Source organism: Nesoenas mayeri, assembly GCF_963082525.1.
Source record: "Nesoenas mayeri genome assembly, chromosome: 4".
NCBI classification, from domain to species: Eukaryota; Metazoa; Chordata; class Aves; order Columbiformes; family Columbidae; genus Nesoenas; species Nesoenas mayeri.
Window position 1 is genome coordinate 31,592,802 of NC_137540.1, and position 144,179 is coordinate 31,736,980.

The 144,179-nt window shown below is 39.9% G+C and overlaps 4 protein-coding genes across 9 annotated transcripts; 2 read left to right on the plus strand and 2 right to left on the minus strand.

The window, feature by feature from the left end:
* Positions 1–18,574: 18,574 nt before the first annotated feature.
* On the minus strand, positions 18,575–35,568 carry TMEM154 (transmembrane protein 154; the record flags this gene model as incomplete). Its single annotated transcript, XM_080343944.1, has 6 exons — positions 18,575–18,691; positions 22,254–22,314; positions 23,870–23,955; positions 25,103–25,130; positions 26,888–27,199; positions 35,502–35,568. The coding sequence occupies 6 exons, from the start codon at positions 35,566–35,568 to the stop codon at positions 18,676–18,678; spliced, it is 570 nt and encodes a 189-aa protein (XP_080200070.1). The 3' UTR covers positions 18,575–18,675.
* A 17,685-nt stretch (positions 35,569–53,253) lies between these two features.
* Positions 53,254–54,789, minus strand: TIGD4 (tigger transposable element derived 4; the record flags this gene model as incomplete). Its single annotated transcript, XM_080343840.1, has 1 exon — positions 53,254–54,789. One exon carries the CDS (start codon positions 54,787–54,789, stop codon positions 53,254–53,256), a length of 1,536 nt encoding a protein of 511 aa, XP_080199966.1.
* Positions 54,790–55,954: 1,165 nt separating this feature from the next.
* ARFIP1 (ARF interacting protein 1) lies at positions 55,955–98,239 on the plus strand (the record flags this gene model as incomplete). 6 transcript variants are annotated; one of them, XM_080344099.1, is made up of 10 exons in its annotated part: positions 55,955–56,091; positions 60,442–60,521; positions 65,154–65,255; positions 72,487–72,601; positions 75,396–75,491; positions 76,859–76,968; positions 81,704–81,925; positions 85,329–85,486; positions 88,500–88,674; positions 97,941–98,239. In XM_080344099.1, the coding sequence occupies 9 exons, from the start codon at positions 60,444–60,446 to the stop codon at positions 98,094–98,096; spliced, it is 1,212 nt and encodes a 403-aa protein (XP_080200225.1). In that variant the 3' UTR covers positions 98,097–98,239. The 6 variants fall into 6 exon arrangements, with proteins under 6 accessions (XP_080200225.1, XP_080200226.1, XP_080200223.1 ...); XM_080344100.1 differs by having other exon boundaries at positions 75,396–75,467; XM_080344097.1 differs by lacking the exon at positions 55,955–56,091 and having other exon boundaries at positions 60,414–60,521.
* An 11,120-nt stretch (positions 98,240–109,359) lies between these two features.
* Positions 109,360–140,280, plus strand: FHDC1 (FH2 domain containing 1; the record flags this gene model as incomplete). The annotated part of the gene is made up of 11 exons (XM_080344002.1): positions 109,360–109,842; positions 116,811–116,872; positions 117,400–117,502; positions 125,876–125,961; positions 126,047–126,147; positions 129,485–129,555; positions 129,659–129,766; positions 130,647–130,717; positions 133,006–133,123; positions 135,061–135,225; positions 138,238–140,280. The coding sequence occupies 11 exons, from the start codon at positions 109,360–109,362 to the stop codon at positions 140,278–140,280; spliced, it is 3,411 nt and encodes a 1,136-aa protein (XP_080200128.1).
* Between the last annotated feature and the right edge of the window lie 3,899 nt (positions 140,281–144,179).

Below are 144,179 nucleotides of genomic sequence, written 5' to 3' on the forward strand. Positions count from 1 at the left end.
GCTACCCTCTTTTCGATAAATCCAGGCCCCTGTTAAGAATGGAAAGACAGCAAGGTTGAACTTCTTACACTTCCTCAGTGCTCTTTGGGATAATTTTTCAATAAGTTAGCAACAATGTAACAAAAAGGTTTAAAATTATTTAACAAAGAGTGGCTTCTGTGCAGCAGATTTAAGTCACAGTGCTATGCTCTCTGACTTCCTTTAGTAAATGCGTTGTCAGATAAAACCATCTCGTATTACACCAAAGGCAGCCAAAAGCATTGAGAAATAGAAACATTCAGCACATAGGGAACACCAAACATTGAAAGTACCTGCATCCGAGAGCTTATCTTCACAGAGAAAATTCTCAGATTTGCTTTTCAAAGGCAGAACCCATAGATGTCACCTGAGGAAACAAGCACACAGCTGCAGTTTTTTTCTGTCTCCAGACCATACTTTTGTTATAGGCAGGTGACACAAAATTCTCCAGGAGACAGTAGCATAGAGAGCTAAATAGGCTCCTAGGGAAGACACTAGTTCAGGGCAGGGGAAAAAAATGATACAATAAATTTGTGTTGAATACTGTCTTTTTCCCCTGAAAAAGGAAACCCTGAAGAGAGGAGGTGTTACAGCCCTAGCAACTGCTATGATGAGTGATCCCTTCAGATTATTATGTTCCATCTATCTTGGATATAAAAGTTAGCAGTACAGCACAAAAACCCTTTCCAGAAGGGAAGAGCTGAAGATCTCCAAGCATCAGCAAGAGAGATGGTCCTGAAATACCACAGGGGAGTGAGGAGGAAGAGAAAGACAAAAAAAAATTCCCTAGTGCTTTCAAGAGTTTTTCTGAAGGTCATCATCACTTCCAGAGACAGTGCTTCTGTGCAGACTATATTATGAAATGTGAAGTGCTTTAAAAGTTTCAATTAAAGAAACCAGCCTGAAAGCAGTTGTTTTTTAGAAGGAAGAAGTAGTCCCAGCTGCCCGAGAGGGAAAGTTGAAGGAGATTCCAGGATGTTTGAAGGCAGTCCAAATAAGCTTCCAAAAATGTACAGGATTCTTACATAGTTGGACTTTCTTACTAATCCTATCAATATAAAGGCAAAATTTATTAATCTGAGTATCCTCGAATACTGTTCTCATTAGCAAGGTGTTGCCATAGAGTTCTCGACTAGTAGCTGGTATTCCTTTGGGTAATATTAACAGCTGCAATCAGAGACTGTTAACTATTACCCAGATTAAATAGTTTGTCATTCAGATTTATGTAATTGGGGGGAGGAAATAAGGATGAATTTCATTCTAACACTCTCAGGTCAAATATTTATTGTAGCTTAGCTATTATAATGGGCTTGAACTATGTCATAAGACTGAACAAAAGCAAGATAACATAATATCTCTTCTGCAGCTCTGCTCAGGTCAGGTTCTTCAGTTTCTATTAAGCAAAGCAATGAGCCTGCACATATTATTTTGCAGAATTACCCCCTAGCAGAAGCAGTACTAGAAAACAATTGAACAAACAAAAGTTCCTCAGCCAGAACGTCTCCTCAATTATCTTCTTCAGTGTTGCTCAGAAGGCAATAAAACTTATCCTAATTCAGCAGGAAACCTTGAGACCCATGTTATTTGTAGGAAAAAAAAATGCCTAGAGTTATAATACTCAATCAGTTGCATGAATATTAATAGTGCTGAGAGCCTTAATCTAGATAGCCCTCAGACTTTTCAGACTTGTTCAGCATTATGCTCATCAGACCTCCTGGGAGCATTCCTCAATGGCACAGGGCTGAAAACAGTTGCTAGAGCTGAGGAAGCTCATACTGATTCCTGACGCTGCTGACACTGCAACTACACACAATTTAGCAGCAGAATTTTGGAAGGGGGGTGGTGTTAAAAAAAAACACGGATTCCTGCATAGGAGGCTAGAGAGGAAAGCAGCGTACTGGGGCTCAGCAGGCTGAGCCAGCCAGGGCCACGCCAGTTCCCCTGGAAGCCCGGGCTGCAGCCGGAACCCCTCCTGCAGCCTCCAGTTTGGTGTGTTAATGATGCTGCAGGAACTCCTCCTGTGGCCTCCAGTTTGGTGTGTTAATGATGCTGCACACAAACCCCAATGCTCCCTAGCAACTGCTGCTAGACAGGATGTGGCCTTCTGGATTTTTGTTAATGCTGCTACCAATAAAAACCCCAGCATTTTGCTGTCTGATCAGCCAATCTGAAAAGGTAAAGACAGTTGCAGGGATTTAGCTTTTCAGTCAAGAATTGAGGAGTAGTAAAAAATGCTTTGAAATCTCAGACTCTGCTTGGGATCTCTTTATAAAAAGTCAGGTTTGTCGTAATTTTGCCCCATGACTTGGCAGCAGCTTCAGAAACACAGGCTGGTCTTTCCCCCGTGCAGCTGCAGAGGACAGGGCGCCCCGTGTCACACTGCAGTTTCGACATGTGATAGCTCTGGGTGCCCCTCTCACATCCATACTGCACAGCCCTGTCCCCACCCTGACTGCGATACCAGCTTTTTACAGTCGTAATGAAAAACAGATCAGAAATAACCCCTTCTTAGGAGGCTTATTTTGAAGTTCAGTCAGCTAACAGCTCCTTTTTTAATTGGCATAGCGGTGCAGGCAAATGGGGAAGCAGGAACTTCCCAAATCCAGCCAGCTATCAAACTTAGCTCACAGCAGGTTGTGCTTCATATAGCCTCCCAGTGGCTTCACTCGTCTCTGTTAAATGATTGTGAAAGCAAATGTAAAATAGAGCATGCTGAACAGCTGGCACAAGTCACATTGACCTTACTAGTTCAAGGACTTCATCCATTTAAATAAAAGGGCAATCAAATATTTCTTGTGGTGTCATCATAAAAACTTACCTGTCCCACTGCTCCTGTAAAGCCTTCAAAGCTGGGCATGGCCTGGTCTTCTAATGCAGAAGATTAAAGACAATTCAATTCTTACCTTTTACTACCCAGAAGGAAGGGGAGCATGAAACTTGTTTAATTTTTTCCTGTTGCTCACTTGAATTTCAAGCACTTGATATTCAGGGCAGAATCTCTGAGCAGGGTGGCAATGTTTGTGCCATGAAATTCAAATCAGTTCCATGTCCTTTGAGTCTGAGTTTTAGTTTTACCTGCACTTTTCTTTCAGTGTTCATATTCCATACACAGTCTTATTTGCTTTTTGTTGTTCTGCTTTCAGGGAAGTCATTGAATATCTTCTGATAAATGCTGAATTACGTGCTTACATCTGTGTTTGTGGTTATTTCTGAAATCCGTACCTGTAATTCCTAAGACTTCAACTACAAAAACAAAACCCACAGCATTCAGTTTGCTCATGTTCTCTCTACTTAGTAAAATTCAGCAGGTGAATAACATGCTAAGGATTACAAAGGATTTCAGCAAACTGGCTGCAGAGCTCAGCTTTGGTTTGCAGTATTACAATGGAAGAACTACAAACATTTTGTTGTTTAAATTGTTACACTAGAAACAGCACCCCTTTAAAATCTTACTGCATAAGACAAACTGGTAATTGTTTAAAAGGTATAGAATAAGCTGAAATTTTAAAGTAACTTCCTTAAGTTTGTAGTCAGATAATTAAATCCAGTGCTTTATAATAAATACAGGAATCAAGGAGGAGTTTTTATTGTTATTACACCTATGAAATCTAGATGTACTCTAGGACAGGCTGTCAAACTCATTTTCACCAAGGGCCACATCAGCCTCATGGTTGCCTTCAAATGTCCAAACATAATTTTAGGACAGTATAAGTGTAGGAGTGGTTACATTTAGTAACATTTAATGCAACATTATCATTTTAATAACATTTTTAGTTACATTTAGTTTGACAGCTGTGCTGTAGGAGGATTTGCTCTTTGAAAGAAGAGGTGTTTGTCATGGACAGTGTTAATATACTGAATGTGTTAAACAAATTGCTTAATGGCATCTTTTCCTACTTTTTTTAACCTGTCTCTACCTAAAATAGGTTACAATCTTGTCTCTTTTTTAATGAAAAATAACTACAGCATGTTTCATTAAGATATATCTATGATAATTCTAGCATCAGAAGCATAGTGGGATTAATGCAGTAGGCTTTCCCTGATGGAGGCCTAAATTCTGTTTCAGAGTACCTCTCATGCAGTATAAATTTCATTATTTAAATCTGATTTCTAATGGCCCCAATTAGCAATCTCTGTTTAAGGGAAGACCAGCACTGTAATGTCAGACATTTCTGTGTTTTACATTGCAAAAAGAAAGAAAAGATTTCTACCAAACACAAAAAAACCCTAGTATCTGACAACACTGACTGTTTGAAGCCCCTCTCTCACTCTCTACTTTCTCATTAGCTGCAAGTTTCCTTTAAAATCTTAGCTAGATGCGATAGCCACTAAATAACTCAGGCACCCAAAATCTGGGTGATGCAGTGCCTAACCTTTGAGGTTTTATCTGCATTGACATCAAAGCCTGCCCTTCAAGTTATCCTTCACCTGAACCACCTAGCAGCTGCCTGCCCTGGAAGCCCTTATATCTCAGCTCTTGGGAGCAATTCAGCCCAGCCTCAGGAATGAGCACCACCAGGAATTACCTTGCCCACCAATTTGCTTTGGTGTGGTCCTCTTATACTGCAGACCTGGAACAGTAGTGCTGCAATCTTGTGTTCCTGGCTCACAGCTGTGGCTTGAGATTGGAGATGAACGTGGCAATAAAAGCAAGGCTGGTTGCTTAAGGGCTCTTTCCAGGGGAAGAAGGCAGTGTGATGTGGGTTCCTATGTCTCTGAGGCAAGACACATATTAGGGAGTCTTGGGCTGATCAGGCCCTAAATAAATGGCTTCTCATGAACCTGTTGAAGCTTGTATCAGAACCACAAGTTAAGTGTGTTGAGATATGTGTGGTGTAAGAAAAACAACAGATGCCTTGGAGATTGATCTTAATAGATGGTATACTGGATTAGAAAGTAGCCATTGCATGTGAATGTTGAAGTCTGGGTATTTTAAGATTTTTTTTTTTTTTTTTTTTTTTTTTTTTTTTTTTGTTCTCAGAGCTGTTTGCACTTGGCCTTGTTTTCTGACAGGTGGGAAATGAGGCATATCCCTGTGGCGTTTATATTGGTCTGTTCTCAGCAGCTTTTGGCTCAGTGTGGGGATTTTCTGGACTGTTGTTCAGAGGCTCCTAAGTCTTTAAGAGTCAGGTAGTCCATAACATGACCAAAAGGAAATGGAAAAAAAAAGACATCAGGCAATAGCTGTCCTGTTGGCTAGGTCACCAGTGCCTCAGAGCAATGGTCAGACTTGCAGTATAACAAACAGTGAGGGGGTTATATTGTTATTATTCATTATTGCTGCTACGTGTTTTTAGTTTCCTGTTATTGTTTGTAGTTAAGTATTTTGAAGCATTTCAATATGTCTGGAGCAGCAAAAGGAGAGGGGGGGAAATAATAATTTTAAGTGCATACCTGGAAACAATTGCACTCTGATTTGTGTAGCCTGAAATGGTTATATGTTGGTGAAAAAGTATCTGTAATAAAACACTTGTTTCAGCACTGCAATTTGCAGGTATGGCTCTCTGATCTCTGAAGGTGTTTACTGATTCAGAGGGAGAGACTTAAAATTCTGACTTCAATGCAGCTACACAGACTCACATTGGCTAAGGAGTCTCTGTGCTCTTTAGCCTTATCTACTTGGTAACTTGTCTGTCTTCTCATGTGATTTGGCTGTTTTCTGTTCTTAGACCCTAGTTTTCAGTGCGGTAGTAGGTGCCATGGTAACAGAGAAGCAACCACAGGCTAGTAAAAAAAATGCATAACTCCTGAAGGTTAAGAAATAACTGCAAAGAGTATTTAAGTAATATAAAACAACAACAAAAAACCCACAAACAAACACAGCACACCCACACAAACCAAACAAAAAAAAAACCCCACACTCAAAATGGATCTTTCTGGATTTTTTGTGAAGTAACACATTGACAGTAAATGAAGAGCACAGCTGGAATGTCTAACAGTGGCACGATGGTTCAGTTATACTTGTTCGCAAGCAATAGGGTGTAACTTCAAATTTGGGCAGTTTCTTCTGCCTACATAAGGAGGCTGAAAGCAGCAAGCTCTGAAAATGTTTAGGTTCATCTTTTGGCAGGTGTCTGCGGGCAGAGAAGCAAAGGTGAAACTTGCCTCTGCACAGCTAGGAACCAGATAAAACCTTTTACAGCACTTATTCCTGGTGCGTGTGTAAGTGGGAGCTTTCTGTGGTGTGGGCTTATGAAAAGCAGCTGTGGGGTGGAATGTGACAAAGTATGACCCAGCAGGTGGTTGGTGGACAGGCTTGGCAGTGGGGCTGGTGCCTCAACAGAGGTTCACTGTGAGCTTTAAACCAGAGTGTGTGTGCTGAAGGATCACAAGTCTGAGAAACAGTGATTGAAAAAAAGAGGAAAAAAAAAAAAAGGTTCACTTCGAGATGGTATAAAGGTAAGTGGAAGACAAGGAATGAGCTTGGCCTGTGACTCCCAGGTCTTGGACTTTCACTTGTGCTGATACCTTCCAGCTGTAGCCATGTGTCGTCAAAAACTAGGCTCTTTTCCAAGTGCTTTGAAGACTATGTATAGGAGGCATCTTTGTAACTGTTGGACCTCAGGGATGTTAGAAACTCTTCTATGTCCTAGACAACTTATGTCTCCACTTTAGCCAAATGCCGGTGGTAGTTCAGAGTTCCTATGTCGTGGAGGGAAACTGAGATTTCTTCAGGAGTCTTAGAATAAAAAGTGCAACCTGGTCCTACATTATCCATTTTATTAGAAACATTTCTTATTTCTGCTTTGCATTTGTCTAGCTCCAGCTTTCATCCACTGAATTGTTAAATATAGACTATAGATTCAATAAATCTCTATGGTAAAAATCTCCCATTGCTAAGACATATAAAATGCTACAATTTCAACTGGAATGTGTCACATGACAAAATGATACCTGAAACAGTATTAATTTTCATATAAAAGTCATTCTTCACTGAGACAGATGTGTATGTGGAGAATTACAGGCTTCACATAAGGCATCTGTCTGGAAATCTCTTCTTCTAATGGCACCCAAACAAAGCATTTCAGAGCTGTAGGCACATCCAGTGCTGAAAGAACACTTCCAGGAGTGAGGAGGTTGAAAAGCTTCTTGAAGGTGCTGTAATCAGAAGCCCTTTTCTCTTTCTCTGTTGGCCACTTTCAGAGTGGACAGTTTGAAGTAACTGTGTTCTCATTTTCTTTTACAATAACTTTATCACTCTCTAGAAACTACATTCATCTGTATGAAGGAAGCTGTCACGATGCATAGGTGTGATCTAGTTTTAGTGCCTTTTTATGGAATAAGGATTTTATGAGACAGCAGTTGGATCCTTTAGCTCTTGCTCTTCCCCTGCCTCTTCTCCTGGGCTATTACACCAGGTTCCTTCTTGCACACTTGCTTTTGGATGTGTACTCAGCCACCCTTGGCTTCCTACCCCTCCCCATCCCAGTATTTCCCTTGGCTTGACTGCCTTTTACAATACAGGTGGACACACTTACCTCTACCTAAAGCATGTTAGTTTAGGTATGATCTTGGGATTGAGAATCTACATTTAACTGGGAAAAGAATAAAAAGCCTACTGGCTTTATCTCAAAACTGATGATGAATGCAGGCTTAAACATGCTTGTGCAATCTGTATAAAAGTCATCTTCTGCCCCTCTCTGCTTATAGACATCCAGCAGCTCTGTCTTTCAGATGCTGCTGACGCTGCAAAGTTGAAATGCTCTCTGCTGCTCCTGGCAGCCCCGCTGAGTGCGAATCCCATCAGTGATTCACAGCACTGACAGATCAGGTGCTGAAGCTGTTGGGTCAGGTGAGAGAAGGTGTGTAGCTCCTCTGCAAGCTGCATGCCTGCCCACCCCAGCTGCCCAGGAGGGTAGGGTGGTAGCTGGGGAACCTCCCTGCTGCAGCTAGGGGAGGGGAGCCTGCACTGGGGAATGAGGGCGGTATAATGCCTCTTGCCTTTGCCTCAGGGAAAGTAAAGAATTGAATCTGCAGCTTGATAGCAGTTGCAGTATCCTTTGCATGGATGGACCAAAAGATTGCTTTAAGCCATGTTTCTGTTTCTCCTCAGTTCAGACCTCAGAGGACTAAAACCAGGCCCCAGTGTAACCTGGCACAGACTGAGTCCTGCTCAGAGTTATCCCCTGCTGCCAGCACAGACAGCTGGAGTGCCCTGCTGCAGGCCTGTGCTGCTCCTGAGTGCAGAGTGAGGTGAAAGGGGAAGAAAAACAAAGCAGCAAGTTATGCCAGGAGCATCTCCTTATTATATTTATAAGGCGAGGGGCCAAGGATTGAGATGCTTATATGGTGATAGAATAAACTCTATAAATGCCGTTTAGAATGGATGGGAGGATGTAAGCAATTAATTTGTTTTATTATTTTTAATTTCAGCTTCATATTCAAGTGTAAAATATTTTATATGCAGACTGAAAATAAAACAATACATATGTGGATTTTCATATTAATATGAAAGGTTAGAGGTTTATTGCTGGAAGAATCACTAGGGGAAGTAATTTTTTTGAAGCAAAAAGATGCAGGCCTTGTCTGTCTAGGATCAAGGATTGTATTAAAAGTAGGCAGAGAAACCTCAGGATAATAAATAAGGCACAGAATTGCATGCAAGATAATGGCAAACAAAACCATAGATTTATGATTGAAGGTAAGATAAGGGTAATGACATGAGGAGCTACTGGGAATAAAATGCCTATGTGCTGATGACTATAAAATTACAAATTGCTCTGATTTAGTTACTCATTGTAACGTGGAAAAGACCCTAATAATAAAACTGTAGATGCCTAACCTGTGGGGACAAGCTCCCTCCTGCTCTGTGGCTTTGTTGGGTTTAATGAATGGTGGGCAGGCAGATAAGGGATGCAGTGAGCAGCGCAGGGAGCTTGCCAAGCCTTGCTTGTCAAGTTGTATCTGCTGCAGGGTTGGAGTCCAAGGATGGGACTGGGATCCACTTTGGTGCGGAGGCACTTGCCCAAGACCCCTCATGCTGCTGAGCCCTTGGAGCATCTCTGCCTGAGCACAAGGAGCTGACAAGCAGGGCTGCTGCTGGTGCATTCCCACTCAGTGCACAAGGGTTGCATCAGGGAACGACATGGCTCCGGAGCTGGCCTAGCTCAAGCATTATCGGTTTTAAACAACACTTTCAGCTGCTTGCTTTGTGTGTTTTGTGTTGTTTTTTGCCAGAACTGCATAAGTGTAGTTGACTTTCCTAGTTGATAGTTAATGACATGAGGACAGGAGGGAAGTGAATCACTGAGGCTACAGGAAAATTTATTTGCAGTGAGAACAATGATGCCATATATCAATGAGGTTTTTGTTCTTTCAGTTGATAGCTCATCAGCCATAAAAGGCGCCAGTTTGGTATCTTTGTAGGCTGAGAGCAATGGCCTGTCTACACCTGAGTTATTTCAAGATGAAAATGGGCCTCGTGATACTTGTGTGAGAGTCATAGAAAGAAACCTATAGAGATGAATGGCAGCTGGACTGATGCCAAAACTGTCACATGCCTCTTTGTAGTAGTTGGATAAACAGAGGATGAGTAGATCATGTCCTGCTCTCTTCTGTTCTTGTCTAAGATCTTCCTTGTCATAGATAATTATAAATCAAAAATAATGAACTTCCCCTTTAATACATTGAAGCTTTGGCATGAACTGGTGTAAACAAGTTCTGAGGTCTCGTGTATGGGAGCGTTAAACCTAATTATTAATAAATAAATAACACTTGATCAAAACCCAAGAGAGCAGTTTAGGGCTGGTGTTATTTTATGCTAATATGTATATTTATAACTAGTATTAACTTGAGTCTCTTGTGACTAATCTTGTGCTCAAAGAATAGATACGCTCTGTGCAAAATAATTAGAACAGAGAGGAGCCAGTTTAGTGTGCTGCCTGCCTGGACCTATGAGTCCTTCTCCAGACCTCAGCTCTTCCCGTGCTTCTGGAATGCACAAGGATAATACTTCAATTCATGCCTCCTTCTGGTCTTTGCTTTCAGTTCAGTAATTTGTCTCAAGTGAGGTAACACAGGGATCTGTCTTTTTTAGATTGTGGTCTGTTATGAGTTGACTACTTCTGCTCTTATATTTTTAAGTTTTCCTACAAAGCTGTTCACAGCACTAAAAATAATTATCTATAGTTAAATTAAGTGCTAGTGGTATGTTTAACTGTAAGTATTTAAATTACAGCAAAGAGGCCTTCCATTGTTCATGTGTTTTGTAAAAATAAATCTAAATAAATCTCTTCTGTGAATCCAACTAATGCATGACTATACAAATCCTTGTTTTTCCTCTAGGGTTATAGGGTCCTTATTTTATGTTCATTCAATTATTTATCTTTGGTTACCCCTTTTATCTGTGTACTCTGACAGTCGCTGCTTCACAGACAGCGATGCTCTTTGCACATATCCCTATAGCATTGTCATCCAAACATTGGATGAACCATCTTCAGAAAGATTTCCACTTTACTGTCTCCATGAGTCCTATTTTCCATCTTTGCTGTTTGTGAAAAAGCATTAAACCCTTTGACAGGTCTGACTATATACCACCTGAAAGAAACTAGACTTCTTAAATCAACCTGCTCCTGGACGTTGCTGTCTGATTTCTTCAGCGTTAATTTCACATGCAAACACCATAGTGGATCAAAATTTTCCCCAAAGAAAATGCTTGTACTTTTACCAGGGGGATAAAAATGTTATGTGGTTTTGTTCTTAAACTGCTCCTATTTTGCTATAAAATATTATTAAGATTTATTTTAAATCTTTTAATCCTTGGGCAAGTAAATGCTGGTCTTCAACAATAAGGGCCAACCTTGATGTCTCTACTTGAGAGACATCCCCATGCTGCAGGCGCTGTTGCCAAGGTGAACCACCCCCCAAACTCTGGGCTCCTTCTTTCAGTTGCAGGAATTACGGTTTGATGCAGAATATGCGTTGTAGGAAAAATGTCCTGCAGTTGCAGGTAGGGATTCCCTCCTGGGGGTGGCAGTCAGTCTCATTTTGAGTGCAAAGTGGGTGCCCTGAGCCAAGGTACAGCTGGGAGAGTCCTCAACAGTGTCACTAGACCCAAAAATGCTCCTTTACTGGTAGCTGGGGGGCTATACAGCAAGTCTGCAGCCACCTGCTGGGAAGAAGACCCTTTGTTCATGGTAATACCGTGCCCAAATATATATTTTAAGGAAATTTGGACAAGGGCTTTTTGATAGTGTTATTCCACCCTGTGCATCACATGCTCATTTCTAACAATTTACTGCACTTTTCCCCTGCAGTGAGTGCTGCTTGCTGTATTCTGCAAGAAAAATACTAAGCAGGACAAGCGTGCAGGTACTTTAATCCAGCAAGGGTGTATTTAAAGGGCTTATTTTTGATAGCTACAATCTGACTGCAGTAAACTGAATAATAAAAGTTACAGCTAATCTGTTGCAAGTGTAACCTCAGAGGTCTGAGACAAATTATAGATAATTTATAAGATAAATTATATTATATGAGATAAATTATAGCCATGATTGCATCTACTGTCTGAATGCATTTGCTCCAGAGGCTGGGGATACTGTAAAAGTTTTATTTCCCAGGTGTTATTTGGACCTGTTGTAAGAGAAACAATTTTTCAACCAAAAGCTCAACTAGCATCCCTGAGAGTAGAAAGCAAACAAAACTAAGCTACTGTGTGGTTTTTATTTGATTTTTTGTTTCTGGTGGTGGTTGTTGTTTTGGTTTGATTTTTTTGCTTGTTTGGTTCAGTGATGGTGTTTGTGTTGTTGGGTTTTTTTTTTGTTTGTTGGGAGGGGGGAGGAGTAGGGGTGAATCTGCTAGAATTACTTGAATACGGAATTAACAAAACTGCTTCTTCTATTGGGGAAACCTGATAGTTTTGATGCCTTGTCATACAAATCCCAATGACAGCAGCAGAGCACATGCTATTTGCTCCTTATTTCAGGTTGTAAAATAGAAGTCTGATTACAACAAGCAAATCCCAAGTATGTTCATGAAACCTGTCAAATCTGGTAAGCATCAGAGATTAAAAACCAAATATTCATCCTCTACATCTTAACTGAATGTTGCTGTTCAAAATTAAATATGCAAGTTCAAACTCAGACTTGGGTTTAGTTTTCTCTGCTTGTATTTTTAGGAGTAATACCTGGGTGGGTACTTTTGTAGTAGGTTTTCTTTCCTCTGATTTAAAAAGAATAAGTCTCAAACATTAGCCTCTCTTGTGAATTTGAAGTAAGAACAAAATTTTGAGTTGATTGGGAGTGAGGGGGGAAGTTAATTGAACTAATGAGTTTCACTCCATATCTGGACTTGATGTTGGTGTTCTATTAAAAAAAAAAAAAATTTGTTTCAAAACTTTATTCCAAAATTTGTTGAAGTCCATTTTCAGCAATCTTAAAAAATTTCAGAAGTTGAAAACCACTGAAATGTCTATATTTAGAAATGGTTGGGTTTTGAGAAAAATCATCCTTCTCTTGAAAGAGCAGTTAGTCAAAAGATGTTATGACCCTTCTATTAAGATCTTTTTATTTTAAAATCAAAATTAGCTGAGTAAGAGCTAGATACATATATATATTGTTCCCCTTCTCTTTGAAGGTTTAGCAAATCCAATCTCTTAAAAAATGAGGGAGGAAAACAAACCTCACCTCTGTCAGAATTCTCTTAGTGTGTATTGACTGGCTTCCTGTGTATTTCAAGTGTTCAAATTAGCAGTTTTTATTTCTCTAGTTGCTGGAACTAATCTGACAATTCTCAAACTATAGTTTTACATTGCTGGTATAAAAATAACCATTGCACATCTGGTAATTTTAAAAAGGCCATTTAATATACAAATAAAAACCTGTTGGAGAGTGCAAATTGGGCTGTAATAATGCAATACTTAAATAATTCCTAACTTGTGCGTTGGTGCAAGTGACTCTTTGTACCTGAGCAGCAACCATGCACTGGGGCCTGGGTGTGGAAATGAGGTGCAGTTTGCTCACAGAGCCATGTTGTGATTGTAACCTTTCTTCTTTTAATGTTATGTTTCAGGTAAGCTTTTAGCCTTCATTAGCAGTGAAAGATGATTTCCCATAGAGCAGATAATAGCAATAACATTAACACATGTATAAACCATCATGTGTTTGACCATTTACATGATTATGCAAACCGTCTGACCCTGTACTGTGTTTTGCGTTGTGGAGAGAGGTGATGATGCTGCCTGTCCCACCTGTGCACCCCTCTGCCAATGTCTGCTTGTTTGCTTTGGGGCTTGTGTAGCAGCAGGGAACCACTCCCAACCCTCAGCATGTAGAATCTCAAAATCAGGCCAGGGAACTGAACCAGTGCAAAACCAGACCTGAAGCGACCACGTGCTAGAAGGGCACAGCATCCTGTGGGAGAGCAGCTGCTGTTGCACTTTGCTTTTGTGTCAGGCCTTGTCACTGCTATTTTCTTTTTACTAATATTCACAGAAAGTATGTCTTAAGCCCTTCTTAAAACATAAGCACAGAGTAAGTGCTCAGGATGCATTTCCATGTATGTTGATAATAATGTTGATGCTGGATTTGTCTTTTGCTTGTCCCTCATCTCGTCTCCCCTTGTCAAACCAGCTACCCATGACCCCTCCCAGCTGCCTTTAATGCAAGTTGGAGAAGCTCCTGGTCTGTGGGGCAACAGGATGGTACTAACAGGACCAGGGCAAGAAAAACCCTGGGGATGGGGGAGTGACTCTGTGTTACTCCCCAAGGTGTCAAAATAGATCCTGGGGCTCTGTGGCAAAGTCCTCTTTTGCACTTCCCTAGAGAACTAGACAAGTGCCACATCAAGATGCAGATTTTAAAAGTCTGTCCCTATACCAAACATTAGTTTCTTGCCAAGAGGATATTTAAGCAAGAGAGAGGGGAAAAGCTAGTTACTGCCTGGTGATTGCTGTGATGCTCTCAAATTGAGGTTCTTTGAACATTAAAAGCATTAGATGGAATCAAGACTGACTTGAACTTTCTGGATTACCCCTGGGCCATTCTGTTCCACTCTAATGAAACCATCTGTTGCAAAAATGGATAAAAGTAATGATCTGCTTTATTAATCTTTTCTATCTGGAAATACCTCTTTTTCTTTTCTTCTTTCCCCCTGCCATCCCTTTTCCCTTAAATCTGCTGAAAATCATTTCAGCAGCTTTATCAGTTTGGAGACTCTCTAGTTTTGGTGTTTAACTGGAAAAACCTGAGAAGTGATTGATCACTTAAGAAAGATGGATACAATGACCCAAGGTGAAATCATGGGAGTATTCACCAGTTTCACTGGCGCTAGAATTTGTTCATTGATAAAGACAATCTGGAATATCCCAACAAAAAATAAAATGAAATATAAAGCAGCTTTTCTTTCTTCAGTAAAATTAATTTCAAAGCACTTCTGTAATTTGGAAAGGCTACTGCGCTAGCCTTTAGGCTTTTTTTGGTCTGAATTTTAGCTAGCTGATGAGAGTAACATACCTACATATAATGTATATCTTTGTACATTTTCTAAGGCCTGAGTATGACATCAACAACAAATAATTGGCACCCAGTGACTTTAATGGATTAGCAGGACTATGGGAAGGATAGTACCTGTAGACACTAAGAACTGCTTCAAACCTTTATTAGAAAAAGTTCTTTAAAATCTCAAACTCTTACATAGAACTGAGCAATATTATCCCTTTGAAATATTTGTTACAAAATCATTTGAAACAGCTATTTAATAAAACAGTTGCACATATAGCAATTTAATGTACAGAATGTAAACAAAAGCTTGGGGTTTTTTATAGCCCTTCATCAGATTTAGCATTGCTAAACAATTTACTCTGTTCTCATAGATCCATTATTATCTATGGATCCATAACTGACAGCTACTTAGAAACTAAACCAACATTGTGGTTTTTTGCTGAGGTTAATGTAAGAGTTATGTGCTTTACAAGTGTATTACTATTATGGTATGAATTAACTGCTGGTAATGCCAGTAACCATGTTTGCAATTTTATGGAGGACTTGCTTTTATTTTACTGAAAAAATCTCTAAGATGGTGATTTTTAGCATATGTAGGAGAGATGCTGGTTCTTAATTACCCTTCTTTGATTCACGTATTTCTCAAACAATTCCTCCTTTGAATTGGTAGCTTTTCTGCCTTCTGTAGGACAGAAAGTACTTGCACTGTGAATTAGATACTGAATTCTCTTGAGTAGTGATAGATAACTACTGAAATACTCAATGAAAATGGAAGAGGAGGTAACAGTTCCTCAGGAATCATCACACTTGATAAACATTTTAGAATAATACATAGTGCAAGTGACTTTCTATTTGCATGTTTTTCTTCAGTTTCTACTGAGGGATAATAACTTATTAGTTGGTGGTAGATGTTGCAAGGTGGTGGATCAGCTCAGATCAGGCTAATGTTGAGGGTGCTACAGCAGAGGCATAAATACTGTGTAGTGCACGGTGAAATATTAAAATTTGTAAAAATCTGCTAGTATCAGTATGCTGAGAGAAACTGTATGTAAAAGGGAACAACCAGGAACTGATGACAAGTGTAAAACAGAGTGCAAGGGGCACACAAGTAAGCAGGAGGGGGAAATACCGAATGGGGTGAGGGAGGAGAGGAGCCAATGCAGGGACCACGCTGAAGCCATGATCCTGGGGTTCGCAGAAAGATTTGGCTGTAACCTGAGTGGGTCCTGGGGGGTGGCTACAGCAAATGCAGAAGTCAAAATAAAAAATGAAGACTGAACAAAGAGCAGAGGGGTGAAATGGGCAGTGCAGAGCTGGGAGGGCTATCAGACAAGTGGCTGATCCCCTACGAAGTAGTCTAAGGTCAGGATTTCAGATCAGAGGTGAAGAATAACAATGATGTAAAGATGTAAAGTATGTGTAGGAAAAATAGAAATACTGAAAATCATATGTGCCTAGCACTTTACAGAATCTATTAGAAATATTCATAACTATACTTGTATCTGAATTACTTGAAACTTGGTCTGTTTCAAATGAGGAGGGTGGGATTTTATGAAATGCTGTCTTTTTCAATAGTAACTCACCAACTATGAGACTTATATTCAACAGTAGATTGAGGTAATTTGTATTTATAATTGGCCAAGGAAGTGTCCAAAACATTATTTTGTGTTTTTAAATGCTTTGAAAGTTCCAGAAGAGGAAGAGAGATTTCCTGGCCCACCAGATTTTAGAAAGGATAAATGGCATAACCTGGATAATTATAAAGCTCTAACCTAGACATTAGTTTTGGGCAAAATTGATTTTAAAGCTTGATACAGAGATTAATTGATCATGAACTCTGGAATAAGAATTAATGCTTATTAACATGAGTTTACAGAATACACATTTGCTGAAGTTAAATTTAAATGTTTTTAAGAAACACTAAACCTCTGAGAAACGTACTTGAAACTGTATAGCATTTCATCTGGCAGAAGGACTACTCAGAATTAACATTAGTCTCAAGCTGGCAACAAAACACATTCATGACACAGATTCTTTTCCAGTGCTGTAGCGGACAGAGTTAGTGCACTGCACTATCACAGGTGTGGTTAGGACAGGGTGAAGGATCATCAGCATGTCAGAACTGAGTTATACCAGGTAATGTCACTTTTGGGCTCGGTTAGCTTTCAAAAATAAAAAAAAGGCAAGTCAGGAAGAGAGTCACCACTGTGTGCTGGTGTTGCAACTGCTGGGTCACTGCTGCCTGCCCTCCAGCCGCACAGCTGGTACACATCTCAAAATACGTCTTTTTAGCCTGCACTGTTAAAATAAACCACACTCTGTTTTCAGCACCTGCAGGCTAGTGCTTTGCAAATAGTAGGAAATCTGAGCATAACATCCTTGTTGCAAGGTAGTTGTTAAAAAAGCTGCTACTAGAAAATATCCACTTCCATTTTTTTGATTTTCTGTTTTTCAGTCTTTCACTTATCCCCACCTTGTGATTGCATTATTTTAAATCAATATTCTAGAGAATGAGTTTACTGTCAGGAACTTGTGGAAATGGTTAAAAGTTTTGAAAGATCAACTTAAACTTTTTTAAAGTTACAAAACATCCAAGCAGGGAAAATTGACTATCACTCATACATTAAATCCAATATTTGCAATAAATTGTTTTGGAACAATGATGAAATCTCTTTCACAGAATTACTAGTCAAGTCATACTCAGTAATGAATGAATATGGTTAGCTGTGAACATTTTTTTTCCATTTTATATTCTGACACATCCTCAGTTACTCACAAAGCTGAACCCTCCTCTGTGTTTGTCAGCTTTTAGTGACACATAGCTGTCATGCCAGACGCTGGAAACTTTTGTTTGCTCTCTTTAACCAAGCTGTACATGATAACATATTAGTGAAATATTTGCAGGCAAAGCAAAACTGATCATATTAAACACATATTGAGTGGGAAGAAATTATGCGTTTAAATAAGATGAGGATAGGCAAGATATAATAGGGTAGGATATAAGATGTGGTTGGATGTTAACTTAATATTTTAAAAGAGGTGGGGGAAGCTTTACACAGACGAGGATCCACTTTCTTTTGTGTTCCTTATTTAAACTACATCTGTAAGGGACATGCCACCTAAAATCAGTGGATGCAGTTACAACATTTATATTACCAGCCTGAGTTATCTCAGGAGTATTTTTTTTGCAGTGTAATTAAAAACGACCAGGCACTCTTACAAGTCCGTGTTTTTCAGATATGGCAAGTTCAATATTCAAAACCAGAAGAAGCAGAAATCTTATTGCATCTGAAAGCCTTGACCAAGTAGTTACATAACACTTACCTAAACCTACGTTTGGTGTGACTACTGAATTGTTCAATTTTTCAACTTCTCATTAAAAAAAAAAAAAGAAAAAAGTTTTCAAGATGAATATTCCTGAAGTAGGTGATTGTTAGAGAACAGCACTGAGCAAGGAGGAGGGTTAAATGGTTAGAGCCAGCCTAGGATACTAATCTGTGGAGACAATGAACTGAAAGGCAGTCTTAAAATAATATTTTTCATTTTAATATGAAAACTAAAAGGCACACTAGAAAGACTGTAGTTGGGAGGCTGCAGTTCAGCCTTGCTGGGCTGCAATCCCTTCTAAGGAATCCTCGAAGAGGCTTTTCAGCTGCTCTGTCTGTCCTCAGACCTGGTCTGTCCATCCTAGTGTGGTACCTCCCCAGCAGAAGCCCTGTGCAAATCAGTGCACTGTTACCAAAAAGGAAGTTGAAAAACAACCATTGCATAGGATGAGCTTTGCATCCACCAAAGCAGGGTAGACCAGAATTATGGATCCTGTTCATATTAAAAAAGGCACAAAAAAGTATTAAGAAACCCTCCAAACTTGGAACAGAAGTGTTTTTAAGTGCTGCATGATATACAACTTAAGAAATAGACAAAAACATAAACTATTTTTAGATTTTTTGGGGGGGACAGTGGGGTGGGAAGAATCTCATTGCAGAAGGAATTTAAATGAACCCCCAATCTTACTATAGTGCTTCTTCTTTTATTCTTTTCTTTTTCTCTTCCCCTTGGTGATGTTTCCTTTCTGAAGACTGTATGTAGCAAGACACAACAAAAGCAGGTGCTTCTCTGGCCTTTTGAGATTAATTATATTTAAATCCAGTTCATCCAATATGAGGGACCGTTAGATTGTGCACTACTTTTCTTTAACCAGTTCTTTGCTGTTCTGACTTCATGATTCACCATCACTGTGTGTACATGGAAAAGAAAAAAAACACACCAGGGTCATGCTATGGGTTTAGTTGTCTCAGCAGGAAATAGTATGCAAGAGTATCTCTAGAGTCCACAAGAAGGTGTTAGAAAAAACTCATGTGTCAGCCATGCAATGCACGAGAGGACCCATCTGTGGTGCTGGATGCTGGCAGTGAGGGCTGGTCTGATTACTGGTTAGTGGCTCCCCAGAGCACCCTTGCTCCTGCTCCCAGGTGGGGACTGAGCAACAAAATTGCCCTCTTCCCACAGATAAGGACAATTTTTTTACAGATGGAATTTTAGTACTAAATCTGGCCTTGTAAAAAGTGAGTTTTCTTTGTCTTGCTGGTTTCTGCCTAGCTAGTTTTCTCCCTTATTCTTTTATTAATAAACGTTTGGTTCGTGCCAACATTAAGAATGCAACATTTTCTTTTATCAGCTGGTTAGATTTCAGTTAGCATTAACAGCAGGATTTTAAACCACCACTTAAGATAAAAGGGCTGCTTAGAATCTTAATATTCCACTTGGTGTGTGTTTTCATACTTGGCAGACTACAAACAGCAATGCTGGGAAGGGGAAAGGCTGCACCTCTGTCTGCCAGGGAATAAAGGTCCCAGGAGAAGAGACTGGTCTTACGCCCCTTGTGCATCACACAGGCAGCAGCCCCCTTGCCCGCTTCCTCCTGCAGCTGCCGGAACCCTGGCCCCATCAAGAGTGGGAATATTTCTTGGCTCTCCACTCAGGTACAATTGTGATTTTTAGCACTAGATTTTAAAGGCAAGATGTATTATTTTAAATATATATATTTAAAATTTAATGTATTTAAACACATATATTCTTAACTTGGCTTATGCGCAAGGCAGATGACCACCAGCTACAAAGGAGCCTGGGCTGTCATGTCTTGCCTCTTGTGTGTGAATCTGCAGCCTTGATGCTCATTAGTACAGATGTTTGCCAGAACAAAAGCTTCGTTTTGTTTTACTTTGTAGTCTTACACTTTTCTTGCTCAAAAGATTTGCTGAAACACCCATTTATCTGTGCATAGTTCTCTTTCTGGTGTTATTTATTCAGCTAAGAGTTTAGTCAGGGAAGAACAACAGACTTTGGTATGATATGGTTCAGTTGCAGAAATAAATGGGAACCTTTGTTGTTTACCAGGAAATCCCACCACTTCAGTTTCACTTTGAAATGAAGTGTGTTTCAAAATTTCATGTAAAATGAAATCTGAAAAAGTAGTTTTGAGTTAAAGGAAACAACTTAGATATATTTTACCACCACAGGGTTCTTCTCTTTAAAACTTTGAAAAATTTTATATCAAAAAATCACTTATTCTGAAAAGCAGTTTTGGAACAACTTTGGTTCTGAAAATGTCAATGTCATTGTTGAAAAATTTAGTCTCAGATGTTTTCAAAATGATATCTTATAAAAATCAATTCATAGTTCAAAACATCTGAGTCTTGATGAACACTGTTCACCCCAATATATTGTATGAAACAGGAAAACAACATCATCAATAAAATCTAAACCAGGAATTACTATAATTTGAGAATATATTTGCCTCAACAAAGCAGTCTTCCAGAATCTGAAATTGAACCTAATAATCTTGTACTTTGTATTCAACAAATATCCTTTGCTTGAGCAGCTCTAAATGTTTTAGAGATAAATCTCCTTTCTTTATTTGCATTTATTTGCCTTCCTACAATTTAAAGGCATACATTTCTCTCCAGCCTGATCCTAAGATACCAGTTATAAGAAAATATGCTTGAATAAAGTGTGCACCTTGAAATGAAGCATACTTATCTGAACAGGGCTGCTCTTCTGCATCAAGGCTTAATCCTCCCTATAGTGCTTTGAAGTTACAATATCTCTATTTTACAGGTGGAGAACTTGAGGTAGAGTGTAGCCCAAGATACCTTTTGCCAATCGGGAGCAAACCCCCCTCCTTTTGGTGGGGTTGATGTAAATCCTGTATGAAAGCACTTTAGCAAGGGTGGTATTTAAAATGCCAGCTCAAGCTGCTAGGTCATGATGTTTGGTGGGTTTTTTTTTTTTCTTTCCTTAAAATGAACTGTTTAATTTCTGGGAAATAAATATAGTTCTCAGAGTGTTGTCATGCCTAAAAAGCCTTTTATACTAGACTGCCTTCTGCTGGCGTTAGCATATGGCTCAAGCATGCTTTGTCCCATACTCCCTGCCTGTAGTTAATGCCATGTCCAGCAAACCTGTTTTTTTAGAGAACCATTGTGCAGTTGACTCTCCTTAGACATTTTCCATCTCTGAGTTATCATTTAGACTCTGTCAAGGAAGACCCAGATGGCTAGTAAAGCCAGCATCTTTTCCAGCAGTGCAAGGTAAAATGATTGCATCTGGACTGTTTTTGTTTTTTAAACAACCCACAAAGGCAATCTCTCTTGCAATAACCATAACCGGAAAGTTTTAAAATACAAATAGCTGCAGTGGTGGAGCTGCTGCATCCAGAAGCTACTTTGAAACTGCAGCTTTGGAGCAACCAAGTTGCAAACTCTCCGGCAGTGGTGATTTAGCATCACTGCTATTTCACCCCTGAACAAGGAAAGTCAGGAAAGAGAGGGACCAGGATATTATGATGGTCTACAGTGGAAGGTGCAGCTCTGTCTGAGGGGTGTGTTGAGCTGCATTATCTGATCCTGTGGGAAGGGGAGACTCAGGGCCACCTCTCACCATCCCCCCGCCATGCTTCCACCACACCAAGGACTTTCTCAATGGGCAGGATGGTTTAACTGCTTGTTATTGTAACCTGGCACAGAGGAGCTGCCTCACCCACTCCCTGAAATGCAGCTGCAACACAAGCATACAGGCAGGGCTGACATACAGCCCTTTCCTTCCAGCTGAAACTCCAGGCTCAGTTTTAGTTAGGGAAAATGGGAGTCTGAGTGTGGTTTAGGGGTTCTGGCGAAAATCCTGGGGAAACCAGCTGGAAAATTTTGAAGTTTACGAGCTGTCAGGATCATGGTTTTGCATCAGTCCTGGGATCGCTGCTTGTGCCTGTGAATTGTTGCCAGGTCTGGGGATGTGCTGCATGAGAGTGCTGGGAAAATCCTTTGGCTTTTCCTTAGTGTCAGACCAGCCCCTGTCTGGCAGGTCACAGCTGCAGCTGAAACATCTGGCAGTGGTTCTCAGAGACCTACAGGTACCTGGTGGCAGAGGGGAGCTGGGTGTCTGCACTGGCAGGGAGTACCAAGGGAGCTATGCTAAATGCTTGTATTAACACCTTGGGAAACTGTGATTAAAGCCTGATCAGTGAGTGAAACTCAGTCTGTGCCATCTGGTTGTCTATCTTGTATGGGTTTACAACCACAAGATTATTTAGGAGTGCAATTTACAGGCAGAGACCAGCTTAGAAATAAGAGCATCAAACCATTTGTTTAAGTGGAAATCAAAGTTCCTATATAAAAGACCTTTTTACACTTAAATAGACCAAAGAATCAGTCTATTTATAACAAAATATATTTAAAAAATAGATTATTTTGGAAGGACATGGACCATATTTCTTCAAATAATATAGTGAACTAAAAGTACCTTGGGTTAGCAATTGATTCTTTTTCTTCTTCTCTTACAGTAGGCAAACATTCACAATCAGCTGAAAAAGGATAAGAAACAAAACTATAGTTACACTTAGCAATGATTCTTCATTTATTTAAAAATTGCATCAACATTTCTGGTGCAGTGTCTCTAGAATGTAAAACTGCAGATTATATTCTGTACCCTTTTATATGTAAAATCAGCACAGTCTACATAGTGTAAATGTTGTCTCAAATCCTCCTTACCTTGAATAGGTGTTCCTGTCATTTCTTTGTTATATATATTTCATTTGTTTATGCACACCGATACAAATTAAGTACTTTTGAGGACTGTTTCCCAGAAACTACCCTGGGGAGGACTATTTGTTAATCTTCCACTGCTTGTAGCTGCACCTGCTTTATAGTACAGCTGGGAATTCAGGGCTGGGGTTTAGGGAAAAATATTGGAAAAAACCCCGATATGTAACCCATTTGCTCCCTTCTGCCCACATAATTTAAAAGATATTTTAAAGCACTGTTTCTCCATGTATTACACTCAATGCCTCTATTTCACTCCTGCCATTTAGCATGTTTTTTGGTAGAGCTTACAGACCGCGAAGGTCAAAACCCCACCGTGTGGAGTACTGTGCTAATGCAAAGAAATGCTCCAAAGATTTTTATGGCCTGAAAAACAAAACACCCCTAGGAGGTCGGGCAAATGAGCCATTTGGATGTAAGACAAGGGACCAGGAATGAAAAAAAAAAAAAGGAAGGAAAAAAAAAAAAGTCAGGATTTCAGCATTTCCTAGCCAGTGAAAAGCTGTTAGCAGCTCAAAATCAGGGCTTGGTTAATTCACACCTTACCAACAACCTGCAGTTTTTGAGGAAAGCCCTGAAGGAGGATGTGACGCCCTTAGAGACTTTGACTGGGAGATTTCAGCTGGGAGTAAAATGGAGGAAAAAATACAAGATAGTTCAAAGTAGCTAAGAAGGCACTGAAGATGCTGCTGGTGGTAGTTACCATGGGTACCAATTGCTCCATGGGCTGCTGGACTTGCTGGAGGGGATGTAGATGGTGAACAGTGCTGGCAGCACAGATCAGCTTGTCTTTCATGTGGTAGAGATGGCAAGTAAAGGAAAGGACATTGAGAGGGGTGGAATATAGTCATAGGGTCCTGGCAGCAATTGTAAGTAAATGGTCATCTGAACTATGAGTAAATGTGTGTTTCTTCTATGATAGCATGATGTGGAGCACAGAACTGTATAAACTGAAGTCTGAGAGGACTAGATGCTTCAGAGAGAACTAGTATGCTTAGGACTAAAAATGTGACTTTAAAAATATAAATACTGTTCACAGCTATATGTGCATTTAATAGAAGTGTCTACTGGAAACTCAAAACATTTGATATTCCATCATATGTTAAAAATGAGCTCCCACACAAACTAAAATACTCATCTGAACAATTCTACCCCTGACACTTGTGCTGCTGTTTTAGTAGCAGGGAGACAAGAACATAACTAAAAATATTGTAAGAAAAGCAGTGACATACATACAAAATGCCTCTGATTTTCTACACATGGGATCTACATCAGCTATAAAGAGAGGAATGATGGAGTAGAGGGGTTACCGTGTACCATTTTTGTTCATGCTGTTCATCCATTTATCAAGTTCTTCCATTTCTATCTCCATAACAGAGGGTGTGTCTTCTTCAAAAATAGGACTTGAGAGAAAAAAGGGGGGAGGGAAAAGGCATTACACAAAATGCTTCATTCAAGCAATTTATAATGTAGTAATTTTCTATCAGTCTTTCATCATTCCAGGCACATGTAGCCATCCTAGCCAAGTAATCTGAGAAGATGTCAGCCCAGCGGGTGCAAATAAAACAGCTGCAAACAGATGTGGAGTGGCAGTGAGATGCTGGTCCTGGGCAGAGGTGGGGCTGCCTGGGACCCCACATGCAAAGGGACTCTGACAGTGCAGCCTGGGGTATGTCAGAGAACAGGACCACTGCAGGTATTAAAAAACTGGCCCTACTGTAAATAGAAAATCAAAACATGCAATAGTTCAACTCTGGCCAGGTGGAACAAACAGCAAAAGTCCTGTTGCTCCAGTGATAAAAGCGGAGGGCCTAAAGTTTCATCCTATCTGTAAGCGATGTTGTCAGTGTCTTCAAAAAGGAAAGGTTGTAAGTATAGTAACTCTGCATTCATTCAAAAGCCTGTTTAGCTTCCCTTTGCTGGTCATTCCTGGAGTCACAGGGTAGAGAAAAAAATATTATTAGCAAACCCATCTTTTTATTTCCCTGTGAAGTCAATTTGATAACTTCCAGCATTGATCAGCAAGATGGAGCTCAATAAAAAGTAATGATAAAAATTATCAGTTGTGTAAGAGCCACGCAGCTTTTGACTTGTTTTCCCAGCAGCTTAGGCATTACTTCCACAGCAGCTGGGCGAGCTTTTCTGCCTCACCTCAGAGTGAGAAGACAAACTTGAAAAACAGGGGAGCAAGACACAGTGCTTATTCTGAATAGTAAAAGTCTGTGCTGAGCCTGGGAACTGATCCCCTTTGCTCATGGTATACCCATAGCTTGTGGCATCTTGTGGCTGGGGGTGCCTAGAGGAGGTGTAGGCGTGGTGGTAGGGCAGCGCTCGCCTCTGCCACCATAAAGCCTGTACTTCTGTTCCAGTCTTACACCTTCAGCAAAATACTGAAGTCATGCTTTAGCCACCTCTCAAGGTAGTTAACTGGGAGAATTAATGGCAAAAGGTAATGGTGTTTAGTGTACAGTTAGGTAGTGAAGGAGCCAAAAAAAATTATATCCTGTTGGACTAAGAGAATTTTTTAAAAGTAACATTCATAAACTTTACCTTTTCACATTTTCACTTCCCAGCTCATCTGGAAAAGAAAAAAGTTGGTGTTCATAGTTCTGCTCTTTATATATAGAAGGTCCAGACTGCAGGCAAGCCTTGAATAGGGTCATGTAAAACAGGTTGCATTTTCAAAAGGCATGGTAGTTAATTTGTAGATGAAAGACAAAATATCTCATACTGTTTGCAATTTTCAGAGGAACTCATTATTTTTAATCTTGAACACACTAAAAGCAGCTAGTTATTGGCTCAGCCATGCCGGGAGGAAGCCGACTGTTGGTGCCATGGTGGGCAGGACACTGCAGCTGCACATTCTCCTGAGCGACACAGATGTTGTGAGAGAAACAGCATCCTGAAAAGGAACCACTGCTGCAAAAAAATTACTGGAAGCTTTGGGATATTTTGCTGCAGACTATGTGTGTGCAATCTGTCTCTGCCTGGAGACTCTGGGAGCCACTCATGGAGAGAAGAAGGAGATAATAGACTTGCATGGCAGATTAAATCTCAGGTAAATGAAGCTGAACTAGCCAGATGCCAAAAGGGATCCAAAGCAAGTTGTCACCCCAAGACAAAGTAAAGATGGGGAAAATAATAGTGTAACAGCTATTATGCAGATAAACAACTTCCTCTTGAGGAAGTCTCAGCCCTCAAAAAAGAATTAAGAACTACATATAGGTTTCACATTGTATATTGTCTTATAGCAGCTTATTTTTAATACAATGTTGCAATGGCTGCTGACACCTCCCACTTGTTCCAGCACATTCCCTGGCTGCAGAGCCACTGAGGGCTGTGGAGCCACCTGCCACTACCTTGAGGATGCCCGAAATCCAAGCTCCAAGCAATATGCACAGGGCAAGAGATGCCAGGATTGTGCTCCTGCAAGGCTCCACATTTCCTGTCCCTCTGAAGAGTTTATCTGTGTTTCAGATCATGCAGAAACAGGTGGGGAACTAGATGCCTGATTGTGATTCAAAGTTTGTTATGAGAGTAACCTGGTGATAAAGCAGGTGCAGCCTAAAAATGTCTGAAAAATGGACTTTAAAAAAATCTATGTTGAATGTATGTCACTGCAGACTAAGGAGCTTACAGCTGCACTCCTGTTCTGTAAAGGTACTGATACGATCATTTTAGGTTTTCACTTACCAATTGCGTGGTTTTAATAAGACACCTCAGGGTTTTTTTCTGTTGCTTCATATTCCTAGTTTCTAATTTATTTTTTTGCTAACAGATCAAGGTAGTTTCCTGTAGTGCTGCTCTCCTTACTGCAGCCCCCAGGCTGTCTGACCCCTGGACTCCCAGCTCATTTACTGTGATACCTTCATAGCTGCCAAGACCCTACAGGATCCTTTTAAAGGATTCCATTAAACGGTTTTACTTGTTCTTATTTTATTGAAGCTCTGAGGAGCTTTATCCTGTGGGCAGTATAGGCAACAGGAGCATTACATTCACCTTGCATGAAGGTATTAAGCATAAAGATGGCATAAGTGTTTGCAGCCACCCGCTTATGTCTGTTCGCTGGTCCTGGCACTGCCAGGAGATGGAGCTTGGTGTGGTGGATCCCGTGGGTGTGCAGCGAGAGCAGGAGCAGAATGAGCCCCTGCCCAAGGACAGTTGTGTGCTCAAATACAGCTGGCTGGGGACGGATCCCTTTCCTATCTGTCCTATGTGCAACTACAACCAGAGAACTGCATACTACATGTGGCATCTCGTGCCTCCAAATAATGTTTTGTTCATGTCAAGTGTGTCCTAAAAATACCCTTCAGATGCACAAGTAGGCGAATTTACCTTGCTTAGACTTTTTGCTTTTATGATGTATTACAAAAAATGCTATCAGCAAAATCAGCACGACCAGCAGCACAACGGGGACAACGTATATCAAGATTGACTGTTCTGCCACTTCTAGGCTGTCCTGATTGTTCATGGCATTCAATTCAGTACTCGGAGTACTTTTTGTTTCAAAACCACTTTCAGTAGCGCTTGCAGTGTCAAGTACTGGCTCACGGTCATCCACAGTTGAAGGATGTGTAGCAGGAGGAGGTGTTACTGTACTGGTGGACAATATCGGCAATCCATCTCCTGAACCATCATTTTCAGAGCCTGCCAAATATATGAGGACAACTTAACATTTCATGCATTTTATTTGTATTATCAGTAAGTCAAAATGTACAGCTTTAATATTAACTTTTCATTGCATGTCTTGAAAAACAAATCAGCAGATGCCCCATACACATAGATTTGAAGTCAGATGTAAAATTAGATCACAAATTGGTCACAAAATCTTACCAGTCCTGACCGCGTCTGTCGGCTGGCTTTTACTGTAATGCATCAGCATGCCTGGATTCTCTGTGTGCAGCTGTCTTGCAAAACCAGACCTTTTTTCCTGCAGGTTGGCATCCGGTCTCTCTCTCACGTAAAAGTTATCTTCTCAGTAAACCACACCATCCTGCTTTGCTCCTCAGCCTTGGCACGTATGGTCACAACCTCTTTCATCCTTCCTTACCCAAGGAGTTGGTACTCCCTCTGGGGAGATCAGCATCCCAGCTTCACTGGTTCTATCAGCTCACTCTTCCACCTGTTTCTGTGCCTTTCTCAAATGTATTAAATTTGCTTTGCTGTGAAAAACAGAAGTCTGAGGCCTGCAGAATCTGCTGACTTTCACTTCTGCTTGGACTAGAAGAGGTAGTAATAACACAGGGACTTTACTGGATACAAATGCAATTAACTGCTCCTCTATCTGATCCTGTGGGCTGGATAAAGGAGCACGCAGTAAAGAATCAGTGCTGGGTATTTTTCACAAATTTTAAGACTGGGGGTTTTGAAGTTTGATTTGTGTTTTGGTTTCATTTAGCGTATATTTTGCAAGAAAAGTGGCTAAAATTGGTTATATTGGTAATAGTGAAACAACCTTTTTTGTGGCTAATTAAGAGTCTGTTTACTGTCATGGAGTTTAAAGCTTAACAAAAGCATAGCAAATTTGGGGCTGACACTATATTCCTTACCAATGCAAAAAATCCTGTCATAGCTAGAGGTACAAGAATCAGTCCCTAGATAAATTACACCATCATATTTCAGAATGCAAAACCTTCAATTATTTTCTTAGCATGAAATGAAGTTATGATTTTTTGGTGTTATCTGCCCTTTCAGATACAATGTTGGCATGATGCAACTCCCATTTTATGCAATAAAGCAGGATGGGGTTTCATGACTTTTGCAATTATGTGTTGCTCCCCATTCTTGTAAAATGCTGGGCAGCCACAGTTTCCACTAGAGTTAATAAGAGCTTAAGGTTTCTAGCACCTCAGTGCTGGCATTTCAAATCTCACAGGACTGGAACCAAAAGTACTTAGCATTTTAAATGCTTTTGTAAACACATTAATCTTCATAATGGCCCTGAGAGATGAGCAGTTATCATCTCCATTTTACAAATGAGAAATCAGAAGGACGGGATGCTGTCCTTCCAAGGGATGCCAAGAGGGAAAGGAAAACTGGGATTAGAGCGCTATCTCTTGCTTAATCCACTCTGCAGCATCTCCTCTCCTGTCAGATTTGTATCAAAGAGGAGATGAGTAGCTCATGAGACTGTGTTCCAGAAAACCCAATTTCAAAAAAATAAAATCATTTGTGTGTCACAGCAGTGATTTATCTAGATTTTTATGCCACACTTAACACTCAGGCCCCTGATTTCATGCTTTCCTAAAAGCTATGAAATAACTTTATTATTTAATAAATAATACCCAATACTTGAATATAGCATTTAATACTGTAAAGGTCACCAGACTCTTTCACTGCAATATGACAATGAAAATGTTAGCTCTCCACTGACAAAACAATTTGTATTGATAGTCTCTATGTTATATTCTTCTGTATTTTGTATTTCAGTCAAGAGCAAAATATTATCTCTGCCTCCCTTGTGGGTAATGACCCCTTATGCATGTGCTCCTTCACCCTTCCCATGACCTGCTGGTTCTCCTTAATCCTATCGCAGAGGACGAGATGGTGAGCTCCTCTCCCTCATTAGTTTTGGCCACTGACTTATCTTTCCCAGGGTAGTTTACAGTCCTTGGTGCAAGCAGCTGCTGCATTTTGACTGCTGTTGCACAGAGCAGCAAGGTATCACTAGGAGTGGCCATGCCGCAGACCAGGGCATGATGGAGTGACGGACTGTGCTGCTAGTGGAGCCGATGGCCACCACAGCCTCAGTGAACCACTTCAACGACCTTACTTCATTTTCCTCCTCTAGCCATTGCCCTTGAAACCTGTCATCTGCCTCATTTGATATATTGACAAGGACAAGCCCGTTGCTTAAAATAGTATAAATGCAAAAAGGGTGTGGGGAAAACACCTTATTTTTCATTTAGCCTTAGAGCTGAAATGGATTTTTCAAATGTCTAAAGCATGGTGTGACTTGAAAGCAAAAGCAAACAGCCACACCTCAAAAACTGCAGGGTTAAACTCTCAGCTGCAACATATGCTGCACTTGATTTCCAAGACAATTTCTGGTGTCTCTGGTACTTTTTATTTGCCTGGTTTTGAGCTATGAAGCAGATTTCAAGTAATTTTTCTCTGTGTGAAATAGAATTACCTTTTCCAGTCTCTAGGCAAAGAAAATAGCAAATCACAGGGAGTGACCTTGCTGCCATGTATTTTTGTTCACTTTGCATAATTCCAGGGACAAAACAACATCACTTCTGTGAACACCATTTCCTCTTACAGAGATCTTTTCTCAGAGTGAATTAAATATGTCTTTCAGCAGAAGGGCAGTGAATTGTACAATGTTCTTGCAAAGATATTGCTCTTATTTCCCATGGTTCACCTGCTGCCTTGACACATCTCTCTCCAGCTCTTCTGCCTATCAGCTTTGAGGACTGGAGCTCAGATCTAAGGGATGCCCCACCTGTCACAGAGGGGCTGCTCTTGCTCTCAGGCCACCCACACGTCAGATTTTTTACATGGTAAGAAAATCAATACCTGCCTGGCTCGCACCAGGGAAGGATTTGTACTTCTAGCCTGGTGAGGATAATTTGGGCCTCCTGGTGCAGGCACAGTGCTTGCCACAGCCAGCTGCCTGGGCCACATGAGACCCACGTGGTTGGCCCCAAGCTAGTTGTTATTTTTCATAGCTTTTCAGTTTAAAGTGCTCAAAATAGCAAGTGGGCTGTCTTTCAGCTGGCTCCAGTGGCTGTTTCATAGGGTGAATGAAAGGTGGATGTTGCAATATTTGGAGCAGGGTTGGAGAGCATCTGAAAGTCAGAGACTTTGTGAGATGCTATTAAAACATTTTCTCCCTGCCTGGAGGGAGACAAATTTGCGGTGGTCATTCGTACCATGAACTGTCTTGTCAGCTGTGCTTGGGTTTCACCTTGCAGAGATCTATGAGCTCCCTCTAAAAGGGAATCTGACCATAACATACATTCAGGATGGAAAACCAAGGCAAATGGAGTGGAACAAGGAGCAAGTCACATCTGACAATATAGATATCTCCTTGACTTTGCAAAACCCACACCCATCTGCTTGCTGAGCTCAGCCTTGTGCTGCTGGCACGTCTGTACTGGGCCCTCTGCACATCTTGGCCAAAGAGCAGGTGCTCACAAAACAACAGCATCAATTTCAGCTTTGTCTGGACTGCCTGGGGCAGGAGTACTGGTGGCCTCTCCCTGTGTCAAAGGAAGTGGATGGGAGCATACCACAGTTTCAGCCCAGCCCTTATTGCCATTCTCTGTGCTTTCAAGAGCAGAAAAGAGAGGGGCTGGCATGCAGCTGCTTTCCACCCTGCTGGGGAGCTGGGCATAGCTGGAACTGGAAGCTAAGAAGTTCTCAGGTTCCCACCACTGAGGTATCAGAGGATCTAGTCCTCAAGGGACCAAAACACCTGAGCAAGCACTAGCAGCAGCTCAAAAAAGGTTCCATTAGGGTTCTTATGAGTTACATAAAGGCTATGTCCCTGTATGCAGATACCATGGTAGAAGATATTCTTCAGTATTTTCTGTTTTAAAATGATGCTCTGATTACTGATGGTCTTTGCATGAGTTTTGGAGGTGCGCCCAAGCCTGCCTCTCAAGGGAGGCAGAGGCAGTTGAATATACTGAGCAGCTTTGCAGACTATAGTCCAAACAACTGCATCTCAAACAAACACACATAATTTCTGTTGTTGCAGCATTTTTTCCTTTGAGGTTTGTGCTGCAGTACTCAGAGGTGGTGATATGAGCTTCTTGATGAAGTAAGTGGGCAAACAGGTTTCTGATTTCAATTGGATGTGAGGCAAAGGAAAATAGCCAGCAGTCAGCACATTTGGTTCTGCAATAAATCATCAGTCTCCCTGCTGCTCTCTCATCAGACTTGAGGATTGGGATCTCTGAAGGGAATTTTTGAAATTGCACTATAGTACCAACTTACAAAAGAAAAAGGGATGACATAGAGGAAAAGAAAGAGCTAAGTCAATGGGATAGTCAAGCTTATTAGTTTGAAAGGGAATCTTTTATTTCTCCAAACTTTCCTATAAGCTATAAAAATATAGTGAAAGGAAGGCTCACGAGAGGGTGACAAAACAAGAAAATGCTATAAAGCTGTGTATGCTGGAGCAAAGTTACCATATCCTATATCACTCTGCTCCATACATGGATTCCTTCTGGTGGTATAGTCATACGACTCCACGTGGTCCATATAATTCTCTTTCCTATTGCTTGACTCATCCCTGTTCTGTTCCTCTCCCTGTGTGTCATGCTGTTGTAAGAAGGGCTGTTCCTTGCCATGGCCAGGGCTTGCCTGGCCGCCTGTTGTGGCAGGTCCTGCCTGTCAGTCTGGCTAGGAGAGGAATCCTGGAAAGCCTGCAGGCTAGCTGTTGGGTGCATAGGCTCTTCTGAGGAGGGAGCACAAACATTTCAGGATGGCTAATCTGTAGACAAGATCCTATTAAAACAGAGTGCTTAGAAAGTGTTATCTAGGTATAACCTGAAAGAGGAAACAACTGTTTAAGTCCATTTCTAGACGATGGAAAATGCTTTTTTCCTCACTGTACTTCCATCCAGCTGAAGTGCCGCATTAATTGCCAGTGTTGCAAATTCAGTCACACATTTTAGAGTCAAACTGTGAACCTGTAGTCTCATTTCTCACTCCTAGTACTAAAGCTTTTCCAGACAAATTTATGCATTTAGTTGCATCTACTTAATCTCATGGCCTTCTAGCTCAGCATCAGTGATAGCCCTGTGACCTCACTGTGATGCAAATCTCTTGGTGCTCCTTGCTCTCAGGAGGACACTGAAATTAAAGCTTCAAAAGCTCTGGAGGATCTCCAGCTGTCCTAAAAATCTCTTGAGGGAAAATAGACTGGGGTCACTGACTGAAATTTAGTATACAATCTTGCTGATGGAGAGATTTTCTAAAATGTCCCTGAAGCACTTGAATAAACACAGTGGAATTTTGTGTGTGTGGATAAAATGGAGAAATGGAAGTAAATACATAAAAGGAATTGATGTGTTCAGTAGAAAGGCTTTTTCATCTGCTTTTTAGGGGGCTGCACTTTGAAAAGACAGCGTGTAGCAAATCCTCATTTTTTATATTGTTGCTTTGCTTGAAAACTGTAACAGGTGGCTCTGACGGGTTCAAACCCATTCTTGAGCTCATTACTCTAGGGGGAACAGGTCAAAAGTATATGTCCCTTAGACATCTTGGCTTTGTAGGGGACTTTACCTAAAAGGCATTTCTCTGCCAAAGAGGAAGTTGCTGCCTGTGCTCATGACACATGCTGCTGAATACCTGGATCATTGACAGCAATATTCTTTGAATGATGGCTCAAAACAACAGCACAGAGACAGCCAAAATCAAGCACCACCTGCAACCATCCCAGCTCTTCCACTTAACCATCTCACACACTTGGCTGCCCCTTTCCCTCTCCTGTTTTCTTGTTCCCTGCATTAGACCACCTACACTTTCCTGAATGTTTCACCAAACATGAAGGGAGATGGTGTACCCTGGGAAATACCCACAGGGTCAGAGCCTTTTCCTTTAAGCTATAGTAAGGGCCTTAATACTTGTTCCTAGGGTCAGCACACACCTAGGTGGGTCTTCAGGGCTGCTGTGAGGCTGAGCAGCCGGCACCATCACCCAAAGCAGGAAGGGCCACTGCTGGCCCTCAGCAAGCCATCAGCAGGGCTTTCTGCCTGTGTAAAGCAAGTGAACGGGACTAGTGCAAACCCTTATCTCCCCTCAGTGTGGAGTCGGGAGAGGGCCAGGACCCAGGGCTGGGACCTTAGGCACGGTCTCAAAGCTACCCAATTAGACTAATTGTCATGTAGCCAAGAGAAAACCATCTGTAAATAGTGATCCAAATGGCAAGGCTAGGGTTTTACAGATCTCCAGCATGGAATGGGAACAGGACTTATAAAGGCTTCAATCTGTCCACACTGCAAGATTTAATCATGCTCTTGTTGCCTATTTTGTAAATGGTTTCTAAGACAGGAGAGGTGAGATCTGGAAGATCCCCAAGAACTTTTTCCTCCCTTCCCCAGCAGAGCACTTTAAGGGGGAAGACTGTCTGGGACTGGAGGAAAAAGGAAAAAATCTCCTTTAAAGGTCATTCCCTGTTGATCTGTGGACAAGCAGGGGTGAGAGCATAGGATCCCCCTGGGAGCTCCTGACCTACTAGTACCTGCAGGGAGTATAAGCCCCTTCACAATCTCTTCCCTCTCCAGTTCACTTTCCCACCCAAGGTCCAAGTTCACAACTTTCCCCATCCCACCCTTGCAGTCAGAGTAAGCCCCAGGTACATTTTGGGGATGGTTGCACAAGCAAAAGCCACCTGTGTGTGGGGAGCAAGGGTCCCTGCTCTTCTCCAGGTGGGTGCTCTCCTCCCCTTCCCCAGCAGCTGGGGACTGGCTCAGGAGAGCTGTGTCTGACAGCAGTCAGGGAGAGCTCTGGCATGACCGTCTCACCTCCATAGAGGAACAGTTTCAAAATCAACCAGAATTTAAAGGTGGACCCATGTGTAGGAAGCCCCTAAAGGTAGGGGGGAGTAGACTGGGGCACCTGGTATGTGGCACCCACCTGGTGCTTTGTGCAGCCTTCAATGCCCATCATAAAGGAGGGCAGGGGGGCCAGCCATGGGCTGAGGGGTTTCCGGACCAAGGTGTCCCTCCACCCTGTGGAGATGGTGATGAAATACCAGCAATCAGTGCACTGCAAACGAGCTGAGGAAGCTGGAGGCTCATTACTCTGTATTGCTTGTGTCGTGCCTCTCTCTTTCCCTGGGACCTCTCCTCTGCTCTGTCCACAGTGGGTTATTTTTTCCTTTTATTCTGAGCTACGTTCAACATTTGCAGCATATTTTACAAATGTGTCTGTAATGCAGACAAGACCGAACCATATCATACGTCACTGAGCTCACTCTTACAGCTAAGCAAGGCTCCTAACCCTGAGCAGCTCGGCAGCATGCCGGGAGCCAGCAGCCCAGTTTTACACTCTGCTTATAGTACTGTTTTTCAGTGAAAAAATACCCATACCAAACCACCTATTTCCCCAACGAATTTTAAAACCTTAGTAGAAGTGCAGTGATAGCAGAGGGTGAGCACCCTCTCTCCCTGCTTTCTGGAGAGCTACTGCTTGCTACAGCACCACAGAGGCAGAAAATACTTCTAGTCCATACTGAGGCACTTTGGCAGTGATTTTTTTAACACCAAAAGGCACATAAGCACCGCCTGGCAAGGTTTTACGCAAAGAGCTGCCTGTCTTGCAGAGTCGCTGGCTGCCAAAATGCCAGTGCAAGAAACTACCCCCTGCAAATGAGTGAGAGCCTCTGCAATGACACTCCAACACTTCAGCATTTTGTTGCAAGAGGCTTCTCCACTTGCAGTTCTTCCCTTCGGAAGGTCAGGATATAAATCCACAGTGCCAACCACTTTGTTCTGCAGTTGAGAATTCAAAATATTTTTCTCCAGAACCAGCTGTTCTTTTGTTAAACTGGTTTCAGTGCACTGGAACTACGGAAATTGGCAGTGGGCTTTTGAATGGAAGCAGTGCTCTGTCTTTAACTTTACTATTAAATGCTGATAGTATGGGTGTGGGGTTAAAAAAATACAACAAATAATTAAAATTAGAACCAAAATGCCTGGTGGGCCAGCATGGAAAGTCCAATTCCCTACATACCTGCAATTTAGGAAATGTAGGAATTGTAGGATTTCGTTGCTGCTCTTTGGGGTTAGGTCTAAGGAAAAAAAGTCAAAGCTTTGAAAAAGTCAGGCAGCTGAAAACAGAGAGGTTAAGCACAGCTAAAAGAAGCAGAGAGCAAGTCCCCACAGATCTTCTCCTAGTGCTCAGTTTGGAGGGTGTTGCCCTCCGAGTCGGTCCCATCGCTGCAGGCATGAAACGCAGTCCCACCTCGGGAGGCGAAAGACACTTTCTTACTCACCGTTCCCCACAGATCCTCCAGCCAGCAACAGGGCAGAGAACAGCACGATGAGGCTCCGCTTTCGCATATTACCTCGGCGGTGCTCCCACCCGAGGGGTGCTTCAGCTGCCTCCCTGCTTCACCCGAACATTTACATTTCCTGTTTCCTGCCGGGGTGCATCTGAGCTGCATTTCTTCAGGAGATGGACTCTCTTTGATGGGTTTTAGGAAGTGATGTAATTCCGTCTGGGCCTGTCAAGCAAGCAATGATTGCAAAAGGAAGAAGCAGAAAAAAAAAGTTGTTCTTCAAGCACTAACTTGGCTGAAGCACATTTATGCTGTAGGTGAGCGCGCTTCTACTCTCTGCTGCTATTTTGACTGCCAACTTTACTACCATCTGTGTTCATCTACCTGCAGTGTCATGGGATGAACATCACGCAAATACAAATCAGACACAGAAGATCATTTATGTGTGTTAGCAGGAAGGTTTTAGGTTGCTTTTTGGGGTGGTTGAGCGAGCAGATTTCAATAGTCATGTGTGTCCCTCCTCCTCGCCTTGGTTTTCCAGCTCTCATTTTCCCTCCGGTGCAGTGGGACACTGTGCATTCATGATCCCAAAAGGCAAGCCCCAAGTGGGGCTGTCTTCAGCAAATGGGAAAAGTGGCTGGTTTGCTTGGCAGCCTGTAACTGAGTGTTTTGGGCTGGTTTGAGACAGAGAAGAGGTAAAAGCAGAAAACCATATCGTTGTTTGTTAGGAGCAGGTGGCTTAGCTGGAAAGCATTCAGATGCCAGTGTGACCATGGCTGTAGGTGATGGGGGACAGAAGGTCTCAGGCCCCACCAGGATGGGGGTCCGTGGTGCTGCAGATGATGGAGGTGGTGAGGGGAAGGTAACTCCTGCTTCCCTTCCTCCTTCCTTCTGATTTTTCCTCCCCTGGGTGTGCACGCTATGGGGCATGGCTGTGCGCCCCCCATGCTGCCCTGTCCTCTATGTCCACTGCCCCACCAGTGCCTGCTCACTCAGAAACACATGAGGGTTCACCAGGGGCTTCCATGTATCGTGTGTCACTGGATAAGTGAAATGGAGGAGCTCAACATTAAAACCAACATTTTTGATCTTCTTGCTGTGTGGAGTGGGCCTAGCCAGGGCTCAGAGTTTGGACCTGGATCTAAACCATATCTGTCCTCAAGTCGGGGGGGTGTGTGGAGGGGTGTGGTTGGACCATGTGTTTGGTTTGTTCCACGGTACAAGTAAGCACTAGGTCTGAAATTCATCCCTCTGAATCCAGGAGAGTCTGTACCCCAGATCTGAGCCACTTTAAATACTTGCACAAAATTTTCCAGTAACAAACTAAGGAAGAAGAACATATGCTGCCAGTATAGCAGCTTCATGGTAGTTCCCCTAGACATTAATCTGTGTCAAAATGTGATTTCTGGTGAATTAGTTTAAGCTGGAAATGGTGAATCTTTCTGTTCAGATTGGTGGGAGCTGCTGAAGTGACTGATTGTTGCTCTCCTTTTGCATCTAATAATTTCTCTTAACACACTGATGCTTTTATAGGTCATCAGCTATCATTTCTTAGCTTGAGTAGCTGAGAAATGGGTCAGTGGTTAATTTAATGACCACTTTGTTAATAGATATGAAACAGTTGAATTATTTAGTTAACTAAAAATCTGAACTGGTTGCTTAGTATTGTCAATGTATGTTTATGCACTTAATAAAACAGTGAGAAAAAAACCAAACCAGAGTGACAACATTACAGCTACAGCTCAGAGTTGTGAAACCACTGACTGACAAATATTTCTAGGAGATATTCTCTAAATTATGTCATAGCCATACATTACAATACTTACCAGACAGAAGTGTTAGAAGTGAGACTTGTGAATGCTTTTAAGATTTTCCTGTTAAAAAATGACAGAAGTTCCAATTATTAGTAATAGTGTCTAACTGATATGCTTTCAATTATGAAAGTCCAGGAATTGAGGCTACCCAAGCATTTCCTGTGTGCTCAGAGGCACTGTAGCTTTGTCTAGTCTGGCAATGGGAAAACTGATAATCAGCCATTGGGGCAGGACGAGCAAGGACTGTCTGTGTTTTGATGAGCATAGACTCGGGCCCTAAGGCTGTTACTATTGTCCAGCCTCAGCTTTTCTTTAGCTTTAGTAAATAGTAGCCAAAGTCATGCTTTTTTACAGTATTTTTATCTGTTATTGATTTAATGCATAAAGGATGTGTTACCCTCCTTGCTGTTTCTTCCTCATCTCCTTCCTGTGTTTGCCACTCTCAGTCTTTCCAATACTGGGCTGCAAACATTTTCTCTGGGTTTGTCCTGTCCTGCATTTTTGGCTGGTTTGCCCTATTCTGTAGTCACCCATTCTGTAGGCACCCAAGTCACCCATTACTAAAACAGCCTTGCTAGAAAACCTAGGTTAGCTAGAAAGACTGGAAGGGAAAAGAGTAAAGGACTTATTATTATGTATTTTGCTGCATTTTTATCTCCTGTTTCTAATGTACAAAACTATACCCTTTCCTCTTTTCCTCTCCTTTCAGTCTTTCTATATGGGTTGTAGCATTTCCCACTCAGATTCCCATCAACTATTTTTGACACACATTTAGCTAACAACTCATCCCTGCCCCTTGAGAGCAAGACAGGCACCCCCTGGTGTGTACCCAATTAGTGATTTCTAAGGCAAATTAAAGTTCAGGAAACGTGACTTTGTGCCACATAACATTTTAATTAAGGCTTCAGAGTTATACAAAGACAGCTTGGCATGCAGTTGACTATTTTAATTTAAAAAAAAAAAGGTAGAGAAAGAGGAAAAATATATTGGATGATTGGATGCTCCCCCTGAAGCACTCCCAGTGGACTCCCTTTCACCTGCCTGGGAAGCAATGTTATTTCCTTCACCTGGGTCATCACCTTCAGCCATGTGCTTCTCTCTTCACGGTGGAAATATGGAAACCAAAAGCTATAATGGCAGCCTTGCTGCAAAACAAACTTGGGCACTTGGAAACCCAGGTGGCTTCAGTCACAGACAATTGTTGTAAGAGGGCTAGATTGTATCTGATAATTTCATAGGGCTTAGTGTATTAACTAGGATGCATGATGCACCTTTGCAAAAAGAAATATCTTTTCACAGGTAAGGCTACTAAGTTTCCTGGGTGTTTTCAATGTGTGTTACCCAGCTGGAAACATCTGCACATGCTTTTGGTACTGTTTCATGAATTTTTATGTTATAAAGGGGAATTCTGACTACCTAGCTGGGCTGTTTGTTATTGTTCTTCCCTAATCAGAGAAAGGTTTGCATCAGTGAGATTACAGAATATCATCAGTGTGACATTTTCAGAAAAACAGAAATGTTTTGTAATGCTGCAGCCACTTGACTCATGCTCTTCTTGTTCCTCTTTCCTATGAAAACTACAACAACAACAACAACAACAACAGCAGCAGTGAGACTTCTGAGAGTGACACAGCAAGCTTCTGGTTAGTTATAGGGTTTATGTTATAACCTCCTGCTAGGGCAGCTTGTCTGCTGCAGATGTCAGCGGCCAATCTGCCTGCTCTGAAGTGCAGGCAAGGGCTAGAGCCAGTCAGGTTCTGTTTGTCCCTTAATGACTTATTTCTGTCTCTGACATATGTTGGGAAAAGACAGATAAATTTTTCCTCAAGTCACTGTGAAAGAACAGGAAATTGCACTATATTGCAATTCACTGTGACATAAAGAAAAGTAAGTAAGTAAATAAATAAATAAATAAATAAATAATATATATATATATATATATATATATATATATATAAACTCCTCAAAGCAAAGAAGGGTTTGCAAAGGCCACAGGGATCTTCTCAAGCCAGCCTGACTGCCAGCTGCAATGGTGCTTCTGTGGACTGCACAGATAAGTTCCAGTTGCTGAATCAAGGCTAAAATCCCCAGCATCCTTGTATAGAAACCTGACCTGGATCAGGAAGCACATCCAGGGTTGCACTTGTTTCAGAGTGGGCTGTAGAACTGAGTGAGTTGTAAAGACAAAGCTCTCTCTCCAGTAAAATATCTCAATTCTGGATTACATGAAAAGACAAGTTACATTTTATCTCAGCCTCAGAGGTGCTCAATAAAAAGATGTATACCTTTCTGACACAAATGCCACGAGAATAAAATAAAACAATGCTTAGAACAATGAGATACTGGCCATAACTGGGTATCATAAAATAACATAACTAGAATGAGAGGGACAATAAAAGCATAAAAACAAGCACGTGCCAGTTTTAGGTAGCTCTTTGTTTAAGTGGGCTTGTAAATTTCTATTTTCCTTTATTGGTCTTTTCCTTATTTTTTTCATTTCACCCAACACAGGCCATTAAATCATGGCTAAAATATTTTGGAGACTTCAATAGGAACAGAAAGGAAACACAAAACTATACTTGAAAATATCCAGATGTTTGTATCTAAATTTCCTTTAACAAAATGAAAAATGGATTGAAAGAGAGACCTCTAACATCAAAAAACTTCTCTGAAATGAAAAAGACAGCAGTGTACAGCTAGGGCACTGGCAGGCTTGCACCAAAGTGTAGCTGGACACTTCATTTCTACTCTTTTTTTGGAAAGTAGTACATGGATTTTAAATGTTGCACATGCCAAATGCTTCTCAAGTCATTTGTAACTTGTGTAAAACTCTAAAATAGATGATGCACTGTAGTACTGACTGCATTTTGAAATATGCTTCCTCCTAGGGGCTCCGCTTTACTTTGGGCAAATTCCACAGCTGAAGACTGCCCTTCTGACAGGACAACAGCTGGTCGGCAAAGTCATCTTCAACTGCCAGTGAAACACAGCAGTATTATGTGACCAAGGTAGTTCCAAGCAGTGCCTTCATTTAGTCTAGTGTGAGATCTCCTTCACCCCCGACCTTCCAAGACTTCTACTATTGAAATCTAGGTGAGACTCTATGAGATGTCTCAATGCAGACTGGGTAAAGGTGGGATGGACACCCCAAAGTACAGCTTCAGGGTTTGTTTTTGGGGAAAGCCTGTGCTTATCTCAGTGCTACCAGCTTCATGTTCCCTTCAGCAGCTAAATAATAAGGGCTCTGTCCCAACTTTGCAAGGTCCAAGTAGTCCTGAACTCCAGCAGTGGTGCACTCCACCCTCTTCTGCCCCCAAAACTCTCAGTTTTAACACAGAACACATAGGTGGTTGGGCCAGGCGGCTGTACCCCACTTTACTTCTAAACGATGCAAAGTGTTGTCTTAAGACATGAAGCCATGGACATCTTAGATAAGCAACCAAGGGCTGTGCAATGCAATTCCAAGAATCGAGTTTTCGGGCACTTTTCTTAATTCTGACAACTCTGCTGTTGTGACAGAAATCTACAATTTATTAACCTCTTCTGCCTGGATCCTTCAAGGTCCATGACAGAATGAAACTGAAATAAAATGCATTAGTTTTTAAAAGGGCTCAAGTCAGTTTCCTGATCTTTTATGTGTGAATAAATCAGGGTTTTACTTCTTTGCGGAGCAGTGCAGGGAGTTATTAGTTAAAGGTTTGTCTCGTTCTTTGAAAATAATTATGTAAATGATACATTACAACATTTAGGGTCTGGGGTGGAATTAGACACTGCATGATTTAAATATAAATTTTCTGCAGGGTTGCAATGTATTCCAAACTTGTATTTTAATTGCACATTTGATATAAACAGTCCAAGATAAACTGATTTAAGGAACAGGTGAGTCATTAGGGCATGAAAATTCTGTTGCCAGGAGAGGGTCCCCTTGCAATCCCTGCCAGAGGTTTTGGAAGACATCTTGCCAGATGTGGACCCCAAAAGCAGAGTCACATGTGGATGCAATAAGCTGGGAGGAACGAATTGCTTCAGATGCCTCACAGTGAAAAGTGAATGTGCTCAAATGCCTGTTCAGAACAGGAGCTGGCTACAGTCTTCAGTATCAGGAATAAAGTATTTTTGTACGGACATGACTGCACGGCCATGGGAGGAGAGCAGACCTTGCAGTACAGACAGATACAGGATGGACAACACAATTGGAATGCTAAAAAGAATATCTGTGCAATTTGGAAAAACACTTCAGAAAATGGAAATTCTGCTCATGGGAGCAAGAGAATAAACACGGCCTGGGTGTCTGGCACACGGATCAGAGCCTTGTCTGGTCACAGGCTTTCATGTGTCAGCTCAGTGAATAGATGCACAGTCAGCAACTTAAATGGGAGAAAAAAGCTGTCGACCGGTTAATTATCTGTACATGAAATGTCAGTCCTGTGTGTCTTACATGGAAGTGCCTACTCATTAGTTGTCACTTTCAAGTCAGTCTTAGCTTAAGATCTGGCTTGGAAAAAAACCCACACTACTCTATAAAAATGGAAATGTTTCTCTTGAAGAGATAATAAAAAGTGAGATTGATGAAGTAAAGGACTGAAAAAATAAACATAAATCTGTCTTGGGTGTAATAATCGGTGAATTAATAAAATGAAGAGTAGAGAAACAAGGTACTTGAGGGAAAGTAAACTAGGTTTTTTTAAACACCTATTTTTATTTCTAGGGCACTTCAGCTGACTGATTGAAGGTTATTTTCTTGGCTGTGAACAATTCAAGAGCAGTGAATAAAATCTGAAAAGCACATTCTTGCAGTCATACTCTACCATAAAAAACCCACTGGCACATCCAAACTGTAATTTGAGTACTGAGATTTTTCCAGCCACACCTTAAATATCTGAAGATAAACTTTGATGTCCTAAAATAATGCTACTTAAATGTTGCTTGATACTTTTTTGGCTGTGGCAGCTCTCATTTGATCCTCCCATCTAAGTCCCTTTCTCTATTCTAGCATTAAAATGTCCTCTACTTTTGCCTTTGCATACTTTCACTGTAATTACTGAACTTAACCTCACAAATAGCTAATATAGAGTCCAGACTATAAAGAAACATTAAAGAAGAGGTTTTTTTTAAAGCTACTTAGATACCTAAGGATGCAAATAAGCACTAATTACTTTCAAGAGTATGGATATCTGATCTGGGGCAAGTTTGGTTCCTAGATACTTCAGAAAAGTGCATTTTCCTAGTTGGTCATTTAAATATTTTTAAAGGATCCTAACACAAGTGCCCAGTTCTAGTCTAGCATTATGAGCCCTCTTTTAAAATCATGGAGGCAGCCTCCAGTCCTGTCTTAGTCCAGCTCTGCAGAATTGAGCACATATTTAAGCATATAAATAGTCCCAGTGGAATCAAAGAGACGCCATCCAGCAGAAAACTAGACATATATTAAAGGAAAAAAGTGTGATAGTCTGTAGAGAGATTGTATTTATAATGTGTAGACAAGCAAGAGACTATATTAAGGCTGTGTGAATGGCTTTCAGCCTGTGTTTCCATCATGTGCTTTTTCATAATAACTTTAGGCCCTTGTGCAGAAAAGTATCAATGGTCTTGCAGGCATTTTTGCCTGCTCTTCTATGCTAGTAGTGAAAACTAGCATCGACGCAATGAGGCATAGGTGGTTATTTAAAATGGACCTAAGTATATTTTCCAAACACATTTTAAAACAAAATATCCAATAAAGTATTTTCTGTGGCACTATATTGTTGATACTTGTTCTACCAGCACAGATGCTAGTATGTGATAAGTCCCTTTGTCAGTGTGATTGTATATTAAGCACAGAGAGTCTTTGCAATGCCAAAGATGCTATTTCAGGAATTTGTAAACTTCTGCATGGTATCTGAAATCATACAGATGCCATGCTGAAACCTGGAAAGTCACATACCTGCACCCTCATTTTTAGTAGGCAATGCAAGTGGTATTTTGCCTACAATTCTTATTTCTCTGAAAGCAGTGCCCTGTTCCAACATGTGGTGTCTTTAATCACTGACCAGGTCTTTATGCACGTGATAATACTTTTCCGTGATATTTTACTAATCCAGAATGCCATCTGTCACAAGCCAAGGAGGGATATGCTGAGTGGAGTTATGGAAGAAAGCACCACTTCTGAGCACTCTGTGTTCAAACCTAACTTTCAGTTCAGTAAAGCTGACTGTAGTGCTGCAAGACTACCTGGGGGGAAAAAAAAAAAATCAGAAATTTTGCCTTGTGTCTTTTCTGCTACTTTATTTGTGTTTCTTTCAAAGCTGCCTTTCTTTATTCCTAATGAGAAACTATGCTGGTTTATTATATGGTTAAAGTAAGTTTATGTGTTTATTCACTTCATTTTTTCTCAATATACAGAACAGCTGCATATTTAAGTTGCAATATAGCAGTCACTTAGTGAAATCTTAAGAATTTGATTATGTTGTGTGAGTGCTGAGCTTACCAAAATGTAACTTAGTGAAACCTCATGAGTTTTTATAAATTGTAGAAACGTTGAGTTTCCTAAAATACAAGCAGCTGCCTATGTCCCCTTCCTCCTACTTGAGGCTGGTACGGGGAGAAATCCTTTCCAAACAGCTGGGTTAGATGTGCTGTAGCTCATTTTCACGTAGATCTGGTATCTGTGACAGCACTGCAAGTTGGCATTCCGTTATTAGATTTTTTTCAGTTACTGTACAGAGTTGTAACAGTGAAATATACTTCAGTACGGGCTAGCAGCCTAATTACATATACTAACAGCACTATACAAACCCATAGCCTTTGACTCCTACGGCTCCTGTCCATGCCACAGCACACGTGCTGTGTACAAGGTAAGCCATATTAAAATTCTGTGAGAATTGGCATTCGTCCTGTTACAGGCAGCTGCATCAAGAGTAAAAGAGGTCAGTGCTAATGCCTGGTAACAAAACCCATGATGGAAAGAATTGCAGTTATGATCCTATAGGAAATAGAGTCTTCCTGGAAGTGAATGTATAATTCTTCTGTTAATCATTCTGATTCTGGTCACATAATTGGGAAGTCTCCTACCATGTCTACAAAGGTCAATCCACACATAACCTGAGTCTACAACCCCCTTGAAAGTCACTAAGGCCAAATCTCCGCCTGGTATAAATCCTTATAATTGTATCTCCACACAGAGAGAGGAACGTGGAGTTCATGTGAGGTCCACAACTCATTCTTTTGCCATTAGAGCTGGAAATGCTTTTAGGGAATGCAAATATCTGGTGCTCAAAAAAAAAAAAAAAAAGCAAAAAGATGCCTGCCAAATATAGGAGCTATATTTAAAGCCTGTAAATCAGGCAGGTGGGTGGCACAGAACTATCTCAACTTTCTGAACTAGAGAACTGATCGGATTGGGCAAGTGGCTGAGAGGGAATTTTTCATCTCTGAGGAGCTGGAATAGCAAACAGGAAGGAGAAATGTAGGATGAATGATGAAAAGCAAACCAGTATCTGCATTTCTGCTTTCTGAAGATGTAACCTCACAAATATGTGCCTTGCCTGAGGAGTCAGCATCCTAGCAGGAGGCTCGCTCATCCCTCTTGGGAGGCAGAGCCGCACTTACACCTCCCACTGGCTGGAGCTTAAGGGCTGTTTTCCACATGTAGCAGCATTTCCTCCTAATTCTTGCAGACTAATATGCTGGCAAACACTAGCATAGCACCCCACAAAGAAGGTCGTTCAAAATGATCACGTTACCCACTGTGAGACTGCACCAGTGCAAGCCACTGGGTTCTTCACCCTGTGAGATGAGGTGAGAGGATGAAGAAACACAAAGGAAGTTTTAAATTCATAAAGCTCCCTAATCTCCATTCTAAATAATCCCTTAGGAAGCTTACATTAATGTATATTTCATATAATCTTATTGTCCAGGATGATATCTGCCACCCCAGTATTAGTCCTCAACAGATCAACACTGTGAATGCAGGCATTTAAATAGGAATACAGGTTTGCAGATGCACACGTGCATTAAGGCTGGGTATAGATAATAGTGTAGCTATTGTTAGGGAATTATCAAGTTCTGTTATTTTCCTAAAGCTCTCAGTGGCTATTTAACCATGAATATTTAAGATGCAATTGCAAGATGGTTTCTAGCCATCCAAGCATTATGTTTGCCAAACGCTCTCCTGTGAGCAGCAGTGAGCAAACTGCTGGTACTAAATTAGGTTTTAACAAATCTTTGAAGGTACTGTATAACTTGGGGGAACTCTACAGGTGGCCCCTTGTATTAATGCTGCCAACTCCACATGGGCTGAGTAAAAGCCAGGTAAGAACATGACGTAAAGACCTACAAGCTTCCTTATGCATTTAGTTCAGCTTTGCCTTTTGTAGTTCTGGTTTCTGCTGCCAACTTCTGTGTGCTTCAAGGGTATGAAGCACAACAATGCCAAACTGGCAAGAACTTATCAAATCTTGAAAAGCTTTCAGTTCATAAGAGGCTTTCCTTTGCTTTTGAAAAAGTTGGGTTGGTAATGGGGCATTTAGGGAAAGCACTTCTGATAGGGCATAGAAGAGTCCTTTATAGTCATTCAACAACCAAAGCCGAGAGCCTGTAGCTCTGTCTGCCTGTACTTGTCTTTTCTGTCTTGCTGTTGCATGTCTACAGCGTACACCGTGTCTGCTCCTGCTTCTGTGCAGACGCTCACCAGGTATGCACTGCGTCTGGTCACCCTCAGCTCTCACAGGGAACAGAGGGTCTGTCTCTGCTGGAATTTAATTATAATGTTTGTCTGTGCCATGCATTGAATGTGCACGCAATGCTTTGCCACATTTTCTCAGAGCTGTAAAATCTATATCCATCAAGCCAGCTTTTCAAAAATAGTTCAGTAGTTGTTTGGAACTGCAAACAACAAGTATCTCTTCAACTCAGAAATCCCAAGGCCACACTACAAAGTCTCTCTCACTAACTTCCGAAATGCCATGTCAATTTTCAAGCTCATCTGACTGTTCCTGCAACTTCCAGACTATAAAGAATTACTGCTCTTACCCAGAAATGCTGTTTCAGCCTTCCTTTGTCTCTAGGCAAATTTCTGTTTGCTTACCGAATACCGAATCCCTGGGCACTGTGGTGACACATGGTTTACATAGATCATGTCTCCTTAGCTCTGGGAAACAAACAAATAAACAAACAAACAAACTCTCATATCAATTAATTTTGAAGTGAAGCTGAATTATGGGTGGTAATTTCTTGCCACCCTAAGTTCAGACAAGCTGTGGTGTTGTCTCTCAAATAAGTTTTTGTGGCTAATTTGTGTATGGATGTGGACTTTCAGAGGACTCTAAATACTGATTTTGAATTAAAAGTTCTGCTTAACCTGTGTCACAAGCTCTCCTTAAATTCCTGCAGGGGAATCAGAATGGACCAGGACCTTGGCTTTAAACTCCTCCATTTTTATGATCTACCTGCTTTTCTCCATGAACTCAGGCCATATGGGCTGTCTACAAAGCCAAACAGGACATACACATCTGACAACACACAAAGAACTACTAAAATAGGAAAAATCAGAGTGAAAATAAACAATAGAAATGTAAATTAAAATTAAAACATTGATATAAAGTAGCTAATGCTTGAGCTGGCTTTCCTCTGATTTGTTTTATGTGACATTGCAATATGGTTAGCTATGTAAAAATATTAGCCCTGATATCTTTCTTTGTGCAGGTTTTCTTTGTGTGGGGGGGGGTTTGTTTGTTTGTTTGGTTTGGTTGTTTGTTTTTTGTTGCAACCTTAAAAAATGAATCAAATGCTGGTGATCACAAGTGCAAAAGAAAGGCTCAAGCAAAGCAAAGACTTAAAAGTGCTAGGAATAAAGAATGGGAGAAAACAAAATACAAAAAGATAAATTTAGGGAAAATAACATACTTTTAATCAATATATAATCTTTGATCTAAGGGTATCATGAAGACACACCAAGTAAAATAGAAAGTAAAAAACTGGTTGTCTCCAGAAAGAGTTAAATACTTGTTTTTGGAGAAGGGAAATTGAAAACTAATCATGGAAAGGAGGAAAAGGGAGTTTGAAATGTAGTTTGAACATTAGATGGGTCCAGTAAAACAGGAAGAAAGAAAGATCTAAAGAGCTGAGGTTAGGGGTTCGAGATTTAGAAATTGAAATGTAGAAGCTAACTGTGCCAAGGATGCTATACAGGCAGATAAAGGTAAGAGATGAAAGAGAAAAAGGAATGGTTTAGATGAAGATACTAAATGTCAAAATGAGAATCTCAAAAGTACAGATCAGAAAGGGCCACTGAAAGAAGGAAGAAACAGAGACACCTGAAAGGAGAAAAAGATTGCATGTTTTATTACCAATTCACTCAGACATCCTGGGCAACTGCTGGAAAAAGTACTGCTGACCCTGCTCTACAAAAAGAAAAGACAAACAGAAATATGGACATACTAAATGTTCTCAGCTAAATGAAGCAAGGAATTTGGAAGGCCACTAAATACAGCAATGGAGAAATTAAGGCCTGAGATCATGAGACTGTGTACCAAGAGGGTGATATTTACTGCTACATGTGATGATACAAAAATACCACCTGCAGAACATAATATTAGAAACAGGGAAAGTAAGGGGAAAAACAGCTTGTCAGAAGGTTCTAACAATCCTAACATCAACACTAGAATTAGCAGGATTACAATTAATATAAAACAATGGAAGGCAATGGATGAAATAAGATGGAAGAGGAGAGAAATACAATTTTGAATAGCAAAATATAATGTTCCATCGTTTATACAGCTTACACGTATGAGACACCACCACCGCTAGAAGAAAAGCAGTGGTTTCAGTAAGCTGTCGCCTTGTATGCATGACATGGTGGCAGGCCCTCAGCACATTTTAGGATAAGTGGATGGCTTCAGATGAGAAAGCCAGCAACCATTTATCAGACTTTGAAGTAATCCTTCTTGAACAGCAAGTGTTTTGTAAGAACTTCTCCAGAGAGTAGAGCTCTCCAGCTTTGCTACTGAGCAGGGACCAGGAGAGCTGAGACCTCTTACCACCCTCCTGGGATGTCTCTGTCACCAATCCCAGGTCCTGCAGAGTTTTGAAACAGCCGATCAATATGTTACAGAATAAGCTTAATCAAACTAACTTTTAAATTGTATTCTATTATTTTAGCTGCATTCTTTTGTTTGAATAACCTATTTTTGCATGAGCACCAAACTTAGCATGAGTGTCCAGGCTCACCGGAATTCCAGGCTGCAAGTTGTGAACTTTTCTTAACTTGGTTGCTCACTGATGGGAAGCCTTGAAGACCTGTACCAGGAGACAAAGAGGAAACTCTGTCAGCAGAGGCTGCAGACCATTTAGATAAGAAAAGTAAAAAGCTGTCTGGAGGTTGGAGAAAGAGAATCCAGTGAGAAACAAAGAAGCCCCGAGACCCAGAATTACCATTGGACCAAAAAGCATGTGGACAGCACGTGAAGAACATGTGAAGAGAGGGTGCATAGATTGTGAGGGTTTAAAAGTTCAAGCCGCTTTTGTCTCAGGGTCCTTCTTCTTGAGAGGCACTCTGTCTGGACTGTTTCTTTGCTGTACTTTTCAATTTATTTTTTATCCTTTGATTAAACTGGTTTTTTAAGCTCAGATGTCTGAGACAAGGGTCAAGAACATTTCTTTAACAAATATATTACGAACAGTGTTTAATTTGGCACTCGAGGTGATGTTGCATGACCCCATCAGACCACAGCTTTCCCAGACAGATGAGTCACTACCTCAGTGATCATCACCAAGTGTTCGCACAGGCACACAAAGCAACAAAAATGCAGAAGTGGAGGATGCAAACCAGCTTTGGAGCTCACCTCCCCGGCGATGTGGCCAACGACCTGCATGCAGGCTGACAATTCGCACAGATTGTGGTGAGGGGACTGACCTGTTCCCCTTGGTGCTGTTCACGCACAAGGCAGAGAAGTTGCGCCAGAGGTGCATGAAAGCTTAGGAAGAAGGTGGCTTCCAGCTGAAATATTGCAAAACACAGTAAGGCATTTAAAAAATTGTTGTAAATATGGCATCATCTCACTCAGCAGATCTGGTAATTCAATGTGGTATTTGTCCACTTTACTGATCAGAATAATTTGTAATTTATGGTTTTCCATTTCATTCAAGGAGCAGAGGTAACACAGCTATCAAAAAGTTGTATGGTTTAAAAGACTGATATAATTAAATAGCTTTGGCTGTAAGAGAGAAAATACATCTCAAATGGAGTAACTGTACTAGCAAGTAAGGCAATGAGCTATGCTTGAATTAGTAGTCTCATATAACAATTATGTGGTTATATCACAGCTAGTTACATCAGTAAAAGGGAATCACATTTCTATACATCTCTGCTTTAGCAATACAAAAGCTGTGTGTAAAAACTGGCTGACATAACACTGTTATCTTTTCATCTGTTGCAAAGATTTTTCTATTGTGAATGAATGCATCAATAAAAAGTACGAACTTCAGTCCAATTGTCAGGCAGTTCCCTGTCTTGAATGCACAAAGCAGATGGCTACATCCAATAAATACCTATATTGCTACAATTTTGAACAGAGTCTCTAAAAAATTTAGCCATAAACTCAACACATAAAAAAAATTCAATTGAAAGAGAGTTGTATGCTTATGGATTGATTGTTTTTGGTTGTGATTTTCAAGACAGGAAACCCCAAATAGTCACATTAAACATCTAGATACAAATAGTGACTTCCTTGCTTAAATATAAAATCTCTTCTCTGTTGACAGCCTCAATAAGAACTTCATGAAGTCCTCCTTTAACAATTGCCCCCCCAAAATAGAAAGCACTAACTTTTATTGATATTAAAGGAGGAAAAACAATGTGAAATACTGTCATTACATGCCATGGTTGCCCGCTCACCACATGTTTTTAGTTAACTGTTGAGTAGGCCAATATTCACCCTACCTTTTCATTGAACACAACCACCAAAAAATCTTGACAGTGTTTTACTAATATTTTACAATTTAACTGACATTTATGAAATTATTGCAGCTAAATTTTACTAAATCAGTTCCTACTGTTCATTGAAAAACTGGATGCCTATGTGAGCCAGCATAACTTCAGGGCACTAGAGAGAACAAAATAAAATGGTCCAAAACTAACTGAAATTAATACTTGCATATGATTGCTGTTTTCTACTCTAAGAATTCTAGCTAACAAAGTAGTATGGCATTTCTAAAATCTAAAATCAGTGAAGATTCTGTGCGTTTGAGACTATAATTCTCAAGCCTTACATAATAAATAATGAGAATCTACTTATTTACTCCTTCCAGATTGCTTTGCTATCAAAATGTCAGGGGTCTTGGGTATAGAGGCACATATGGATTGCTCTCCTGTAAAGCTCTGACTGCCCCCTCTCTTATCTTTTTGCATAATGGTGCAAAAAATGATTAATTTCCTTTTACTTTTAGAGGTAATGTTGCTTTGAGTAACAATTTTAAATGGAGATATAGTTCAAACATCTGAAAGGTATCCAGAAGCACGCACAACAGTAAATGAGAAACACACACAACATAAATCAGAAATAGCGTAGTATTTATTAAAATTTTCAAATGCAGATGTATTTTGAAAAGCATACTTAATTTTACATATTACTTGTCTCAAGAATGACTCTGAGGATGCTTTTGATTATATCAAATCTATGTTCCAATTTATTTTTTTTCTATTTTGCCCCTGTTTGGAAATTACTTATGTTATTAAAGCTTCATATTTTCAGTTCACATTTCTAGAAGTAACTTCGGGTTACTGAAAATGATCTCACTGACTTGATGCCAAAGCACGTAACTGTTATCTAACTATAGCATGGAGTAGAAAAGCATATAGGAAAAAACACTTAGTTGTCTAAACTAGTATTTGAAGTATTAAAGCAAATTACAGCCTTCGTAATCTGCCTTTTGTAGAAAAGGTTCTTATTTTTAAATACAGTGCACTCTAAAGCAATATTCTCCCTCTCCCTCCAACAGATACCACCCCAGACATAAAAAGCCAGTGTCCTGATGGTTTACCTACACAGTATAAAAAATTCTCTAGCTCGAACTGCATATATGGGCTAAAATGACTAACATTTACATGGTGTACCACTTCCTTCTTCACTGCTAGCATTTTGGATCTAAGGAGTCCATATTTCCCCATGAACAAACACCTAAAGTAGCAACAAGCTTCATAATGGATTTCATGTTCTCTGTTTGAATATAAATGTGACCAAAACCCAAGTGAAAAGAAAGATTTGGGCTCCTAAATAATTTTGAAAGCTATAATGTTAGAATATAAAGTGTCTGACCTAAAAAAATTGTTTTAGTGAGTGAATTTTACCTTGGCTTCTCAGAATGAATGAAGAGGCTGGGAAAAGTCATATATTCTCTAAAGATACAGGATTTTGATGGGTTGTATTTTTGTTACAACAAAGTCCAGGCCAATTAGTAAATCCTTCCTGCTGATTTTATGAGAGAGTATGACAGCACTCAGTAATTTACTTCCTTTGTCATCAGCTAATGGTATTTCCTATCTCCTGATTTTCTACACCTCATCTTGCAAAGACTACACTTCTTGTAAATCTAACCCTTGCTTAACCAAGACCTGCTGCTTACTTATGCAAGTCTTTCTCACTCAGATCCACACTTTCACACTCGGAATTCTCTTAGAAGGAAACAGGAGTCTGCTTATCTGGATCCTGGGATGATGGAGCTGAATTTTAAACAATATACAAATTTACTATGTGGATAATAGAAACTTTTCCTGAACTTATTTGTAGTAGGAGATGCTGATGCAAAGCAAACAATGGATTTTAAATAAAAAAATTACTACAGAAAAATCCTCCACTGGCCTCTGTGGGAGGAAAATCTTTAAAACGGGTTTTGAAAAAAGTCACTAACAGTATGTCTCAAACAAACTGAGATTTTTGGCTCTGGGATAGTTACACTGCTTGAACCCCATACTTGAAGATGTATAAACATACTGTGATTTACTCAACTTCACACTGTAGTCATGCAAACAGCACCCCTCTTAATGGCACTGATAACGCTGAACTGCATTGGTGCATTGAATCTGACAGCAAAGCCTTCAAGTATAGTAAATAAATCAAGAGTTCAGTAAGGTTTTGAGTGCAGGTGATGCATAAGCTGATATTTTTCTGTATTTACTGTAGTAAATGGAGTTGCACAGAAGGACCTACATCAAATCCAAATACCAAAAAGGCTGAGAAGGAGAGAATGACCTTCCTTTTTGACCTCTTCAAAGACCAAATAAAGGTTTGTTTGTCTTTTGACTCTTGGATAAATTATGATGCCATTTGTGTGTATCCACACATGAACAGCTTTAAGAAAACAAAGCACATACAATGCTGGTAACTTTCTGCTGTTCATCATCAACTGCAAGAATAAACTGGTCAGAATTCTTGAACAAGGACAAAAAAAAAAATATTTTAAAAAGCCCTTAGTCCTCAGAACTTAAGTATGTATTTTCTGTGTTATTCATTTTTTTAAGCATCAAAAGCACCAAGCTGATAAATATTTATTGTTCCACTGTCAACAATAACAGAGACACTGGTGAAATTATCGATGTGAAGAAGTGCTAATCTTTTCCTGAAGAAAGAATTCCAAGTGGGCACCAGTTCATTCTGAGTGTACCAAACTGCTCAAAGAATTGCTTTTGCCTCCATTGTGCATACTGCAGTTATAATTTTAAAGGTTCAACTTATTTCCTCTCTCCACCCCAAATTTTGTGTTCTTTCCACCTGATTTTGTGGAAAACTTCAGTTCACAGCCCTTTTTCATAATTTCAAATTTCTTTCATTATGTACATCTAGGCACCTGAGCAAGACATGCTAGAGGACATAGCAGCAACAATTATTAAACTGCCTATTTTTGTTTACTTATACCATTCCTTTTTTTCCATTACATGCTTTCACATTTTACTAAAATATTTATTTACATGCTACATGTTGAATAAAATTCTCCAGGTCAGCTAAGGAATCATGAAAAATATTATTCAAGTCTTGACTCCTGAGAAACCTTCGAAGGGTATCTAAAGCACTCAAAGCCTCATGTTTTGATGGTAAAGGCTGTTCAGCTCCCTGAAATCGATCAGCTTCATCCTCATCTTCATCACCAACCAATGTCCCAGGTTTATCTGATGCACCTTCTTTGGCACACGTTCTTTTGTTATTTGTGGGCATTTCACAAGTTACCAAGCCATCATCTAGAGCTGCATATTCCTCCAAAGACAAACCTTCTGGAAACTCCACTCCAGCTGCCTGTGCACGTGCAATCAAATCAAAATCACTTCCAAACTCTGTGTCATTATCATTTGCCTGGGTTTCTAATTTGGATCCTGCTTCATTATAACTTTTTGCAATAGTCTTTGGTGCTACTTTCCTCCAGCACAGGTGCAACATCTCAACTGCATCGAGAAGAGTCAGCATAAACTCTTTATTACCTTCTACACAGTCAACAAATCTCTTGATAAGACAGCACCTGTATTTAACCTTCAGACTTCTGATAGCCCCTTGCTTCACAGCTATACTCGAAGAAGAGTCTGGAGGAGGGAACACTAACTTGACAGACTTCAGGTTCTTTACTTCTGGGTGAGCTGGGAGAGAATCAACAAGAATAACTACTTGTCGCTGCTGTGCTCGAAATCTGTCATCGAGTTTACGCATCCACTGTTCGAACACTTCTGAAGTCATCCATGCCATATCATTTGCTTCATAATCCACAGGGAGTGACACTACATCTTTGAAAGAGCGAGGACTCTTGTTTTTTCCTATAACAAGCAAAGGAAGTTTCTCAGAGCCATCCATATTTGTACCCACCACTACAGTTATTCTCTTCTTGCTTACCTCACCTACAGAACAAGTTTCTCCTTTAAATGCAAATGTGTTATGTGGTAACATCTGATACAACAACCCAGTTTCCTGTATATAAAACACGTTTTTTGGCTGATAATCATTTAAATAATAAGGAAGAATATTTTGGCACCAAAGAGTTGGAGCATCCACTGTAGTAGCAGCTGCTTGTACAGGATGAGCTCTGAAAACTAAACCATACCTTGACTTGAAACGATCGAGCCAGCCATTACTGCATTTAAAATCACTATGTCCAAGCTTCTGGGCAAAATCATTAGCCTTGAGGCGCAACATAGGACCATTTACTGGCACATTCAAGCACTGAGCAATCCTGTACCACTTCACCAGTGCCTCCTCCAGGTCGCTATAAAAAGCAGTCCTTAGTCTTTTTCTTTTAGGATCAAATCGTAAAGATTCAAAGGCTTCCAGAACTTTTTCTTTATTCTTCATAATTGAAGACAAGGAATTCTTCTTTATGCCATACTTGGCTGCGATGTCTGCCTTTTTCGTACCGCTTTCCACAGCACTTATGATGTCAATTTTTTCCTCAATAGAGATGCTTTTTTTCCTCCTCACTGTCGGTTGTGGAGGAGGGCTCCCCGAAGCCTCTGCCATGGTACCGAGCTCCCCGTCCCGGGCGCGCACACCCACGCCGGGCAGGCACGCTCCCGCTCTGCCGCTTCGGGCTGCTGGCGCTTTCCATAAGGCTCGTTTTCAAGGCGATGCTCTGATCTCACGGGCATGGCACTTGGCAGGGGCAGGGGCAGCCTCCCGGTTGCAGCTGGCACACACACGCCAGGGCTGCACAGTTTAATCTCGCCAAGGATTAAAGGACAGCAGGATGACCATGAGCCAGCACTGTGCCCTTGTGGCCAGGAAGGCCAATGGCATCCTGGGGTGTATTGGAAGGGGGGTGGTTAGTGGGTCGAGAGAGGTTCTCCTCTCACTCTACTCTGCCCTGGTGAGACCACATCTGGAATATTGTGTCCAGTTCTGGGCCCCTCAGTTCAAGAAGGACAGGGAACTGCTGGAGAGGGTCCAGCGTAGGGCAATGAAGATGATTAAGGGAGTGAAGCATCTCCCTTATGAGGAAAGGCTGAGGGAGCTGGGTCTCTTTAGTTTGGAGGGGACTGAGGGGTGACCTCATTAACGTTTACAGATATACAAAGGGTGAGTGTCATGAGGATGGAGCCAGGCTCTTCTCAGTGACAACCAATGATAAGACAAGGGGCAATGGGTACAAACTGGAACACAGGAGGTTTCACTTAAATATGAGAAGAAACTTCTTCTCAGTGAGGGTGACAGAGCACTGGAACAGGCTGCCCAGGGAGGTTGTGGAGTCTCCTTCTCTGGAGACATTCAAAACCCGCCTGGACACCTTCCTGTGTAGCCTCACCTAGGCATTCCTGCTCCGGCAGGGGGATTGGACTGGATGATCCTTTGAGGTCCCTTCCAATCCCTAACATTCTGGGATTCCGTGAAGCGCTCCGCCGCCGCCTCTCCGCACCCCTCGGCCCGCAGAGGCCCCGGCCGGGCGGTAACACAGCCCCGGCCGGGCGGTAACACAGCCCCGGCGCGGCAGGAGCGGGCAGGAGCCGCTGTCAGCGGGCGAGGAGCTGCGGCCGCGGCTCTGGTTGCCATGGCTACCGCTCGGCCAGGAGGCGACCATAGACATCCCTGCCGCAGCCTAGAGAGGCCGCTGCCCGCCGCAACTCCCCGGCGAGGCCGCCGTCAGCTGCGTTTCCGGCCAAGCGCTTCCGGCTCCTGCTGATACCGGAGAAGGAAGAAAATAAAGCTGGAGAGGGGGCAGCGGCGCTGCCCCGCCCGGTGTCCTCCTTCCCCCCTTGCCTTCCTCCGTCCCGCCCTGCCTTCTCCTTCAGCACGACGCCTCCGGGGCGGCAGCTGCGCCGCCGGCAGGTGAGGGGCGGGCCGCTGGGCCCCAGGTTCGTGTCGGGTCAGGCCAGGCCCGGCCCAGCCCAGTCCGGCGTTCGCTGCAGCGGGGCGGGGAGGCCTCACCTTCCCTTCCGTCCCGTCCTACGTGTCGCGCCGCGGGAACGGCCTCCGCTTCCCCGGCAGACCCTGGATGCGGGCGGCTGGGCCTGTCAGCGGCGTGAGGGGAGCCCGCAGCCTCCAGCGGGGCCCACCGGGGGCTGCTCCCGCCCGCTTCCCACCGCCCCAGGGGCCGGCGGCCGGGCGGTGCCCTTCCCGTAGGGGTCGGGAGCGCGGTGCTGGGGGGCTCTGCCCATCTCCTCGTCTGTCTGCGGGGTTCGCAGGAAGGTCCTTGCCCCAGGGGGTGGTGGGCACCGAGAGAGGCCGGGCAGAGCCTGAGCTTGGTAGAAGCTGGGATTCATGAGAGGGAAAGGGAAGGTGACTGTTGGTGGAGGAAAACGCTGTAGATATTGCATAAATTTTATGCCCCTGGGGCTTATTCCACACCCTGACAATTATTGTTTTAAGTGTTCCAATTTGTCTTTTGCAGCTGGCTTACTATTGTTAAAATATGGAAACAGTGTGGTGTTGTGTGACAAGCAGATGTTGCATCTGGTATTGTTTACAAACTATGAGCAATTCTTCTAGTGTTGCTTAGAGTACATGCCTGATCTCTCATTGTTGACTGAACCCTCCTCATAGCTTTTCGTTTTGCATCCCCTGAACTGGATGTATTTTCAATGTCTTCTTTTCGTGCTTGGTGGAACTGGCACTTGCAGTCAGTGGCTTTGTTATCTAAGTCTTGATTCTCCAGAAAAGGTAAAAATGGTTCTCTTGCAGAGCTGGAGAAGGATGTAATTTGATCAGTGCAACTCCAAAACTAAACAGCTGTCTGATTCATGTATATGTTTGTGTATATATGTATGTGCACACACACAGTTAAAATGCAAGGAATAAATAGTACGGAAGAATACTAGGCTAGAAAAATTGTAAGCTGAGGCAGTATCTTGATCAGCTGCTTTTTTTCTGTTTTGGTAGAAGTTGGAACCATAATGGGAGCCCATGCTTTAGGTAATCTGGACGGGGCAGAGTGCTGAAGTGCCATGGAACAGGTTGACCTGGAGTAGGAAGTGTGGAAGGTTCTGTTCTCCAGTCTTTATCTCCATCAAGTTGTGTAACTTTTAAGCATAATTAGATCTTGCAAGTGGAGCAGCCAGGGAATTCAAGAGCATAAAGAGAAAACTATGGTGTGATCAGAGCAGAAAGTGTTTAATGCAGTTCTTCAAATTCTTTAAAAAAAGCAATTGATCGTGATCTTGTCAAGAATAAGGGGTAGTACTCTTAGTTAGAAAATGAAATTAAGAAAATATGTGTTATCATTATTTTCCACCAGCGCTTGCATTTTATGCAGTGTTACAAAAACCTTAATTCTTATCTGTGTGTGGAGTAATAAGACAACAACAGAAGTGTGTAATCAACTTTATTTGGAGAGAAGATATCTTGCTTTTACCTTTTTGGCAATTAATATAAAGGAAAAACTTAAGGAGCCTGCACATACTGCTTAGAAAAACAGGTGTAATTATTGAGAATCCCATGGTTCTTGTTTCCAAGACCATAAGTAATTTACTGAAGTAATGTAATTATGTTAAGAATAAATCCCTTATTCAAGATTAATTTATTGTTGATTACATTTAACTCATAGATGCATGAATAAGCAAATATGGACTTCTCATATAAAAAACCAAATTCATAAGCGTCCTTGTATAACCACTAATTATAATTGGTTAAATGTCTCTGAAGTCTTCATCTTACAGGATGCTTAGTATGTTGTTAATAAGGTTTTGGTTTGCTTTACTTTTTACTTTATCAGTTGAAGAAATGGTATATAAATCCCCAGGACTTAAAACTTGTGTAGTTTTATTTGTGGTAAGCAGAATTTAAAATGACTGAGGTTGTAATCCAATATGCATTTAAGGTGTCTTTGCCATGGGGGGAAGATTCTCAGTCTATTCTGTCTCCTCTCTTCTACTCTGGTACAAGTATTTGTGTGGATTTGCAGAATTGGGGGGCGGGGCGGGGGGGGAGTGGAGGGGGAATTGGGAATAAAAACAAAACACAGCAACAAAAACAACCAAATGAACAAAAAATCAACAAAAGAAACACAAAAAATTCATAGGGGCAGGAGTGATGAGGGCAGGGTTTTGGCTTAAATTCCTCTCAGAATATGGATCAGACATGTTTCTTCCATGTAGAACATCTCTGAGTTGTTGTAATTGCAGTTGATGCTCATTAGTGTCCTGGTACATGGAATTCATACTGTACTGAAGATTATCAAGCTCTTAAAGAATGTCCGTTTCTCTGACACCTGCAAGAGCAAATCGGGAACTACTGAGATACAAAAATCTATATGCATTTATAAAATGGAACCTTAAATAAAAGCAATATATGTATATAGGTGCCATGTTTGCCACAATTCACATACACATGTTATCTTCTGAATCTTTGTAAACATGTAGAAATTTTTTTATCCTTATATCCAGCATTTGATGTTTACATTCCCTTTTTTTTTTTTTTTTGCTATATAGCAGTCATCAGGGAATTCTATAGTTAAACTACAATATACAGTTAAACTTTTTACAAAAGCTACCTTTAATCTACAGTTTTTACCTTCTCATGTTTTGAAGTTGGTCTGTGTGATCTGGCAGAGCTGTGTTGGAAGTGTTGATACTACTTGCAGGAAATACTTTACAGAAAAATGGGTGAGGGTAGGTTGTAACACAAATGGTGAATTTTTGTTTATAATATGAATTATTTGTCTTTATGCGGTGTCTTCTGCATGGGTTTGTGAGATGGCTTATGCCTCTAGATTAGGTTGTTAAGAGTTCTTAATGCTATCAAGAAAATATTTTTGCTCCTTATAGCATTTAGTAGTTTTAAACAGCATTGCCATGGTGTGTAAGTTTGTATGTAGGGTACAAACATAACTCCAGGATTACTAATATGATAAAATTGAGGTACAGATTGTCTTAACCAAGACTGTGCTGCACGGTGAATTTATTTTCTTGTTTAATCAGCAGAGCAAAGAAATCACACTTACTCTTCTAGTCCATAATGGAAATTCTTTATCTGCTCAGAAATAAGCTGTTAAGCATGGAGGTGTTTTTCAACGATGAACAGATTTCGGGCAGGACTGTGTGGGTAAACAGCACCTCCGCTGTGTGGTCTTTCATATTCAAAAGAATTATAGAAAATTAAGAAAGGTACATGAAGATGTTATCATTCTTCAAGTCCTTTGAAATGGACTTTGTATTGGTTGGAGAAAAACTGAACTTAATTCAGTGAATGATTTTTTTTTTTTTTAATGGAGAAAATACCTTACTTTAAATGTTTGGCTTTCCAAACTAAAGTAATAGGTTATCTAGTGTAATATGATCTACGTGTTTCAGTTTCTCAGCTTTTGTGTCCTTATTTTATTTCCCTTGTCATGTGAGCTGCTTACCTTATTAATTATTTGCTTTAATTAAAATGCTTTATAGCTTGGGAAACTGAAATACGATATAAATAGTTCTCTCTATATAATTTTCTTAATCTGATATTTGGCTGAATGTATATAAAATAGTGCAAGACTTAATTAACTGAAGTCATGTGTGATTATACTCAATACTGACAGGCTCTGTTTAATTTTTAATTATTGTCTCCTTCTCTCAAACAGCTGAGTGAATTGTAATGTCCCTTGTAGATACCAACTGTTTGAAATCAAGTTTAGATACTCTGCTTATTTAAGCTAAATTAGTTAACTTAGCTTTCATGATTGCTCTGCTCAGAGTTGTTTACTTGTGTGTGTGCTCAGTGTTACTGACTTTCATGAGATCTTTTTGAGAATAAAATGAATGAGATTCTATTTCTAGTTAACAGACTGAACAGCTTACTAGGTTTCAGTGACTTAGCATTGATAGGACTTGCAATGTTTGGTTAAATCTCATGTCTTAACAGAATTGGATCTTTGCAATGGTAGGATACAGTCAGTGTGTTATTACAGGTGACAGTAAATATCAGCTGCAGAACCTTGTTTGATTTGCTGGGTTTTATGTTGCAAACTTAGCTGTCTGTGCAGGGAAGGTTGCTTTGGCAATGGGAGTTTATGCTAGACTATGTTCCTAGTCTTGGTTAGATTTTGGATAGCTAAAGACCTGGTTGTCATCAAAAGAGATGTTTCTTTTTGCTTTAGTAGAGCTTATAAAATAAATGTTTTCTGAAAGCTTGCTTTGGTTTCTGTAAGGTGTGGCATCCAACTCCTGTCACATCAATTAATGCATGCCAAACCTATTTTATTTTCAGATATGTCAGAACGCAGCAATGAATCCACAACTCTTGATGAATCTCATCCAGCTGCAGAGGAGGTCCAGTCTGACTCTGAGGTGATTGGGTGGATGGTTTGTTACTGTAAAAATCAACCAATCCCAGCAACAGTTTCAGACTGCCAAAAATTCTGGTATACATGGCACAGTAAATTAGTGTGGGGATATGAGTTCATGCATGTTATCTTGAATGGGTGGGTTTGGTTTTGAGACGCTATTAAGAGCAACCCAGTTAGTTAATAAAGGATTACTTCAACCAGTAGTCTTTTGCCGTGCTGTGGTATTTGTTTTATAAGCTGAATAGGTTTAGGTGGGGTGAAGTCTGAAATATGTAGGTGCTGCGGGAAACAAGAGTTGGTACTTGAAAGGCAGCAGTTTCTGTGTAACCTCACTTTAACAATGCATTCTGTCTGCTGCTGCAGTGGTGAATCTTTTTTCTTGGGAGTAGATACAGCTTGCATCTTCATAGTAAATAAGTCTGTGACTTTTTAAAATAATGAACAAATTCCTAAGGTTCTCAGTAATATTTAGCCAATTGGATGTGTTTGGGAGGCTGTTTCAGAAAGGTAAAGAGTAAATGTTTCCCTGGCTGCTCTAGAGTGAGAATGAAAAAACACAATGCTGACCTTATGGCTATTAGAGTTTCAATACCAGTGAATTGTTTTTAAACTTTTATAAAAAACGGAATAGTGATTCCATAGATATTTAGTGTATCTCTAAATCTGATATTTGCAAACTAAGATGTGCTAAAAAAGTTACTAAAGGATTAATATATTTTTCTATATAAAATATCCTTCATGATTTTCCATAGTGCTTATTTCATTAATGCCTAATACATCAATGCAAATTTAGGAACTTTTGTATTTACTTTAGAGTCTTCCTACATATGATAGATGTTCTTCTGAGGATGCAGTTTCTTTATGTACTTGGTTTAAATCAGCTATGGGCTGTGCTTGCCAAAGGGACACTTTCAGTCAGCAATCATACTCACTGTTCTAATGAAATACTGTTGTGATCTGGTGTCTCAGTTTTCTCTCAGATCAGTAAGCTGGCCAGGATTGTGGGAGGCTGCAGGAACATGCATCCGGAAGTAAAGAGAAATGGCCAGTGGTTTTGGCAGTAGTCTGCAGCTACAGTATTTTGAGATACTGTGCTGCTGAAGTAAGCTGGTGCTGTGGCTGAGAGCAGTCCTGCATCTGAGTAGTGTTTAATTGCATTATTACCCCCTCTGTTTTGTAGGTACAAGAGATGGAGCTGTGTGATGAACTGTGTTGGAGAACCAATTTGAGTGGAAAAATTACCCATCCCCTTTTTGGGCATAGGTCGCCTTCTTTTAACCTGCTACATTTCAGCTATCTTGTTTGCTGTACAAACACATTGTTCTGGCCCAGGGAAGAGGTGGGGGAAGAGATAGGGGTAAAGGGCAAAAAGGAAAAAAAAGGGCAAGGACTTGTTCTTTGTAGACTGTTGACTAAAATGCAGGTGGTGATTTCTTGTTATGTCTGAGCCGAATTAGCAGTTCATGCCACTTCCCTTTTTCAGCTGCTCAGTTCCTGTCTGTAGTACTTGTCTGACCTCATTGCACTGCAACTGTGGGAAATGAACCTGGTGAAAAGGTCTGTTTTCAGGCTAGTGAGCTGAGTCTGTTTACTGTGCAGTCAGGTGAGTGGCAGGGACGTGTTGTGGCTGGGAGATGGGACACTCTGGTGCTCACAGTAGGAACTGGAAAAGGGGTGTAGTGAAACACCCTTTCAGCAATGGGAGATGGTGTTTTAGTTCAGATGTAATGTGAAACTGAAGTTAGCAAGTAATTTTTTGCTTTCTCTGAAGTTGATATGTAGAAACACCTAAAAAACCTGTTAATTGCTTCTAGGTGTTTTTAGATTTCGTGGGTTATCCAGAGAAGCTGATGATTTTTTTTTATTTTCTAATATATGTATTTATTAGAGAAGTATGCATATGTGCAAGCATCTATATATCTGAATAAATGCATAAACATATATCAATGTATAATATCAGCAAAATGATTTGGGATTCTTGATGAAAAGCATCCACGCCAAGTATTTGTTTTGTCTTTAATTAAATTTGGAGATGCAGTTTTATCTGTGACCCCTGCCAAATGAAGTGACAGTACATGACTTCCCCTTGACATTGTGTTTTCTGACAGTTGGCAGAAAGAACAACGAAATAGCTGTATTAGCCTATGCTAATGTTTTGGTGTTGTGCAGGTAGCTGTGACAGGCATAGCATTTCGAAAAATATCTTGCTTTGCTGTGTCAAGTAGAAATATAGTTCCTAGCAATCTTGGAGTTTAAGCAGATGCAAGATTTAGAGCAAGCTTTAGAAGCTTGAGCAAGTGGACAGATTTCCTAAATTAAAATCTAAAATGGCAGGTAACTAGCAAGTCCTTGCAAGGAGCAGGGAGTTGGACTCAATGATCTTTATGGGTCCCTTCTAACTCCAGGTGTTCTGTATTTTATGAAACTAAACAAATTATTGTTTTAAAACTACTTGTAAACATGGACCTTTTGGAGTACTACAATATTTTCATTTACTTAAAGGCTATGAGTTTTGAGTTTCTTCTGTTTTATGAAGAATGACCCCCAGAAAAGCTGTTCTGTGTTGTAATTGTGGGTGGAGACTGGACTATATGGAGAATTTGGGATGCTAGGCTGATGTGAGTATATGGTATAGGAGCTACTCCTTCCCAGTGCTGAAAGAGGGCACTTACTGGATCCTTAATGAGGGAGGCTGATAGAGTAAGTTAGTGTGTTATAAAAACACATTTCCTTGAATTTCTAACACACTGACTTTTTCTTACATTATTCGAAATCTGTTGTCTGTGTATTTAGAATTTTTTCAAAAGCTGTGCTTTTGAAATGTTTAGCTTCTCATTTTTAGGGAAGTTTCATAAAGCATGATTTTTTGAAAGAGTAGCTTTCAATTCAGTTTTGCTAAGTTGTAGTAGAGAAGGTCTTGATCATCAAAAGGGGAAAATGTATCACCTCAAATGGTATTTTGAGTGTGCATCCATGGATTGTAGTTCAAATGTATGGTTCTTAGAGTGGCCTTTCCTTGGCCTTTTTCTTTCCCTTCTCCCTATGGGTAAAAGGCAGCATTCACTCAGAACTTGATGGACTTAGATTTCCTTGCCTTTTTCTTTAAATTTGTTGTGGTGTTCTATGCTGCTAATTGAAGAAGCATATTATGCTTTCAGAAATGTAAATCAGATTTTGTAGATAACAAATGAAGTTTGAGTAGTGAGCTCTGCTTCAAAAGACCAACAGAAGTGAAGTCTCAGTAGTTCACAGTCTTTGTAAGAAGTTATGATAATAAGACTTTGAAAGCCATAATAAGCCTTTGTTAGAGGAGCACATTTATTGGAGCCTACAGAGAGTGACTAGTCAGAAAAACAGTTTGGGTGGCCTCGAGGTTTACTAAGGAAATTAAACTCACTGATGTAGATGAAGTGTTGATAGGTGAAAACGTGGGAAATATCAGCAATGGGGTATGACAGATGTTGTCACTGAGAATGATGCAGGTGATCCTCAGTACCAGTAGAATTGTTGTGTTGTATGGATATTCTGTAAAAGCTTCACATGTGGTTGGAGAAGCTGCTGGTGCTTTAGCCTCATCTCAGACTTGGCCTCACCCTGACCCATTCAGCTGGTTCAGTCTGATGATTTTAGAGGTTCAAGGGAAGAAAGCATCTATTCTCAAGTACCCGTTGACAGTGTCTTGCCAGTCTTGCACTGGGGCATGGGCTGGCTTGATGACTTCAGACAACTTTTATGTAGGTAGTTGAACAAACACTGCTTTGGATGTGTGTTGATTTTTCTACTGTTTACACTGAAGTTGACTAACGAAGCTGTCTTGCAGAGTTAAGGCTTGCTTTTTGAGAACGTCGAAATTTTTCAGTCTTAGTTTGAGAGTGTTAGGATGCCTGTAACTGTGCATTTCTTCTGAGGATGGCTCTTCTAGCTTATACCTTAGGGCATTCTTGAAAGTAGTTGTTTCACCGCTGCTACTGTTCATAACACAGCTGCATTTGGAAACTATCTTCAATTCTTGATTTGAATTGATGCTTTTAAGTTCTTGTTTCTGCATTTCGCTTTAGACTTACCGCTGTTGACTGAGAGTTGCATACTAACAGCTTAGTCAGAAGGTGGCACTGTATTATGATAAAATAGGGAAGTTAAACTATTTCCAAGTTTGGAACAATTGCACTTTTTTAACACATGTTAAAACTCATTGCACTTCTCTAATATTTCTTGCTGATCATTACATAGTGCGATTCTATTTATTTATTTTTAGCCAAGCTCACCTTTTTATTGTTCAAGATATGTAAACTGCTCTAAGGGTCAAGTACGTGTAGAAGATACTTGTCTGGCCTCACATGTCTCATTTGTGTCTGATACCCTCTCACCCTCCATATCAATGGGTTAAATCATAGTGTTTCTTTTCTCTTAGATCCTGAAGTTTTGAATTACTTCTCTCTGATCTGTGCTGGTATATTAATGTGATTTGGGTATGTGATTAAATTAAGGTATATAGACTTAGTATATCAGAATATTGCCAATAGGAGTTTGGAGTAAAATCGATTGTTACGAAACCTACATGTCAAATAGGTTCATCTAGATTACTCATTGGAAATTTAAGACAAATGCTAACCTGTTTCATCTTATATTATAGGAAGGTGCAATGGCTCAAGAGTCTCCCAGAAATTCAGCGGCAGAAATTCCTGTGACTAGCAATGGACAACTGGAAGATTCTCGTGAGCACAGCTTTAACAGGGTAAGAATTTTCTTTCCTGTCTGAAAAGATACCATTATCAGAAATACTGAAGTTACAATCCAATGCATAGCAGACTTCACTTGACATAGTTTTCTAGAGCTTTAATGGAAACTCCTTTGAGGCTAATAAATTATTATTAAAGTTGACATAACATAATGTGATTGCACATTTCAGTAACCTTTTTTGTACAAAAGGCACATTAGTAATGACAAATATTTCTGAACATGAAATAATGTAAAGAATTTGGTGCTCTGTAGTGCACAATTAAGTGTCTATGCTTCTATGTCCTTGTTTCTGATCCTTGAGGATACTGATTTTTAAGCTGCCAATCTTATTTTTATAATAAGGACAGGACAGGACAACAGCAGGACAACAAGCATTTTAAAAATACAAGACTTCACAGGTCCTGTGAATTCAGGACACCAAATCCTACATTTTTTTTATGAATAAATATCAAGTGGTTTGAAGCAAATTACTTCTAGGGAGTATTAAGTTTTGAGGGAACATGCCTGGAAGTAAATACAGTCACATTCTGATTCAAAATTGTAAGCAGGAGAGAGGTAAGTTTTCTCGTCTAGAAAGTGGAAAATTACTGCTGTGTTGTTTTTTTTTTGTATGATATATAGATGAGATGTATCGTAATCCATCTTATTTGTTGTATGTTGAAAAAAAAGTTATACTTCCATAATCATCTGTGCACAATTTTGAGTTCTTTCCCACAACCTTTATGTATTTTACTATCGGTTTTCCTTGTGCCCGGCTGAGCAGCAGAGGGCGCTGTGGTACAGCCGATGGAATTTGTTGGGGCCTCTTTACTTTGATTATTATTCTTCTTCTCATCTGGAAATACGAAGACTAGTTATCCGTATTTGTTTGATATCTGTTGAGACTTAGATTTTAAGGAAATCTCTAAGCTGTAACAGTCCCATTCTGACTTGCAGTGCAGGATTATTTCTAAAAGAAATGCTCAGCAGAACTTCATTTTATTCTCTCCTGTTAAAATGCTGATCACAGGGGAGAACCTTCATAAGTTGAAAACCAAATTACATATACTTCCTGAATATTGGTAAAATCAGCTTCTGCCTCATTTTGTCTTCTAGTTTTAGCTTTAATCTAAAAACTTCAAAGCTGATAAATTATTCTTAAAGTTGACTAAAAAAAGCCAAAGCAGATACTGCACATTGCAATAACTTTTTTGTATGAAAGTGGCAAATTTTTCTGAATGTTAAATTGTTTAAGTACTGAGTGTTGTGTAATGCACAGTCAAGTGTATACGTTTCTAATGATTGACTCTAAGCCTTTAGGATACTGATTTTTAATCCACCAATTTTATTCATAAAACAGGAAAACATACATTTTATATATATATTAAAAGTATAGTTTAAAACATGTATTTATTATATTATTGTTATAAATGAAAATGATATTTAAATATGTAAAAATATGTATTTTAAATATATTTCAAGATAAAATGCATACTGAAAACAACATCTGAGACCATTTGACTATAACTGGATGGTAGTCGTATAGAGAGCATGGCTGTGAAAAGTTGTATAAAACTTCATGAGATGGAAATACATCCGTATTAGAGCTCTTATTAAAAAACACTGTGCTTATTAGTGGGCATTTTTTCTGCTTCTGCTGAAGGGGCCATGATTTTTTTATGAATAGCACTACGATGAGGGAAGGCTTCTGTTTCGTATGATTAATTGTTCAGCTAAGATCTACCAGTAATCTAATGTAAAAATTAAGACAATGTTTGATCAATATTTAGTTTTCCCTTTATTTCATTAAGATGTACCTATGTATGTGGTAATGAATTTGGGTTCCTCTGGAAGTAGAGAAACAGATACACTGTTTATGCCTGATGACCTTGATGCTGCTGTGACTGGACTGCTGTCCAAGTTATCTATACATTACATAATAATTGCTTCTTCAGTGTCCTGCATAATTACTAGTTACAGTAAATGGAACTAGCATTCTTGTTGATTGGGTCAGATCTCTTCTGCAGTTAAAACATAATCACCATTTTCTGTGGAAAGTTGAAATGTTAAGGTAGTTTTTGTTTATGGCCACATATAAAAGTTGAAGTAGGTTTTTGCTGGCATACTAATTATTTTGCTGGCCTGGAGTTAACTGTATTTTGAAACTTCCACTTTCACAAAAAATTGTCCAATATTTGGTCGAGTAGCAGAACATTTATATTATGCAAGCATAGTTGTGTTTGCTGCTGTAATTATTTTCACAGTGCTTATTCTGAGATCAGTGAAAATGAAGTGCACTTCAAATATTTTTTTTGAACTGTCTTGTACAAGTTAATGCCTGTATGTGTGACCTGAACTCAGAATCTGTGATAATCAAGTCTTCTTATAAACAAAACAAACTTCTTGGAATTAACATCTAGGTCTGTTTACTACTCTGTTACTCTCAAATTCTAATATTTAGCTGCTATTCATCTTGCTTTGTGTTTGTTATTTCTAATGCTTAATGCTATGCTTTCTCTTTTTTTCCTTGCCAGGTAATTTTTTGTTTTAACCTAAAGCAATATGCATTGCACCACAATTTCTTTGCCAATTTTTCAGGGGTCTTTTTTCTTGTACTCTTATGGAAATGACAAGACAAATACTGTTTTTTAGGAGGTTGCTTAAGAAGGGGGCAAGAAACCGTAACCACTTTAAGTTGTACTGTTAGCATAGTGCTTATTAAGAGTATGTGACCACAGCAGAATTTAGAGCACTCAAACTCCAATGTACTGATTTCAATTACACCTTCCTGGGAAGCTGGGGAACAAAGTTATTTTGGTTTCTTGTTTTCTTATTATGATGATCAGGGAGCCATTCATCTAGATGTTGTACAGTTCAGATCCAAACAATAAGACATCATTTATCCTGTATTTTTTATTTGGTCTTCTGCAGCTATTTTGTGACAAATGCTTGAGCAGCTTCAATTGCATGTTTTTGATAGATTGAGTAAAGAGGTAGTTGTACAGTCTTTTCTTCAGGGTTCTTTAATTACAAAATTAAATGTCCCTCTAGACTTGCGTTCTGTTTAGCCTTTCCATCAGACCTCATCCGTAAGCTGCTCAGGCATGAAAATGCATATTTATTTTCCACCAAATGCAGTATTTGTATGTACTCAAGCATGAAAAGTACCTCACTTTGCAAGGCAATGCAGTGCAAATATATTTACCTGGAAGTGGCAAGTGGAGTTGTTTGTTCTTGAAAAAAAAAATGCTATTAGTTGTGCAGAGCATCAGACAGCATAGATTGCCATAATGTCATTTCAGAAGGAAGTGTATTAGTTCCAGTCCTGTGAGAATGTGACATAGCTCTACTAGATCCATCTTATTGGTTCCTTATTTTTAAAAAAAAGAATCAAAAGCATATTTATAAGGTAACTTAAGTGTTTGCCTAATTGTAAAGTCTCATTCAGAAATATGCTGCTACATTCTAATTCTGTCTGCTTTGTAATAATAAGAGATGCCTGTGGAATTCTGACAAGTTTTGTCTTGCCTGTGTGATGGATGGAAACTTTTTTAAACTAAAAAAGCCTACAGTTTCAGTTGTCATTGGATGAAATGCCTAATGTCCCTTCATTAGGAAAAAGCTCTGCTGAAACTCACTTAAGCTTTAAGAGCTTGGTGTGTAGAACCATTTGCCAATGTTTGGATGTTTGTTAGCCTGTCTTAATAACAGAGGACTTCAGCACTTCCTAATCAAACATGTTTTTCTTACTACTTTGTACAAGAAAACTCTGCAAAACGGAAAAGGTCTTGCTGGTTTATATTATTCACTGGTTTATTTAATGTGTTACCAACTTCCAGAACACAGTTTTCCTCCTATGCTATTGTAATTATGTCATCGGAATAGTGGTGTTGTAATGTCACTGGGGAGACTGTGGGAAGGAGTGAGGAGGTATGTTATTCATAATTCAATAGCACATGTTAGTGTGAAAACTGCATAGGAATAAATTAATGAAAAAAACTGTTCTGCCTATAAAGGTCTTCAGGCAGCTGTAAGCTACTTGTTATGTTTAAACTATATGAAGTTCATATCAGTCTGAGTCTCTGAAATTGACCCAGTTGTTTCCTTTCATTTTCTGTATTTGGTCTCTTCTCCTGGCTCTTTTTGTACTCCCACAGGGACAAACCCTTCATTAAACATGTATATGATACCAGTAATAAACTTTAGGCTGCAAAAGATAAATTAACTTTGTTGTGAGTCTTCAATTTATCTTCCTAGAATTGTGAAATAAGCTCTGGTATCTGATGAATCTGAGTGCATGGCTTCAGTATTGTGTTCTGTTATTGCCAGTCTGCACAAATAGATAAAGTCAATTCTTTTTTGTCTTTTACCTTGTGGAAAAAAAATGCCAACCTTGTCACTCACATCCCGCCTGAAACACCTGAGTTCATTTCTTAGGTTTTGCTGTATTGACTGGCATAGTTAGATTTTACTTTGGGCGATTATGTTTTAATTAATGTAGACTGATCTAAAATATAACTTTGTGTCAGTTCTAGAAAACTGGTTTTAGGAGATGAAATGAAAAAGACCAGTCTTTTGTTTTGTTGCCAAGTGGTCTGCTTCATACAGTCTTAAAAAACAAAGTATGAAAGTTAATGTTGAGAGTAGAAGGGAAGCTAATTTTAGGCTGGATTGTGGTATGACGTTAGGTAAGTCATAGGGAATGTAGGAAAAAAAAGGGTCTTCTGAGTGAAGAGCAGTGTATTGGAGAACAGAAGAAGTGTCTCAGTCCATGTTTGCCATTTCAGCATAGATTAAAGCCTTCAACTCTTCTCCCATCTATTTTTATGCTTGAATTTATATTGATGTGGGGATGTAGTGGCTTAATTCATGGAAAACAGGAGCTGAGTGATATAATAGAGCAAAGAAGAAGAAAATACTGAATATGTACAAGGACCTCCACTTGCACACAAATTAGGGTTAGAAGTTAAAGTTCAGAGCCAGTTATCTGACTGGGTAGATGTTTTATCTATCTACATAAACATTTTGTTTCATGGGACTTGTAATCTTTGAAACTTTAAACTGTGAACTTTACAATAAGATGTGTTGCAAATTTTTCTTAGAGGTAACTTGAGTAGTTTTATTTAAAATGTTATCCATCATTTAAAAAAAAAAAAGAGCAAATCATTGTTCCCAGTTTAGTTGCTCCACTTTTAATGGACTCTTTGAACTAGCTAGTGCTGTGGGGTTTTTAAAACACCTTTATTTGAGGTAGTAAAGGCAAATAAACCCAAATCTTTTAAGCTTACTGTTGGTACTAAGCAAAAAATAATGCTTAGTCATACATTAATAATAGACTGCCATAACTAAGAAATTAATATGATGTTGTCTGCTTCTTAGTTTCTACTAAGTTTTGGCTAAGCCAGTTGCTTTGGCTCCTCCTAAGCTCTGAGTGACTTCTTTGCTGTGTTCACTGTCTCAACAGGATTGATATGTCAAAAATTCATACTGGTTGTTTTAGATAATCTGTATAATAAACTGAAGAATGTCCCTGTTAGGCTTGTGTAAAGAAGGCTAACCTTACTAAAATGTGATTAGTTTAATATGGTGATTTGAACTAATTAAATAGGATTTTAACAAAGAATTAAAGTGGTTTAAATGCTCTGTACAATATAGGCTTGCACTGTTTTGACTAGACCAAATCAAGCTAGTACAGCTTAATGTGTATCTGTATTTCATGCGTTTGCTTCTTTGGGCCTTTAGCATGCTAAATGACTGAGAATGGGATAGGTAATCCAGCCTTTTGACTTCTTGGGCATCTTCTGAGTTGTAGGGCTTTTATACCTCTAGGTCTTAGTTAAGTCACAGTATTAAAATACTTCTGCTTGATGGTAATTGCATAAACTCCTAGGAATTTGTCTTAAACTAAAGACAACTAACTAAATCTGTGGGAATGTGATCCAAAGGCACTTTGTGACAGTCAGTCTCTGGGCAGTATCATTCCTATGCACTAGCTTGCTTCTGGTTTGTGGATTGAGTGACTACAGTAACATGTCAGACATGGATTGGATTCTAAAGGTGCATAAATAGTTACTGCACAGGTCCAGGCACTGACATCTTAATGCTATGTATACTTTTTCTCTGCAAATTTCACTGTTGCTCCTCTATACTTTATCATCTTTTTTTGCCTCTGTATGGAAGCAGAGGGGGATGCAAAAGAATACCTGACTCCAGAAACTGCCAGTTTTGCAGTTTCTTGATACTTAATTTTTTTAAGTGTATTTACCTTTATTTCATTTCCACTCACTTTTTACTTTTACAATTTAGTGGTTTTAAGTTGCTTTGAGTAGCTGAGCTTTCTTTAAAGCTCTAAGTATATGCCATAACACCAGAGGCTTAACCTTTAGTCAGATGGCTGGAAATATAGTCTGGGAAACCTTTGGGAGAGACAAGATAGCAGAAATGGGCAGTTGGATGGTATCTGAATTATGGCGGACAAATTCATAGTTAAGTAATATGCCTGTACTGGGCTGATGTGAAGACTTCAGTTAACTGAAAGTTTAAAGTTGTAGTTAATTCTAGCTCTCTAAAGTTAAACAAGGTTATCTGAGGCAATTTTAAATCGAGTTTCAAAAGCAAATGGAAGTAAATGGTAACTTTGTGATTTGAGCACTTATGTTGTCGAGTAGATGCTCAGAAGGAAGCTGCTGAAGTGATACCTTTCTGGATGTTTCTCCCATGTGAAATACTAAAGACATTTCATGTGCTGTTTGTAGAAATTAACAGTGCTGTGAATTTTAAAGCTATTTCTTGCTTAGAATGAATTTTTTTTTAATCTTTAGGATGATAGTTGCTTCCACAATTTTTGTTTGTAAAATGTTGTCTTCTCTTACTCTTAGATCATTTTGTACCCCTGTCAGTTTTTAACTAGATACATCATCAAATTGGTACGGTTGATTGGACCAGTGTCAGACCACATAATGTGATGTTATGAGCCTCATTTTTGGTAACTGCTGCTCTTAAGAGATGGCATCCTAGTGGTTCATCAACATAAAAAATTTTAGAATAAGTACATAGGCTATTCTTACAGTATTTCTCATTCATTTATGTTTTATTTGTGCATAGCAGTAGAATGCTCTAACACCAGTAAAGACACTCCAGGCTAAAGGCAGAATTGTCTGTCTGAGGGCTGCTGAAACTGCATTGTAAGACTTTTGAATCACTTCTTTTATGCATTAACTTTCTACTTTTATTCAAATATTTCTAAGGACTTGAAACGTTCGTTACCAGTTGGACTTGGACTTTCTGAAACCAAAATAACATCTCATGGCTTTGACAGCACCAAAGAGGGAGTTGTTGAGGCAGGACCATTTCCAGGTAAAGGTAACTGATTTTTTTGTCTGTATTTCTCAATTTAAAATCTTTAGGCATATTTTCATATGGTTAAGAATACAATGTTCTGTAGCTTCTTTGAACATTTTGTGTAAATGTACACATTGAGATGTACATTAATGACAACCTGCTTATATTCTCTGGTAGCTGGGTTGTTAAAATAGAGAATATATGCTATAGTTGTTGTATCTGTCAAGGGACTAGTGGAAACTACTCAGTGTTGAATTGGTATGCATTTACAGGAAGAGAAGTCCTTGAGCACCTTGAAATGGTGTCAGGCTGAAGAATTTTACTATTACATTGCATTGAAGCTTGCTTTAAATGTCACAGGTATTGTTCTGATTTGAAATGTAACTGGAGATTTATTCATTCCTTGATACACAGTTCACTTTCCTGAAGCAGATTAATGAATAGAATTAATCTTTGTCCCTGAGACTCTTCTCTCCTTTTTTTTCTTGTACTGCATATATTACTTTAATGTATTGTTGCTAGGACGGATAATGCTTTGTGTCTCTTTTTGCAGGTACTACCTAATAAAAAAGTATCTGTTTTCATATTTTCTCAGCAGAATTGATTGTCTATAGCAGGAGGATTGTAGTTAATTAATATTTAATTCACTATGCAAGTATTAATATATATTGTAGAAAATATAAGCTAGCATTAAACAATGAGAAATACAAAGTGATAAACATGCCAGTAATGTCAGTGTCTTCCATTTAAAAACAACAGCGCCACAATAGAGTAGTAAAAGTTATATTTTAATGAATTATGTAGCTTCAGCAATTTCTGATTTTGAAAAGTTTGAACTGATCTCAAATGAACAGATGTGAAAATAAATCTCTTTGTAGTTATAGATTTAATTTCTGTTTTACTGCATTTTCCTGTTTGGTAGGATGTTCTTATGAAAACAGTGATTTACATGCTGTACATTTCCTATATTACAGAGTGAATGCTGTGGTTTCTTTAAGTCTTTGAAATTAGCAAAATATCTAGCTAAAAGCTGGGCAAACTGCTTACCAATCTTGCCTTTTTATATTCTATTACCAAGATAACTGCTGCAGCTGTTAAAGTGTATTAGCCTGTAAAGGGAAAAGTATCTAAGATCTGTTTCAGGCCACACTAATATGTTTGAAATCCAAATGTTTTTTAGTAAGTTAAGTACCCAAATGATGAGCATTGCACATGTGCTTTTTAAACACTTAAGATATCACAGTTTTCTTCCAAGGATATTTTCTTCATATTTTCCTAATGCTCTAACCAAATCAGAGAAAGGGAGAAAAGAGGCAGGAACTAAGGCTTCTTAGGAAACTGTGGACAAAAGTAGAATGATTGCCTTGTTTCTAAAAATTCTGTTTTCTGTTTGCATTCAAAAATGATGCCCTAATAAGGACACTCAAAGTAAACAATACTGGAGGAGAAAGGCTTTTAGGATTTGTGGGATGTTGAATGCTGAAGCACACGTAAGGCTGTGTTAATAACTCTGTTCAAATGATAAGGATTTTTAAACTGCTTGTCTTAGCTCGCTTGCTGAAGTGATTCAGTCTTTAGGCCTTCAGCAGGATCTTGCAGTCAGTCAAACTTTTATGCCTGGATGAATCCAGTTGCAGCTCTTATGCAATTTCTTGCTACAGAAGGACACAACAAGTGTCTTTCAATCTTGTATTTTCAGTACAACTGAATCCAAATCATGAGATGAATTGTACCCCGTGTTAGCAGTGCTCTGTAGTGGGTTTAAAAGGCAAAAGCTGGTTGCTGATTCAGTTACTTTGAGTGGTATTTTGGGTGCTACTGATGACTAAATTTTGTTGAAACTGCTGAAGTTTAGGTTTGGTTTCCTTTTCTTCCAGCACACAGTCAGCCCTGAAGTATCTCAGAATTTCTCAGCAAAAGTAATAAAATCTTCACACACACAGCCCCTCCCTCCGCCCCCTGTTGATTACTCATCACTACAGAGAAAAAGCTAATATGTTTGGTTGGTTTTTAAGTACTGAAAACTTAAAAAGAATGCTGCTTCACATTTATGTGATATGAAAGAGTTACAAAGGTCTAAAAAGCACAATCCTAAACCAGCTCATAGAACACACATAGTGCAGGTAATTTAATGCTGGGTTTGTTTTGTTTTGTTTTTAAAGAGGACAAGCAAGTGCTGTGAAATCTTTCTTTTGAGAAGGAGATTACACATTTTAACAGCTAATGGCTCATACGATCTTCAGGGTAGTTTATTGCTGTGTGTTTACACAGACTTAGGAGAGATGTTAATCAAGTATGTCTGAAATTGGCATAGATTTCAGAGTTTATTTCATCTCTCAATGCTGTTAAGTAAAGTGCACAGTGAAATCTATCTAATCCTGAAAAAGGAGGTATCAGCCGTGGAAGCTGTATATAATAAATGTCATGGAATTTTCTGTTGATGGTATATACTTTACTGATGAAGCTGTCAGTTGTATTTTGATTACTCTTACAAAAACAAACAAAACCAAAATAAAACAAAAGGCAGAAAATCCCCCAAACAAACAAAACAAAAAAAAACCCAAACCAGTTTGGCATTATGACCTAGAGAAAAAGATTAAATCATGACAGCTTGGAGAAGCTCACATGAACAGCTGCACCTCTTAAAAAACATTTCCATCAGAAATTCCAGCAATTTTTCTGTGAATGCTTCTATTTAATGTGTTGCTGAAGCAAATGCTTCTTCATATTGAAAAAAAAATAATCTGTGTAAAAGTGCACATTGCTTTCTAGGGAAAATTATGGATTTTCATGATTAAATATGTCCCATTTTCAGGTTCCTCAGCATCACCCAAATCATCTGTTATATCTCCTAGCAGTGCAGCAGCTAGCAGACTGGCTGGACAAGGTTGTGATTTAATTATTCCCACAGGTATCATAGCACTGAATGGATAACACCCTTGACTCTACTGACACTGTACTAACTTCTCCATGTCTATAATAATTTTATTTACTGTTAGTTGCAAATATGATTTCTGGGGTTTTTTGGTGCCTCTCATTTCTGGCTTTTAACAGTTCACAAAGTAACCTCTGCTTTCCTTTCTGTATGCTGCTTTTTGCTCTGTAAAATTTTATAAATAATTACTGAATATTAATAATAACAAGCAGTAGCTAAAATGGGAGCAACCAAAATATTTTCTTAAGGTTAAAGCTGAAGCTTTTGGTAGTTTTTGCCAAAATGATCACATATTCCAGTAAAGTAGAATATGAGGTGACCATTAGGAATTCACAACACCCAAACTAGGCTTTGCGACTTGACTCATTTTGTGCCTGTGGGCAAATTACTTAACATCTTTGTCTGTTTCCTCCTATATAAAAGGAGAAAACCTATTCATTTACCTCATAAGGGTGTTGAGAAGGATTAATTACTTAATGTTTGCACAGCATTTTGAATACATAAAGAATATAGTAGAGCCTGATGCTGAAGGAATACCTTGAGGCATTTGTATAGACTTTTTTTCCAAACTCTTATTTACAGAAATAACCTGGCAAGGCTCAGGTGACTGTAAGTAGCAGTAGGCATTAGAGGCAGGAATAGTCAAAATTGTATGTGAATAAATAAAAATGTTGCATACATAGAATCCATGTGATACAGCAAACTAGCTGGAAAATGCTAAATATTGGCACATAGTGTGTGATTAGCCCTAGATAATTTAATTGTTGCTTTAGGTCTGATCTTTGCTGTTTTTATATTGGTGGTCTGTAAAATTAATTTTGCCTAATCTAATGAGCTAATAAGCTGAAATAAGTTAGATATTGGCTGAACACATCTTCTGGAAAGGATTGGAAAAGATGAAAAAAACCCGTTTTGAAATTTATTAGTTGTCCTCTGTGACAACAGTTTTTCTATGCCAATAGTTGCTATTTAATGGTCTGTAGATTGTAAACAGACTTTTAGGTTGGCTATATCCAAGAGGATGTTCAACTCTTGGAATTTTAAAACAGATTAAATGATAAACATGCCTCAAAAGCTGTTTTAATGTTGTTTTGTGAAACTCAGTGCATTCAGGTAAGCTTTATTGAGCCTATTACTATGTGAAATACTGAGATTTATGTATTCTTTAGAACAGTTTTTAAATAATGATTCCTTTCTGGAAATGATTTTGAAAATTTACATACTCGTCTTAAGTTCTCACTATCACCTTGCTCTGCTTTTACATGTGCAATCACAAATCTTCTATACGTTTCCTTAAAACAAAAAAACCCAAGGCCTTGAAGATTTGGTTTTGTCTGATACAGGGGGCAGAGCTCAACAGAAGAGTGGACCTGTTGTGTTAGCAGATGAAGTGAAGAATCCAGCAATGGAGAAATTGGAATTGGTGAGAAAGTGGAGCCTAAACACTTACAAGGTATGCAGGCAGACATTTGTGTGTTTATATATGTGTATTCCAGATATGAATTTGCTACTGGATTGGACTGAAGCTTTCCAAGTATTGTACTACTGCATGAAAGTAATCTGTTGTTGCAGTGAGCATAAGCAAGAATGCATAGGGAAGGCTTCATTTTCTTCCAAGTCTTGCATTATTGTGAGCATTTTTAAAGACCTGGTTTTAAGTGGAAAATCTTTCATAGGTGTTACTGGTTTATTAGGGTAAAGAATGTTCCGTTATGTCCCCCTCAACATACAGATTTCAGCACTAATGCTTATATTAAATATTATTGCTATCTTTGAGTTGATTGCTGATAAAATAAAATTTTAGCTAATGGAAAAAAGTCAGGCCCATCTACACGTTCCAAACTTGTTAATCGCTATTCTGATGTTTTTGTTTTGTCTTGGCTAATTGTTTTTGTTAGTGTTTGAAGTGTTACTACAATTCACGTGTGTTTTACTCTCCTATGGTGCTGCTTTGTGATCAGTTGGGATTTGGTGAAATTAAAGTAATAACAAAAGAATTCTAAAAAGGTGCTTAAAGCAAAACAGTTTGCCAGAAGTGACTCTCACTAAAAAGCCTACAGGTAAGGAACAATTGTCAGGGAATGGGATACTATCAGGAGTTTAAAACAAAGACCAGTTTTGAAAAATAGCTTTTTGTTATGCCCTCAACTTAAATGACAGAGGTGTGGACAGGTGGGTTGTGCATCAGTGGCATCTAGATCAAACCATGAAGAAATGGCGAATCTGTGTAAAAATGTCCCTTGTAAAACACAGGTCTGAATCCTGCCAGTGTTCTTAAGTCTAGATGAGGACTCGTGCCCTCTGAGGCTGGGAAGCAGGGATGGAGACATTCTACCCACTAGTAAATGATTATTCTGTTCTTTGTGTTAGAATCAGAAGTTTGTACCTTTTTTATGTCTGAACAGCTTTTAGAATTTCTACTTTTCGTGTAATCTCAGTTTTCTAGCAACTGCAGAAATCTGTCAGCTACTCCTGGAGTGTGCTGTACTCCAATCAGAATATGTGCTATTCAGCTGAAGCCGTTCTTTAAAATTCTATGTCTAAGAAACATTGATTCTTCAGATTGAATCTGCTACACCACAACTAAATAGGAGAGGACTTGACCTTATTCTCTTTTGGGTGCCTTGATTTAGAAAACAAAATCAAAAAATCCTTGTCTCAATTGCAGAATGATTGCGAACCCACTTATGTGAGGCAGTAGCCAGAGGGCTAGTGAAAAATGCTGGGAAAAGTGGTCACAGATCCTTATTTAGAACATTATTTCTTTGGCTACAGTCTTTGCAAAGTCTGGATTTTTATATTTCATTCTTGACTTAAACCTCCCCTTCCCTGAAATCCAGAATCCCACCAATTATGGCATAGCAAGCAAAGACTAGCACTATCAGAAAAATAAGTGGATCTGTTTTCTTGAAATCTATAAGCTTGAAGTTGTTTCCCAAACATGCTTAAGGAGACAGGTCAATTATGATCTTTCTAGAGTCACGTACTGACTTGTTGTATGGCTTTTTTGAGGAACTGGATTATTTAGAAAGAGCTTATGAATTCATTCTGAGTTGAGGGAGTATTATGCAAATATCCTTGGAGGTGCCACACATTCGAATATACTTTATATGTAGTCTACATACGAAAAGCATATTTAATTTGATTAAGGACAGTATTTCAGTTTGTGGACATACTGGCTTGCTTTGGTTCCCATCAGGAAGGTTGTGGAAAAAGTCTTCTCCTTATCTCATAATAGCTGACTGATCATAGGTTAGAAGATGCGGAAATAAAGGCTAGGAGTAAGTGGTTAGTGGAGGGAAGTCAGTAGTTAAGCCGCTCTGAGCTGAAAACCATGCTATTCAGTGTACCAGAAATGAATCTGCAAGTGGAGTTAGTGGGGAAACTTGCTGTTGGGAGGTTCTTTAGGAATCTGAGATGAGTAGTTCCTCTGTCAGAGTGTCTGTATCAGGAGTTGTGAAATCAAATTATTGGATACATTAAGAAGTCATACCCATCTGTGAATAAATTAATAAGTATGCCTTCATATGTTTTGAGTGCCTTGCTTTTTGTCCCCTACATATTTCTGTGAGAGACAATTGCTTTTGTTATCTCCCATTTTTATTTCTGTTTTAAGAAACTGTTTCCAATTGCAAATTACAGGACATTGAAGCTCCTCTTCTGTCCAGCCTAACCATTAATTTTTGTACACTGTATTTAACTTTTTCCCTTAACTTGATAAGATTATACCGTTGCCATTGCAACTACTGTCCCTCTTCACTGTCTTCAGTTTTATGCTCCCTAGTAATAGTGAGTTAGCATCAGAAGAAATTGCCCTTCTTTCTGTAATCTAGTGTCAAGAGCTTTTTCTGTTATTTTTCCCTTCCCTCACTTGCTCACTTTGGATGAGAAGGGCATTTTCAGTTTAGCAAAAAGACACAGGCACCAGAAAGTTCTGACTCTCCTGGACTTTCATCAATTCTAATAGAAAGCTTGTATTTTTTTTTCATATGAGTTCTTAAACTTTGTGAAAAAAAAATATACCTGTTTTACATGCCTTTTTTTAATACTAGGCTACTGCATTTAATGGAATATTTATTTCTGAGACAGGTCTAGTAATGTCCGTGTTCATTTTTTGATATACACACAATTTAAAATACATTTCTTTTAAGTGTGTTTTGGTGTCATGGGTTTTTTTTTGAGAGCGTGCGCGTTTTTTTTAAACTTTGCCTTGTGTTACTACTTTTTGAAGAATGCTGTTGTATTTAGGACAGATACTCTTTTAGAACAAAGCAAAATGGAATTAACGTGTGGAATTTTGTGTCTGTAATAGTGAGAATATACAGAGACTTGTGTGTCTGTACTAGAGAGTAAATCAAAATAGACAGGTGCATCTTCTTTCTCAACTATTCTTGTTTGGTCTCAGTGTGCAACTTTAACTACATCTCAGTTTAACAAAGTATGCAGTGTCTTTCCAGCTACTAGTTTTCTCTTACTTGTCACTGCCAGGGTTTTTAGGTGTGTTGCTGTAACTTCTGAAACAAATACTCCTTGGTTGAAAATAATTCCTTATTCCTGCTTCCCATGATTCATATTTTTCTCTTGCATTTCCATAGGGGTGTGTGTGTCCCAGCTCTTTGGGCAAATAGCCAAAATTTGTCCATCAATTCCATAGTTCCTAGTGAAATGCTTCCTTATGCTCTGATCACACTCATTGCTAAGCTGTATTTTGCAATTTCTGTTGCAGACTTTGGTAGTAAGGTTGTATTCTGTGTTGATACAATTTGTTATGTTCTCCCAGACTTCTGATTCTTGACTGACAAATGTTTTCTAGATTAGCTGTGCTCTTTCTTGTTAATTGGTTGAATCTAATGAAATAGCACAAATAGTCCATACCTTCTAATCTGAAGTTTGAGTTATGACCAACTCATTCTGCTTGATCATTTTTGAGTCTTTTCAGTTTTTGTCTATGATGAGGATGTAAAAGTGCTAGCAGGTGAAATGTGTATCTCCTTTGGTGTAATTAAAGACTGGATTAAACTAAAGGCCTTGCATTTGGAATCTAGTGCTGTAATGTTTTTCTGGAATGTGATATAAGATAGGCTTTGGAATTATTTCATCTAACAAAATAGCAGTTTTGCACTTAGGTTATGTCCCTTCAGAGTAGTTTGTGTACTAATGTACTAATTTCATTTCCTTGTAATTCCATTTCTAGCAGTAATTCTTCATATGTGTAACTTGATTACCTCTTCATCTCTTGGGACCACAGATTAACTTCAAATAACTTACTATAACAGTAAATCCTGTTTTTCATAGAGATATTGTATGGCTTTGCTGCACATCTGCTTTGCAAATGGCTTCTCTTGTGTCTCAGTAAGGGAAACCCCAATGTGTATCTTGGGAGGTTCACTGCCAAGTTGGGCTCAAATCTCTGGCAGAGCAAGTGTCACATATAAGTGGAACGTGGTAGCAGCCTGAGCTGCGACAGCCATTGCCAGGGTGAAAGCGTCTACAGCCTCGTAAGAGCACATTTTCTGCTTACACTGTTAATGAACTCCAAATCTATTAAGAATCTGACTTGTGACAAAAAGGAACTAGTAAGTCTTTCTGAGACAATCAGCTACATTTTATGGATGTGTAAATAATGAGAAATGCATTTTAGTAGTAGTAGTAGTTCCCAGTTTCCCAGACAGCTCTAAAAACACCCCCCAAAAAGCCCAAACAAACAAAAACAAAAAACCAAAACCACAACGTTTTTGGAAAACATAATATGGATAATCTGGAATTGGATGGTGGTAGGCAAAGCCCAAAAGATCACTGAGTAGATATTTTTATGCGGAACTAGTAATGCTCTCTTTAACTGACTTTAATGCAGCGGGCTAAATTGCTTCTTTTAACTTAATGAGATTCACCAAACCTAAAAAGAGATAGGTGTTCTTTTACTTGAGAAACAATTAGTTATGCTCTTGATTTGCTAACTTGAATATTCAGCTTAGTAGTAGTTGAGACTTGTCCAGCTCTTCTTGCTGAGTCCTGATAAACTTCTAAAGAGTGTGTTGTTTTTTCAGTTTGTTGTGCAAACTTCTATTGGGAGGGGTGATTGTGAAAGAATTGTGTGTAATTATATGTCCCTTGAAGCTGAAAATGGGTGTATGCTGTGTTGTCTTGAATATATGTGATTCTTTATAATTTAAATTTTTTTCCCCCAGTGTACACGTCAGATCATCTCTGAAAAATTGGGTCGTGGCTCGAGAACAGTAGATCTGGAACTAGAAGCTCAAATAGATATATTGAGAGATAACAAGAAAAAATATGAAAATATCTTGAGACTGGCACAGACATTGTCCACACAACTCTTCCAGATGGTACATACCCAAAGGCAACTTGGAGACGCATTTGCTGACCTGAGTTTGAAATCATTGGAACTTCATGTAAGACTTTTATAGTGTTAAAAAAATAAAATGGCAGAGATGAAGATAAGCCTAAATGCCTCATGCAGGGTATATAATATTAATATATATAGTAGTTAGCAGCTATTTTACTAAACGTTGTAGTTGACAGTATATTACATGTTCTTTGTGTTAAAAGATTATGTAATTGACTTAAAACTGTAGGAAGTTATTGAAATTACTGTAGTTCTTTATTGTTTCTTAAATGTTTGCCTTTAGTTGATGATTGGACTAGACAACTGACAACTTTCATTTATATAGAAAATGCATTTTATTTCTTTTGCTTGTAATGAAGCATTGAACTGCTCCAGGGTGTTACATCATGTCAATTACAAGATGTCTTTGGGGAACATGCCTGGGAGTAAGTAGAATAGGACACATTACTTCACTTGTGCACATTGAATTTGAGTAAATTATTTTTCTGTAGAATATTCAAGCATTGAGATTTCATCTCAAAGTCTTTTTTTAATGCAAATTTTGCTACTAATAGGACTAATTTGCATTCTTACGTTGTTTGGAATTTCTGAGCAAGAAAGGCAATATTTAGAGGTCTGTGTTTGGGCTGTTATGTTTCTTTGGATTAGAAGTTTATGTAACACTGGTATTTCTTGTTATTGGTAATAAAACTGTCTGCTGTAAAGAGAAGGTGGGTGTTGTGTCCAAAACATGGTAGCTGACTTGCTTCTACATTGGTTGTTCCGTATTCATGAAATTAAAGCAATTTGATACTTCTACTGATCCTTTGGAAAACCAGTATGATTCCCTAAAATATAGCTGCCCAAATCACCTTTGTGATGATTAAACTTAACCTCTGTTTTTTCTTCCCTTTTTCATGATTGCATATTCCCATTGAGTTTTCAGGGAGGAGGTGGAGTTCATGCTTGCACACAGGAACCTTAACCAATAGCTAGCTGAAAAATGTGAGACTCCTGCACTGGAGCACATCATTCTGACAGATGAAAATCCGTGAAAGTAGAGCACTTCTAGCCACTAAGAAATTAAAACCTTCTTTTAGCAGATTATTTAATCATGAGTTTACTCTTGACACAAATACAGGCATGTGGTTTGTGGCAGAACTTAGTGGTTGTTATGAAGTATGTGCTGAAGCTGGATGCTTCTTCTGGAACTTGGATTAAATCTGGTGTCATGATCTTGTTTAATGAATGGGTTTTTTCCATGAACAGTTTGTAACTTCTAATGGGAATACTGTTCAGGTTCTTTCAGCATCTTGTACTGGTCTTGGAATTTGTTTCAGTCATTCATCTCTTGTGTAGATTATTGAATGGGCTGTTGATGAAAATCAAATAAAGGTTTCTGCTGCTGTAATAAAAGTTATCTAACCTTTGCCTCTTGGACACTTGCCTGATGTTTGCCTCTTTCCTCTTTGTGTTTCCCCTTTGTTTAATCTGCACTTTGTTACCATCTGTAGCCTGGCCTATTCTTCTTCAATGTTTGGATAGCATTCTTGTCTCTAACACTCATGCAAGACTAAAAGTAAAATTTCTGAACAGTTAGTTGTTAATGTTTAAAATGATAACAATATTTAAGTTTTAAAAAGAAAACAAAACCAACACCACTTCTTAAGGTAAATATTTTATGTGTGTTAACAAAATGAGATCTTAATGTGGTATTACTTAACGTGAATGTTTTGCTGTTTTTTCTTTTGGATACAAATACAACTCCTGGTTCCAGGCTCATGTGCCTCTAGTTATATAGACAGATAAATTCCAGTTTTAACTGACCTGTGCATGAAGTATGAACTGAGCATAAGCTCTTGATACTGAAAGGATTTCCTTTCTCTTTTATAAGAGGTTTTCACAGAGGTCATGGACAAAACTCAAAGTTTTTGTATGAAACTGTATGAACCAGTGGAAGGACACTTTTGGTAGCTAGCATGTTTTAGTACTGCAGGCCACTGCAGTCCCATCCTTCCTATCCCCCTCCTTTGAACTGGTAGTGTTGTTCATTTGGGTCTGTAATGATCTGGGTCAGAGGACCAGCTGGATAACTATTTGCAGTCTTGCTTGCAGGAGGGAAGAGAGATGCGACTGAGCCCTGCTGTAAGGGACAGGCTGTGGGCTCTGCCCATGTGCTCCTGCCTCTGCCCTCTCCTAGTGCTTGTGTTACTGTGTAGCTGGCAGTGTTAGAGCAAAACCAGCTGAAAAAGACTTAGTTTGGTTTCAGCAAGATCTGTAGTGATTTGGCTGGCTGCTTTTGCCACAGAAGCAAGCTGTACAAAGCAAAGGTGACAAAACTCTAGGGGTGTTTGGAGGGCTTTGCTCATGAAAACTTGCCCTAAGTTCTCTTCCTTTTTTCTTCTCCCTCAAATTGCCCACTTCCACTGCACCTCCTTTTCTACAGGCTTCTTCCCTTCTCATTGCCCATTAACCCTACCCTCATGAAGTCATTAATGTTAACATAAAATATAGCTTGGCTTTGCTGTTTGTGTTCTACACAGATGAAAGGAAACTGGGAGAATACAGCACTTCTGAGTCAGTTGTTGGCAATGTGCAAGCCTAAAAAGAACCAAGTTCCAAATATGAACCTAGTGTGTTTTATAGCTATTACAACCAGCGATTGTACTCTTTTGTGAGAACTCTCATCTGCGGAATATGAGGATGCCATATGGATGACATAAATATAATAATTGGACTCATTTGGCATCCATGCATTAGGAAAATCTTTGCAACCCTGGTCAGGGCTTACACTGCTGTTAACAAAGACATGAACAAACATATATCCAAATGTGACTGAAATGCCTTGGAAATAATTTTGCCCTTGTCCCTTTAAAATTTATGGCTGAGCTACATTATAATTTTTATTTGCTATCCATTATAATGCTCTGCTCTTCAGTTATTTACAGCCTATTAAACTGTGATAGATGTTGAGGTTTTTCGCAGTGCTCTTTTCCAGAATGTAAGAATAAAACTTAATAGCTAATTAATTCTGTGTACCCTTGTGAATTCAGTTATATTACAATATTTTATGTAGTGGTGTCTCTGTATTAAGCATTACTTAAACAACCACATGTTAAATGCTGGATTAAAACTCTGCTGAATGACAATGTAAAGATTACATTAGCACTTACTTTTAAGTAACATTGAAGACTTCCAAGTGCACACACACAAAAAAAGGGAGTTATTAAATAGAATTTAACATAATGTGTGGTAACAATTTTAAACCATATTTTACTGATGTTAGACAGATTTTGTAAGAACTGCGAACTGAATTATTGTATTGAAATCCTATCTGCTTAATCATAACCATCCCCAAACAGAAGTGAGAGAACTCCCACATCTTTGTGTTTGTATTTTTTTATATAGTTGCTGATGAATGTTATGATTTTAAATGATCTAGTTTTGTTTTCTCTGCTTTTTGTTTATAGGAGGAGTTTGGCTACAATGCAGATACACAGAAACTTCTAGCTAAAAATGGAGAAACTCTTCTCGGGGCTATTAACTTTTTTATTGCCAGTGTGACTACATTGGTGAATAAAACAATTGAGGATACTTTATTGACTGTGAAACAGTATGAAAGTGCCAGGTAGCTATTCTCTGTCTAGCTATTTTCATTACAAACTACTCTTTAGGAAAGAGACTTTGTATCAGTTTAGTCCTTGTATTTGAGTGACTAGCCTGTCAGATAAAAACCTAAGTATAACAAAGCTCTCATATAATTAGGATTTACAGTTAACTGCCTCATTGCCCGTATCTTCAAGTGTTTTGTAAACTTTCTGTTCTACTGTTACTTCTGTATCTAAGAGCAATTATAGTTGTTTTTTCCTGCCTGCTAGATTCAGGTGGCTTTCTAAGCAGTGCAAACAGTGCAAGGTTAATCCTTTTATTTAACTACATTATAATAAGTGAAAAATTTCTTTGACAAACATTTAATCTCATGCTTCTGTTGATGCATAATATTTGCAATTCATACTTGAGTTTTTCTGTAGAAGTTGCAGGCTAAGTCAGAAAGGGGAAAATAAAAAAGACATTTCTTAAGGAGTGAATATTATCTAGCAGTAGATAATTGATTTCCTGCCCTGGAGAACGTTACTTCTGGATATGGTACAGTACTCTAAAGGCAGGGTTTGAACTTGCAGTCCCTTCTGATGCTTGGTTCCATTCTGACTTTGACTCAATAGCATAAAGTATGTTTCTTTCAATTTGCCAAAGATGTCGTTTATGTCTATAATTTTTTGTGAGTTATTGAGAGGTTTTCTTAGGTCAGAAATTGCAAACTGTTTGAGTTTTGAAGTTCTTTCCTCCCCTTTATTTTTTATTTTCGAATGCTTTATTTATGAGCAAAATAGTAAGTTATTGTTTAGATATCTAGGTAAACTTTCAGAAGGCATAAAAGGCAGAATTACTCTGAATATAAAGTATTCCTTTTATTTTTTTACATTTAAGTGTAAAAAGACCCCATCTGTTAACATATTTTCCAGGTATCCCCTTGAAAATTTACACAAAATATATCTACTGTTATTGTTCTTGTGAGTCATTTTTCAATATATGGCTCTTCCCTCCTGAAGTAATGTCATTACTTTCCCTTCTTGTTCATTAAAGATGTCTAGTATTTTGCTATTTCAGTAAGGCAAATCAATTGCAAAGCTTCTACACTTACATAGGCAGTCTAGTGTGTTTATTTCTGTACCTCTTCTTCCCTGTCCCAAATTGCACTTCAGCAATTCAGCACTTCAGAACACCTGTTCTCCTCTTCGATCAACTCTGGTTTGCTTCCTTTTTGGAGTTAAGTCCTAAATTATTTAAATAAAGCTGGAATCATAGTGGCAATGAGAATCAGAAAGAGCCCTGTGAATATTATGACTCCTTTTACCTCTGAAAGTGAGGTATTTTCTTTTGGAGTGGTTATGCCAACTGAAAAGTTGTTGTTTGTAACCAGTTTTTAATCTTGATTTGTTTCCTGTTTTAGAAATGCCTATGAGAAAACTTATTTGAAAAGCCAGAAATAGCTTGGTTTGTTCCATTAAAATTGGCATCTATCACATGCTGACATGCTGGGTTCCATTATCTGAAAGCTACAAAGAAGTATGGGAGGAGCAGTGAGGCTTTGGGCAGGGCTGCCCCTCACCTGCAGGCATTTCTGGCTCTTGCCTGTTGCTTCACCTGGTCAAGTGCTGAATGGCTGAGAACAAAGGACCACATTGCATAAGAGGAAGAAAAAAGCTAGAGCTTGTTACTATATTTCTCTTATCCACTTGCAATAATGTTTTAAAATATAAAAATAGTATATCTGGCAAGGATCCAGCATTTGTCAGACTTGTATCTAACACTGCAGAGCAGATTAATTTAGTGGTATGGTCTTTAAACTGCTAGCATTCCATAGGTGTTTTTCCCACTTATAAATGCTAAACATTGATTAATAGACAGCTTAACTTAAACTTTCTTGAAAAGAAGAATTGCTTAATGGTTTTGAAGGCAAAACTATCAATATTCAAGCTTCTGTATTAAATACTTTTAAGACTTTTTTTTTTTCCCATTGAAATGAGAAAGAGGGTATGGCTGTTTCATCTTTGTTCATGTAAAAAAATTTTACATTCTAATATGGAAGGATATCAAGGAGGTTTATAACTTTTTAATAAATAGTGGTGTATGAAGACTAGCTGGTTCAACTAAAACGTTGTTGGGTGTCTGCAGGCAAGAGTCTATACCATAACATCGATTCTGGTTTTGCTAGTAGTATCCAGGATAGATAATTTGGAGAGAACAAGAATAAATTAGAAAATACTTTTTATCTGTCCTATCTAGAAGTGGGATATATGCATTTGGTGCAGAGTTAGCTTAACCACCCAGCTGTTAGTCTTAACCTTCTGTCTATCTCTTCCCTTATCTCCATTGGTGGTGGTATTGATCCAGGGAGTCAGACTTCCCTAGGAAAATAAGATAGGCCTTCAGTATCATACAAACAATGCATCATCTTTTTGCAGCCTATTTATCCATGGAGCAGACAAGTTCTTGCAAAACTTCTTGTGGAAAAGCTCTAGAGCTGTTCAAGTAAAAGCACACAGAGAAGCCCAGAGGCTGCCGAAGAAGCCTAGGGACAGATTTTGGTAGAACTGAGCCATTGCTCACACATCTGCTGAAAGGCAACGTCCCGCTCTTTGTGCTTCTATTGCTCTTGGCAAAACTCTTCATGGAACTGATGCAATAGCAGAATAACAACCTGAACCCCACCCCCATGCCCCCAAAAACAAACAAACAAAACCAAACAAATAAAACCCAACAAACAAACAAAAATGAAAACCAACTAGTTTTATCTGGGTTAATAAGCTGAGATGTCCCAGAAAAGGCTCTGACCACTGAAGCAGCACAAACTGGAGGACTCAGAGCATGTGGCTGAGACAGAAACGGAAGAGGGATGGTTCTTGTTGAGGCAGCTTTATACAATGTACTTAAGGATGTTTTTGCTTGATGAATGGGGGGGTGGGGGAAAAAGCTTCTCTGTGTGTTTTTATGTACTTGACTGTTTTGTTCATCTTCTATTGTACTTGGCCCTGTCTGTGAGGTCTGTTTTGATACACTTTGCCTTTCCTCCTTCTCAGGATTGAATATGATGCCTATCGAACAGACCTAGAAGAGCTGAATCTTGGCCCTCGTGATGCAAACACTCTGCCAAAGATTGAGCAGTCACAACAACTGTTTCAAGTGCATAAAGAGAAATACGACAAAATGCGTAATGATGTATCCATCAAATTGAAATTTTTGGAAGAAAATAAGGTAAGCTACAATTTCTGATGTTATGCTTAGGAGTTTAGTCCTGTAAGTTTCTGCTTTGCTAGAAATATTTGAATTCTTATATATCTTAATCTAAAAATAGAGCGAGCAAAGAAAGTAAGGTGTACTTTCTGAGTTCTTGCTGTATCACTGGAGGACGCACTTTTAGAACAGGCAACCTTATAAGTCCCTAATCAAGCTGCTCCAGCTGCAAATGGCAAACAATAGGGCAGTAAATTTCTTGTTGACGTGGGAGGTTTTTTCCAGTTTATTGCATCTAATGTTACCATGAGTCATATAAATACGGATTTAAGATTCAAAGTAATACTTAAGTTTGACAACACTGTCATGGAGGATACACACAAGGAAAGAGAGAACTGTGAAGAGGCTTCTTCAAACTAATAACTTGAACTGCAAAATACAACTTTCTATAATTAGTGCCCTTATAGTTTCTTAATTCTAAACAGGGCTCTTGAAGTGTTGGTTTAAAGGTTTTTTTTCTCATATGTGTTTGTTCTAACCGTACCATTTAATCTGCAGCCTCTTAATGATGGAATTCTTATCCCTCTTATTCTGTCTACCAGGCAAAAACAGAATTGCCATACAGAAGACACTTCTAAACTGTGCTGTCTTTGATAAACAAGTCCTTCTAAATTGTTTCTAATTAGATGTAAAAATGATGGTCTTTCAATATCTTGTTTTTGTTCATACTCATAGTAAATGAAATGGTTATAACAATCTATGGCTAGTATTTCCTGTGCCTCCAGAGGGAGGAATATGATCAAAACTTATATAAAAGATAGTAGTTTGACAGTTTGTCTACGTCTAGCAGTGGATTAACATGTTCAGTATGGTTTAATTAATATTTTTTAAAGATTTCAATGTAGGTAACAGCTGCCTGTCAGACAATCCAGGAGAGGCCCCAAATGACAACAGTAGCAAACAATACTACTTGTATAGAAGAAGGAAACTTCAAGGGAAAATCTTGGGGACAAGCTAGACCAATTAAAACTGATTATTATGAATTCTTGAGTAAATTGTAGCATATGCAGTTGTATCAGCTACTTGAAATAAAGATTGGATACAAGGAAGAAATGAACTGTCAACAGATGAGGGAAAGAAAAAAAGTGGAGAAAATCAACAAACCTTTTGTTTCCAAAACAGTAGATGCTAAAAATGTAGCTCCTGAGCACTCTTACTTCATCTAGGCATTTGCATTAGGACCAGGGGTCTGGAATCACACAGCATGTTAAGAGTTGATGAGCCACATCATCAGAAGTTTAAAAACTGGTATTGCCCTGGTGTTTGTTGTTCTTGCTGAACTTGTAGCCCATTAACTTTCAAATGGAAAAACTCCATATTGAAATTAATTTTCTTGAACAAGCTGAAGTGTAATCTAAATGCTGATACTTATGCTTAAATTAGAAAATGCTTATAACTGAGTTTTAAAACTATGCTAGGTTGAAAATGAATGTACTGAAGATGGGTCGTTCTTTTTTCCCCCCTTTTTCTTCTTCTAGTAAATTGTTTCCTACTAATATAATGTACTTGTGTTGAAATAGTTTGATCCTTGCAGTTTATACCTGTACAGGAATTCTGATGCTGAAGTTCAAATTGGTTGAAAATAGCATGTACCCTGCTTCCCCTTGGTTTGCATTAACTGTACAGCTGACTGATCAATTGATATGTATAGAGATAGTAAAGTTCCAGAGTGAAAGCATTTTATGTCCATATTGTACAAAAAAGTTTCCATGTTTTTTAAAAAACCTAAATTGGATAGTTTAGGGAACACTAATGAAGTTGTATTCCTAGCAACAGTCTTGAATTAGATCAAACATCCTGTTAGCAGTCACAGCCTACAAATTCTACTTCTGAAAAAGGTTGTTTTTTCCTTCCTGCCTTTTTGTTTAGGTTAATACAGTGGGGACTTTCACATGGCTAAGACTTTTTATCATCGATTGACATGTCTCAGTTTTGACACTAGAGATGTCAAAGTTTTTAGTGAAGGCTGCATGTAATTTTGTAAAGTATAGTGTTTCTATTTATTGTATAGGATTCTCCATAGTAAACAATATGTAATCCCAATCCTAAATTTACATTTCGGGAACACTTGTTTTTTTTTCCCCCCAGCTTTCATCAGTATCTGCTAGTTTTTGTTCTTCTGTTGCCCAGAATGTTTCCTGGGGTGTAGAGGGAGGCAGTGGTTATCTGAGAGATGATGTTCTTACGAGTCTGATGTATTTATGTGTTTTGCTGGTGTCAACCATTTTTTTCATTAAAGTCAACGGAGGGGAGCTCCTGTTAGACCTCATACTTGTCCTGTGGGTAGTATTAAGAAATTGGAATGCACAATTGATTTGCCAGACAGCTACATTACTATGATAAACATTACTTTTAATTTTTAGCTGCATACAAAATATGTGACTGCTCTTAAGTCAACTACTTTTTAGATTTTAAAGGATTTTTAACTCAATAAGTATAGAATCAAGAGTATAAGAACTAGATTTAAATTTCAGTTAGATTTGATAATCTCGGATGTTCTACTTTTTCCAAAGGTACATTGTAACCATTGCTATGATCCAGCATAATCTAAACAGCTAGAAGTACAGTGTGCACCTAACAGGAAGGAGGAAGACAGCCCCTTCTGCTGTGGGAGTAGCACCGTTTAGGGAATGGGTAAACTGAAGACCAGATATGATGCTGAACTCCCAAGGGCAATTTTGATATTGTTAAGTTGATACAGTTGTCCTGGGGAGGGGATTATACTGTTTATACTGATACTAGATCCTTAGTAACGGGAACTTGCCATTTTGTGTGTCTGTCCCCAGCACCATGTTAGTGCCCATTTAATAGAAAGGGAGATCAAAATAGAGGAAGATCAGATGAACAAAATACTGGTTTTACTCAGTCTCTCACAAAGGGCCTTTTTGTAGCCTGTTTTAGAAGGCCTGTGTTGTTGCAAGCTTATTGCATACAAGGCAAATGAAGGTTAGTATTTGAGCAGCTGTGTCAAGGCATGGCCTTGCCAGACTCATGATTTACTAGAACATGCAAATCTCTAATCATCAACTTTATTAATACATATTATCATGGTGGTGAGTCCAGATGTGAATTAATATTTATTCTGATTAGAGAAGCCTTTTTAGGTAGGAAAATGGTTATGGTAGCTGTATAATTTTTTCTGTTGTAGATTGTAAAACTTTTGACTTCAAGTTTTATATACATAGATGCAGGATGTAGTGTACAGTGTAGTCTCAAGCTTAGTTGTTATTATCACTTCTGTGTTGAAAATAGAATTGTGTAATGAAACCTCACCATAGCAAAGCAATTAAGCAATTTGGGATTTAATTTTAGATTAGATAAATCAGTTCATTATCTTTCAATAAATGTTTTTACAGTCTGACCAATATTAAACATTAAAAAGAATTGTATATTTTTTGCCTGACAAATTAATGTCAAAACAGAATCATAGATGCTCTTTTCTAATTGTGCCTCCACTAAATGCACTCAATTATGTTCCCACTCAAAAGTTTTGTCCCATATTTGGTTAAGCATGACATATGAGCAGAGCATGGAAAATTGAGAGGTGATTGAAGCTGTCACTGCAAAGCAGTTCAACGGGCTGGTGGGCTCTGGTTGATCTGTGTTTCTGCTAATGTCACCAAACAGCCATAATCCAGCTGACCCTATGTTTAGGGTAAAAAAGGCATTCTGTCGTTGCAGTCTCTTTGTACCTCTTCTCCTGGGTTCATATGTTAATATTTCAATTAAAAGCCCCCAAAGGTTCAGAGAATTAAATTACACCTGGAATATTGTGTCCAGTTCTGGGCTCCTCAGTTCAAGAAGGACAGGGAACTGCTGGAGAGAGTCCAGCGCAGGGCAACAAAGATGATTAAGGGAGCAGAGCATCTTCCTTATTAGGAAAGGCTGAGGGAGCTGGGTCTCTTGAGCATGGAGAAGAGGAGACTGAGGGGTGACCTCATTAATGTTTACAGATATATAAAGGATGAGTGTCATGAGGATGGAGCCAGGCTTTTCTCAGTGACAACCAATGATAGGACAAGGGGCAGTGGGTTCAAATTGTAACACAGGAGGTTCCACTTAAATGTGAGAAGAAACTTCTCAGTGAGGGTGACAGAGCACTGGAACAGGCTGCCCAGGGAGGCTGTGGAGTCGCCTTCTCTGGAGACATTCAAAACCTGCCTAGACACATTCCTGTGTAGCCTCATCTAAGTGTTCCTGCTCCGGTAGGGGGATTGGACTGGATGATCTCTTGAGGTCCCTTCCATTCCCTAACATTCTGTGATTTTGTGATACAGTAAAGCTGTGTCCTGGTTTTGTTAAAAACATGACTGGTTCTATTTTAGTGATTTTTCTTTCAGCTAAGTTCTTATAGGTGGCTGTACTTTTCTGAGCTTTAGCCTGCATATTTTTCCTAGGATGCTATACTCGGTGCTGATAAGAGACCAACAGAATGCTGACGTTCATGTTTAGATTTATTACTATGGTAGCCAAGAAAGACAGAAGTTTTCCCACATTCCGTTGTGAGAGGGGTGTGTTTGAGGAGGGTGGATAGAACAGGTGACTAGAACTGACCAATGGAAATATTCCATCCCATAATCATCATACCCCCTATATGAGAGGGTGATCACGAGGGTCACTCTCTCTTTGACCATGGCCGGCATCTAGAGAGGACTCTGTCTGTCTGTCTGCCTGTGACCTACAGGCCTCAGGCCCTGCATCCCTGCAACCAGGTTCCGGTTTGCTGTGCAGTCCCGCCCATGACTTCCAGGGGCCTGAGCTGCAGCTGCTGGAGCCGCCAGCTCTGCACACCCAGCTCTGCTGCTGGAGTGATGCCAACTCCACATTGAGCACTTGAGAGGGGTTTTGTATATTTTGTATATATATTCTCTATTAGTAGCATTAGTAAAACCCTTTAAAACTCTCCAACTTGAAGTCTAAGTATCTTTTCCTTTATTCTTATCTTTCCAATCATCTTTCCCATCTAAAGGAAAGGGGTGGCAGGAAGTGAGGGGATAACAGGGAATGTCTGCCATGGTTTATTGTCAATTTGCCTTAAACCTTGACAAGCTGGGATTGCAAGTTTCTGTCTAAAACCAAGATATACAAGATTTCTGTTCACTTTCATTATAGTGCCTGGGTTTGAAGTTAGGGCTGTCCCTAGCTGGCAGAGTTGTGTAGAAATTTGTGGCATTGGGTAATAAGAATAGCTACAATCAAAATCTGTCGCTTACAAACAGATAACTTTTTTTAATAGGGATGGTGTCCTGTTCTTAGCTTAAAGATTTCTGCCACTGAAATTTTTTTGAAAAGGTATTATTTTGAGAAAGGAAAAACTGTTATTCATGTATGCACTTGAGAAATGTGAAATCTCTCTGTGTAAAGAAAGAAATTGAATGCATTTCTGTGAATTGTGCTTCAGGAGTTTGGTGTTTAAATGCTTTCCTCTGCAAATGAAAGCAATATGCAGTCTTATGGAAACCCAGATGAAATAACTGTTCACACTAAGTAACTTCAGATAAAGATAACTAGGGGAGAGGATTCTGATGGTTGTGAGGAGGAACAAAGTAAGAGAAAGAACAGGGCTGAGATGGCTGAAACAGTCTGAATGAGGTTGGATATAAAGAAATCTGTATTCACTGTGCCATGGAAAATGCAATGTTCAGAGGGAGGTGGAGGGAAGAGGACAACATTCAGAAAGAAATGAAATGTTAAGAGCATCCAGAGGAAATGTGAAAACTCAAATTCAACCTACAGTACCTTCTGTATATGAAATCTAAGTCTTCTGTTCAGCGCATGCCCATTTCTTATGCTTATCCACAAACTTCAGTTTTGTTTTGCCAAGTCTATTATGGAGTGCTTACTCTGCTAGTAATTAGGAACAAATAGATGTATGTAATTAATTAACAAGGAACAGTGATTTTAAATTATATTAAACTGTAAAATATGATGGCTTTTTGACAGGCATGCTAGTCATACACTGGAATCTGTATTTTAGCAGCACACCATTAAGATTCTTTTAATGAAAGGTGAATCTTCAAATGCTTATTCACTGGAATAGAAGAGTTGGCTTTTAACACTGCGGTCTTCAAGGCTTTGCTGCACAAAAAAGTGGTCCCTTAATAGTCTGCCCCCCTTCCCCTGTCCCCCTTCCCACACGTTGCCTGCTTTCTTATGCTTACAAAAGTGTTTTTGCAGCTGTGCAGAGAATCAGATTGGGGAGCTGATGCAGGTTAAAGCAAATACATTGTTGTCTGGTTAGTTTTAATCTAGATCTGATCCAACTGACTACATAACTGCATTAGTGTTTTGCCAACAGAGGGCTAAGGTGAAACAGTGTGGAAGTGGGAATCAGTGGCTGGAGACAGGAGTGGGCAAGGCCGAGATTCTTTTCATGGGAAAACTGGTTAGGTTTGAACTTGGCTTTAAGTGAATACATGTCATTCAGTTCTTAGCTGTGATTGCAGGTGGTTTTGCAGTGGCCATCAGGTGATTTGAGATGTTCCAGCTTTTTCACTTTCCTCTTAGCTGGCTGCTGCTTTGTTGTAGAGCTTCATTGTACAGTGTCAGGCAGTTTAAGTGGTCTTTTTCTAGAAATTTAAAGTTGCCTGAATGTAGCTACGGATAAAAAGATCCCACCATCACTTTTGGGATTCACTTAGCAATTAGCTTCTGAAGGAGGAGAGCGGAAATTGTAACATCTTGAACCTCTGCAACTAGCTTGATAATGATAATGAAATTTAGACTATGAGGAGGTAGTTCTGGTGTGGGGATTGAACCTCATGCGAAGAGGTAGCTCTGGTAGCTCAAAAAAAACCCCACCAAAACAAAACATTTTTTCAGCCCGAATCATCTGCCTCTACATTGTGAATTCCTGCGCCTGTGTGTGTGTGCACATGCACTTGAAGCCTGGGCCTGACTGAATTTATAAAATTATCAGGAGAATTCAGGGCAGTTCACAAAAGCTTTATGTTAAAAGCTACCCCTAAGGAAGTACTGATTTAGCCTCAAATTGATGAACTTGGGCTGGGACAGTGTATCAATTACCCTTGTTTTATTTGAGTTCCTACAAATGGTATGAATAAAACTCTCGTGGCATTTTAATAATGTGCTGGAACTAGCTTGGACTGTGTGAAACTTTGTGTGTCAATGATGAAGGAATCTGCTCAAGAAAAAAACTGTACTTGCTAAATTTTTTTGCTGTTGACTTTTAAAAGCAAACTCTTGGTGGTATTCTGATATTTTCCACTTGTGTTACTTAATATTTTTGGGATTAAAATACACATTTTTATAGATACAAAAAATATATGTGTATATATATATATATACACTACTTTTCCCACGTGAACTGAAAGAGGCCGTCTTACTTGACTCTGAAAAGATGAACTGTAAGTTTGTTGAACAAGTGTAGTTAGCTATATTCTACATCTCTTAAAGTGTCTGGACCTCATGAATTTGGTGAAGTCTTCTACTGTAAATGAAAAAGACTATGCTGAGATCAGATGTGTACTGCAGACTCCTTTCTACCCATACCTGCTTCTCTCATGTTTCTTTTTGGAGATCCTTTTGATGGAAGAACCTACCATTTTACACTGTTAATGAGGCAAAAAGCCTATTATTTCACATCTATTAAGTTTAAATTAGCCTGAATTATTAGGGGAGAAAACACAGGAATACCAGTTTTCAAATTGTCGGAGCAACTTAGAAAAAATTTGTGTCATCAGAGAGAGTTTATCACTCAAGTAGGATACAAAGGTCTGTACAGTCATCAGTTCATGGGCAAAATCTAATTCATGAAATGAGACTATTTGTAAAAAAATTTGTTGTATACTCATTAAAAAATGTCAACTTTTACTGCTAAACTTTTACTTACATCTACATGCACGTGCATGCATGCTCAGCCCTTTTTTCTCAAAGTATTGTATTTTAAAAGTATATTATTACATTTCTGTGTAATAGCGTAGATGTTACATTTTTCTGGTGTAACAGCATACCTAATACATGTTGGTTTTTTAAATTGGAGATCCTTTCGTAAATTAAGGCAATAAAGGATCTCTATATTGAGTCGCGTGCATTTCAGAAAACCACGTTAGCCAGATGACCTGTTGAAACAAGCATGGTCAGCTGGTAGGCACAGGCCAAGCCTGGCCCAAGGACAGTTTTGCTTCCTAGCGTGACAGGAGTAGACTTCTCCTTGTGGGTTGTGCTGACAGACAGGGCAGTGATCCACAATTTGGGCAGAGAAAGCTAAATCTGCTGACTACCACATTCTCCCTTTGGACCCATCGGCCGCCCTGTTCCTCTGTTCTCTTGTGTGTTGGCTAAATGCTGCTGTGCTCAGGGTTTTGTAGCTGGAAACAGGCACAGGGTCACCACCGTAGGGATTCGGGCTCTGACAGAACAGCGAGATGTTGCTGGGCTGAACACACGCTCAAGAACCAAAAGGGCAGGTTTTGGCTGCGAGAGAAGATGGGCAGCTGCCTCTTTTTAGCGTACTACTGTTCATCATTCATAACTTTGAGTTTACTGCTGTGCTGGGATGGAAACATAACATTTGTTCAGCTTTGACTTCATCAATGCTATGGCTTGTCATCATAGACCAGATGGAAGGAGAGTAACAGTGATGCCCTCCAGCTGCTCCTCTGCTTTTCTCCCTGAGTCTTGATTACTGCTGTGACCTGTGTGTTTCATGACCACTTTGCACAGATGTTGTAGTCAAGGTATTGACCAAGTTCTGTAAATAATCTGGTGTTACAGAAGAGGGATGAGAAATATTACTAGGAAAAAAACACATCAGTTTCATTTAACTTAGGTATATGTGAGCTGGAAAACAGCAACTCTGAAAGGGGGTCAAATAAATGAACTGTATACTTAAATAATGCATTTGTCATGTACTGTCTCACAGAAATCTATTTGGTCTGCAGGTGGGTATCTTAAACAGAGGTTTGACATCTAATTTCAATGAAACAAGTGCTTGTAATCAAGTGTTTGATATTTGATAATATTCTGTTTCGTGAATTGCTTTGATCCATGCATACTGAGTTGGTATTGACTATTAGGCATACCTTCTGAAAACTCAAAATTGCCTTAATGTTAAAGAATTTTGAAATTTGGATTTGTGGTTTTTGACTTGTATTAAATAAACTTGTATGAAGTCTTAGCATCTCAAATACTTTTTTTTTCTATAACTGACCTGTGATGTTGTTAACATCTGCCTTCTCTTAATCCATTTCTGTCCTTGCCTGCAGGTTAAGGTATTGCACAATCAGCTTGTTCTGTTCCACAATGCCATTGCGGCATACTTTGCCGGGAATCAAAAGCAGCTTGAACAGACACTTAAACAGTTCCACATCAAATTGAAAACTCCTGGAGCAGATGCCCCATCCTGGCTTGAAGAACAGTAATCAGATGAGAGAAGAAGACCCAATGTTAACATAAAATCTTTAAATCTTATAATAATTAAGGGTTGGGGTTGAAGGACTGTTGTAGTGATTCTTGCACAGACAGCTTTAATTTTTTCCCCTTTTATAATACTGTAAAACTGAATTTGGTGGGAAAGTGGGTGACTTTAAGGTAACCAAACATAATTTCTGTCATTTCAGATACAGAGCACTCCTTTTGTATGTGAAGGTTGGTGGTTATTTCTGTAATGGGGAAGGGGGAGGGAGGGAAGGGAAAGAAAACTATTATAGATTTGCACTGACAAATTATATTTGTGATTTCTGGTCATTTTGGTGGCTAGTCAAAATATTTCCAAATGGAGGTTTACATCGTTTGTAGCGACATCTGATATTTTATAGATGAATATAGAAAATGTCTTTAGTAATTTTCATATGACTTTTTAAAAGGAGAGAGTTAAAAGAATATTTTGCAGATTAATAATATAAGGCCTATATGCAATATCTGCATATAAGGCAACAGTAGCAGATGGCTCATTGACTAGTGGAATTGCAGCAAATGTCTTTTTAAAAGATGTACCTTTCCATCATAGGTTCAAAAAAGAAAACACTAAAGCAAGAATCACTGTCAGTCTGAGGCTTCTAAGCACACATTTTTTGCTTTGCACCAAGTGGTTTGCTGATTGAGGCCAACCATGCAGTGTACTAATTTCATTTAAAATTTTACTTTCTGTATGAAACAAATACCATACTAGCCTTAAATCACAGGTATGTGCCTTTTTATAAGATAGTATTTTCCAACAGTGTACATAATCCAAGAACCCTTTACATAATGGTTTGTCAGTTCCCCCCAAGGGGAAGGAGACTATGTAAAAATACTGTTTCATTGTACACTTAGAGCAAGTTAAAGCTTTTAGTTAACCTTCATGGACAGGTATGATTTTGACAGAGGCCAGAATGGTTTTTCTGTTTAATTGGAAAGCATACTTCAGTAATGGGAGTAACATGGAGTATACTTTTTTAATTTCTCCATCAATCATTCAGTCCTTTTGTGTAAAATGGTGTCAATTTTATCATAGACATTTAAAATTCAATATATTGGAGTCTTCATTTGCACATGTTACGCTGCTTTGTGTTCTGTTAAGTAAAATGAAATACTTCAGATATGTTACTTAAAACGGTGTGGATTGTATGATTTATGTACTGTATGTTCAAATGCCTTTCAGCTGACATTCTTAAAGTTTCAGTGCTTAACACAACTGTAATGTAACTGTAAATCAAACTTTTTAATCATTCCTCATTACATTCTTGGGCTGACAGAGCCTTCTTTATGTTTTTGTTCTGTCAGAATCTCTTGTAATAGTTCATATACATTCCCCAGAATGTATATCCTATGTGAATTTTGTATTCATATTAAAGGTGTTTGCAGTCAAACTTCTTGACTTGTGATGGTTAAGAGTAGAACAGAGCTTCTGCAGTGAAAGCATAGTCCTGTTGTTCTGAGTTGCTACCCCTGGCCAAGAATTTCTGGTAAAGTATTACTAGGTGGTAACGCTTATTTCAGGATGATTTAACAGGGTGCAAGTTCAACTTGAATGTAAACTCACAGTGAAACAAATCTGTCAGTATATTGTAATTCTTGACTTGAATTTTTAAAGGACATTTTATTAAGTTTACAACTCTTAGGAAGCTGTTCGCTTCCACTTGGCATGCATATGGTGTGATGGTGCAAGAAAGCAGTTAGCTGTATGACTCTACATTTGACTAGGAAATGCAAATAGCAGCATTATAGCAGGGATGAAGAATGCAAACCTACTGACTGCAACTGGAATATCAGCTTTCAGAACACTATAGGAAAAGGGTATATATGGAACACTCTCTATTGGTTTCTAGCTCAGATTCACGCTTCTCTTGCTGAGGATGGTCCCTGTGCGGAAGGAACCTGATCTGTCAGAAATGGTAAGAGTAAGCTTGAATCTAAAACTGCCTTATGCTGGAACGAGCCCTGTGGCATTGTGTAACCCTCAAACTTCTGCAATGGCTTAGAACTACTAGAGTCTCTTCACCTGGAAGGAAAGGTTGGACAAGAGATTACTCACTAAAATCTATCTGTATTGTTTAATAGCAGGGGGAGGAATAATGATTTCCATTTTGCTCACTGAAGTGATTGTTCTGATTGATAGCTTCAGTGAAGAGGGTTATGTGTTCAGCTGATTGATACGATATTAAACTGATTACCTTCTATAGTACTTTAACTTTCTTTGCCCCCATTCAAATATACGTGCTTATGAAATAATTCAAGCTAATGTTTTATATTTGCAGTTAGCTCTTTAGACCTAATGAAATTTAGAAACTTTTGCTTATGGAGATCATACAAAGAAGATACTGCTGAATTTTCTAATGGAAAGTAATTATGGTTGTCAGGTTTTCTGATGGTAACAAAAAAGCTGTGTAAATATCTTAAGGTGGTAGTGCTGGCGTTTATCTGGATAGGCAGTTGGCAGGGTGGAATTTTTTTTTGTTTGTTTGGCAAGGGGGCTGTACCCACCTAGTGGAGTCTTGTCTGTGAAGCATTTCATCTCTGTCACATTAGTGCTTCTAGTGTTGTGTGAGGTTTCTCAGGAAGAATTTAAAGCCATTAATAGTGTTTCAAATGTGCTCTTTTACCTGCTCTGCCAAACAGGGACTCAGGGAGCTGTTTCCTTTCTCAATGACCATACTGTAAGTTACCTGCACTCCTGGCTTGTTTGAAACTTGTAGCTCCTGTTATTTTGTTTGTATGAATTCTACAAACAGTTCTTCTGCCATAAAAATGCTCTTTGGCATACTTCATGCTTTGTCAAGTCCATACAAAGAACCTTTCTGGTTATAAAATTTACCTATACTTATATTTGAAGAGAAATAAGTATATAAGTATAGTAACACAGCAGTATCATTAAAGTAACAGCTTGATTTCAATCTTCTGTCAACTGGTTTTCCCAGCAACCTTATCTCTGTTCTGTCTCTGCTTCAAAAAATGATCAAAGTAATATAAAAGGAAAGCTAAACGTTCACTTCAACTCTGTTTTGAACTGAAGCAGTGGGGGGGCATGTTCAGTTTGTATTTTATGCTTATCTACTCTTCTTCCTTATTGTGGTGTTACAAGAATCATAAGGTATTATAATTATTTAGCATTCCTCATCTGCAATTATCTTTAGGGCTTTCTTTTAAAGTCTGGTTATCTTTTCTATGTTGCATGCTTGATGTGGAGGTTGTACTAGTCACAGAATTTTTAAATTAGTAATTAATCTTTTCATATTTTGTGATTGCCCCCACCCCAAAATTATCCAACAACTGGCAGCTAAGTTGTATCAAACTAAAAGTTTCTTTTTTTGATGAGAAGATCTGCAGAGGAGCTGACTGTTGCTTAGTTTATATTTCATTGTTCTCTTTCTTACTTCTTGTTGTTAGTAGCTCTTGACGTATGTGTTCTTTGCGTGTTGTGGTGTCAAAGCACATTTCTGTGTCTGTGATGATGGATTTGCCTCACTGCACCTGTTTTCACCAAGGTCTTTTAATTTCTTTTAGTCCTTATATGGGAACCAGGTGGCCAGGTAGATGGGGTGTGTCACCATAGCAATAGTTTGAAATTAATGAAAGAAGTACCTTACCCTGCAGCATGAGAGTAGCAAGTAGCCTTGGAGAAGGATGGTGTGAATTGGTAGAGCTGCAGTGGAAAGGAAAAATGATGTGTGGCTGTTTAGTCAGAGTCCCTATACTCAAATGCAGAGAAGCAGCGTATGAACCTTGCAGAGCAACAGCTTTGGGCATAAAAGCACAATCTATGGTTTGCAAATCTCTTGTTTCCTACAGCTGAGCGTGCTGGTACAAAAGCATTACTTTTTACATTTCAGCTGACTTTCTTAAAAAAAAAAAATTAAGCAGGCAGGAGCAGCAACAATTCTGTGCTGTTATGCTGTTGACAGTGTATTTGTTAAATACTTATGCTCAGCAAAATATATGTTCAACTTTTTATAATCACTGTAGATAAAAAAACTGTTTTCTGAGCAAAAATAATCTGGCTCATCTCTTTATGAGAACCAATTTTAAAGATAACAGCTATTGGGAAAATGGAATATTTGATATTCCAGGAGAAGCAGAAAAAGAGATCAGGAGTATCTTTCCAAAGTTTCCTTGCATCATTGGTTGGTAGAACTTGAGTACCATTGTGGCTGTATGATAATATTTCTTAATTAAGTGCAGAGATCAGATATAGAACAGAGTAAACCTGAAACAAATTTTAGTTGGGGTTTGCCCTGTTATTGCTGTTTGTGCCAGCATAAATCCATTGGTTCAGTCAGGAACAGTTCAGCTATCAACAATGTTTTCCTATTAAATGGTACTTAACAAATGTTATGTCCTACTGTGCTAATTTAAAAAAAAAAAATTATACACCTTGCTGCCTTTTAAAGAATACTCAAGGCTATAAATTCAAACTAGTTAAATAATGCTAAAAACTAGTGTTGCCTGTTCAGTCTTGATTTGCATTTCTTGCATATGTGTATGCATCATGCTAGTTTTATGTGATAGTGGTAATTGATTGCAGGGTTTTGTTTCAAGAGGTTAACTACCACAGTGCCTCATTTTGAAACCAAATAGAACTTGGTTTTAAGGTGACGAGAGTGTCACAATTAACTTCCTCTCCTGCCTTTGTCCGAACACTGTAGAAATGAAGGCTTATAATGAAGATGATGACAGCTTTTGTTCAGGTGGTATAAATTATTTTGTTCCCATTAGATCTGTTTGATCACTAAATTCGTGTTCAGCCTAAAGCATTAGAAGTTCTTTGTGCTCTAAAGAAAATCAGAATTTACGAAACACTTTTTTCTGTCATAAGAAAAAAATGCCTTAAGAGAAGCAGTAATCTTGAAAACTGTCTTGAGCATTTTGTTAACTAGAAATCTTAAAATATTAACAGTAGGATTTGTTTTCGTAGTACACCAACCCACCTAAGTGCTATCTGTTCTAGGGAGGTGCATTTGTTGCTTATTATAGGTGGGGCTGCTCAATCTACCTATTATTAATGTTGCTTAATAGTTCCTGCTGTAAAGACCTGTTTTAAGTTGTTTGTAACTTGGATGAATTTTAGCCATGTGGGCAAAATCTTTGCCTGCTGGGGGTGGGGAGAGATGGGGGGAGGTGGGAGGTGGGCAGGGAGCTAAAAATTTAAAATTAATTTGCTAACATTGTGTTCGGAAAAGTTCTGGGGAAAAAACCCACACGATGAGGAAAAGTTAAGAGTTTAACTTTACATCCGGACTGGCTCCCAGGTCCTCTGCACTGTTTGGGTTTTGGTGTTTTTTTTGTTTTTTTTTTGTTTTTAATATAAAACTATTATGTAAGTCTCTTATTTGGCTTGGTCTTTCCGTCTGTTCGAGTGAACATTTGTGGTCGTGACTGGCAGCAATGAAAACAAACCTCTTTGGTTCCAACACAAGCAGCTACAGTCCGAGCGGCAATGCGCTTCCTCGCTGGTGACCTCGGGGGTGACCCAACACTCTCGAGGAACGTCTGTGCTGGCCCAAGGCTGAGCGTGTCCTCCCCGGCTGCTGCTAGTCCTGCCAAGCGCAGATGTGTGACATGATGTGAATTGCCATTTACTGCAGCTGAACTGCTTCCACTCACTGAATTTTGAGCTTTAAATGAGCAAGTTCTGACATTGCATTCCTTAAATTTCCCTTTTTTTTTTTTTTTTTTTTTTTTTTAAAATGAAACAAGCTGTCTGGCCAAACCAGTAGGTGAGATTTCTGGCTGCAAAAGCCAGGATGGTGTAACCTCAGCATCCACAGGCCTAGGCTCTAAGGCTGGGGCTGGGGGATGCTGCCTGGCCTCCTGCTTTGCCTCCAGTTCCTGCCTCCTGACCCCCAGGCAGAGGCAGCAGGGTGCGGGTTCAGCACCCCACGCTGAGGTGAGACACGCTTCTGTCCTCCTGCCTTCCCACCCCTGGCCTTGCCAATGTGTTTTCTCTCTCATGTGCTCAGCTGAAAAGCTGATTGTGCAAGGCTGGAGGTGAGGGTTTTTTCTCCCTCTGTTCTCAGGCAAGACTGTATTGTGGCCTTTCAATACTTAAAATGGGCCTATGAGGACAGATTTTTTAGCAGGGCCTGTTATGACAGGACAAGGGGTAATGGTTTTAAACTAAAAGGGAGGAGATTCAGGTTACACATGAGGGAGAAATTATTTACAATTAGTGTAGTGTAATGCTGGCACAGGTTGCCCAGAGAGGTGGTGGATGCCCCATCCCTGGAGACATGCGAGGCCAGGCTGGATGGGGCTCTGAGCAACCTGATCTAGTTAAAGATGCCCCTGCTCATTGCAGAGGGCGTGAATTAAATAGCCTTCAAAGGTTCCTTCCAACCCAAACTAGTCTATGACATGTGTGTATTTATACACCACTAATTTTACCAGGAGCTTGCCCATACCCATCTCCGCACCCCGCGGTGGGCCGCGCCGCTCCCGCGCAAGCGTTCCGGTGTCGCGGCCGTGCCGGCAGGAGCCGGGGCGCTGTCCCCGCGGGCCGGGTGAGGGCGGGCGGATCCCGGGGCACTCCCGCCGCTGTCACCTGCCGCGGCCCCGCCCGCGCCTGCGCGCTGTCCCGCCCTCCCCACTCCGGCGGCGCGATGGGAGGAGGTGGCGGCGACGCCGGGCTCAGCTGCGCGCGGAGGTGAGCGGCGGCGGCGAGAGGGGCGCGGAGCGGAGCGGGGGCTCCGGCGAGGCCTCCCGCTGGCTGCGCGGGGGCTCCGCGCTGCCGAGGGGCGCGGCCGAAGGGGTCGCGGCCGCCTGTGTGGGTCCTTGTCCGCCTCCCCGAGACGGCGAAGGGGAGAGCGGGCCGGGGAAGCGGGCGCCGCGCCCCGCCCGCAGGACCCCGGGGTCCGGCGTCCTCCGCTGCTTATTTTAGATCTCCGGCCGCCCCCTCTCTATGTGGCGGGCGTGTGCGGCGGAGCGGGGGCTGCCGCGGGCACTGCCGCGGGCACCTCCGGTTCTCGCCGTTGGGGTGGGCGTCGCTCCCCGCCCGGCCCCTGCAAAGGCGAGGGGGTCGGGCGGCTCCTGCGGGCGGGACGGGACGGGACGGGACGCCTCAGGGTGCCCGGGGTCCGCCGGAGCCTGAGGTGAGTGGGTCGCGGCTGTTCCCTGGGTCCAGCCGCATCAGTCACCCCCGAAAAGCCCTCAGCGATCCTGGCCCGCGGCGTCGCTTGGGGGGAGTTACGAATTGAGGGTCTCTCTGGGCCCCTCGGGCGGTCCCGGCGGCTGGGCGGGCGTTTAGGCGCCGGCCCGGCCTTTGTGTGCGCCCCGGACGGACACCCGCTCCGGACGGACAGCCGGACGGTAAGACTGAGTGAGGGCTGCTCCTCTGGCGTCCCCATCCCTGCGGCGGGGTGAGCGCAGCGGCTGGGAGCCCGGACAAAAAATAGGTAGAATCAAGCGCCCTGACAGAAGCCGTGAAGTCCCTGCCTGGCTCGCTCGTGTCCTGAACCTGCGTGGGGTTCCCGTCCCAGCCGGGCTGGCAGGGAGGCCGTGCCCCGTGAGGGACTCTGTTGGATGTGTGAGGTGGTGAAGCGCTAAGTTGCTGCAGTAGCACGAGCTGTGTCTTCTTTGTAACCCACACGTTTTGGCGAGATCAGTGGCTGGTTGTGCGAGGCGGCGTTTGCAGTTTCTTTATCTACAGTTAGCGACTGGTTGCTCCGCTCACCTTTTTGTACGGCTGTTGTTGAGACCCAGACATACAAATGCTGTGGTCGGGCTTTGGTGTCAAAATCGGCGTTGTTCTCATGAGAATTTGGAGGACAGAACGTGGGCAGCAGAGAACATTAGGTGTGAGTTAAAGGGAGTAATATCTTGCAGTGTGCATTATGAGGTGCCCTTCAGCACATTGTGCGTTTCACCTGTTAATTTGTGTACGCAAATATGTTGTATGTCCGTCTCAGTGGCAACTGCCTTTTTTGCAAGAAACAAATTACTTTAGAGTGTCTGTCCTCTTACCTGGGGAGAAAGTTGTCCCCACCCTCCAACTTTGAAATGTATTTCCAAGTTAGATTAGGTTGGCTAAAACAATGAATGAGACAAAGAAATAAAGTATTTCTTTTATGCCAAATATGGATGCAATTAAAAAGTGCAGTAAAGATGTTACTTGAGAGTTCTTGTACTTCTTTGTCTGTTTTGGATAACAAACATGCAATAATTAAGCATAATTGAGACATATTAAACGTTTGTTCTTGGGTCCCTTTCTTTTTCTCCTCTTTAATCCTTTGAAAAGTGCGAAGAGGCTCCGTAGGAGTTAAAATTTTGCTTGGGTTTTATTATGCATCCCAGTCCCGGCGTGTCTCGGTAACCTGTAGTTCCCCGTCAGAACGGCTGCGTTGTTCCCCACCTCCTCTGGCTGTGCTTCCTGCTCTGAGACACCTGCCGATACCAACAAGCAGTCCAGAGCCGGTCCCAGCTGCTGGCGTCTCTCCTCTCCCACCCACTGCAATGGCAGGGGAGCTGGGAACATCTCCCAGACGCAGCAGGAGAAGGGGATTTTGACCAGTCTTCTGGTATCTGGTAACTTGAGACCACCATCCTCTTACCAGCAGGTGCTCTCTTTCACCTGCATCGTGGTTGTCTGTCAGAAGACAAAGCTGAGTGCTAGCCATCATGCTCTGTCTTTCCTTTCATGCCTTCCTTCCAGATGCCAGTGGTTCCCCTTTCCTGGTTCTGGGTGACGGTTACTTCATCTAAAGCAGTACAGAGCTGGCTGGCTTGAAAACAATTTTTCCTATCTATCTTTACATCTAGGTTGGGATGTTTTCTTCCTCTTGTGTTCTCCACTCCTTTCACTAGGAGTGTCTCTTGTCAAACTCAGAAGCGCTCAGGTTTGAGATCAGTCATTTTCCATTCTTGTGTGTTAGCGCTGGGACTCTGATGATTCATCACCTACAACTTTGTTTCATTAGGATTTGATCCCATTTTTCTTAAAGCATCTAGATTTTTTGGAAGTTCTTGCACAGTGCCCAGGGGCATGATGTGTTGGTCAGTCAGTCTGTCTGTCTGTCTTTCTTTTTTAAATCTGTGTGAGCCCAAGTCTGAAAATAAGAACTGTTGAACACTGCTGTGTGACAGTGGAAGACTAGCTAATACATTTTTCATTTTTAAATAAGGGGTAGGGAGGAAAAGATTTTTTCCTGGTTGAGTGTTTCTTTAAATTAGTGCAACACTTAATTGCTTAAGTGCTTAATCTCTTTCCACCACCTTGCACCTGCCTTGTTATGCCTCTCTGCTTCTATGATCATGAAGTTGGGAGGAGAGGCATGAACATACAGAGCTCTGTAATAGCAACTGGGTATTAATGCTGATTTAAATTAGAAACCCTCTATCCTGGTCTACTTTCTTTGTAGCTCTTCTCCTTTTTACCTTGCCATTAAAATATTTTCCATCATTCCTATGACTTAAACCTCATACAGCTTTTTATGTGTGTTTTCTGGTCTTGTAAATACCTTGATAATGTAAGTTATAAGGTTAGAAATTCTGAAGCAGTAAAGAGGAGTTTGATGCTACCTATGCAAGCGGTTGAGGAAAACAAGGTATAGTGGATCGTTTTGTGTTGGTTTCTATTGACTTCAGTGAAGCTGTGAGTGGCTGAGCCCTTGCAGACCAAGAGGAAATTTGCCCTAAGGCTTGTTTTGTGAGTTGCGTCTGTTTGTTCGTGTACACTCTAATGATGGAACTCTGGCAAAAATAGTGAAGGTTTTTCATCACTATTACACAACATCAGATTGATCTGGATTGCTCTTAGCTCTGTGTGAACCCTGCTGAAGAGGCATACGACTAAATCAGTGCCAAATTTCTGATTTGATATTGTTCATGTGCCAATGCATTACTTCAGCTTTTTCTGTTGAGCTTTCCTACAAATGATTTTTGCTCAGGGGCTGTCTTCTACTAAATTTGTAATGTGTGTTATCTTTGATTTTTTTGTAAATGCCCCATTTTTTTTAGAGCTATCTAACAAATTTCCATAAAACCATGGGATTCTTCGTTGGTCTGTGTTTGAAACACTTTAATTTGTTTTCTCTGAGACTTACGAAGTAAATCTGTTTTAATAGAATTGGCTTGTCAAAATTCTGCTTTTTTTGGAAGTCATACTCTTACTTGAAGATTAACTGTGAATGACAACATACTCATTTAGTAGGTGAAAATATAAGAAAAATTTCTCAAAATTATTGTGATTCCTGTTAAGCTACTTCCTGCGGTAATCCAGATGTAAAAGACTTCCTAAATATTTAAAGCTTTGCATATGTACAGAGTTTAGGATGTGTAGGTTACTGTTACTATCAGCTCCTCTATCCTTTCTCTCTGCTTATTGAACTGGCTCTGTTAACATAGATACTGAAGTAGATTATAAGAGGCAGCTTAACTGAACTGCGTTTTTTCTTCTCTTAGTGCATTTTGGGAGGTAGTGTAAGCAGACCAGTAATGGTGCAATGCAAATGCTCTAAGTTTATGCTCAGTGAACATAAAGAGTTTAGGGATTGTACACTATTTTTCTCTTATCGACAATTGTGTGGAAAAATACGAAGGCAAAAAAGCAGTTAATTAGGCTAGATTGTTAAGTCATTGACATATTGTTTGTTATTTTAATGCAGCTTGGATTTAAGCCATGAGTTAAAAGGATTCAAACAATCTGTTTGATCCAGTCAATCTAGTACCATAGTTAGTACTTACATTTTCTAACTGTGTGTAATTATCTTTTACAAGAAAATCTAAAATTAAGAGTGAGATAATATTTGTTTGTTTTAACCATTTGAGATAAATGTGTTCTTTTACAAATTTGCACTGAACTAATAGGGGCATTCAGTATCTACTGTGGGTGATTAAGAGGTATTCTTACTTTTATATACGTTCTTGATGTGTAGATGCCCAAAGTTATTTGAAATCTTGATGTGGATAATTTTTATACGATTGCCCTGGGAAAGACTTCTGATTCACTACAGCTCCTTTCTGCATTAAAAGCTTTATAGCTGTTATACCTTAATTTTAGTGTCTTTTCAGTGTGAGGGATGATCTCCAGTCTCTCTGATCTGAGTGTCCCTATTGTCCTTTGTTGCAGGTTGTGGAGATGGCACAGCCCCGCCTTGTACTGCTGCTGGCAGACTAGGGCTTGAGAGTGCCTGAGATCGGTGCTGCTGTGCTCGCTCTTCGATGTTTCAAACCCACCTGAGGAAGTGACGCTCTCCTCTTCGGAGGGGCCATAAAATGCATGTTATGAGTTGTCTCTCCTTGGTCAATGATAAAGAAAATGGGGCTATTCCAGTTGTGACGGGATTAATGAGCGAAGACCCGACGACAGCGACTCAGCTTTCTCAGCCTGCGGCACCGCCGTCCCCTCCGCCATGTCCCCTCACAGGGGCACCCCCGGCCCCTCCGCTGCCCCCAGGGATACCGCCCCCACCGCCCCCTCCTCCTCCGCTGCCTGGGCCAAGCGTACCTCTGCCTCCACAACTGGTAAATGGGCACGACAACCACAGCAAAAAAAAACGAATGCGGAGTTTTTTCTGGAAAACTATCCCCGAAGAACAAGTCCGCGGTAAAAACAATATCTGGACGATTGCTGCCAGACCACAGTATCAGATTGATACAAAGACAATCGAGGAACTTTTTGGGCAGCAGGAAGAAACCAAGCCCCAGGACCACAGAAGTCGGTCTTTAAAGTCTTCATTTAAAGAGACTAAAGAGGAGGTAAGAATTGCAGTAAAATCTCTCTTTTACGTAACGCTGTAGAAAGTGATGTGAATTCTGACATGTCTTTCTCTTTCTCTGTCGTTTTTCATCCTTACGCAAATTTGTATTGATTTGAAGGGGAGGGGAGCGATGGGGAAGATAAACACTTTATCCTTAGTGGCACACATTTGCTTTTCAAAGAACTGACAGTGTTTCATTATTTTAAGTTGCTAAGTGCTGTGATTTGATCACCTGTTAACATAGATATAAAGAAGTGGAGGGAGCTGAAGGCATCTGTATTTACTGTGTATTTATTGTGTTGAATAGCCCTTGAGTTTTCAGCATGAAACAGGTGTATTGTAACTTTTCAGCTCTTCCACTATGACTGCTGTGCAAACAAAACGTTCTACATGCAGACATGCACCAGGCGGTAGGGAAGGGAATACTGTTGCAAGAGTTAATGCTGTGTATACCCTTGGTGTCCCAGAGATATCAGGAAGGGAAGTACCAGTATGACAGTGAGGAAATATAATACAGTGATTAAGGAAATTTATTATTTAATTTAGATGGAATTTATGATTTAATTTAGATAATTTTAAGGTTTCAGCTTTCATAAATGTTGCTTTCCTGCTAACAAAAAACTTTATTTAATCTATCCTGCTTTTTCTGGACATTAGAGTAACCTTCCAAGAAGGTCTGAAGATTGTTACTTATTTCTTTTCTGGTGGTGAGAAGGTAGATACCAAGCACTTTAGGTTAAGACACTCTCCAGTGAACTGATAAGTAGCTTTTCTAGTTCTTAGATCCTGATTTATAAACAGACTCTTTGTGAAGCCTGAATTGAATTATATTAAGTGATCTTTCTGTGAAGTAATTGGAGGGTTGAAATGCAGATCTAATCACTGGTGTGTTTCTATATACATGATGGCTTGTAAGCAAAATACAGAGGGCAGGGGTTAAGAGATGTAACAATGTATCAGTTTTTAGTCAGAAAATATGAACTTGAAGTTCATGGAATCTTGTAGGAGTCAGAATATGTAAAAATGAGATCAGTGGGGATGAGGTAAGAAACCAATGTACTGATAGTTGTGTGTGTTGTACATGTCCTAAAATAAGGGTTTTAAAAGAGGCATGTGTACTGCCAGCTCTGGAACCCTGACATCGGGAAGGAGTAATTGGGGCCATCACCAGAGGCAATCATTAGCCTCTGCGTGGTTTTCAGGCTGTGCTCACCTTGGAATCAGGATGGTAGTGAGTGGACTTCCTGCGCTGCCTACACATGTACACAGCTCTGGCCCCACATGTGTCTTTAGAAGCTTCTCTGCCATGTGTGAAGATCTAGTTATAGTAAAAATGATTGTAAGTTTCATAAACTAGGATACAGTAGCAAGGGCAGAGAAAACTCCTGTGTGCTCCAGAACTCACATGTTTTCACCTGCAGCTTGAAACTCTGGGCATCCCGGAGAGGTTATGAGCAGGGTACAGATTAAAATTAAAGGCAATACAAGGGTTTCTCCAAGATACAGTGCCTGGGAAACAAAAACCTGCCTTGCTACAAGTTTGTGGTTTTGTGCATCCATCTGGAGCTGGTACAGTGGTCCAGTGCGTCCCTGCTGCTTGATGCCCATCCACCCTGGTTCAGGGCTCCCACGGTGCACGTGGCAGCCAGTGAGGCAACAGGACTTGCCTCCGAGTTAAGCGACAAAATGTTCAACTCCGCTGCTAAGCTTTGTCAAGCATGCAGCAGTGCTGAGTCAGGGAGTGATGAGCAATTTCTTGTGTGTTAATGGGCTTTGCAGTACTGGCTGCTTAGTAAGGAGGGAAGGAGATAATCCGGAAGAGCTGCGCATTATTGGAAGTGCGGAAGCAAGGATACGCAACAGCTCATGTGCTTAACGTTACTACAGGCATCATTCAGCAATAGTATGGAGATCTGAGGCACAGGCAATGCTTGTGTCATCAGTTCTGTCAGCTGCTGCTCACTCTGATGGTATGATGGTTATTCTCAGTTCACTGCAGTAAAACCTGTGGAGGTTGAAAGTAGTTGGTGACAGGCTGAAGTACAGAGCATCTGTGTTACTTTATGGAGAATGCATTAGTGTGGGGCCAAGGAAGCTGTACTGCTGTTCCTGGCTGCACCGCTGGCCTGGACAAGGTATCTTGTATTTCAATATCTCTATTCCTTTAGTGTAAAACACAATTCATGTAGAAAGTGCTTTATGGTCTAACAGTGAAAAATGTTCTTTGGAGTTTAAATAGTGGAATTAGTCTAATTGCCATAGTATGCTAACAGTGAATTTTCAAGGTAACTTCAAGTGCCTAAATTCAAGTATTGCTTAGAGCCAAATCTGAAAAAAACCAGCATGTGTCCAAAGTGCTGTATGGAAGTGTGTGCCTGGAGAGTCTACTCTTTTGGCTCAGTGGGGTTCCTTTGGGTGCAGTGGTGTAGCGTCTGTGGGAGGGGATGAGGAGGGACTTGTCAGCCAGAGTTGAGTGCACTCCCCTAGAGACTGTGATGGAGAGACAGTTTTCATATTTTCTCCAGAGATCGCTGTTGATTATGAAATCGTGAGCAGTTTTAGAAAAAGTTCTCCATGTAGCAGCTTCCAGAACTGCATGTCCTTTTAATTCCCCACTCACTGGTGCTTCATAGAGGGAAATTATATACCCAACTCAGATTATCAAATCCCAATTCTGGAGGCTCAGTACTGAACATTATTATTGTAACAGAAGTCTCTTTTGAGATTTGAGTGAAACTCCTACAGCAGATGCTTTCCTTTTTGTAAACAATCCCTCACCAAACCCTTAGGAGATTAATTAGCATGTTTCCTTGACTAAAGGCTTAATTTGCCCTATGGTTTCATGTAATTTGAACCTCTGAAAAATAGAGAGTGTAGAGTTAAGTTTATGTGCCAGTTTACTTTCCCCTCAGTGGTGTCACAGTATGGCACAACGTACACTCACCTAGGCTATATGGCTAGCCTGGCAGTGGAGCAGGTGGAACAGTTTATTGGAGCCAGGGGAGCTGCACTGGCTTTCTCCTGCAGCCTGTCCCTCTGCTCCGGTCCCTCACCTCCCCCATCTGTGTGCTGGCTCTGGCAGACATTGGACCCTCTGTAAACAGATTTAAATCAGCAGCTTAGCAGAATGCTGTTTGGGGTTTTTTTGTTTGTTTTCTACTGGAGTCATTTTCTGCTATTTTAGTGTGTTTTGATGGCTTGCAAAAGGGTGTGGTGAATTCCAGAGCCTGTGCAAGGGGGTAGAGAGAAGAGGGAAGATGGGAAGGAGCAAACAGGTTGTCTCTTATCCCCTCTCCTGAACATGCTTTCTCTGTTTTCCTTGTGCTGGCTCTGATGCTCATTCCACCTCCTTGAGAGCTGCTTCAACCTGTTAATCCAGCAGAGGACTAACACAGCAAAAAAACGAGATGAGTACCAGTGCCTGCCTAAGGGGAACAGCAGGCTAGGAACATGACAAGGAGGGTGACATGGAGCAGGGCAGCCCTGCAGTAAGCTGCTGGGTTCACTCTGCCGCACCGTGAAAGCGCACCCACCTTTCCTCAGCCACTCCAGTCAGCACGTGTGTCTTGGATAACAGATGCCAAAATATTAAACTCAACAGTGATGGTTAGTGTGTTGTCAAGTGGAAGATGAAGCAGGAAGTTTTTTATATCCTTCCTAACCTCCAGCACCAAGCCTGCTGCATCAGGCTGTTTCATGCTTGCTGTAACTTGCAAACTGTATCCTACCATGTGAAACGCCATTGTTCTGATGCAAAGAATACATTTAATATTTTGCTTTCGCTATTCTGTTTTAAATCCGCTTTATCGTGTTCCATGACCTCATTTGACAATCTCATGGCAAGAAACTCCTGTTGCATTTCTGCAGTCACTGCAAAGTCAGTATTGATTATGGGGCTTTTTGAGTCTCCCAGAACACTCTTCTGAATCTTTTGTGTTGATTGCAAATTTGTGTCGGAGTTCAGAAGTGGATTTCCTCTTACCATCATCAGAACTACACTATGGTACTCAAGCTAATTTTCCCCTTAATACATCTAAAATAGTGACTATTTCATTGGTGAATAAATGTTTGTCAAACTGATGCTGTTATTACCCCACATGATCTGTGCCTACTGCATATTTAGGAAATATATTGAGCTGAGTACTGTGGTGATGAGCAGCAGATTCATGAGTGCATCAGCTGCCCTTCCTTCAAAGATTGCACTGGTTTAGAAGGAGAAGTGGTGAGTGTGTGAGGCAGTGACACATGCACTGTCTGACAAAGTACAGGTGCTGAGATGGTGCAGAGTATCTGGGAAAACTGTAGTATTTCCAGAGCAGGATAAACAAAAATTTAATAGTTTTCTGTGGCAGGAGAGTTGAAAAAGATGAGAAGGGAGAAAGCTCTCCTGAATTTATCTAAAGTAAATAATAAGAAACCATATAACAGTTTTCTTTGGTGTAGAGAATCTCAGTTAGACTAAGAGAGTCTTTAACTACAGTCCAATGTAACATTTTGAGTAAGAAATCCAAGGCTGTTGCTGGTGGACAGCACTTTAAAATCTTTGTAGGTGACGAACAGAGATTTGGAACATGTTGTGCTGGCACCAATACTGAAGGTGTGTATGAACAGAAGATAGGAGCAGGCTGAGCAGAATTTATAAAAAGCTGGGGTACGGTTTAGAGGATAAAAAGCAACAGCTTGGTAGGAAGTCATATGCAGACGGCTTTCTGCAAGGACAAAATTGAATGAAAGCTCAGTGGGGAAGAAGAGTAGACATCATGAATGCACGTTCAGACCAAGATTATGAATCTAATGTGCAACTGAATGTGAGATGGAGGATACCCTATTTGTGTGCTAGGAATAGGAACTTGTATTTATGAAGTATCTGCCAGATTCCCTGTTTCTCTTCCTCATGCTCCTGTCTGGAAACTCCTTGAAGGCAGCTGAGTAATCACAGTGTTTTCAAGCACTTTTGATAATCTTGAATTGGACACCAAGCAAAGAGTGACCGAAAACTGAGCTATGTGTTTTGATTGTGTACTTGAACAAGAAATAAGAGAAAAAATACAGTACAATCATATACAGAGCAAGAAGTATGTCTAAGATCCTTATACTTAAGAACAGCTATGACATGTTTATGGTTGCGCTGATAAGGCAAATGCAGATGTATGTGTTGCCATCTGTTGTTTTTCTTCAAGGGAAGATGTTAAAAAAAATTAACTGGTTTTGTTTGAGGTTGTACTGCAAATCTGAGTTGTGCCCCACTTTTACCCAGCTGATGGTCAGTCTTATTGTAATAGTAACCGACCGTGACTGAGAATATGTACAGAAGGTTAACTGTGGATGTGCTTTAGAAACCCCCAGCAAACCAAAAGCCAAGTCATGGTGGCAAAGCTTATAGGCTTGAACTAGTACAGAGAAGTCAGAGAATTAGCAGTGACCAGAGCAACTGGAGACTGGAGCTGCAGTTTGAGAGGTCAGCGAGAGGTCCCTGCAGTAAAACATTCAAAAAAGATTAGATAATGCAGGGGGAGAGATAGTTGAACCTGTCCTGTGTTAAGGGGCTTTTTCTTAATGATCTGTTGGGGGCCTCTCAGCTCCTAAGATAACAGGAGAATAAACCACAATCTGTCCTCTTATCTTTGCATAAGCTAGAACTGAAGGGCTTCAGGCTAGCGATCATCTAATTAAAGCTAATAAGCTGTTATTCCCTGTGTTTTGTAGTCTTTGCTGGTTTCAGAAGGGAGGAAATTCCAAAATTTCAGAAAACTTTTGCATTTGATTCTCTTTTTAGCAGATGAGGCTGTCTCCTGGGTTTATGTTGAGAATAGCACATTAATCATACCTATATTTTCACTGTCACCAGCTGACTGCAGACTAATTCAATTTCATGATGATGCCAACATTACATTTATGTATGTATTTCTAATTTGTGCACTGTCACGGAGTTCAATACACCTTTCCTGTTGTCAAAACCTCAATCATCATGTGAGTCCAACAGCAATCTTGAACATCTGTGTGTACCGAGTTTTATTGTAGCGGTCGTGTGGCATTGTTAACGTGAAACAATTCTCTTGTCCTTCTACATCTCATGACTTTTGTGAGTATTATCAACAAAATAGCTGTGGTAAAATTTTGACCTTAAGGACACTGTTCGCTAAAACAGGGCAGACATCTCAGGCTTGAACTTGTATGCAGTTACAGCAATAAAAACTAGTATCAAAAGAATTAACTCTTTTATTTAAAATTTTTAGAAGTTGAATTAGGGGGAAAAAAGTTAACTTTTTTTTTTCCTTTGCGTAGTCTCCAGAATTATACATGTAAGATGATACAGCAAATTAACTTCAAAATATAAAGTGGGGAGAGACTAGGTTTTATTACAGGTTTGTGTTTGCTTCTAGATAAAGCAAACAAATTTGAGCATTATCTGTCTCAGGTTTTGATTCAAGATCAACTTACTAATCTTTCTGTGGGTCAGCATGTCTGTTAGTTTGCGTGAATGGAGTCAGTAGCGCACACTGACCTCTGCTTAGAAAGCCCATCCTCACAGTTTTTACAAAACCTCTGACATATGTGGGGGGTTAAGTGTGGTGCTCAATATCTGGGGCTTTCAAATTCAATACAATGTATTACTTGATAAGCAACATTTTGCAGATGCAGCATTACGAAATAAGAAGAATGTTTTTATGTTGTAATGAAATAGAACTTGATTCTTTCCTTTTATGAAAATTGCTATGGATTTTTTTTTTTTTTTTTTGCCTCACTTGGAAAAAAATGGTGTGGGTGTGCTGTGTATTTTCCTGATAAAAACTAGTTATGTAATATATGATCTTTGCTGGTAAGAAGTGACTCTGTGTATTCATTTGGCCTGTGATTTGGTGGCAACTGCAAACAATTATCTGTAGCAATTTAAGAAATTATATCTGCATGATATGCTGTTTTGGTAGGTATTGGAAGATTAATCTTTCTTGCTTTCTCTCTCAGGTTTCCATTTTGGATGCAAAAAGGAGTATGAACATTGGGATATTTCTCAAACAGTTCAAAAAGTAAGATTTTATTTTTCCATGCAGCTAGTACAGGCTACAGATGTATTAAATTCTTCGTAGTTTTCATGAAATGTATTGCACATTGTGCTCTGTTCTTTTTGGAGTTTACAATTCTATAGAGGTTTGTCATGAATGACTATGTTTTATAGCTTGTTTTCTACTATGTTTGGTTTTGAGTGCCCTAGTGACTTAGCGCCATTTAGAGTTTGCTACTGTTAACCAGCTGTTAAGGGGAGCCCTTGAATCTCATCTAGTACTGCATGAGAGCTGCTTTTCACTGGCTTCCTTTCTTTATAAAGAATGAATAGAAAGAGGTGAGCTAGCTGTTTTGATGCTATCTTTATTCACTGATAATGTTGTCCTTCAGTAAAGGCATCACTGGAGGTGGTGTTAGAACAGTGCTGCTGTGGACGCTGATACATAACCTCATTATAATTCATTTGAGTAGCCCAGGCATGGTTTTTTTTCAGTTTCTGTAATTCACCCTGCAAGTGTTAGAAATGTGTATGCTCAATTGTTTTTTCAAGGTCTGCTGAATCCATCATTGAAGATATTTATCACGGAAGGAGTGAGCCCTATGGTTCTGAACTGCTGCATGAATTTCTTAAATTATTACCAGAAGCAGAGGAGGTAAATAATGGTTTTACATGGAACTTTTCTGTGTGTGTGGAGTTCCACTGCCTGGGATTCCACGATGAAGGTCTGTAAAAGAGGAATCCTTCCTGAGCCAGGGGATAGGAAACCACTGAGTACAAAAGTTTAATATTCATTTGACATACAGTATTGAGGTTGCAGTGTACACATTCCCTTCACATTGTGGAATTTCACCTACTTTTAAGGTGCTTCTTAATCAAGGTAGTGATAAGGTATACAAGGTTTCTCTGATGTCTGTTATGATGTCCCCTTTGTCCCATTAACATTTTACCAAGCCCTATGGAACCCTTCTGTGTGCAGCGTAGATAACTCTGTTCTGGAGGGGTCAGAAAGCTCAGAGTCAAAGTATATCCTAACACAAACACATTAAGTTTCGCTTCTTTGGCACCTACCTCATGCCTTCCAGTAACAGTGCCTGCGAGTTGAATACTGGTGAGCCCTCTGCTACTGTCTCTCCTCCCTTCTGGTTTGCTACCTGTGTTGTGTATCTGGGATCTGCCTGCTCCTGGGCCTTGGCTGTTGGCTTCCAACAGGGCAAAAAGGCTGCTGTGCACCCATAGAATCTGCTAATGTGGCTCAGTGCTCCAAAGGAGGTGTGTTAGAAGGCTCAGAATACCAGCAGCTTCTTCTATGTCCCTGTGCTCACCAAATGACCATGCAAGTGCTGCTTTCTCCACTCCCAGTCCTAACCTCAAGTCCATTCATGTAATTAAAGAGATGAAGCTTCATGGACTGACCTGGGAGCCTTGTTTAATGATGCACAGTTCCTTGTCTGCTCCTGTATTTGTATTGACCCATTTGTATGTACTGGAGTGAAATGTATACCACAAACTTGGCAAAATTAGCGTTAGAATTGCTTGAGTGCTTCACATCAAAGTCATGGCTGAAACCTGGGAAATTGCTAGTTAATGTCCACATATAGATCAACTTCAACTCACATGCTTTACCACTTCAAGGTCATACTGTCAAAGCGTCGTTTCCTCTGTGCAGCAGCAGATGTCAGATCCAGTCAACAGCAAAACATTTTGTTTTGCTGTCAAATATATAACCCTAAACTGGGCTGCTTTTGCAGGGAATCTTGTAAAAATGGTGTTTAGTTATCGCATTTGATTAACATATTTTTTAGAGTTGGGGGAGATCAACAAGTTGAAATGTAATTAATCTGGAAAAAAAAGAGGTGACAGTAGTTCTATTAGCTCGTCCCTCTTTATTTGAATTTCAGTACATATTCCTTTATTTAAGCAGAATTTATCTCCTTCGTCTAAAAGACACCGGAGAACAGTTAAGTGACTCCTAGTTAACTGTGTATATTCAGCAATTTTTTTCTTCTTTTCCTCTTCCTGGTTTAGATCTTGGTTGTTATTTTACAAGTAGAAAATATTTCAAAGAGCATATTCCTATGTGATATAAATGTTATAATTCAGCTAGAATTGTAATGTAGGTTGTTGAATTTTGTCAGAAATTGTGTGCAGTACTCAGCTAGATGCTTTAGATATACAGTAGGTGCTGCTAAGAGTGAAAAGGTATATTTATTTCCTAGTGCATGATTTGACAACAAGCCTGCCCCTCAAGATAGTGGGACCAGAGCACTTAAGTGCTTCTAAGGAGGCACTTGAGAAATTAATAGAAGAGATTTTATGGCACAGAGGGTTATTAGAAATTGAAGGGGCATTAGATGTTAGCAGTTCCCAAGGGAAGGCTGGGAAGAGGCATGTTCCCATTTTGAGGTTATTTGTATGTATTAAATTAGTTCCATGCTTCAGAGGTCTCATTGCTCACCATCAGGAAAAGGAAAGAGACCCCCTTTCCCTTTGTTATTCTCCCTGTAATTGTTTAACTTTTCGAGAGTTTTCACCATGAGACCTGGGGTCAGGGAGAAGGACAGGGAGAAGATCCTGAGTGTGAGGGACTGATGCTTCTGCTGGTATGGAAGAAAGTTTCAGTGCCTTCATGTCCTCATCCTTCAAGTGTTCAAAGAATAAGTGGGTGCAATAACTCATTTGTTACTGTGGCTCCTAAAATTTTGATGTAGAGAGTTTAAAAAAAATTGTTCTCTTTATGAGCCTCAGAGCTTTTGTTGTTCATCTTTCTCAGCATTTGCTTTCCCTAAATGTATGTGCGTTGTTCTCCTTGTATGTCCCTTTCTTTTTTATTAGTTTACTATCTGCCTCCCAGTCTGAATACCTGTCTCCTAGAACAGTGATTCACCATTTGCAAAGGGGAAGCCATCAGAATTATACAGTCCATCTCCACATACAAGTAATCCAAAATCACTAGTGATACCAGATGAAGTGGTGTTATTTGTTCTGCTGTTCCCTATCCTGTTTAATAGTCCCTAATTTATCTTTGATCCGGTTGTCTTATCACATGAGAGAGCTTTGTCAAGGTGTCATCACGTTGACCTCTCCCTGCAGAATGTTGCACGTGTCCTCAACAAGGGTTCCCTGGGATTACCCTTCCATACTTCCTGCTCTCCTGAAGGACCTGCCTTGTTGTTGCAGGGATTGAGAATTTTTCAGTGCAGAGACTTAAGCAGTCAGATCCTAGAAGGTTAGTTGTTATTCAGTTACCAGCACTAACTGTCCTGGTGGTAACCGTGGGTGGGCTTCTGCGGTTCCTCTTTGTATGCTTTTCTTTTCAGCAGCTCAGATGTTTACAGTCACATTTCCCAGTAGCACAGTTGTCTTGCAGGCTGGAATGAGAGCCAAGTGCCCCCTGCCAGGCATGTGCTCCACCCCAGTAACTCTGTTAGGAGTTGTCTTCTGCTTTTTGTTTTATATAGCACCATTAATCCTTAGTCTGTAAAATGAAAGGAAAGAGAGAGGAAGACCGTTCCTGGTCGTAGCTGTAGAAAGGGCAACTCTTGGACCATCACATTTCTTCTTTTTTTTACCAACCACCTTTACAGTTTATCTAGTGTGAATAAACACTGGCTTTATACTCCAATCTTACCTTATCTAGAAGTGGTGTGATATAGTCACATTACCTGAATGTTCCGCTGGTCACCAGTTTGACGTAAGTGATACATTTTACATCATTTGAGTCCATGTTATCTCTGGCACCTGATGGATGTTCCAGCGTCTTTGAGATGGGACACCTTTTTGACAGTAAATACTCAGGCTAACAAATACATTTAACATCTGTTGTCTTTAAAATTCTTCTTTATTTTTGCAGTATTTTAATGTGGCAACTCTGCTGACATGCAGAAATAGGTGTCAGTGCGAGTAATTTTCTAGCTGTTTTTTGTGAAAAATCCCAGCAATTACAAAAGCTGTTGCGATTTTTCTGTATAAATGGCAAATACTGGCTCTTTGGACGTTTTTTGTCAAACTGATTGAGACCACTGCAGTGAAGTCTTCTGTCAAACTGAAAACATTTGGATATTTTCAACTTGACAAGTTCTTGAAGCTGGCAAACCTGGAGGTTACTGCAAGGTTCCACTCAATGTTTTGCTGGGGGCTGTTGGTGTGGCACCAGCCCAGCCATCATACAGTGGTTTAAAAAAAAAGATCAATAAAAGGTTTAAAAATTATCCATACATTAACAAGTAAGATAAGATCACTGATTTTGTGTAAGCCTTGTTAGAAGTCCTGCTGTTTGTACCTTACTGTGGTGAGCAGTTTTGTGCTTCATCCATTTTGCAGCTCATGTTTTTTTCCAGGGAGCCTGCCTTGACTGAAGGAATGGCTTTATCTGCTCTGTCACTTCTAAAAAGATTCCTAGCTGTTTCCTAAGGATATTGTGTTAAAGTGGCTGACAGCTGTCATTTACTGGCATCCTGACCAAAGCAGAGGAGAAGCTTTTAGCTGCTTTTATGTGCATATCATTGCAATCTTCAGCAGGCCCAGACTGGTAAAGCTGAGAGAGTCCAGTGTTTAACGAGCTAGAATAGCCAGAATTTGTACTTTAAATATATACTGAAGAGAGTGTATCATGCTGCTGATCAGCTTACCCACACATATGCACACCCAGGTTACCAACACAATGTCTTAACTTCTTTTATTATGTCTCAAACCTGTCCTTTGCTCGTATACTCTCTTCTAAAACCCTACTCATCTGTCACCTGCTTTACTGGAATTGTTTCTGTCTGTCAGCTCTACCCTTTTCAAACCATGTTTGTGTAGTTATCTTCCCCTACCTTTCCTCAGCCGGTGCTCTATATGGCTGATCATCCTGTGTGTTTTTCATCTTCTGCTTCCTTTTTCACCCCGTATGATGGCTGCAGGTTTTTCTCCTTTTTATCATGTGCTGGCAGAGGTTCTCCACTGCCCAGGCACGTGCCCCGTGTGCCTCCCCACCTCATACATGAGCTGCTTTCCCATGTGCCCTTGTAGTTGGATTCCACTGTGATGCCGTTTGGAGTACTTGGTATTTTTCAACTCTGTTGTTCTTTAGTTCCCTGACTGTTTGCAATGGCATGGAAATATATATTAAAAACAAAACAAAAACAACAACAACAAAAGATAAAATCTTTACTCCTCTGGACTATAGCACTTGGCTTCACTTGGCTTCACTTATTTATTTGTAGCATGAGGAATATTTGACTTATTTACTAAGAATGTGGAGAAATACTTAGTTATAAGCATATATAAGAAGGAGTAGTGTACAGATTTTCACTCTTCTTCAAAGGTCGTTCATAGGAGTGCAACATACCTGTTTTATGCTATAAAGTTAAAATCCCAGTAGATGTAAATAAGTGCTACTAGTAAGTCAAAAATGATTGAAAACTTGAGTGGCAGGAATGCAGTAGCTTTCCTGTCTGTGATGAATAATGAGATATTTGCAACAGGCATATCTACTCCAATTGTTCATAAATCAAATCAAAGATTGGGCTTTCTGTTTCATAACTGTTTTTAAAATGAAGCAAATTACATATGTGAGAACCTTCTATATCTAAAATCTGATTTAGTGTGCATGGGCATGCATGGACAGTGCAAATTCATATTCCATATACAAATTAATGAAAAAATAAATTAGTAACTCTGCACCCAATTTTAGTAATACAGAACTTAGCATACAATGTAATTATACTCTCTTGCATGTATACAATACACTGCCATATCTTGGTATGTGACTGCATACTGTTGTGGAAAAGATTTTGTTGTGAAGATGGGACTCTGATAGAGTTATTCATTGTGATTTTAAAATAAACCACATTTTTTAGCTGCTTTGTGTTCTCACACTAATTATAAACCTCTCTACTGTATCTGTTAACATGATTAGTAGTTGTCAGTCCCCATAGTTTCTTTGCAGCTTCTAGCTGCATTTGGCATTTGAATCTGACCCTCACTTCTAGGAGCTATCAAAGAATCTCCATCCTCCTTGGGAAGACTTGGACAACACAGCTGCAGAAAGTAGAGGCCAATCCCACAGGCTTTTGAGTAGCCTCCCTTGGAACGTGTAGGGGCAGCAATCCAAAATGTGTTTCAGTAATTCTTAGCTCTGCAGTTGAGAAGCTGTTCTTTTGGTTTATAGGTAGTGTCAATTAAGCCAAATAACCTTTTTTTTTTCTGGTTTATGTTGAGATAACTGGTGTTTTTCAATTATGAAATTCGTAATAATGACAGACCAGAAAATAAATTGTTGTCTTAACTTTACCTTAGCTATTCCCCAGACTGTTGACTGTTTTAAGCCAAATTAACAGCTGATTTAGTCTCCTGTGTTGAAAACTCAGGATGAAAAGGACCTTATAACTCTTTGGTGTTTCTGTTTGTGCAATGGGTCACTATCCTCCACCTTGCCTGGGGTTTGGGCTTGTCTGATGAGCTGCTTTCCTGCTTCTTGAAAAGGTACTTTTGGTCATACGTGGCAGAGATAGTGGGAGTTAAGCTGGCTGGTGCAGGCTGGAAGAAGTGTCACCAGGATGTGAACAGATGTTTGTGTTAAGATTGATTACAGACTGCCTTTTGGCTTGACTACTGCCCAAAGCTTTTTGTGCTATGGCATTCACACCCCATCCCACCCATCAGAAGGCAGCCTCGTCAATGCCCTCTGCTATGTACATGCAGGAAGGTTCCTCATCTGGATGAATTCTTGGATTCAGTACTCCTTTGTACCATTCCAGGCATTTTTCCTAATATTATAAGGTAGAACTAGGCATTTTTCCTAATATTATAAGGTAGAAGAAAGAGGATTTAATCCATTTTCTGTAAGATTAACATTCCAGATAAATAACATTGATTGCTAGTTACTGTCAAAAGTATATTTAAATATAGTATTTAAGTATAGTAAATATAAGTTAATATTCCTGTATCTCAGGACATCATTGTTCACATTTTGTGCATTTAGATCTTAAGATTGCATCCTCCTATATGTGCCTGTGGTTTACATGACCGTGATTTTGGTGATTTGGGCAAGGTTTTTTGTTCTTCTCCCCCTCCCTGAACCTCAGGTCTGAATGCCTGTAGCCTTTTCAGGCAAACTTTGATATTTGCAATATTCTGAAGTGAGGCTGGAAAATTTGCAATTTTTGTTGTTCAAGTTGCAGCCACTATTTTTTTGGAACCTAGATTAAAGGACAACTGCACAGACTAACTGAGTAGGTATCTCACACTCCCCACTTTATGACGGAGGAAAAAGTGTTTATTTTGGTTGTGTTTCTTGCTCGTTTAACATCTTAGAAATACCAGGAATGTCAAGTCTGGTCTTTCCTGTTTTTTGTTGGCAGACTTCTTGAGTGACTCTGTAAATTAGGAGTTTTCTCAGGCCTCAAAAAAAGTGGGTATGCTGTTTATCTTTAGAAGGAGCTTTTGTCCGAGTGTCCTGAATTAAAGGGGGCAGTGGGTTAGGAAATGGAGTTAGATATCGTGAATAAAAATTGCTCTTTGATTAGAATTCTCTTTCTCAGCCGTAAGTGGATATTTGTGTGTGTGTGTGTGTGGGGTTTTTTGTTTTGTTTTGTTTGCTTTTTAATTTGATAAACGAGAGGTTTTTCTATTCTGTGTTTAATTTGTAATTTTTATTTTCTCTTCCTGTGCTCTCAGCAATTCTAATTTTTTTATAATGTGGAAAAAAAAAGTGGGAATAAAGCAGAACAAAGCTGTTAAAATAATCCTTTTCTTCTGCTAGTCCAGAACTTATTTTAAATCCCTGATTTAGCATAGCATATGTTATCTTCCATTACAAATGAGTTATTTTTTTGCTGTGAAAGCACCAAAATAGCTTAAGTGATTAATTTGTAGCATGGTGTGGATATCTTGGGAAATCATGGCAACCTGATAGCTATTGATGCCCTGCATGTAGTGTTCCTCTCTCCAGGATAGTTTAATATGCTTTCTAAAAGTGAAGACCATCTTGTGTAAATGTGGTTGTGAATGGGCTTTAAGTGTAATGTTATATAAAGGAAAGATGATGGGCTGGTTTGTAAGTCAGTGGAAACATGCAACTGATAATTGGGTGTGAACTTGTTGGTTGAATGAAGAAATAGAGAAATTGAGGGTGAGCTCTGCTTTTGGACACACTTGGTGTGTTGGAAGATGTGAAAGGAATTCCAGTTACACTTAAACAAATGTGCATGTATTTTCCAGTTCTTCTATATAAACAAATAGTAAGTATGTGGGCAGATCAGTGGCTTCCAGATCATGCAAATATACGGATTTTGGTGGAGCTGGGAAGATCGACATAATTAATGCAGTGATATTTCTTTTGCATGTAAATGATGTTCTCAGAGCACTGACAGCAGATATTTTAAAATGCGAGACTGCATTTATGTTTAAAATGTTTCGTGTGGAAGAAAAAAGGTAAAAACTCAAGAGCATGAAGTTTACCCCTTAAGAGAGTTTTAGAGGAAAAAAACAAAACAAAAACCAAAACCAAACCAATCCCCCCCATAACTTAAAACCTTAGCTGCATTGTGTGAAAGAGATCTAGGCAGTCCTACACTGGAACTTTAAGCTATGCCTAACAGCTATCACTGTTGTTGAAGAGTCAAGGATCATTTTTCAGACCATCACATAAGCAGCTATTTCCTGGCCGACCACCTAGAAACAGTAAGTTGACTGGCTGGAAAGAAAACAGTGGTGAGAACAATCATTGATCAAAAATCAGAACAATGAATTGGACATTAGAAGTCATTGATCAGAAATCAGAATCACCAATCAGAATGATGGCATCATATTTTTTTCCAGTGGACTGTGTAGCTAGGTGGTTGGGAGAGGAGTGATAGTTTTATTTTTTTGTGATAGGGGTGTGTGGAAATGACAGGAGCTTGGACAGTGTAGCCATTCCGTCACCAAGTGGACTCTAATGCCTTCTGTTAAATTCACTGCTTTTCAAGGTGTTTCCTTCCAAAGTCAAGTTAATCTTGATCTTTGATAAAATTCTTTGCTAGTGTTTTTTTCTCTTTTCTAGGTAAAGAAATTAAAAGCCTTTGATGGAGATGTATCAAAACTGTCTCAAGCTGATTCCTTCATGTATTTACTAATCCAGGTGCCAAAGTAAGGAGATAGTAGGTTTATTCTGTTTATGATAAATGTTCTCTTTTGACTGTCGGATCTAAACCTGTTTGTTTGTATGCTGCAGCTATGCTCTTAGGATTGAAGCCATGGTGTTAGAGAGGGAGTTCTCACCCTCCTGTGCTTCTCTACAGAATGACATGAAAATTATAAGACGGGCAACAAAAGGTAATTAAGCATGTTGGGACATGCATAATACTCTTGGTTTTGTTAGCATGTTAATTAGTCTGCTTTATGAAGACTAGAGCTTGAATTTCAGGTACCTTAGCTATTAAAAGGAAGCTAACTCCCCTCTGACAAATGCCATCAGGGTGTGCCTGGCAAATCTTTGCTTCCAAAATAAAAAATCTGGACGCTTTGGACATACTAGCAATGAGTTTATGACCAAAGCCTACAAGCAGCGTGTCCAAAACCAACAGAAGCAAAGGCATCCATGGCCAAATTTGGTTAAATTGTCTTGCAAGTACAGTTTACTCATTCATGCATCACTGTCTCCCTGATTGAATGCGGTTGTTAAACCTCTCTGCTCATTTTCAGAGAACCATGGAGAAAGTCACTGTATAGTTTCCAGATTTCTCTGTATGCCATTGCTTTTAGAGGCAGTAGTATTGATGGCCTAGAATCTTTACTGTAGACACTTAATACTATCGCTATTTCTTTATTTTTTTTCTTCCTGTTTTTGTTCTCTATGTTTCTGTACATTTCTCTTGTTCTCTGCATTTCACAAGTTTTGAAATGCTGCAGCTGGTTATTCGTAAGGTAATCTGGTGTCTTCTACTGTGCAGGAAAACAGTTAATTTCCTGGTTTCAGTTAAATGTTAATGCTGACCTTCTCAAATGCCTTGAGTGCCTTTTTGTCCTGTTCCTCAATATGAAATTCCTATTTCATGCTGGCAATTTTTTTGATGCACTATTGGAGTACTGTTTAGACTGCTTCTAGTGGTATAAAAAGGCATAGTAGTGAAAATACCCAGCTGTGAGCACCAGGACTTAGAATAGCCGTTCTTAGTGAAAGGAAAGGTAGAAAAGCCTGGTGAGTTTTTCCCACCAGTGGGGATTAAACTCATCCTTCTTGACTCAGAAAAATGTGGCTTAGCTTAGGCTGCTGTTTGAGTTTGGCCTTCCATTGGGATCTCTTTCAAGTCATTATTCTTTGTGTTTTGAGCAACAAACATATGTGAGCGAATATGTTATGTATCAAAGCAGCCACGTCCTGTTGTCCTTCATGTCCTTCACTCAGGACATCTGGGAACTGATGAATTCATTCCCTCCAGAGGAGACACTTTGGTCTCCAGCTCCTGCATCAGGCCAGTCATGCAAATCAGACTGACTGAGCTTTCCTGTTTTCAGTCCACTTGTGTCATGTGCTCTTCTCCATTTGGTGTTTTCACTTCGGGGTTTGTTGATAGCCCAGAGTTGTTTAGGAATTAGGTCTCCTTTTCTATTCCCATCTCCTATGTTTCTTTCCTTGTAATTAAGCTGACAGAATATTTACTTAAATTCTAACGCCAATAATCACTAAGGGTTAGGATGGTCTAAATAGCCCAGTGGATTCTCATCTAGCCTGCAAATGGATGTCTCTCATAGTGACGCTGAGCAGGCTCTTGCTATGCAAAATCTTTAGAAGCTGCCTTCTTCTCTTGGCCTTATGAAATGTGGTATCCTCCTTTGTATTCTCTCCTCTTTCTTCCTTATTGCTTCCTCACCTATAGCTTGTTAGATCAAAGGTTTATTTTATTAGTTCTATGTTTTTAGGCTGGTAATACTGAAATCCAGAGATACAAGGGCTGTCTGCTTCCAAAATGATAGATTAGTGGATTGTGTTGAGCAGTTAAATGCAGGGTAAATTACAGAATGTGAACTTCGAAGCAAACACTTCCAGCAGTGTGCCCAGGTGGCCAAAAAGGCCAAGAGCATCCTGGCATGCATCAAGAATAGTGTGGCCAGCGGGACTAGAAAAGTGATCATCCCCCTGCACTTGGCACTGGTGAGGCCACACCTCGAATCCTGTGTTCAGTTTTGGGCTGCTCACTTCAGGAAAGACACTGAGGTGCTGGAGAGAGTTCAGAGAAGGGCAGCAAAGCTGGTGAGGGGTCTGGAGCACAAGTCTGATGAGGAGCGGCTGACGGAACTGGGGCTGTTCAGCCTGGAGAAAAGGAGGCTGAGGGGGAACATTATCGCTGTCTACAGCTACCTGAAAGGAGGCTGTAGCATGGAGGGTGTTGGTCTCTTCTCCCAAGTAGCAAGTGATAGGACAAGAGGAAATGGCTTCAGGTTGCGGCAGGAGATGTTTAGATTGGATATTAGGAAAAAATTCTTCACGGAAAGGGTTGTCAGGCATTGGAACAGGCTGCCCAGGGAAGTCGTGGAGTCACCATTGCTGGAAGTGTTTAGAAGATGCAATGGTGAGGTTCTTAGGTACATGGTTTAGTGCTAGAGTTAAGTTAGGTTATGGTTGGACTTGATGATCTTAAAGGTCTCTTCCATCCAAAATGATTCTATGATTCTATTCTATGATAAAATATTTTTTAAAGTATTTACACTGCAGTCAAAAGAATTCCACCTTGTGTTATGTTCATCAGTGTAAAATACAGTACCTTACATTAAAATCAGCTCACGTTATTTTTCTTGCCATATGGGCACTTGCAAATTTGGAGTTATTTGGTTTGCTGTGCCACTTATATAATACTAATTTATTAACTCTTTACTGTTCTGAATTTCTGTATTTTATTTATAAAGCAGTCCCTCTGGTGACTTTTAAGTACATATATTTTGTGTTCATATGTGGCTGGGTGAAAAGGTTTATGAATTCAGACAGAGCACTACCGTGCATTTTGCAAAAAATGGAAATATGTACCAAACAGGCTTCTGTGATGGAATAAAGCTGCCTCTTAAAGCTTTTCTATTTGGCTCTTTGCATCACACTGAATATAACTTTGTGCTAAATCATCTTTGGTGTGACTGAAGTAAAATAAATGCTGCTCTGAGTGGGTGATCATACAGAAATAAAATGATGATTCATAGTGTGAGTGGGATGGGCAAGGAAAATTTAAACATTGCTGTTATCTTTTCAGGCCTGATGGCTAAGTCTCCCAAAAAAAGAATAATTGTTCAAAAGTCCGGTCCTGGCAGATGGCAAATAGATTCTGCAGGGTGCAGAACACTTGCCTCATACTGGAATTAGTAGGTGGTGAGGATAACCTAACCACTTGCATGAAACACTTTGCACATTGCAAGATTAGACCCCAAATGTTTTGTTAGCTGCTGTGGGTTGCTTTGGAAATACCACACTTACTGTGAACATATACTTGAGGTTTGTCAACCGTGTTTGTGAATTTGAATTATATAGTACCTTTTTTTTCTCCTACCACTTTTTCAGTTTGTTGTTGTTTCGTGTTAAAATGACAAATTTCACCTATAAAAGCTTGAGGTGAAGAGGAGCTTGGTAACTGTGTATATTTCTAAACAAACAATTGTCAGACTGCAATTTTCTTGTTCCTTATAGAATTAATGACCTGTGAGGAGCTGCATTCCATATTGCACTTGGTCCTTCAGGCTGGGAATATTATGAATGCAGTAAGTGACGTCCAAAATGGAAGTGGGTGATTGACCAAACTTCCTTGTTAGTTTTGCAGTTCATTGATGTCATGCCTCAGCTGTTTGCTCGTTTCCTTTTTAGGGAGGTTATGCCGGCAATGCTGTTGGATTTAAACTGTCGTCACTGCTGAAGCTGGCGGACACAAAAGCGAACAAACCTGGGATGAGTCTGCTGCATTTTGTTGCTCTGGTATAGAAAAACTGTTTTGCTGGTATAAGCAACTGCTACAAATGTAGAGCCATAGATGATAGATAATATAAAGGGCCATGTGCCTCAGAAGAAGCAGCTTTCTTGCAGCTTTGATCCTGATCTTCACCTTTGTTCCCCTGCCACAAAATTCACCAGTTTACCTATGTCTGGTCATCCTACCCATGTAAAAGCTTGCCTTTGTGTAATTTCCCCATTGTAGCTGTTCTTTTACTTTCCTGAATTCTTACATTGTGGAAGTGGCTTATTTTGATAAATATTCTTTCAGTCTTCCTGTTTAATCTTTTGAGTAATGTTTTTGGTAGAGGTGGGGGTTTTTTTTTGTCTCCCTTAGTGACTGAAATGTATTTTTAAAGCAACTACAGACTTTTCTCAAGTTATTTTTCTTTTCTTTAAAACTTTCTGATTTTAGAAGGGAGAGAATTTAAATGCTTCTATATGTGACTTTGGTTATCTGTGTACAAACTGGCTTAACAGATTTCCAGTCAGCCAACCATAGGGTATTAATTGATGTTTGCGCAGGAAACATCGTATCTGCTCAAACAATGGGCATCAGTAAATTGTTCTTTCCCTGACATCCCCTATTAATACATGTGGCTTGTGTTCACTGGCAGAAGCAGCTATTATTGTACACTGCAAAATGGAAGCTGTTGTTTAAAGTTTCCAGTTCTGATCCCTGCCTTTTGTTAAGGGGTGTCCTCCACTCAGTTGTGTTAGGATTGAACAAGAAGAAAAACAGTGCAGTAGAGAAACCTTTAAGTGCCTTCCCAGAGCCTTCAGAACTGCTGGACTTAGGGACTTTGGCCTGGTGGTGGAATGTTAATGGATTGTGTGTGTTTTGGTTTTGTTCTGTTTGTTTCAGGAAGCCCAAAAGAAAGATGCTGCTCTTCTCAACTTTTCTGAAAAAATTAGGGATGTTCATGATGCTGCCAGGTAAGTCAAAAGAAAACCAAGAACTTACGATTAGACTGTGACTTGGAATTTTCTTATTTGTGAAACAATGAAGCTTATTCATTCAGAGAAGTCTTGGCACAAAACCTGAGATATTTATAAATGTTTACTATAGCTTTGAGGGCTTCATTTCTATTTGCTAGCAGAAGTATGCCTGCAATGTGCCTTCAGGTGTGAGGTATTTTATGAGATGATCTCCATAGGTTTTGTCAGTTTAGTCTCTGTCAAATACAAATGTATGTGTGTTACTTGTGAGGGACTGAACTAAAAGCATGTTGCTGTTTTTCCTTAAACCAATTTTCATCTGTCTCTGAGCAGGCTACAATACTTTTCGAAATCTAGTACCAGTACTGGCTCTGGCTTCTGTTAGTTGCTTTTTGATATTTCATTTGCTTTTACATTTCTGTCTCGGATGGAAAATCTGATGGGTTTGGGGCTCTGTATTGTTTTCATATTAAAGTCTCTAGCTGCATAACTGAATCTGATTCGTACCGTGATAACTGTACTTGCTTTTGTGAGACAGTGCGATCTAAAACCCCAAACTAGAAGCCAGCAATGCTGGAGTTCTATTCCCAGTTTTGCTACTTCCTTACTCTTGAGATTTGGGCAACATATTTACATTCTTTTTCCAGCTGTAAAATGGATGAAATCTCTTAGATCTGATGTAGGGTTAAGTAACGTCTGCAAAGGACTCTGAAGTCTTCTGAGGAAAGGAGTGGCCATGGAGTTAATCAGAAAATGTTTGAGGGACCACCTGTGTGGCTCTCTGCCATCCAACCCACACACCTTTTTGGCAGTCTGCCATGTGGCCTGCTGAGGAATGTAATTTCCCTCGGCATCCAAGCCCCCTGGCAAACAGCAGGGGAACAGGCAGAATCCCAAATCTGGTGATATTTTTTTCTAACCATTTTGTTCTTTAATCACATTTGTTAATGCTGAAAATGTTCTGCTGTAACTCGTGCTGAAATCTATTCAGGGAATGCACTCTGTATGTGAAAATGAAACAAAATGAAATACATGTTTCACCATTGGGCATGAGGAAGATCTTTATTAGAGACAACTGTCACGTACAAGGTCCAATTAGAGCATGTTAAAACCACTACCATTATGTTCTTTATTTTTTATTGTCATGCATTCTTTACTTGTAGGCCATCCTCTTCCTCCTTCACAGGCAGAAAAATATGGCCTGTGTCTCCTACTGCTTTTCTTATTTGTATCTGCCAGAACAGGGAACTAACCTTTGCAGGTGAAGTAAGCAGAAAAAAACCAGTACACATAATATTCATTTATGTGCGCACTGGCAAACTTACTCATGCTGTCACCAGCCACTCCCATGTGCACTTCAGTCAGTCTGCCACAAACTCTTCAGCTTTACTGTTTTAAAGCCATGCTGTTGGTGAAATGACCTTAGTGAGGAGCATGTGTTCAGTTGTTAATTTTTATCATTTTGGAAACTGTAGTGCTTCGATTCCTAGGCAAAGCTCAGTTCTCTTGTGATTTAGAAGCATTTACCCTCAAAGTGACTAAGAGATTTGGGTGGGAGCTCCCATTGTATGGAACATGGGACTTCCAGGATAAAGCTTAAATTACATCAGATGTGGTCTTCAATTTCTGAGTTACCTTTCTGCAGGAGCAGCTCTGCTGCTGGTATGCGTTAGGTGGATGAAATGTTGTGTAAGTGCTGGCTTGAGACTGTGTAGGGTGCATTGCTGTGACTGCTTAGAAGAATGTAATATGCAATTTAATGATGCCAAATGCTACTTCCAAAACAGGTGGTCCTGGCTGACAGTCCCTTGTGACCCCCTTTTTGTGCCAGCCACTGCACTCAGAACAGTCACGTAATCAGCTGTACCAAGCAAATGATCCGTCTGGAACAAAATTGTATTTTCCTTTTCCTAGATTAATTTTCAGTACAGAGATATGTCTGGCCATCTAGAAAATGAGTGCTAGCACAGGCACCAGGGAAAGGAAAGGAGCACCTGGTCAGAAGCAGGGCAGCATTACCCTTTCTGGTGATCAGGTTGGGTGGGGCTGGCTGGAGCCAATCGTGAAACCACACCTTATGGGAATCTTTTCAGGTTGCATATAAGAAGAAGTGTGCTTATCTCTCTCCTGACTTTTGCTGTCTACTCTGAAAAGATTTCCTGAACAGGCAGGTCTTGTTTGATAGCCAGGTTGCACCTAATGTTAAACATTTTGAAGCATATTGTGCCTAACCTGTGGCCAGCTCCTTCCCCCTCAATAAACATTTTCTGTGTATGCTGTTTTAGGTTATCCATTGATAGTGTAGAAGCAGAGCTCCAGTCGCTGTCTTTCAAGGCAAGATCTGTTAAAGACAGTGTTCGGCGGGACCCAAAACTCTTTCACCAGATGGAAAGCTTTCTCCAGGTTTGTAGGATATCTTTGTTAATGCCTTACTGCTGCCTTGAACATAGGAGCATTCCTCAGCTCAGTGTAATCTGCGTGGACATGTTAATAAGCAGAAGCGTTGTTTTAATGTCTACCCTATCAGTTGTACAAAGCTGTTCCTACTACACACTGTTTGTCGATTAAGAGAGTTGGAAGGACTGTGTTTTTACAGGGAGGGATATTGAGTGTACATTGCCTGAGGCTTGCTAGGCAGGCATGTTTAATACCTGTGAAATGACTGATGAACATCAGGAGTTAAAATACAGGATGTTTCAAAAAGATAGACCCAGTTTCCAAGCTACAGTGATTTCAAATTGGGTCCATATTTTTAAAACACCCCCTGTAAGACAATTTGGATTGGTCTCTGGTTTTGTACTTCAGAGTTGCCCAAAATATAGTATCTGCATGTTATGTTATACAGGAGCGTGTCAGTTTTAGCTGAGGCTGTGCTATGCATATGAATCCTGATTGCTGGGTGACTGAAGAGATATTATTGGAAGCTGGAAGGCTAAGGGACTGTTTTATCTACTAGTTTACCCTACCGCAGAGTGTATTATTCTGAGCCACACCATTACTTCTGGGGGGATTTTCCTTTTCTTTTTTAGTACTGCAGTGACCTTATAGACATGAATGTGCATAGCATTTAACTTTGAAGCAGAGTTCTTGGTATTTTCTGAGTATGTGGTGATGCCTGGAGAAATACATATTATACTTCAATGAAATGTTTTTTCTGTTTCATGCTATAGATAATTATTAAAAGTAAGAAAGCAGATGTTGATCTGGAACTTAACCCGCCCTGATTTTCAACTTGCAAATGTAGTTAATAGTCCCTGCAGTTTTTCAGGAGATGAGAAGTTGATGAAGAAAGGGTGGGTTAAGATTAAAATACCTGTCCTTGTTCACTCCTTATTACTGGCTTTTATCCATTGCACCCAGACTCTTTAATGTTATGTTCTAACATGTTTGTTTGGTTTTTTTTTTTAATTTAATAGCTGGTTTTATGTAACACTACAACCTTGTTTAGGACACATTCCAAAAGAAATGTTGGGAAAAAATTCATTTTACAAATGCATACCTTACATAAACAGTTCCGGTTTTTGTTTCTAAATTACAGATGATAACCAAACTGATTTAAAACTCAGCTTTCCTTATCTCATCTTCATGAAAAAATTACTGAAATATGTGGGAGGAACTAATTTTCTATGTATGCCTTTATCAATTGTCCAGTTTATCTTCAATCCAGCTTTTTATTAAGTGCCTTTTTATTTATTTTTTTTTTAAAGACTAACAAGTAAGATTTGTTTCTACCCTACTGGCATAATTTGCCAAGTAATTTTGTGGCAGCAGGTTTGGCCTAAATGTTCACCAGTGCTTCCAGCTGCCTATTCCCACCCCGGTGCTGAAGTATCAAAAGTATTTAGGTGATCGTGAGTTAGACAGTGTTAGAGAACAGGTTTGTCTGAAAATTAACTTTTTTCCCCAGATTACTTTGAGCAATCTATGGTGTCAGATCGAGGATTATGCAAAGATGGGAGTGAATGGCTGGGGATGCAGCAGTTCCTTACTCTTCTGGCATGAAAAACTTTTTTTTTTTTATTGTGGTCTAGGGACAACTTATGAAGGAGTCGATTCTGTGATATATATCCATGAATATATCCGCATATTTTGGGGGGGGGGGAGGAGCGGAACTAGGGTGGAGGAATTAATCCATTTATGCTTAGCTGAAAGTGGCAGGGAGAATGGGAAAATAAGGCATGTGGAGCTTTCAGGGGGCTCCAACATGGTCTGTCACTGTCCCAGGCTCTGTAACAACTCCTGGTTTGGAACATGAATTTCATAGGTTCCTAATATATACATGACCTGTTGTGACCTTATTTTTTCTGCCTGGTACATGCCATGTATATGTTTTACTACAGTTTGCTGTAAGACATCTAAAGGAGCTTGAACACCAGAAACGAGAATTACAAAAGGAGGGAAACGCTCTCATTGACTTTTTCTGTGAAGACAGAGAAACCATGAAGTTGGATGAATGTTTCCAGATATTTAGGGACTTCTGCATAAGATTTGACAAGGCTGTTAAGGTAAGAGCACTGAATGAGATTCTCATGCATTTGAAATATTGGCTCACATAAATTCAGTTGTTTTTTCTGCTTAAGGGATGTTTTATATCATGTGGTATTTGATATATTTGCTCAAATAGCTCCAACAAACCACTCTCTTCTATGCAAAAGCCACAGGGGAAATGGTTGTTCTGCCCAGCCCTGTGTGCAGTCCCGCTGCTCTGTATCTTCAGCTGCAGGCTGACTAGGGCAGCGAGGTGACACGTCAGGGCAGCCTCTTGGCCTGCCCGTGGGTGGGCTCCCTCCCTCTCTGTCAGTGAGGAGGTCGGTGGTTGCTAAGCTGAGCAGTGAAACAGGTGGTGCAGACTTTCTGACAAGTCCTCACTGTTCAGGCCCTGGACTGGTACGGCTGGATCACTGGAAAGGCCTTGAGATGTTGCACCACATTACATGGATGTACCAGCCTGAATCAGCACTGGCTCAGACTCTCCACTGCCCTCCTTTGCATGACTAGACACTTTGCCAAGTAAAGCAAGGACTGTGTCTTCTACTTATAGAATCATGAATACTTTGGGTTGGCAGGGAATTTCAAAAGTCATCTAGTCCATCACTCTACCATTTGGTCTTTTAAATGCTTTTTGTGGACAAAAGCTCAAGAAATTAAACAAGCCTACAGTACAAAGATACCTCATTTCCTGTGTGACGATTCATTTGTTAAGCACCCTGAATTGGTCCCAAATAATTCAAGAAGTATAATAAGATGAAGGAGCAGTGTCGGTATTTGTTCCAGTTTTGGTTCAGCAAAGTCTGCCTATCATTACAAATATTTTTTTTTAGGCCTTTATAAATAGCATTAATTAGGTGAATCCACACATTTCTTTATTTTGCTGCCTTATGTAATCTGCATTTGACAGCACTTTGTATAAGAGCTTTAGTTCAGAAAAGAGAACAATCTTGATTTATAGCAAGCTGACAGGATGTTCAGCTAGCATGCCTGGTGTGCCATTAGTTTATCTACCCTTTACCACCACAGATAGCATGTATTTGTGCATGGCTTTGAACATTATACAAACAGATAGAACGAAATGGTGGTAACTATTGCAGGCATTTTAGTGAGAGGTAACTTCATGCATATATGTTCAGTTATTTGAGATTGGGCATTTAATTTATAGTCACACATTACAAGTGGCTGTTGGATAGCTACTTTGAGATCCAATGGGGATCTTCCTTCCTCTCTGTGATAATTAGCTACACTCTAAAAATCAAAAATTAGTCTCTTGTTTGTAAATATTGAGGAGATTTGCTTACGAAGTATTTTGTGAGCGTTAACCTTCATTAACAAACAAATGTTTAGCCTGCAGTCTAAAATAATGGTTCGTACCATAATGGCCACGTGCACATTTTTTGCAATTCTTGTAACATGTCTGCATGTGCTTAGAATAGATTACTAATTTGAATAAAATCTTCTGAAACATGTTTTGGGTAAGGTTAAAATGTTCTATGTCCAATATGGAATGTGATAATAATATCTACAACTATTTTTAACCATTTCTCTTTACAATGGGATATTTAAAGCTGAGCTTTAGCATTAGGCAAGATTTCATTCTGTAACTCCATACCTGTGAAGGCAAGCTTCCTGCCACAGACATTTCTCCTGAAATACAAGGTGTTTTTTTTTTCCCTTTTGCCTTTCTTAGCTGTTTGGGTTTCTTAGGCCTCTAATGCATTTTATCTTTCAGAGCCTGGTGTAGTCTCAAATCCAATTTAAGAGGTGCAGATTAACCCATTCATCAAAAAGAGCTTCAGCATTAGGCTTTTGTTTACTGAAAGCTTTTCTAGTTGTGCAGCTCTTCTGTTGTCACAACCACGGGAAGATCAAACTAGATAGTGCTTCAAACAAATATAGGTGTGCTTATTTAAACAGTGTGACATTGCTTAGAACAGATTTAACAACATGCAGGAAAATCATGTAATTTTTGAATCCTCTGTCAAGACTAGCCTCCCCCTTCTTTCTTTTGCTACAGCTATACTGGCTCTAGAAAACCATGTTCTCCATTTCAGGAAACAACCTGGAAAGTTCAACCAAAGGTTCAGCTAGATTGAATCTGAAGCCTAGGGGTGACAGTTAAAATGTTGATATTCATAGTAATCCACTGCTAATGATTTTAGTAAAAAGGTATTACTGTGTTACCTTTCAAATATAAACTATTTCTTTGGTTTCCTGAGCTCAAACCCCTCAGCCTAGCTGCCAAAATCTCCAGCCTGCCCTGGGCAACTTCTATGCAATAGTTGCCGGTTTTTGAAGACAACAGTGAATACAAACAAGATCCAAAACTGGAATGAGGTCCTTGAGTGGGGTCAGTTGGTCTAAGTATTGATCATGAGGCATTGTGTAGACTTTTCTGCTTGCTTTCATATACAATTTCATATATATTTCATATACAATTGAGGAACATCTTTTCATAAAATTTCCAATCAGTAATGTTTGAGTTGTAGCACCCTGTAGAAACTGCACTTGCTGAGGCACAATTGCAATTGTGATAAGGGAGAATGGAAGGAACACACTGGCTGTAAGCTCATCAGATGAGTTTGTCTTAAAGTATGTATGCAATGATTAGGTGAAGGTTTCCTCACCTGATAAAACTGCCAACTTTAAATGTAGTGTGGACTTGAAGATCTCCATCTTATAGCAGGAACTCTTTGGCTGGAGTTGACATCTAGTTGGGTTTGATAGGTCATGTTCTTGCTCTCACAAGGACTTGTGCTTTTTTTTTTTCTTATGCTGACCAGATGATGCATCACCAGCATTAATTATGCATGGAACTGCTCTCCATACAGTTAATGGTTTCAGGCTCTGGTTGCCATGGTGATTTTGTGTGTGTGTGCGTATATGTATTGGGGGTTGGGGGTAGGTGATAGGAGTAGGAGCTAACTTCCATGGGAAAAAGTAAACGGAAGGTTAAATGAGTGTGACTTGTTCTCATGCATAGGCCACTGTCCTCTGAGACATGTGTTCATGCTTTTTCTCATCAGGAAAACAAGGAACGAGAGATCCAGGAACTTCATAGTCTGCAAAGGCAAAAGGAGCTGGAGGAGAAGCGTCGATCCTGGGCAGCTGGAGAGCTTGGGAGCTTTGGGCGGAGCAGCAGTGAAAATGATGTGGAGATGTTGGCCAAAAAAGGACTTGAAGAATTTCTTCCCTTCTTGCAGCAGAGACCTCAAAGCCCTTTGTACAGAAACCCCAATTCTAGACGTTCTCGACTTTCCCTGGGGATTACTGCAGACAGGGAGTTGCAGAGTTTCCTGGAAATCTCAAAAGATGAGGATCCAAACAAGTTTAACAGCCTTCCCCGCACAAACACCCGACAAGCAAGACCCAACGTCGCCTGGACTGAATCCAAAGAAACGAGAGATCTCAACTTAAATACCTTGCACTTGCACCAACAGGCTGAAACCAAAGTGAAAAGTGGTGGCCTACTGCAGGTGCCTCCAGCTCAGCCCAGTCGCTTTGGTGGCTCAACTGGTCCTGGTGCCCGTTACTCACAGAGAAGCACTGACTACAAGATGCACGCTTCCAGTGTGTCCTGCGAGGAGTCCACAGATATAAACGCTCTGGCCCTTGCAATTGAAGAGCATGAACTTGTTAAAGGGTTACGTAAGTTTGATATTCAAGGACCAAAGCCTACAGAGGATACACCTGTAATATATTTAGAGGATGCTGGTGGAACAGACGTGGAGACTCTAGATGATCTAAGCTTTCATTCCCTTAGCACTGCCGATGACGACCTGCCTCCAGCTTGCAGAACTTCCAGAAATGCCCATGACCATAAAGCCAAGGCGGTGGGCTGCAGGAGTGAAGCTTCAGAGCCCAGCAGCAGCCCCATGTCTGTGGATACAAGTGTTTCGGGAAGCAGGGAAGATGGGCCGATGTTCTACGTGTCAGATACAACGACTGATTGTTCTTTGACATTGGACTCTGAAGAGGGAAATGATTTTAAATCAACAGGCAATGAAATAAGAAGTGAGGCTGGCAAAGCACGCTCTTCTGGGAATGATCCGCAATACAGGGCTAGAACATTCTTCTCAAACCTGAATTCTGCGTCTGGCAAGGATCTGTCTCTTCACACTTTGGCAAATGATAAGGATGACGCCAGTAGCAAGCAGAGCCTTCCTAAAGAAAAGACCATAAAAAATAAAGACCAAACAGGACCAAAGAGAAACTCTGTAAAAGATAGATCTCCAAGCTCCTCAAAATCCAGTGGCACTCGCCCTAACCACACAGCTCCTTCCAGACCCGTAAGAACTTTGAATGCCTCTGAGAATGAAAGTATGAGGAAAGTGGTGCCTATTTCTCGGTCAAACAGAGCACCAAGCAGCATGAAAAAGCCGGAAGCCAAGCCAGCTCTTCGTGAAACTAGTGCAGTGGAAAGTCGGCTGTCCCGTCGCAGCTCTGTCCGAGGCACAACAGACACGCTGCCAAGAAGTCCGTACAGGCACAGCGTGTCAGTAGAAGAGCCAAGGTTACAGAGAGGCACTGTCACTTCGAGCAGTGCACATTTTGAGAGGGACAGAGTCTCTCTCAAGAAGCCGATCTCTAAACCCATTAGGAGTAATGTCAAATCAAAGACAGATGAAATTAAGACCTGTCGCTCCAGTGCAAAACCCCAGACCCCGACAGATGAGACCAAGGTTGCCACAGTCAATGTCCCCAAAACACCATCTGTTGTCCCAAGCTTTGCAAGGAATACAGTGGCTTCTTCTTCAAAGCGTGCAAAAGTGGATCTATCCAGCTCCTCCAAACCTCCAACCATCACAAGGTCTGTGTCCCAGAGGCTGCCTAAAGCGAAGCCAGCAGCAACCTCTGATGATCCCACTCCAAAGGAGAACAGTGTGGGTACCTTAAAGAGAGCAAATAGTGCCAGAGTGGTTGGAAGAAGCATCCTGCAGGGAGAGGCTGTCAGCACTAAAGTAGAGCCTGCACCAAAGGAGCAGGGAACAGCAGAAAAGGCCTCTCTTAAACTGAAAGATGCAAACCGGACTGCAATTGGTAAAATACTGAAGCCGTTACTGAAATAAAGGAGAGGTTTTTTTTGAATCTTTGAATGTGAACACTTGTTCAAGCACTGGATGTCTCTGTCATGAAACTCCTTAGAACAGTTACATTGCTGATAAGCAACATCATGTGCTCGTTAAAGTACAGCATGCTGTTGGAAAAGGGCAAGTAGTTGTGTTCTGGTCTAAATCCTTTTTTATGAATTTGAATGTATTTGAAGCTACTGTGATGGAATATGAGCGTAACAGCAAATCTTTGCGTATTTGTGATACAGAATATCACCAAAAACCAAAAATTTTTAAGAAGTTACACTACAAAATGAAATGCCTTGTGACAGAAAACATGGATAAAGGCCAGTGTGTGTGTTTGTAAGATTCTTGCTAAGACTCAAGCCTTTGTGCTGGTCTGTTCCTTTTTTGATGTCAAAGTGAATCCTGTGGAACAGTACAGAAAACTAACTTGGGTGATTGTGCTTTCAACGGATTGTGCTTTCAATTTCTTGGATTCAGGAACTCTTTGCCTGTTGCAAAGTCCATTGCTGGCAATTGGACAGACTGGGAACTGCTGGCCAAAAAATAGTAAAACAGAACATTTGCTGTTTGTGGCTGTCTTTAACCTCACTGAAGAATTTATAGCATGTTTTATGAATGTGTACCTGTGTCTGGAGAAGGCTTTCTGCTGGGCGGGAGCCTTGCTCTCCAAGAATGTGGCAGCATTGTCTTGCATGCACAAGTAGATACGGCTGGTGCTGGGTCGAGTAGCACAGCTGGGGGCTGTGACTGGTGGAAGGGCCATCAGTACCCATTGGGATGTTGACTACTCCTGACTTGTTTTGGTGACAAGCAAACCTGCCAGCTTTTGGTCATACAGAAGTGCCATATATTTATGATACATATCAAGGATGTTTGCAGTTCAACTCCTGATGGCTGCGATGTAGTGCCGAGCACTTTCTTACCATTCCATGTTTCCACTGGTTTATCTACTACCAAATTACTTGAATGTTGCAATGGCTCTGATTGAGCCATTAGGTTCCCTGCCTTCTCCTCCTCCTCTCCCTCTCTTTGTCAACATGAATATTTAGCATGAAACACAGAGCTTACGCATGACAATGTTTTCGTAGACTTCTTTGGTTGCTTCAAATGTGGTTTTTAATGTTTAAAGACTCTAAAGGATGAATTAAACTAGTATTTGATAAGCTTTTTACAAAATAAAAACACCTCTTTTTTTTTTTCCTGCAGATACAAATTTTAACCTCCTGTCAGACTAAGGTACAGAGAATGAGGGAAAACTTGTTTGGCATGCTGTGCATCTTCCCAAGAGAAATGTATGTAGGTGGGGAAACAGATCACTGTTCTCCTAAGTATCTTATTTAAAGAGTTGCCTTTTTATTCACTTATGAAAGAAGCCTCATTTAAGACCAAAAAAAAAAAAAAAAAGAAAATATCTTCAGACAAGTGGCATTGACTTACTAGCGGTAGATCTGTTTGTCTGCTCTATCCCTCAGTGCTGGGAGAGAATGAGAATTCAATGAGAATGAGCCATTTAATTGCTTGCATGCTTCTCACGGGCTAGTATCAGGGACAGCTAGCTTCGTGTTTTGAATTTGGCAAGAGGCCTTTAGCTCATCCCACATACCAGCACATCTTGACGCAGACAGCATACCCAAACACCATAAAGTATTGCATAGAGCCTCTTGTTTGAGTCTGTCCCACAGGGAAACTTTATATAGCCTGCTTTTTGGCAAGGGTGAATTTTTTCTTGAAAGCCTATAAGCTTTTTGGATACTGCCTCCCTGGTGGGTTAGTTATAAAAGCATCTCCCTTCTTATTTGTATCTGTGTGTATGTATGCACATCTGCAAGAGCAGATGATTGACTTTTTTCCTTTTTTAAAAAAATACAACAAAAACTTTTATTGGTAGCAAGCTTGAAAAATAATTTAATTGTGTTTGGAATATGTAAATAAATTTCTATAAATCTGTGTAAAAGAAAACTGAATGTATTTAATGGAACATTTATACATTTCGGAGTAACTTGGTAGTTTAATAAAGTTCCCATTTACTGGGTATGAGGTTTGTAGTTTCTCCTTCCTGTTACACTCTTGGCTTTGGCCCTGGAGATCTCAGGCAACTGGAGTTCGGGGGTAGGTGACTGTGTGAAAAGTCCCAAAAGGAAGGACTTTATAGCATAAATCCTGGCATTTAAAATGCTAGTTTGTTTTTATACCAAGACAAACAATTTAACTTCAGTTTCTGAACATTTCCTTCTGCCCAGGTTTGGGTATAACGTGGAAGGCATTAGCACTTTGCATACACACTGTGTGTTGTGGCCAAGACAAATGTTCATGGCACTGACAAGTCTGGATCTGTCGCTATCTTCATGCCTTTTAGCTTAGCACACTTTATTGAGAAATCCTGGTTTACAGCTCCCAGGACTTTGGGAATAAAGAATAGCCTGTTTTGCCGGAGCAGGTAGTGACTTCTACACTGCAATTCTGAATTTTTACATTTTGTCCTATTCTCCCATTATTTATCCTTCTTTACTGCATACAAAAGAACAACTATTCAGCAGAAAAAAGGCAAAAGCCAGACAGCCTCCCTGTCCTTAGGGAGCACTTCCTCCCCTCTGCTATGGAAATGATTTTTGGACTGGAATTGCTGCTATTTGCAAACTCATTTAGCCCCTGACTTTTCTCGTTTGGCGAGTGTCTCTCTCCCCATAGGGAGCAGCGAGCACCTGCTGTCTGCCAGCGCTGACTGATGGCTGCCGCTGCAATCTACGTGGGAAAGCCCTTCACCATCAAAAGGTGTGTCTCAAAAGTTTATGTTTTTTTAAACTTAATTTTTATTTCAAAAGGGTTTATAATTACCAATTCATTATTTAAACTACCAGCTGTCAGAGACAGTGATGCCCTGTAGGTTTAATTTCCCATGTCACGCAATTTTCCCAAACACTAACAGGCCACGGGGCTAGCCCGGCTGCACTCAGTTTTCAGGAGCAAACAGAGACCTTTTCTCTAGCTTTGTTCTGCTGAGTGGCCCATGTTTCTGGGGGTGACCGGAGACACATCTCTCCCCTTCAGTGGCTATTGAGGTGGCAGTGAAGTAGGGCAGCCCAGGGGACCATGGGGGGATCTGGGGTTTGTGGAGCTGGTAGAGATTGAGAGATAGGGGAAAGAGCTGTGGGAGTAAGAGCTGCTGATTCATACTTGCAGGAATTTATTATTCACATCTCATGTGGGAACTGCATACAAATGAGGGGCTCAGTGCATCCCTCATTACAACAGCTCATTAAATTATCAAGAAAGACAGAAATGAGTTCCCATCACACCTCCCACAGCGTACAAGTCTGGACTATGTCATTCAAAATAACCCATCAGTATCTCTCTCATCTCGGGGTACGTCTGTGCGGATGGATGCAGACAGCCACGCGCTGGCTCCCACCTAACCAGACACGAGCCAGCCCTGGGCTGGAGGTGTAGGGTGCTTGGCTCAGCCCTGACCCCAAGCCCCAACACCGTGGCTGTAATTGCAAACCCTCAGCTGGGCTCTGCCGCTGCAGCAGAGCCCTGGCTGTCCGCGCCTGGGAAAGACCTTGTCCTCCAAAAGCCATTCCTGCTGCTGCTGCGACACGTGAGAAGGTAATCCCTGCGAGAGAGGCCCAGCTAAACACAGCTCCTTTCAGATTTGGCTGCTCAATGTTTTCCATTAACCTGATACAGGCTGTTTACATCCTACTGTTGCCAGTGCCAGAGATAACTGCCTTGGGAACAGCTCCCTACAGGTATTGTTAACAGCTGCTGAAAACCAAGGAGTTTGTTTTAGCCACGTCACTATCTAAATAGCCAGAAATACATTTCTTTTTTATTACTCGTAAGCCTGTATTAAAAAATCTGTCTTGTTCTCCTGGCTGAAAGATGCATTC